The 144179-nt window shown below is 36.1% G+C and overlaps 1 pseudogene; it reads right to left on the bottom strand.

Annotated features, from left to right (window-relative positions):
- Nucleotides 1-32080: 32080 nt before the first annotated feature.
- On the bottom strand, nucleotides 32081-82111 carry LOC139704240 (growth factor receptor-bound protein 14-like; annotated as a pseudogene).
- Between the last annotated feature and the right edge of the window lie 62068 nt (nucleotides 82112-144179).

Here is a 144179-nt window from a genome sequence, read left to right as displayed (position 1 = left end):
GGATATTCTAGATCCATATGGTAACATATAATTAAAACGTTAGTATACAAATTCATGAAAATATTTACTTTATGAGAGGCACATCAAAAACATTTTCTAAATACTAGTTCAAGGAAACTAATATCAATAACCAGGAACATGATAAAAGAGATGTTTTAGGGACATTTGAAAAGCAATGTGAACATGATACAAAGAATGTAATAATCATTAGAAACCAACATGACTTTTCTAAAAAAAAGCACACAACTGACTTCATTTATCTTTTCAATATCATTCTTATATTTAGAAAATAGATTAAATATCACCATATTGTTTTGAGCAAGACACTCAAAAAAAATCAAGATGTGAATAAAATAGCAGACTTGGAAGAATAGCTTGTGTGATAGATAACCAGAATAATCTTTCCAGCTCACTTCCTCTAGACCACAGCCCAAATTTCTTCGATTACCCTGAGAATGAGGTCTACAATCCATTGATTCTACCACCCTTCACTGACTCCCAAGTGATGCCTTCACTACCCTATTTAGCCAGTTTAAATTTCACAGCTCAATCATTACAATCACTCTTACTAGGCCCTTAGCTCCCTTGGCTCTTGCTGGCTTTCTCCACTGAACTTCCACCCTCTACACCTACATCTATGATTGAATCTTAACAAGGCTACAACTGAGCTACTCTCAATCACATATCCAGTATCACTTTAAATTCATGAACACATATTCTTTAGTACCACAAAAGATCACAATATTTGTACAAATTCTTGTTTGTTCACATTTTCACCCTCTTTAATAAGAGTTTTAGACATTTTTGTCCTTTCCAGTCATCAATAGGTTTTCTTCCATCCCTGCTATGTTTTAATAAATTTGCCTCCAATTGAATTGAGATAACTGGAGTTATCACAACTATTCACGTCTATGATCATAAATCCTACTTACCCTTCTGTTAACATAGAAAATTGCCCAGATCCTAGATGTTACCTGTCAAGAATTATGAAGTTTATTTGTTTATTATAATTATTTTTATTTTATTTTATTATTTTTTATTAAATTTATTGTTTTAATTTTAATATATTTAAGTTTAATTATTTATTTTACTTTGAACCTGAAAAGTTAGCTTACCAAAAGCCATGAGAGTCTTGGTTTTTATACAAAGCACAGTTTAGTACTGTTAGAAATTTCAGTACCTCATTCATATATCGCTGGTAGGACTGCAAATTGGTGCAAACACTCTGGAAAGCAGTATGGCGATTCCTCAGAAAACTTGGAATGGAACCACTATATGACCCAGTTTTCCCACTCATCCACATTTATGCAAAAGACTTAAAATCTGCATACTATAGCAATGTGGTCACATCAATGTTGTTAGCAGCTCAACTCACAATAGCTAACTATGGAACCAATCTAGGTGCCTTTCAATAGATAAATGGATAAAGAAAAAATGTAGCACATATACAGAATGTAATATTTCTTAGCCATAAAGAAGAATGAAATGATAGCATTTGCTAGTAAATGAATCGAACCAGAGACTATCATGCTAAGTGAAATAAGCCAATCTCCAAAAAACCAAAGGCCTAATGTTCTCTCTGATATGCAGATACTAACTCACAATAGCATTAGGGGGCAGGGGCAGGAATGGAGGTTCACCAGATTGGATGGGGGGGACGGAGTGGTGGGAAGGGGAATGGGAATGAAAGAGAGAGTAGAATGAATTGGACATAACATTTCTATGTTAATAATGGTTACATGACCAGTATAACTCCACATCATATACAATTACAAAAATGGGAACTTATACCCCATGTATATATGTCAAACTTCATTCTACTATCATCTATAAATAAAAATAACAAATTTTATTTTTAAAAAAGAAAATGCAGAACCTACTATACATACATTTTCTTGTGATGTGTCATCCTAATCAGGCCATAGGGGCCCCACATATTTGTCTAAAATTATTTTGGGGTGTTTCTGGTTTTCTGGTAAATATGGTAATTTCAATTGCGTACTGATGTAAGCAGATTGCCCTCCCCAATGTAGGTGAGTCTTGCCCAATCCGTTGAATGCCTGAATAGAATAAAAATCTGAGTCAAAAAGAATTCTCTTTTTTTCCCCCAATTTACTATCTTCAATCTGGAACTACAACTACACCATCAACTTTCTTCGGTCTCTAACTTGTCAACTGCAGATCTTGCACTATTCAGCCTCCATCATTGTGTGAACCAATTTGTTACAATTAATTAATTAATTAATTAATCAATTCTGTTTTTTTATACCCTAATATAGTTCCCTTGGCCCTGATATCCACAGGGCTTTGTATTGAGAATAAGCAACATCTGTATATGCAGTGGGTTGCATTACAGGAAAGGAATTTTGAGTTTAGGGAACCTGAATATTTTATAATGGGATGTGAACAACTTCTCTTGACCTGTACCCATAGGGAGACATTATCTTTATTATACTGAACAGTAAGAAAACCTATCTAACTTGCTGTGCAAACATCCTTGAAAAAATAGTCCAGAAAAAAAGAGAAATATGATACTTTTCTCTCAAGACACATATGAATTTGAGAAAAGATGAAGAATTCATTTCTAACTTGGCCAACCCCTCAACATACATGTTTATTTTAGCCTGTCCCCTATTGCCTACTCAAGAATTTTGCACAAGTAATTTCCCCTTCTCCCTCCTGAGTGTTTTTTTCTTTCTTTCTTTTTAATTGAATCATTTCTATTTACATAAATTTCTCCTATCTTAAAAAATGGGCTCATTTTCCTCTCATTAACATCCTCATCTCTCTTCTTTCTTTCATACCAAATCTCACAAGGAAAAAGTAAAACCCTATTTAAATTCATTGCTCCCAGTTTTCTTCTTCCATTATCTCTGTAACTCATTGTAACTAGGTGTCTTCCTTCCAGTCACTCTACCAACCTCCTCTTACCAAGATCACTTTCTTAGTCCATATAGCTGCTGTGACAAAATATCATAGGCTGTGTATCTTATAAAGAATGGAAATTTAATACTTACAGTTCTACAGGCTGAGAAGTCCAAGATCAACATCACAGTGGATTCAATGTCTGCTAAGTGCTTTATGGAAAAGTGCCTTCCTGTTGTATTGTCACATAGTGGAGAGGGTTGAGCTAGCTCCCTAAGGTCTATAGTGTATCAATATGTGGGCTCTTCTGTGTTGACTAGTGACTTCTATAAGGCTCAACTTCCTAATACCACTGACTTGGGAGTTAGAATGCTATCCTAACAATTTCTAGGGGACACAAACATTCAAAACATAGGAACCAACAATGACTTTCCTGTTGTTAACTCTGATGACAATCATCACTTCTCATCTTGGTCTAGTGGCAGCACTTGCATCTTTTGGGCTCCCTGTCCATTTTGACCCCATTATTCTTGGGGCTTTCAGGAAATCATTTCACCACATTTCCACTGCTCTCTATGTCCAGCCTTTCCTAGACTTCTTGGCCAGTTTCACCTCTTCTCTAACTTTTAAATGCTGAAGTGCCCCAAAGATCAGTCCTTAGATTTCTTTTTATTTATATCTTCATTAATTCTCTTGATCATTCATCTAGTTTTTAATAGCATCAACTATATGCTGCTGACTCCCAAAGCTATTTATCTTTCTGGCTCATATTTCTTGCCAGAACTCTAGACTCATGTGTCAACATGTTTTTCCTGAATATTCACTTGTTCTCTCAAACTAAGAAGCTGCTGATAGCTCCTGCTTGCCTTGCTTCTATTGTAGTTTTCTCCATTTAGAAGACTTCTCCATTTATAAACTCTCTTAAGTCATCCATGACTTCTCTCACATTCTGCATTTTATCCTTCAGCTGATGCTTCCTATTTTTCCTTAAAAATATAGAAAAGATAGCTGATCTTTACTACTTGCACTGTTACATCCTAATCCAAGCCACGGAAATCTCAAACTCCTCTCCCTATCCCCAGAGAACCTGGTCCTTCTTTTGGATCTTGGCCAACTTTTGTTTATTTTCAAAAGAACATCCAAAATAATCCCGATTTAATGTAAATCACACTATATCAATCCTCTACTTAACTTCTCCCCATGGTAAGAACTCACATCTTTTGCAGTGATGTATAAAATAATTCTTTTTCCTCTAATCCCATCCTAATCTCCTTTTTTTATATCACTTCATCTACACTAACCCTGACTTGCTTCTTGAACAAACCAGGGAGGCTTTGCCCTCAAGACTTATCCAGGAATGATCAACCCCCAAAAAAGTCAATTAGCACTATACTGTTTCCTTTACATGGTAACCATACATGGCCATCATATCTAAAATTCTAACACCTTTCCTCTTCCTTCACAGTGCTATCTCTCATTACATTCCCTAACATTTATTTGTTTACATTCCATATCTCATTTATTTACTCTGCTTATTGCCCCCACTAGAATGTGAGCCTAATAAGAGAAGATTAGTTCATTGCTCTGTGCTCAGTACTTAGAATAGCAACTGGGACATGGAAATGGCACTCAACACTCATTTACAATAGTCACTCATTCAATGAGGAGTTCAACAAACAGGGATGGATTACATTTAGATGCAAAAATCATGGGTGAACTTGGATAAGAATATTCTAAATGAAATAATTTAGTCACAGGAAAACACCACAAGAATCCACAAATGTGACTTATAGAAGCAGAGAATAGAATGGTGGTTGCCAAGGTTGGGGGGTAGAGGGAATGGGGAGGTGCTATTCAATGGATATACAGTTTCAGTTACGTAAGAAAAATAAGGTCTACAGATCTGCTGTACAACATGGTACTGTAAGTTAATACTGGGTAATGCACTTAAATTTTTAAGGGGGTAGATCTTATATTAAATATTCTTGCACATATGAGCACAAGAAGGTAGAGCACATGGACAATTTGGGATGTGATGTTTATTGCCTTGATTGAGGTGCTCAGTTCAAACTCAGCACGATACACATTAAATATGTATATTTTCATATATAAAAATACCACAATAAAGCTGTTTTCAAAAACCTATCACAAAAATAAAGGAGAAAACTTTATTTGACTTCTCTTGCAGTTTTCCACATACAGCTTATTTAGACTCAGTGACTGTGTATATGCATTTTTTTCTGACCTACAGTCCCTTTCTTCTCATTACTCATCATAGGTTTCAATTGCTCGATGAAATCTCTCAGGTTATTAAGTGGACTAAATCCTCTTTTAGCATTGCTCTGTAATATGTTCAGACTCTAGTTGTTGCCCTTATTATGCTATATTGTAATTATTGGTCTTAAACTGTCTCTTAATAAGCTATATGGTCCTACATGCTAAGATCCATGTTCATAATATGCTGCCTTCCAAATCCCTGTATTCACAGTACATAACAATTATTCAAATGTAATTAAATTTATTATTGAAAAAGAGCTAGAGTGAAGAAACTTTCCAAGAGCTTTAGTATATGGCAAAATTGACAATACTAGATATTCATTATCCAACTATGCAAAATAGTTATGAAATACTGTGCCCCAAACACTGCCTTATGAGATACTGAGCCTCCCATGAATGTGGAGTGTAAGGGGAGCTTGCATGGCCAGTGCTCAGGGATCGGGGTAAAAGACTCTCAGATCACAAAGGGAATTATACTGGGAAGCCCTCCTGCAGGATCTATAGAATTCTAGTACCTCATTCTCCAATTTTTCTGTTTTTAAATTTATGGTACTCTGAGGTCATTAGCATTCTATACTATCCTGATTTAGTACAATTTGGATCCAACTTAAGGATTACACAAAGTTAAATGTAAATCTATACTGAATACATTTGCTCAAATAGCCCAAATGACTTTATAGTCAAAATATAGTTTGTTTGTTTTTTTGTTTATTTATTTAGGTACCAGGGATTGAACTCAGGTGCACTCAACCACTGAGCCACACCTGTATCCCTATTTTGTATTTTATTTAGAGACAGGGTCTCACTGAGTTGCTTAGCACCTCGTTATTGCTAAGGCTGGCTTTGAATTCCAGATTCTCCTGTCTCAGCTTCCTGAGCCACTGGGAATACAGCATGTGCTACCGTGCCAGGCAGACTATATTTTAAATTTAAAGGTCTCAATCTATTTTCATGTTGCATGTTACTTTTTACATTATTAAGTTTAGCTTTCAAACAATATTTTGCATTTCTAAAATGTTTATTACTATTGTCAACAAGTACATGAAAAAATGCTCACCATCTCTAGCAGTCAGAGAAATGCAAATCAAAACCACCCTAAGATACCATCTCACTTCAGTAAGATTGGCAGCCATTATGTAGTCAAACAACAACAACTGCTGGCGAGGATGTGGGGAAAAGGGTACACTTGTTCATTGCTTGTGGGACTGCAAATTGGTGCGGCCAATTTGGAAAGCAGTATGGAGTTTCCTCGGAAAGCAGGGAATGGAACCACCATTTGACCCAGCTATTCCCCTTCTTGGACTATTCCCTAAAGACCTTAAAAGAGTGTACTAAAGGGACACTGCTACAACAATGTTCATAGCAGCACAATTCACAATAGCTAGACTGTGGAACCAACCTAGATGCCCTTCAATAGATGAATGGATTAAAAAAAATGTGGCATTTATACACAACGGAGTATTACACAGCACTAAAAATGACAAAATCATGCAATTTGCAGGGAAATGGATGGCACTAGAGCAGATTATGCTAAGTGAAGCTAGCTAATCCCTAAAAAACAAATGCCAAATGTCATCTTTGATATAGGGAGAGCAATTAAGAACAAAATAGGGAGGAAGAGCATGAGAAGAAGATCACCACTAAACAGGGACGAGAGGGGGGAGGGAAAGAGAGAGAGAAGGGAAATTGCATGGTAAAGGAAGGAGACCCTCATTGTTATACAAAATTACATATAAGAGGAAGTGAGGGGAAAGGGGAAAAAACAAGAGAGATAAATGAATTACAGTAGATGGGGTAGAGAGAGAAGATGGGAGGAGAGGGGAGGGGGGATAGTAGAGGATAGGAAGGGCAGCAAAATACAACATACACTAGTATGGCAGTAGGTAAAAAAGTGGATGTGTAACCGATGTGAATCTGCAATATGTATATAGGGTAAAAATGGGAGTTCATAATCCACTTGAATCAAAAGTATGAAATATAATATGTCAGGAGCTTTGTAATGTTTTGAACAACTAATAATAAAAAACAAAGTGAAAAAAGGAAAAAAAGCAACAATAAAAAAGTTTATCTTTCAAACAATATTTTGCATTTCTAAAATGTTTATTACTATTGTCTTTTAGTTATTATTCCCCATTTTTTCTTCTTTTCTTCCCTCTTTTCAAAATTGAAATGCTCTTGATCTTTGTATATAATTTTAAAATGATTTAAAATGATTGGATTTAGAAGCATCATTTAAATACTGAGTGTAATACTTTAGAAAAAGTGCATTCAATCATAATAGTGTTAATGCTTTAAGAGTTTTAATTCTATTTTGAAATACCTTAGTGACTCTTAAAACATAAAAATAATGATTTTATTGATACTTTATCATACACCATATTTTATAAAGTGGTTATTTTTCTCAACTTTGTCCTTAAAAAAAGTATCAAATGTAGACACTGCTGTCTTCATTCTATGTGTGTATTCTAGCATGCAAAGGATTAAATGTCTTTTCCAAGATCATATAGAGTGTCAGGGAAGATTTCAAAGGAGAATTTTTTTTCCTCATTTTAACCCTTAATTGATGGATGGGTAAGGTTTTTTAATTTTTCCCCCAAGATTTTCCTCAACTTATTTAAGAAAGAAAAGTTCCATTTTATTTTTTCTTAAACTAAATAAAGAAAATTACTATATATTTTAACTAAAATTTTTTCAATTTACTAGTTACCCAGAAGCTCAGACTAGAATCATAGAATTAATATAATAATCTGTCCTTGAATCACAGTACTCCACTAATATATTTTTTCCATCAATCTCCCTCACTTTCTACTCATCTCCAATAGGATGCTTTCAAATATAAATTCCCATCTGTCAGAAGATCAGTCTATTCTTGATTTTAAAGAAATCTGACATAACTTAAAATCATTTAAAGCCAAAATAGTGCACTTAATTTATTGGCTAGTTATTTTCTGCTTTTTATTATGCAAAACTACAATGACTTATTTCTTCTAATGTAAAATAAGACAAGTCACTACCTATATTTCAGTAATTATTAGCAAAAATAAAAGAAAACCATAACTATAACTTGCTAACACAATAAGTTTTCTCTGAGGACTAATTTCTGAAGTTCAGGAAATTTTAGAAACTGTGAAAATATTCCAAAAAAGTATATGTCTTATGATTTCAAATTCCATTTGCTTTGCTTATTATAAATTCATACATTTTTCTACTAAGATATTTTTATCACAATAGCAACATATTTTTAACCTCATAATATGAATGGAATGGAAATAAAAATTTTGAACCTGATAACTATATACATTGTCATGCAGTAAATCCAAATCTCCCAAGAATATAGACAATTATTTGAGGAAATTAGTAGAGAAAATTTGAATTGGACACAATAACTTTGTAAGCACATGTGGAATTGGAGTAGAAAACATAATTTACTACAAGATATCCTCAGTGATTGCCTGAGACATATACACGATGTATCTCAGATTTTCGCCCTCTGTTTTGGGTCTACATAAAATCCAAGTAAAGGAAAATCAATCTGTAGAAGGTAGATATCAGTCTGTCCATAAACAAAACTGCTAACCATTTGTTAGGTATCTTAACTTCGCTATGTTAGCCTTTAGCCCCTAATAGTAATTAAAGAAATGGATGTAAGTTAAAAAGTTGCCTCATGATGGGCAACTTTTTACTATGATATTTAATAGCTATAATAAGCAATTAACTTTTTAAAATAATTTTTTAGTTGTTGATAGATATTTATTTCATCTATTCAATGGGCAATCAATCCAACTAAACCTATGCCAGTCGTTTTAGAGTCCCTTGTACATCCAGAAAGAAGGAAGAAGTAAGGAAATAATGACAACAGTCTTCCAATACTTCTGTATGTCAAGAAAGAGGACACTTATGACCAGAATCAACCTCTGATTCCTTAGCAGAAATGTAATCAACAAAATAGGTTTCATTTTCCTGAAACCAGGAAAATGATTTAAAGCAGTTCAATTTGTCTATTTACCTTAATCTTTAACTATTCCCATATGTCTGGCTACATGATGTATGACTCTTCATAAACCAATTTTTCAAAGATATACACGACAGAAAAAAGTCAGGCTCCTAACCTTTTATGTGCTGAACTTTTATGGAGCTCTGGAAAACAAAATGCTTTTAGGTTTCATAAAAGGGGAACAAAAACGACGAAAGGTTATTTTCTTTTCCATTCTTTTTAGTAAATATTTTCATCAGTGAAGATAGCGTATGCACTAATTTCTAGGCCTATGAAAAGTCCTTTCAGAGGTTCCTCCCAAACATCATGATAAAGATTTTTGCTTAGAAATATACAAAGTTATTTTTAAAAATTGAAGATTCATAAATTCACATCATTGAGTTCCCACAGATTCTACAGTTGAAGAAGGAATATTGTGCTAGGTATAATACCACTCAGCAAGGATATTTAGAGAATAAGAAATGCAGATTAGGGATTCCTTGACATGAGGAGTCTGAAGATTTAGAATACATAACTTCAATCACAGAAAAAAAAAAACAGTACTCAGAAAATTTATTCAAATATTTATATTTGAAATAGAAAGTTCTTTGTTTTTAATCACAAGATCATTAAATAAAGTTTCAAATAAATTAGAAGATGTAAATAAAAGAAAATTATATCTCTTTGTCCATTCATGTAGCCAATATTTACAGGGAAACTGTTATGTGCTTGGAGCTAGAAAAACAACTATGAGCAAGCCAAAGTCACAACTATGTCCTCTTGGAACCGATGTAGTTTCAAACTAAAAACCCAGCTTCAAGACCATTACTATCAGGGTATGATTGTGAGCCAGTCTAGAAGTGAAATTTGTCTAATACCCTTAGTCCTTAAATCCTCTTGAGCTCAGTTCTTATGCAAATTTTCTTTCTATAGCCTGTGTTATTTTCAAAGTACACTGTAATTCCCCAGCTGGTTTGCCTAAATTAGAAAATGTAGTCTTCTCTCATAGAAAGGCACAAAACCTTAGAATCTTTACAATGAATATAGAATGTGGAATAGAATGAAAGAGTTAGCATTTGTTCCCCATCTAATGATCCCACTTCCAGGCACTTTGCATATGTTCCACACAGACATGCTCACAATATGCAAGCATTAACATTTTTCACTGCAAACATTCACATCTTTCATAAGCAGATTAAATCAACTAAGTTGTTTTATAGAATAGTAAAGTCTTTATCTTAGCATTGGAGAAAGTCCAATAGAACAACCAATGAATCTTTAAAATCAATTCAGTGTGGATTAATTAACTGTGTAAAACCACTATGTCTACACTTATAGTTAGAGAGACAGCATTTTCTTATGCAGATTTTTGTGAAGGTCTTAATAAATTATTAAATAATAAATCATGAGATTTAATACAACTTCCCAAAAGTAGTAGTTTATATCTTTAAAAAGTAAGCATGTCAACCAATATGGAAAAAAAAATTAACATTCACATTATCATCAAGTATTGTTTAAATATAAAAAACAAATTGCATCAAAATATCAACCAGATGCTGTGCAAAGCTTATCAGAGCATTTTATTCTCAACATTGTAGTATATCATGTTTATTATATATATATATATATATATATATATATATATATATATATATATATATATATTCATCCATATAAATTAGCATAAATACCAGACTTAAATTTTAGAATCAGCTTCTAACATTCAATGAATTTGTCTCATATATACATCTATCTATGAAACATTGAAAGTATCTTTATACATATGCATGTATAATATTTATTATAGTATGTTTAAGTATACTTGTAGTCCTTAAAATACCAATGAAGCTACCCTTAAAATTTTGAAAATTAGAAACCTAAAACATGCAAATTAGGTGCTAGAATTTATCTAATAAGGTGCCATTTAAGTGCACATCTTTTAATGCATTAAAACTGTGAATAAAAAAAAAAAACTCTGTGAATGAGGATGACAAGAAATTTTTTTTTTAAAGATAGAGTGAGAGAGGGAGGGAGAGAGAGAGAGAGAATTTTTTTTTAATATTTATTTTTTATTTCTCGGCGGAAACAACATCTTCGTTTGTATGTGGTGCTGAGGATCGAACCCGGGCCGCACGCATGCCAGGCGAGCGCGCTACCGCTTGAGCCACATCCCCAGCCCCGACAAGAAATGTTTATATTGCCATTTTGTGTTATTTTTTTTCTGTTGGTAGGAAATCTAATTTCTAATCTCATTCCAATTTTAGGCTAGCAAAGTTGTCATTTTCAAGCAATCTGAAATAACTAAACAAATAAAACCACCTAATAATTAAAAAGTATAATGTTGATATATGTTTAGATGAAAATATACTGGCAATTCTCATAATGTAGTAAAAAGCAAACATACTTGTGTGACATTTGGTAAATGGCTTTAGGCTTTTTACTTAGAAATCTTGCCACTTAACTTGCTCTTAACCTAATAATACAATAAGGAAAAATAACAATGTAATAGAAATAAGACAGACATCACAAAGTGTGTGTTTATGGATAGTTATTTGTTGTTCATTAATCAGATTTTAGGTGAATGAAGTAGATGAGCATTTAACTATACATACACAAAAAGAAATATTATGCAACTTTAAATATTAGAAATTATTTTTTTAAATACAGTAATTTTAAATGCATTTAACCTCCAACAAACATGATTAGATTTTGCTGTTTAACTCATTTGAACTAATACATTAAAAATTATTTCACACAACAAAAAATCTTATTTAAAAATTGATTTAAAAAAAATCCTGGCTTTGTTTAATGGCTCTTTTTAAAACTTCAAGTATGCTTGAAAAACTGACTGTGGATCATGTATACAATGTAGGGTCAATGCTGTATTGAATTTCTAGATCATTTTCAGACTACCTTCTGGCAGTGGAAGCATTTTGACCACTGACACTCCCTATGGGTATATCTGACTATCCTGGTACAATGCACCATTCCCCATTATTGAATCTACAACAAACTGCTGTAGGTTATTCATTGATTGAGTGTTTAAGTATATTCTTTAGGAGCAAATAGAGAACTAATCTGTAAGCAATCACATAAAATAAAAAAAAAAAATCAGCAGAATCCCTACTTCAAAGATGCTTTGAGCTACAGCACTTAATTATATGCATTCTTTGATTATATTGTGTCATATCCAATAAAGATATGTAGGAATTCTATTTCTTTATATCACTGGATTCTTCTCAGCACTTCATTTTACCATGCAAGAAAATTACGACAGCACCTGCCAAACCAACCCTACCCAGTTAAAGCACCCACATTCGTTTTTTAAACTCATGTTTTGGGGCCTGGATCAATCACAAAACTCACCAGAATGTTTATTTAACCAACAAAGATGCCCACAGTGATTCTATGTTTTCTAATACACATAAAACTATCAGGAAATACCTGTATGTGCATGAATCTGCATTCATCTTAACTACATGGTATTTCAAGAATATGATTAAGGGCCTCTTGCACAACATTCTTAAACAATGCAGAACCTGAGAAAGCATGTGGTGGCATGTGTGAGAGAGCAGACAGGTCTGTATCCCTTCACAAGGTCCTTCTGTCAGTGTGTATTTAGGACAGTTTTCTAACATGAAATCCCCTCAGCTGCAGTGTCAATTTCAGGGGGTTCTGAGAAAGAGAGAGTGAGAGGCAGACTACTTTAGCTCCTTAAAATGCATTTTCCTCTTTTTTGAAAACTGAAATATGTTTCTGATTCTCAAATAGTGACTTTGTGAGCATATATCTGCTTTACCAAACAGATTTCTTTTTCTTTGAATCAGGTTAGTAGGCTTTGAATATTGTAACACATAAGCATTTAGAAATGTTTCAGAGGAGAATAAAATCTTTAAAAGATCTGTGCTTTCAAAAAATAATATAGAAACATGTATACCACAACACCTGCATTTTAAAGGAAGTAAGAAGAAAGTGCAGTGGAAATATTTTTGCAATCATATATTGTTCACATTTTTAAATTTTATTCTTTTGTAAAGCATACTTTCAGTTGGTTAGGTCCTATGTAGGTTCTCAATGAAGTCCCCTTTTGTGTAACAAGGAACAAAAGAGGACAGAATGAGACAGTGTTAATATCAATAAACATTAAAAGCCACAATTTTGTCTAAATTCTTTTTTTTTCCAAAATTCAACCAAATCACTTTTTGAATGTTGATGCTTTTTATTTACTTCATTATTTTCAATATAATAGTAGCATAGGAGGCATGTGAAGAAAGCTATTCATTTGTTGCCTTTCTAATACAAAGTTCAGAAAAATGTAGAGATCATTCTAACTAATGAAATGCTTTGTTATTTTTAGAGATTACTAAATATGGAGATAATTTATTGCTAATAAAAGTTTTCAGTAATACTGTTTTTCAAGTGAATAATAATCAGGTAATAGAAAACAATTTTAAAATACAAGCAAACAACAGAAAAAAAATAAATAAATAAATAACACCATGGTTGATGTCACATTGCAACTCACCTCTCTGTTAGTTTATAGAGTTCTTTAAGTGTAGCTATTAATGCTCCAGGTCAATTAATCTACATGATTTTCCTGTGGGAACCTATATGTGTAAGAGAGTGTGTCCCATTCACAAAGGACATTGCATTATGGCACAAGACAACAGAAATGAAAGAAAGTTGCTTATAAAATAGTAAAGAAAATATGCTAGTTTAAAAACGAAATAAACTGATGATATGGAATGTTAGTAAAAATGATGTATGCTCTTCTCTCAAGATACTTTTCCTACATTCTCATAATTTTAAAAGTAATTGAAATCAAGTTGGAGGAAATGACATGCAATTTTTTTTTTGCAATCCTTTTACAGTATCATGCAAATTTTTATTCCTTGGTAAATTATGCTTTGGTAGGTTAGGTTTTGTAAGGACACTGAGAGTACTTTCCATCTTGAGGTCAAGCTATTACATATATATATATATATGTATGGAATTTATTAACTCTATCTTTTTATTCTGTAAAATACATATATTTAGCTAAGGTATTCACTCAGAAGGACATTGGGGAACTCTCCAATAATTTTTAATAGAATCATTTTGATTCTTTCAAGTAGGGGGCTTTTCCTAAATTTAAGAAAGATTCTTGCTTAAAAGATAGCCTGCTAAAGGTTAACACACATGTAGATATGCCACATCAAACACAATTTTTATAGTTGCAGCCACCAATGACCCCCAGCTAACATTGTCCTACTGGCATTTTTTGGTTAACTATGTTTATTCCCTTATTAGACTGGATTATTATATGTTATATGTAATAGTCCTTATAAATGATAAAGGTTTGAAAGATTTGAACTGTATTTCATTCAAAGTTTAATTCAGAGAGGAACATGTAGCAAATGTGTAATCAGTATTTATGGAAGGACAGAATGAGACAGAAAGAGAATTGTAGGTGTTAATGAAGGAGGGACAGAATTGAATAAGAAACCTGAATAACAGGAAAATCCCAAAGATAAAGAATGGTATAAAATATGTAGCAGGACTAAGTTAAACAGCTTTTGCTATCACACATGGGATAGCATTAAGTCACAGATATAAATACAGTCAAAAGCTGACCATTTGTCTATTATTAAGAATTTCAAAAAACAGTAGAGCATGTGCTTTAGCATCAAGGCCCTGGATTCCAGCATCCACACAGACACTCACATGACAACAGATAAAAGACTTTCAATGTGGAGTTTTTTATGATATAAAGTAAGCTTACTTCATGATAATTTCTCAAGAATGCATTTTATGATAGTGGGATTTATGCTTTTATTTCAAATAAAGAGATTGCATCCCACCCATCACTATCTAGTTTCTCAACCATATTGTTATAACTGATTTTCTCTTCATATAGAATCATAAGAACATCTGTGAATTATAATGCCACCCTCCCCCCTTGGAAACCACTGTGCAACAGCAGCAGGCAGCAGTACACCTGGGCTCCAAGTCCTGTCACATGGAAAGACTATGCTACCAAGAACCTTGGACCTCAGGTCTAACAGGTTTGTAGTTGCAAACATCACCAGTTTCTGCTACCAGGGTCACCAGCACAGAAGAAGTTATCACACAGGTACTGTATGAAAATGTATTCATTTTTATTAATTACTAAATATAAGCAAGGCCTTTATAAAGTATTTTTGAAATTTTGACACTCAAATTTCATTCAATCATAAATTAAAGTTCTATATGCTACAGTTTTCTGCTGGTTATGGTGGTGCACGCCTGTAATCCCAGAGCTTTGGAGGCTGAGGCAGGAGGGTCATGAGTTCAAAGCCGGCCTCAGCAAAAGCAAGGCTCTAAGCACTACTCAGTGAAACCCTGTCTCTAAATAAAATCAAAATAGGGCTGTGGATGTGGCTTAGTGGTTGAGTGCCCCTGAGTTCAATTCCTGGTACCCTGCCCACTCCCCAAAAAGTTCTATATGCTACAGTTTTCTGACAAAGAGTAATATATTTTCATCTCAAAGCTAATATGGATTCCAACTCTACCACAAGATATGGTTTATGCTATGGTCTAGAACAGGCATCTGTCATTTGGCATAGGGTCTGAATGCATTGTTTAAATCTGCATGATATATTTCCCTTGAGTTTTAAAGCTAAGGAAAATTAATTCCAGTGTCCTAATATAAGGGCAATGCATTTTTATTGTAAATAGTAAAAATACTTCAAATTAGAAAATAAGTTAAAGGCCTGGGAAACAATTGTAAGATAACTCTATAAACCCAGAGAAGACACCTAAAATGCTTAATTCTATAGGAACAGAGTGGAGTCTAATTTTTTGGAAAGAGGAGAGAAGAATGCTTAATTTCTTTTGAGTCAGCCCAGTTTTACTAATTTTTAGATACTTTGGATAATTTTTAATAAAAATCATTCTTTAGCTCAATTGTATCTGACTTGAAAGAAGTGTGCATATACTTTGTACTTCCATAACGGAGCCTAATACTCTGTATGTACAATATATCTTGCTGAATTTTTTGCACTTATTTGAATTGAATGAGAGATTGGGTCACTTTCATCTGGCTTACAAATGATGAGAATGCATGCTGAAAATAGTGAAAAAGATTTTGATAATTTGTTTGTGAAAAGAGAGAGGTTAAAAGGAAATTATTAGTCAGATAAGCTTTAAGCTGAGCTGAGAGAACCTCACTAAAATATTTCATGAAGGTTTATTTGGTATTGACATATACATGTATTTCCCTCCCAGCTGGAATGACTAAAAGGGCTGTCATGGTTGGTTGAGTAAATAATACATGCTTTAAAAATAATTATAAATCTGTATTCACCTGATGGACTTTGTATTCATTCTAGTCAATTGGGCATATAATACTCCTTTAAAAAATAAGTACATATAATGCATTAAAAACTGCTTAAACACCCATTTAACCAGAGGGGCCAAAACAGCTCTAAAATGAAGCATGTGATTAACACTAATGGAAATTATGCATATGTAATGAAAGGAGAACCCCAAATCCTTTTAAAGAGGACTATGACAGGAGAATGACAGCTGGGAAATATGAAGATTTAAGATGACTATTGTTTCTAAAGTACTCTCTGCCCTTATAGCAACCAATAACTCCCAGAGTGGTTAGTCTTGGGGTCCAAGGCAATAAATGCACTGATATTTAAAATAAAACATTGCTAAAGGGAAGAGCATAACAGACTGATGATAAATAATGCAGCAATGTAATTGGATTGCATCTCTGTACTTAAACAGCTATTTACTTATGATGGTTCCTGTCATGCTTAGAGGTCTTACCCAAGACTCCTTCTTTATAATGTTAAACACAAGAGACACTCATACCATACTGCATTTCAAGTTGTTAATGAGCTTAATTTGGAAATAATCTCACAATATTTTTAGATTAACAACATTTTCTTTTTAAAGAGGTTGAAGGGCATATGCAACAGTTGGCCTAAAACACATAATAATTCTGGCTCATTTCTCTTTTGGTTGGAGTTTTAAGAGAGTATTTCCCAAATGGCCACATAGATGATGGAAATTCTGAAGCAAATACTAATCTACCTATTGACCAAAATTTTTCTCCATTAGCCTGAAAAACAAGTTTGGCATTATCAACATGGGTGCTTTTTAGGGGGTAAAAGTTGGTTAGGATGTCCACTGTTAAAATGAAAATATATTACCTAGACACGATATATATATGAACTCATAAATACTCTTCAGTCCATCAATTCACTTTTCAGATAAACCATCCATGACCTAAGAAAGCACAGTGGTCTTGTCTGAGTGTGGGACACAGGAGCAAGTGGTCTGATGCAGAAAAAGGCCTAAGAAATAAATATATAGTGTACTTGCAGGTTATGCAAAAAGGCTATGAACAATCAATGAGCAGAATGAATGCTGAGACAGTCTCAAGAAAACCTCAAAACAGACTTTCATATTCTCATCCATTACCTTGCTGATCACTTTCAAAATGATATCACAATATCAGATTATGTATAGGGAGAAACAAATTTGGATCTCAAATTGATATCACATTGGTAACCACTTAAATTCCACCCCAGTCCCAGGCTCTTTTATATTTCAAATACTAACAACAGCAATTTGAATGTTGCTAGAATGCATGCATCTGGAGGACAGAGACTTTTCTGTGTATGGTATCTAGGCAGTATTATTGATACAAAGAAAAGCACCTGAAATATAGGAGATTCATAATGAATATTTGTAAATGAATGAACTGAATGAACAAGTGTAAGTATGATAAGCCTTTCAGAAGCATAGGATCAGAAATAAATATCAAAGTCAAATGATAATGATGAGTTGGCTTCTTACTTAATTTTGTCTTCTCATGTATAATAAAGATAGCTTAGCTCTAATAGATGCTTTGAATGAGTAATAGCTTTGACATAGAAAAAAAGAAAACACAGAGTAGAAAATAAGAAAACTTGCTGCCTTCAAGAGGAGAATGGAGAAGACCAAAATAAATAAACAAACCCCAAAGAATATCTTAGAGTGCCATTAACAGGAGAACATGGAAATAAAGATCTAAAAACCAAAGTCCCATCAATATCCCTGAATCTAGTTCTGGTCTGTGTGAAGACTGGCTTGTTATGAATACTTCTTTTATATTCCCATGAGATAAATGCTGCCTTCCGAACTCCCAGGTCATATGAAGATTAGAAAGCAGAGAGAGAGACTCTATGCTCCAGATACAAAATATATATCCTATAACCACGCCCCCAATGACCCACTTCCTCCAACCACATCCTATCTGCCTCCAGTTATTAGTTAATCCCATTAGGGATTGATTTACTAATCAGGTGAAGGCTATGACCCAATCATTTCTCTGCCAAACCTTCTTACATTGTCTCACACATGAGCTTTTGGGGGACCCTTCACATCCAAACCATAACAAGGAGGAAGGCATAAAAATTTATATTTGAAACTAATAAACTTATAGAGGAAGTAAGAATGGAAAAGTTGGTGAATAGCAACTCTCAGTGGCCTTGAAGATCATATGATACAGATTTAGATGGAATAAAAACAACTTTGTTTTTATTTGGTTCTTCAAATTACTTTACATTTTGGAAAAAAATCTAATCTAATACATTATGCCCCAATGAACATGGAAATAAAGATCTAAAAACCAAAGTCCCATCAATATCCCTGAATCTAGTTCTGCCCCAATGATATTTTTAATACCATTTGCCCAAAGTGCTTGCCTAACATACCTGTCAGATAGATGTTTCATAAGTTGCTCTCCCAATTTCACTCTAAACATAAACATATTCAATGAGATATTCAAACCCAAATATTTCCAGTGCAAGTTGAAAGGTAGATCTTCTTAGCCAAAATCTTTAAAACACACACACACACACACACACACACACACACACACACACACAGAGAGAGAGAGAGAGAGAGAGAGAGAGAGAGAGATTTGTACACACACTTTTTTTTTACATTTTTAGAGCTTAAACTATACATTTTCCTCCATTCTATTTAATATTACCTTAATGACAGATGTGTCTTTTGTTTCAATTTAATCTCCCTTGTGCAACTTTTAATGCTTTCTTCAAAATTCAACAGTTAAATCCAGAACCATAGAAATAAAATCTTGATGACTCTTAAAGACTTTAAGATTAATGCAGGAAGAAATTACCTTGGTTAGTCATGCCTATTCTTATTAGTAGCCTGCAGTTTGCCTTTACCAAAGAACTGGTGGGAGTTTGATGTACATAATAAACAGAAATGAAAACCGTCCTTCTTATTTAAATTATGTCAACAAAACAAGTAAGTAATTCTATGGTGAAGAAGCAAGTTTAGAGGATTTTTTAATGGAAGCCCCATATAAATATCACGAATATCTTTCTAAATAAGAATATCGTGGACAGCTAAGCAACATCAAGACATCTATTACCTTGGGGAGCTTGTAATTGTTCTTTCAGAATATGCTATCAACACTGCAGTGTTTAATCAATTAATCATGCAGCTGCTATCACGAAAACCTCTACCAGGTGAACTGTCAGTGTATCTGCATACTGTGCATGAACTAAGAATGATAACACACACAAAAAAACAATGTCTTTTTTTAACCTGCTTCCCCCTTTTCAAAGAAAAAATAGCAGAGCCAGTTGAAACTCTGAACTAAGAATATTCACACATAACTGAGAGAGTGATTGCAATCTTCTCATATCTACCTTATTTAATATATAATAAAAATACCACTCAGATTTTTACCAATGGACAAAAGTAATATCTAATTATCTATTGATAATTGCATGTCAGATACAATTTTGAATTCTTTATGTAGACCTCAGTATTCCTACTAAAACATTTTTGTAGTGGTTTTGCTTCCAGGGACATTCACCAATGTCTGGAACCATTCTGGTTGTCAGAACTCTGGGGAATGGTGATGCTATTGGCATATAAGAGATGTAGGTCAGGGATGCTGCTAAACATCCTTCAATGTACTGGACAACTCCCACAACAAAGAAATCCAATCCAACATGTCAGAAGTGTAGAGAGTGACAAACTCTGCCCTGTTTTCCTCTTCATTTAACAGATGAAAGCACATGAATCTTAAAGAGTACATAGGCTGCAAAAGGTTCAGTGGCAACAAGCAGTAGAGCTGAAATTCCAGCAAAACACAGTTCAACTTCAAAACCTATATGCTTTTGGTGTGGGTAGGCGGTAATCTACCCACCTGATCTTCATGACCCATTCAAATTCTTACCAGCAAGCTGGGAATTTATAGCTAGAGCTTTCTTGTTTCTCATAACTTTCTATGGTTCTAACTATGAACCTTCTAGAAAGGTTATCTGATTGTCTCTCCATTCCTACCCTGGGTGAGGATGAGGCCTCCCTAAGGTTTTGCCCTACTGTTACCTGTTTCTTGATGTTGTAGGGTTCCTATTGCTCTCTTATTCTGCTACTTGGAATTAAATCATCATTTGAATCTTTACCAGGGAGAAGCTGGAATGCTTACACAAATGCAGATTTCTGAGCCCCTTTGTATAACTGTAGAAGAGTCTTCAAGAGACAATTTTGGTGCATTTGGTCCACAAATCACATTTTGAGGAGCACAGCACTGATAGTCCCTATTATCTTCAGTGTTCCAATATTGGAATCTCATGCCCAATGCAGATCGTATGCTGTTTTTAATTCCTTATTACTGACAACCTAGAGAATAGGTTCAAGTTTATCAGGGGGACAAACTCTTCAGAAATATTGTATTTCATACTATGCCACTTACTAATATTTCATCATCTAATCAATTAAAACTTACAATAATATTTCCACAGATTTTCCAGGCAGTGCATAGAAAACAGGAATAGTTTATGATTGCTTATAAGTAAAAATCAGGTGCACCCCAAAGATGAGATTAAATAGATGGGGGATAAGTAGTATGAAATGTTCAACGACAGTACAGAATATATTTTCACTGTATATTTTAATATGTTAGCAATATCACATCATCTGCTGGTGATGAAACTACAGTTGATGTTTTTCCCAATGTTGCCTAATTTTTCTGTAATGAAGATGTACTATGCATGTGATTTGTTTTAAGAAAACATATCCTACAATTTTGAGAAAAATTGTGGGTGTCAGTGAGGACTCAATGCTGCATTCAGCATTCTTGCAATATTTAAACAATCATCATCATCATCACCATCACCATCATTATCCCTCTAAATCTCACAACAAAGCTTTCAATTAACCAGAAGCTTCATGGATGATTTGAGTTATTTCACAATGAATTTGGTACTTACTCCAAAGCTGTGATTTAATAACCTTTCTGTTAATAATTGTGACATGGAGTAAAGACAATTCTGGAAAGCACTGAGGAGTTAAGAGACACAAGGGCAAGAAAGCACAAAGGCTAAGCTATTTTCAATGAGAAACTAAGGAAAAGGTATTAAAGGGATGGAGCTATAAGATGACAAGAACTGAAGAGACAGCATCTAGAACTTAGAGGGGAGGAAAACAATTGTTTTTTTTTTTTTTTTTTGTTGTTGTTGTTGTTTTGTTTTTTCTAAAGGGACTAAAAATTAACCAAGTAGATTGCAATTCCAGATAAGAAACTTCCTCCTCCTATAGAAAAGTGTTAAAAATTACAATGTGCAGCAAGAAGAAAGTAATATCCTTTCTTAAAACATGTTCAAATAACCCTCCGCCTCCCCAGTACCTGTGTAGGATGCATGTGCATCTAGGGTACTGGTGCTGGAAGATGACTGGGGAGTTTGATGCTAAAGCCAATTTGTAATTTTCACCAAGCCTCCCAGGTGAAAAGCTGGGAAAAGCCTGGCTTCAGAAGTTAAAAATAGGTCTCTTTGCACAAAAATTATTAGGCTCCTTTGAGTTACCAGGATCACAGACTAGGGAGAGAGTCTAAATTTAGATTATTTTCCTTAAGGAATAGGCAGGCACCTGCCAAGATGCATGTTCATCATCCATAGAGAATTAATGGAAACTAATGAATCTCCATATTTTGGCAGAAAAGTAACATGCTCAGGCTCAAACTCTGGATTGTTAGGATGAGACAGCAATAATACAAATGTGCATTTTACCCAAAAAGATTGTCAGGTCACATTAAGAGCCTACTAACAAATGTGGTCAAATTTAGAAAAGTAGGGAGAGAAAATATACAATTTAAATAATTTCATCCTGTATAGGCAAGTTTGTCTTTCTTCCTAAAATGAAAGGTTGTTTTTTTTTTTTTTTTCTAATTAAAAACAGCATGCCCATTCATTGGAAAGCTACATGGAAGGAAAAGATAAACCAATTTATAGTCACCTCCACAACCCACTAATTTTATGTGATAGGGAGAGCCAGACCAACTACTTCTATCATTTTGTTCAGATTTTTCTAGCATGGACACACACAAACATACAAGCTGGCCTTGAACTTAAAATCCTCCTGAATCAACCTCCCAAGGCAAAGAGCTTCTACATGCACACACCCACACATGTTTTTTTCTCATTGTAGTAGAAATTTTTCCTAATAAGTGTAAGCAGATGAATGATCAATTCATTATGATCCCTGTTAATAAGTATTTGGTTTGAAATTTTTCACTATTACAAATGGTATTATGGGAAACATCTACTCTTATTTAGTCCCAATCCATGACCCACAAAGCTTTAAGAAGGATCTTATAGGAATAGAAATCTTATTTTATCTTTTTTATTTGTTTGTTTAAAGGCCATTCATGGAATTCCATTACCATTAGAATTAGGCTCATACTTCTTTCCATGGCCTAAAAGATTAGAATGTTTCCTGTATCTTCACTACCATCTTTACCCACTATGCCCACTGATGATGATCTTTATTTGTTCCTCAAATGTGTCATGTTATTTTTTGCCTTGGGGCTTTTTACACATTTCTTTCCACTGCTTAGAAAGCTCTTTGCCTTGGGAGGTTGATTCAGAAGGATTTTAAGTTCAAGGCCAGCTTCAGCAATTTAGCTAGGCTCTGTCTCCCCAAAAAAGAACTGGGGATATAGCTCAATGATAAAGTATCCCTGGGGTCAGTCCCCAGTACCATAAAGAAAGCAAGCTCTTCAACCAGAGCTGTCTTTAATCTCTCAGTGTTCATCTTTCCATCTTTCTCCTCAGGTTTAACCTTCTACCTGTTATTGGGCTCTTTGTTTCTGTCTCCATTCTTCATCTTTATGCCCCAGTTATAGCTTCCTATGTAAATAAGGTATCAGGTCTTAACTATTCCCTTCAGCATCTGCCTTAAGGCTTCACCTTCTTATATAAAGAAGTTCTAAGTAAAAACAATTCTTGCTCTAAGAATTCTCATGATGTTAAAATCAATTTTTCACCTACATGAATATCCATTCTCCTAGTCTCCTAGACCCTAAAGGTACTAACTGTTTTCTATACCTCCCTTGCTGCCTCCCCATGCCTCTCATCCAGTGGCGTGTGATATCACTGACAAGTTCTCCTATACAAAATATCTCTCCATGCCCAGACTCTGGAGCAGAATCTTCTGGTTATTGCCAAGAATATTCAATATCTCTCTGCTGAGTTCTCCTCCTGTGCTTTCCTTCTCCACCTTACTCATCAGACCATGGTTGCCCTTCTCACTCCAGATCATAAGACTCCTTCTAAGATATAATAAATTTACACATTCATTCATAATTTTGAGAATTTCTGATGTGCAGGGCAGAGATAAAAATTTAAATAACACCCCTCCATGATTTCAAGCAGGTGAAGTGTGCAGGGCAAAATACTGAAGTGCCTGGCTATGGTTTTACTTAACTGGAGTATCAACTGCTTTGCCTATCATTGGAAATCCCCCTAATGCAGCAGGAGCTTGCCTGTGTTCTATTTGCCTTGACTTTCCTTTTTGTTATACTGTTCCACACGCTTCAGTTACAATGAAGTTATCATTTGCTGAAAAACTCTTAAATTCAATCTCTGTCCTTTCCATTCTGGCTGGCACTGCCCTTCCTTTTGATGACACTGCACAGTCCTTTCTCCAGTGCTTTGTAAATCTAACTCCTGCAGCCTTCTAGAAAGCCACTTCCCTCCTCCCATCTTTCAGCAAGTGTAACCAATATCCCTCTCACTTTGTGTTTATAGTAGAACACTTATCCAGCCCACCTTCTAGAATAGGCACTTGTACATCTGTACTGTTATTCAATTTTGCATCTCTAAAAGTGTCTTTCACATAACAGGCACTCAATACATGCTGGAGTGAACATAACAAGCACACAAGGCAAGAACATCATTTTCAGTTCATAATCAGATTGCTAACATTAAAGGAGCCTGCAAAGGGATCTGGATCTACTGTGAGTATAAAATCAGCTAGAGAGACTAAATAATACACTGTTGAATGATGAATGGATAGTAGAAGAAATCAGAGATGAAATACTTAGAGGTAAATAAGAACACTGATACAACATATCAAAATCTTTGGGACACTATTAATGGAGTATTAAGAGGAAAGTTCATTGTGTTGAGCTCATTCATTAAAAGAATAGAAAGTCAATGAATAAATGACCTGACATTACATTTCAAAGCCCTAGAAAAAGAGGAATCAATCAATACTGAAAGCAGAAGAAGACAGAAAGTAATTAAAATCAGAGCTGAAATCAAAGAAATTGAAACAGAAGAAACAATTCAAAAAACTGACAAATAAGAAAGTTGTTGTTTTGAAAAAAATAAATAAAACTGATAAACCCCTAGCAATGAAAACAAAGAGAAAGAAAAAGAAAACTTAAGTTACTAAAATTTGTGATGAAATAGGAAATATCATGACAGAGATTATTGAAATACAAAAGATAATTAGAAATTATTTTGAAAACTTATACTCCAATAAAATAGAAAATCTCAAAGATTTGACACATTTCTAGAGACATATGACCTACCCAAACTGAATCAGGAGGACATACACAATTTAAACTGGTCAATTTCAAATAATGAAATAGAAGACACCATCAAAAGTCTACCAATAAAGAAAAGTGCAGGACTAGACGGATTCTCAGCTGAGTTCTACAAGACCTTCAATGAAGAATTAACACCAATGCTTCTTAAATTATTCCAAGAAGAAAAGGAGGGAACTCTTCCAAACTCATTCTTTGATGTTAGTATCATCCTGATATAACAAAACCAGACAAAAACACATCAAGGAAAGAAAATTTCAGACCAATATCTCTGATGAACAGAGATGCCAAATTTTTCAATAAAATTCTGACAAATTGCATACAAAAACATATTTAAAAAACAGTGCCCCACAATCAAGTGGAGTTCATCCCAGGGATGCAATGTTGGTTCAACATTTGGAATCCATAAATGTAATTCATCACATCAATAGACTTAAAGATAAGAATCATATGATCATGTCCATAAATGCAGAAAAATCATTTGACAAAATACAGCACAACATTCTAGAACTAGTAAATGATTTCAGCAAAGTAGCAGGATATAAAATCAATAACCACAAATCAAATGCATAAATATACATAAATGATGAATCTACTGAAAGAGAAATTACGAAATTAGAAATTACCACCCCATTCACAATAGCCTCAAAAAATAAAATAATTGGGAATCAATCTAATAAAAGTGGTGAAAGACCTTTACAATGAAAACTACAGAACACTAAAGAAAAAAAAAATTAAAGACCTTAGAAGATGGGAAGATCTCCCATGCTCCTAGAAAAGCAGAATTAGTATCTTCAAAACGTCCATACTACAAAAAGCACTATACAAATTTAATGCAATTCCTGTTAAAATTCCAATGATGTTCTTCATAGTAATAGAAAAAACAATCATGAAATTCATTTGAGAAACTAAAACATCCAAATAGCCAAAGCAATCCTTAGCAAGAAGAGTGAAGCAAGAGGCATCACAATACCAGACCTTAAACTATACTACAGAACAATAGTAACAAGAACAGCATGGTGTTGGCACCAAAAGAGATGTGTAGACCAATCATACAGAATAGAAGACACAGAGACAAACCCACATAATACAGTTATCTCATACTAGACAAAGACGCAAAAAAACAAATGGTGCTGGGAAAACTGGAAATCCACATGTAACAAAATGAAATACAACCCCTATCTCGCACTCTGTACAAAACTTAATTCAAAGTGTATCAAAGACTTAGGCACTAGAACAGAGACCTCTGCCTAACAGAAGAAAAAATAGGCCCAGATCTTCACCATATCCTCTTAAGAACTGACTTCCTTCACAAGACTCCTAAAGCACAAGAAGTAGAATCAAGAATCAATAAACAGGATGGGTTCAAACTAAAAACTTCCTCACAGCAAAGGAAACTATCAATATGAATAGAGCCTACAGACTGGGAAAAAATCTTTACCAAGGAACTTCAGATAGAGCATTAATCTCTAGGAAAAAAATCTTAACACCAAAAATGAAAAATAAAAATAAAATATAACCCAATCAATAAATGGGCTAAGGGATTGAACAGACACTTCACAGAAGAAAAAAATACAACTGATTAACAAATATATGAAAAAATGTCCAACATCTCTAGCAATTAGAGAAATACAAATCAAAACTACACTGAGATTTCATCTCACTCCATTCAGAATGGCAATCATCAAGAATACAAGCAACAATAAATGTTGGTGAGGAAGTAGGGAAAAAATACACTCATACACTGCTGTTGGGACTGTAAATTGGTGCATCCAGTATGGAAATCAGTATGGAGATTCCTCAGAAAACTTGAAATGGAGCCACCATTTGACCCAGCTATCCCACTCCTTGGTTTATATCCAAAGGACTTAAAATCAGCATACTACAGTGATGCAGCCACATCAATGTTTATAGTAGCTCACATTAGCTAAGCTATAAAAACAACCTAGGTGCCCTTCAACAGATGAATGGATAAGGAAAGGTGGCGTATATATGCAATGGAGTATTACTCAGCCTTACAGAAGAATGGAATTACAGCATTTGCAGGTAAATGGATGGAGCTAGAGAATATCATGCTAAGTGAAATAAGTCAATCCCTAAAAAACAAGGTTGAATATTTTTTTTTCTGATATGAGAATGCTAATTCACAATGAGGGCAGGGAGAGTAGTGGTACGTTGCACTAGGCAGAGAGATGTGAAGGGACAGGAGGGGTAATGGGGGTTGGAAGCATAGTATAATAAATCAGACATTATTACCCTATATGCATACATGACTACACGACCAGTGTAGTCATGTATAACAAGAAGAATCAGAAGTTATAAATTTATGCATGATGTGTAAAAATGCATTATACTGTCATTTATAACTAATAAGAACAAATAAAAAATAAGACTTTAAAAAATCAGAGGAGGTCACATTCACATAAAAGTTTGCTAATTCCTCCAAGATGAACCAATCACTTAGAAAGTGTTCTTTCAGCTTCCCTACACTGTCCAGGCAATTACTCTAAAGAAAGTCTTCAACCTTCTCTACTTCCCATCATATCAACCACTATATTTAGACAGAGGAAGTAAGACAATATATAAGAATACCAAATCATACTTTTATCCTTTTAACCACAGGTAAAAAAACAAAAGCATGGCCATCTGTGGGATCTAGTATAGGTAGGCACACTTTGATTGTCTACTCAGTCCCACAAATGGATGGCAGGACCCTGTTGCAGTGCTCATGGGCACTTTCATCAAAGCAGACTCATCAAAATGACTGAAACAAGGACAGAGGCACAACATGGAAAGTACAGTGTATTGCTCCTGCAGGAAGGGTAGATGAGAGGTAGCATAAAAACTGCACTGCCTGGAAAGAATAATATTGCAAGGTGGAGGACCTAAACATACAATTATTAATGCAATAATAATATACATTAGAATTCTAGACAATGTGCTGAGTGTTTTATTTGAATGATTTCATTTAATTGCCAAGACAACTTCAAAAGTGGTGGTGATGATGGAAATAGTAATGCTTAGTGGTGGGGGTAGTCCCCTCTAGGGGAAAAAAAAACCCAAAACACTCCACGACTAGACTATGAAGCTACTCAGAATGGGCTAGAATTCAAATCTATAAAGTGTGATAGCAGAGCTATCATCTCAACCTGGTTCCTGGTACCTTGTGTATTGTGTGGCTCTGAATTAGAAGGTGGTAAATTATTTATACTTACAAAGGATATTGGCATGGCAAAAAAACTAAACACTTGATACTCCAACTGAGAAACAAATATTTATGACAGTGAGAAATTCATTTGGGGGATTTCTGCTATAAGCTTTTAGGTCATTATTGTGATGTGCTCTGCCAAAAGGTTGGACTTTCTTTAGGCCATCACTAAAATCATTTTTAATAATGTATAATAAAATCCCTCTAATTTGTGACCTGAGGAATATGCAGTTAGAGACATTCTAAGCAGTACCCCAATTATGAGCATTCCTAAAGGTCCCAGAAGGTCTAAGTGTGAGATCCAAGACTGGCACAAGGTGACACACTCTACAAGAGATAAACATGGAGGTTTGGCTGTGGGAATGTTCAGTGAATGTTACAATATCCCTACATTTAAAAAAACTACTCTGTGCCCCATTAGTATTATGAGTAACACTGTGAATCACCCACCTATTCCCAAATTAATATAGGACAGAAAATTGTAAGACGTATATGGACAAGAGTCAATACAACCAGAAGTAGACACAGCAAGGCACAGCACAGCAGGGTTTCCACCACATTGATAGTTATGTCTCTATATAGTTCATGTGCTTTGAAATTCTATCTACTTTACTTTACATATTTAAAAATATTCTAGCAAAGGGGTCCATAGGCTTTACTAGACCACCAAATGGAACAAAGGCACCACAAGCATGATAACTCCTGGCAATGGAATAGCTTTAAATCAGTAAAGCCAGCTTGGAATGCCAAGCTGTAACCTTTGCCAATGACAATCATTCCCCCTTAGGGTAATTAGGATCCAGGGAACAGTCTGATCTGCCGACCAGAATACAACCACCACAAGTAGAGTTATCCTTGTTGGTATTCAAAAGACAGAGACCACATGAATTAATTGATGCTGAACACCCTGAAACAGTAAAATAAAAGTCTACTCATATAAATCAGTACTTTCCTAATATAGGTGTAACAACTAATTATTCCAAATTAAAGCACCCTAATAATTTTAGTCTTGTTGGATTAGTTCTTCCAAATATTTCAAAATAATTGCCTATTCCTTCAATATATGGAAATAAAAAAGAACATCAAGGATTGGATGGCTGCAGCATTCCCTTCTTTCTGAGAGAGTGAGGCATGCCAACACCCACATATGAACAGAAATAGAAGAAAACCAAGCTAATCTGTCATCATTCCCATCCTGACTGGGGCAAAATAATATAATATGGCTAAATCACAATGTAAAGGATTCCAAAGGTAATTTACATGTTCTGGGGAATGCATTTCAACACTGGAGTGCCTGTGAATGTGTCTGGCATTCTCAGATTTAACGTCATAATAAATTTACACACACATACACACACACAGCCACACAGAGGCAAGTAGCCCTTTTTAAAATAAATTAAGAAAACAATACTTTCCCTCTGTGTTATGGTTTAGATATTAGGTGTCTCCCAAAGGCTCATGTGTGAAACAATGCAAGAAATTTAGAGTGAAATGATTGGGTTATGAGAGTCTTCAACTAATCTACTGCATCAATCCACTGACAGGGATTATCCATAGTCAGGTAAGTGTGGTTGGAGGAGGTGGGTACCTGGGGATGAGCCTTTAGGGTTTATATTTTATCCCTGGTGAGGAGAGCTTTCTCTCTCTCTGCTTCCTGGTGGCCATGGCTTTCCTCCACCACCCACTTCTGCCATGGTGTTGTGCCTCATCTCAGATACCAAAGAATGGAGTCAGTTGTCTATGGAATGAGACCTCTGAAACTGTGAGCCCCCAAATCAACTTTTCCTCCTCTAATTGCTCTTGTCAGGTCTGTTGGTTGCAGCAGTAAAAAAGCTGACTAAAACACTCCATGACCATTTCCTCAGTAATTTTGACTTTTGATTTAAAATTAAAGTAAGGAATTTCATATAAAATCTGAGCTCCCCAATAGTAACTTTAGATTAGCAATGAAGTTAGAAACACAAATAACAAATACAAGCACAAATTGATCAAATTATAAGAATTAAGTATTTAAAATATTACATTTTATGATATTTGTTTGAAATGGAGATATCATGAGAAAGTGCATTCAAATTCATAACACAGTGTGTTTCTATAAATTGGAAATAAATCAGAAATACCCAGGCCCATGATGAAAGTTTGAAAGGGGCAAGTGTGATTATCTCCCACTATTCCACCAGCAAGTCCTGTGTCTTTCAGGGTTTGTGGACACCTGACCAGTAATTTATTTATTTACTTTTAATTTTTTATTAGTTATTGGTGGACCTTTTTCATTTATTTTTTTATATGTGGTGATGAGAATCGAACCCAGTGCCTTACACATGCTAGGCAAGCAGTTTACCACTGAACCACAATCCCAGCCCCATGACCAATAATTTATAATAGTAGATTAATGTTCTAAGTTTTATTGCTTTAGGAGTTAGATTTGCACTGAGAAGTAAAGTGAATATTAAAAATCCAATAAGTAATTCTTTTTCAATAATATTGATTTTATTCACATTTCATGAATGCGTTCTATGCTTTGTTAACAAATATGTATAGTTTTTAATCTAAAAGTGAATTATGGAGTTTTGAAATATTGACTAAAAAAAGCTATCTTTCCAACAAGCTTGTTACAAGGCTCAGTTAGAGGGGATGGGCAATATTTTGTATAATATTGAGGTTTACTTGATGTTTTGTTTCTCCTCTTTTTTTAAAGAACAATGATTATTCTTCCCACCAAACTGGGAACAAGAATCATAGAACAACAACAACAAAAACAACAACATCAAAACCCAGCCAAACAAACAAAACTAAAAAGTAAAAACATCCCAGATTGTCTTGGAGTGGTAACAGGCAGATTACTGTCTCAAGTATTCAAAATCTTTGGCTTCCATATTGATGTTGCCATGCTAAAAAAACTAAAAGGGGCACAAAGAGAAGAACAGAGATTTACCTATTAGGATCCTCATAGGTCTTGAATCTTTCTTTCTACCTATTTTAATTGGTTTACTGACTTATTAATGAAAGGATCTAATGAATGTTCTAAAAAGCATGAGTTAAACATGAAATATTAAGGTGACAATGTTATGTTATCATAGTTTATATATCATAAAGTGTGTGCAAACTATCAAATTTTTTAAAAGAATTTGATCATTTTCTTAAAAATAGATAATCTCAGCCAATTATTAAGAAGTGTAAAAAGTGCAATTAACAATGTGCCACTAATATGTTCAATACTAGTATAGATTTTATGGTACAATTGATAATTCAATGACTTTAATGAAAGTTTTCTAGAAAAAAAAAAAAAACAATTTACTTCAAAAAATTTTAAGCTGCTACCACATAGTATGATTTGATCCTTTGGCTATAATAAAGCCAGAGAACATACAATTCAAAATTGTTTTTAGTTTTATTAACAAGTCATGCATACTTTCTTTTAATTAAAAACTAAAGATTTTTCATGCTTCTTAATATTAAAAAAGTAGTATAACTGGAATTCAGTTTGCAAAATGGTCATTCTGAAACCTGATTTCTTCTTCATATTTGGTGTTTGAGAATTCTAGGGCTGTCATATTTTAAAAAGGAGCAGATAAATGTTTGAAGTATTCATATTTGAAGAAAATACAGTAATATATGAAACCACAAAAGAACACTCCAAATCATTTTTTCTTAAGGTTTAATTTCAACTTACAAATTTTAAATGACGATTGTAATGCCAATCCAAGTTTTTGCTTGTTTGCAAAGCACGAAATATTTTTTATAACTTTCAGGTGAAATATTCCTTTCACCACAGTATTTTTACCCTTATTTATGCTCTCTTTTTAATATTTTTCCCCCTTGAGTCTTTTCTCTTGAACAGTTTAACATGTAATTTCTGGTTCAGCTATAGCGCAATCCTAGAACAATAATGTTTCAACTTGCAAGGAAGAACACCCTTCTTGAGTTGGTAGAACTCCACCAGCTGGATTAGATCCATAAATCTAGTGTGGCCATCATCTAGCATGCGGAACATTTCACCATCATCTTCCACCTGCAATAGGAAAAGCAACAAGCTGGTAAATAGGGTAAAGAATCCAGAAGGATGATGGTTGTTCCACTGCAAGCTATGTCTTCATGCCAAAATTGACAAGTTTATAAAACTAAGGATTGTGCAGAGAACAGCATGGCATGCCCACTTCTTTAATTTCACTTACATTTAAAAGAAGTATCATCTGATCCTTGGATAAGAAACATGCCTCCACTTTCTCTGCATCTAATTCTCCCAGAGTTCTGTTTAGTTAGGATAGTTTAACAATTTTGAGTCAATGAACAGAAAGAAATCTGTACTATTCAGTGTAAAAGTAGACAGGAGATTTTAATGCCTCTGTGTACAGAAATTAATTTCTGTTTCTAAACATTGTCTACTTAATGCCTCAGTATATTAAAAATGACTATTCATATAATTTTTATCAGCAAATTCATTCTGAAGCAATAATATATTATGCTAATGGAATGTCAGTTGACTTTTTTTGTTTGGTGGTGAAGTCTTCTAGCATTAAACGCTCATAATTGCTGGGGACACTGATCAAATAATCAAAAAAGCAGGGTTGGTACTCTCTATGGCCTTTGAATGATTTCAAAAAGAGGCAATTCAAAGGAAAGCATTAGTAAGTTAAATAAGACCTTCCTGAAAGTAGTTTGAATCTGTTTTACTCTGCCTGATTCCAATATGCATGTCACATATGTACATATGTGCACATGCTGACACACATCAGCAGAAGTGAAAAAAAAAACCCAAAGCAAGTTGTGCCAGACAAAAACAGAGTCACAGATATTTTAAAAATGTTCCCAGGATTATTTAAATGTCCACCAATCTCACATTTCCTGTGTTTCTATACAAATAATTTAAAACAAATGAACAAAAACTAGCAACAATAATAGCAAAAAATGTCTTTGAGAGAAAAGAAGAGAAAGGGTTTTAAAATAATGTTTTTTTTTTAAGGAATGGATAGAACTCAGAAAAAAGAATCTTTAGTGGCCTTTTAAAAATAGGTGGCATTGGGTCTATACAATATTGCTAAATCATATTTCATGGAAAAAAGATAAATTTAATTTTTACAATTCCTGTATTTCTTATATTAATTCAGGCTCATAAAACAATTTCTGCCAAACTTAACTCTGGTCAAAGCACAAGCTCCCACATTATATTTAATAAAAGGAACAACAGAAAAACAAAGTTTCCAAAAGCTTATGCATTAAGATCATATCTAATATACAAATGTGAAATCACAAATTACTTAGTGGTATAATTTGAAAGTGCTTTATTTTTTGTCCATGACTCATTGACAGGACAAAATTTTGGGGTTACTCTGACTACCCCTTACCAAGAAAACTCTAAAAAGAGAGAGGAAGAATTTCAATATGTTTCTACATTTACTCACAGATTTCATAGAAACATAGCATGTAACAAAAACAGGATATGTACTCATAAAAGCTGTAGCTGGGATCTCCTTAACTGTGTATTCAGTGGGTATGATTATTCAACTTGGTGAATGATATGTTACAACATAATCTCATACTACAAAACTGTCATCAGTGCTAATGAAGATAAAAGGTTTTTTTTGAAGATAAAAGGTTCTTTCTCCAGTTGTTTAAACTGACAACAGTTTCATTTCTCATCCAATACTCAATAAAATGTTCTCATTGTACTGCATTTGGGAAGGAACCTGGCAGTATTAAAGTATCTGAAACTGAGTAATGTGAGAAGAAAATCCTTCAGATTATAAATCTCTCATAAAATATTTTATGCTTTTCTTGTGTACTCCATGGTATCCCATTAAAAGATAACACAAAAAAAAATCAAAAAGTACTCTTTTAATAGATTCATATTTTTAAGCTGTTAATATTTAGAGAAAAAGCAATAGGGATGTAAACAGAAATAAAAGCAAACATTGAAAACATCAGAAAAAAATTTTCTACTTAATATACCCTGCATTATACCTAAAAAGAATTACAATGTATAGGATAATGTCATAATGTAAATCATATTTTAGAATCATATTAATTACTTGTTCAAATTGAAACATTGATACCCAAAAAGAAGGTTAGTTTTTTTTTTCCTCTCATGAATTAATATCTAAAATGCTAGAATTGGCACAGAATGGATAACATTAGTGCTCCTAGTCAAGAACAAAGAATACTATTCTTTTCTCTGTTAATTTATACATAAATACTAAGCACACTCTGTGTACTGGGTATTATACAGATATTGCTAGAATTCAATGATAGCCACTCTTACAGAACAAAGTAATTTCTGTGTTATGATAAGCCAAAATTAAAAACACTTGGTGTGCACTGAATAAATTATTATTATTTACTGTCAAAATCCAATCCAAATCCAAAATCCAAACCCAAATTCTACTCAACACTAAAAGTATCAAATTTACCCATCCACAAGTCCTTGTTGAATAATCAATCGCTGAGCTTCATCTCTGGAAATCTTGTGGTGAAACCATGGCTGGGACCAATGGATGGCTGAAGAAATAAAATGAATGAATACAAAGGTTTGCTTGCAGTGATGCAATTTCACTACATATATGTCCCCCATCACTTAGTAACCACATGTCACCAAAGTCATGTCAAGCTGCCCATCAGCTCAGTGACCATGGCTAGGAGCAGACATACCCATGTTTGTGGCAGAGGTTTGTGAGGAGGCAGTGGGTCTACCGTGACTTCCCAGGTGCAAACATCCTTTTTTCTGAGCAAGGAATGGGGGTGAAACAAACTCAAATTAAAAATTCTTTCAAGAAAGTGAAATCATGAGTATCCTCCAAGCGAGTCCTTCTTCAACTGCAACTGAAAGAGCTTTGGTGGGATTTTCTATAACTCTGCTTTTCTGACCTGAGAAGTCCATTGCTACCAGGGAGTTCTCAGATATACTTCTCTGGAAAAAAAAATTTTTTGAAAAACAAAACAAAACCAGAAAACACTTGCAAGTCATGAAAATCTTCAAAAGTAATCGTTTACTGTTTTGCTGGCAATATGCTTCAATTTGAGACTGGGATTCCCAAAGTGGCTATCAGGAAATTAAAAAGTTAAAAGTACATATTCACTATAAAATGATGCTATGGAGAACTTTGCTAAATAAGTTCAATGGCTATTTGTTAGGATAACTGAATTAAGTGCTGAGTAATGTGATGAAAATCTTTGAAAGCATGTCTTTCCCCTAAAACAAACCTCGTTTTCACATTGTCTCCTAATATGGCAAAACTCCAACTGAGGAAGAAATAACCCTTCCTACTGGCTATAAGGAACTACCACTTCTGAACTCATCTCTGTATTAAACTTTATGTCAAATACACAAACATTGAAGCCACAATTTTATGATTCAAAATATGTAAAATCTGTAACTTAGATTGATACATATCTTCTTAGAAATAGTACTCATATTTTATAAAGGAGCAAATTGGAGTATGTGTTTTGAAAGCTTATCATGTCAAGTTTCATTTTATTTGGAAAATGAAATTTAGCAGAATAATAATACATAATATTAGATTTCATATTAAAATTTTTATGATGGGGCTGGGCTATGGCTCAACAGTAGCGCACTTGCTTGGCTTGTGTGAGGCACTGGGTTTGATTCTCAGCACCACATACAAATAAATAAAGGTCTGTTAACAACTATTTTTTTTTTAAATTATGATGTAATATATAAACACTTTTTCTTTTTTGAAGAGATGGGTGGCCAAGTTAGAGCTGCAAAAACAATTCTGAATGACAGAAGCACAGACATGGAAAGAAGACATATTTTAAAAATGTAATCAAAACAATGATAAAGTCAGTGTTTTTGCTAATTACTTCTTATATTCATGGTCTCTAATGGGAAAGTAAAACATATAAATCCTGGATCTTATTTTTATTTTCCTTTTTCTGGCGTCCTATTTTGCAATCATCTTTCAAGAAACAGGCATGCTATCCCACAATGAGTCATGAGTACTAAAAAAAGAGAAAATTGCCAAATGCTCTAGTCAAGAGTCTCACATGTCTTATACACTAGGAACATAACTTAAAACTAAGCAAAATAAAAAAAAAAAAACTGAATGGAAGTGTGTGTGTGTGTATCACTTATTCTTCAATAATTACTAAAAGAACAAAACCCAAAGTGAAATTACACTGGTAAATTATGAGCCAACCTGCATCTGGAGACTTGTGGCTTTCACACACACACTCTCTTTCTACATTTGGAAAAGATACTATAGTCAAATGTGGGCTTCAAATAAAACCTTATCCTCAAGAAAAAAAAAATTAGGTTCCTTTATTACTGCCTTACCCATCCCATTTTTTAGCATCATTTTCTCTTCAAACCATGTGATAATGGCCGACAATCTTATTATGGTCCATCTATATTTCTAGAGATCTGGCATGCAATCTTCCATTTGTTACAGGAGCCTTTATAACTGACAGCTGCTCTTTCCAGACAGATACTGTCTCAGTAATCTCTATTTGCTGTCACACCTTAGTTTGCCCTTCTCACCCCATGATCTTCCATGCTGGGCCTTGAACCAGTTGGATATACTTTTGCTTTCCCAACATTAATGGAAAGTGTCTGCCTGTCCAAATCAGAGTAACAAACCTGGATCCTAATGATAGATTTATTCTTATAACATCTTTAACTTCACATGCCAAGATGGGTTCTATAATGAGAAGTTCCTGATAACATAAAAATACTGTGAGGAAAAAAAAATAAACAAGCTGTTGTTCTCTCCCTACCCAATACAGGGGACCAGATGTACAATAAGATCCCATGTTCCATAATTATTTGGCAAACAGAGAATACAAGACAATTAAAGAAATTTTCCATTTGCTACAATAACTACACTAAGAGGAAATAGGAGTGTAGTAAATGTTGTCTATTGAATGGCAGGTGGTGGATGAAAAAATAATAGTTTACCTTTGGTGGACAAAGAAATGGAAGTAAAGCAAAGTCTGAAAAACCCAAAAGGTCATTTTCAGCTCAATTTCTTTCACATAGGAAAGCAATGCTGGTAAAATTCAGAATTGGCTGTATTTCTCAAATATTTGTTCCTTTTTCTATCTCTTCTTAGGGGATGAACAGGGTAGGCCGTAGCAAAATGAGCCATGATTTTAATTGCATAGCCTTTCTCTCTAAGAAGGGAAGCCTGCGTGTATCCTGGATTACCCAGGCCAGACTCTGAGACTGCTTGTATCCACTTTTAGTGAGGTTTACATGTAAAATGGTTTTTACACAATATAACTGCATGGCAACTAGCCATGCTTTCTCTGTCACTCTATTTGAAGGATGTTGATAAACCTGCAGCTCAGAATGACTGAACAAGAGGGCAAAGAATTCCTCCAGACACCATTCTCTCATCTGCTTCATACAGTGGACACCCCAGATGAGTCAGGAGATTATGCAACTACCCCCTTCCTTTACACTGCAGGACACCAGAGATCCAACTAAGATAACACACCTTATGGTAAAAATAGCAACCAATATGTCCCATCTAGGGTTATTTCAAGTACCACATAGTGGGAGGTAAAGGAAAGAAACTTCAGCTTAGCAAGTCTAGCCCAGGGTCAAAAGTAAAGACTAAAAAGAACTGAGCAGATATTTTCTCCCGATCTCCTCACTCCAGCCAGGAACATATTAAGAGACACTCCTTTAAATGAATTCCTCCTTTACCCTAAAATGAACCAAATCTATCTGGTTTCCTAAAATATCTGCTGATGATTCTCATTTCAAAAGTTGATATGAGTGGCTGTCACATGGTATTATGGGTAGGTGCTCCCTTTGGTATGAGAACTGTTGTTTTGTTTCTCTTCTCAAAACATGGACAAGTTTAAAAGAGAATACTGTTACTTGAGAAAGGTAACTAAATTATTCTAACTTTTCTATGTAACTCACTGAAAACAGTTCCTGAGTAGAAAGCAGCAGAGACAGGTGAGGGGCACCAGCACTATTCAGGTCACTGATCCCTCTGTAATCATCTAGAAAAGTGGGTCTCTCCATACACACAAAAGTAAACACAAATACCTCCCCAAACATCTAGGTCTCCTTCACAGACATTAAAAATAGCATAGATACAGTTCTCAGGTGCTACCTTCTATGATCACAACTCCTGTGTAAAACAAGCCCTTACTACAAGGCATTGGGACCTCTTGCCCCTATCACACCTGATTCCAGTCAGATTCACTCAAGGAGCAGTTCTTTTTACAGATGGGGTTGAATAAGCAAAGACGGGCTAAACAAACTCAGATATGCCGTGATCAACAACAGAATGACTTTCAGTGGGAAAAAGTAAGAATAATATCACACTTGTATTCTAACAAAAGTAATGAAAATGGAAAGGACTTTATTTATAACAATTTTTTTCCTATGATTAAAAGGACACTAAATAATAATTGCTTCCAAAGGTTTGGCTGCTATTAATACATCCATGCTAATAACTCTAGATTCTAAAAGAAAATTTGGAGGGATTTAGGAAAGGATTAAGATAATAAAATTCATTATTTTTAATATACAGATGGACTGAAAGATAAGAGTAAGCTGACAAACTAGAAAATATTCACCTTAAAGTGATTTCTATTATAAAAATCATTACATTCCTTAGTTTCTTATTTTAGGGCTTAAAAGTAATATGATACAAAGATGAAAAGTTATTCTTCCATAATTTAAAGCAACATAACTACAAAATAGGGGCTCTTTTTCTATATCATCTATTGTGCTTCATAATCAACATAATTTCATGCCACATTCCTGGAACTGAGCATTTCACCTGGCTCATTACATGTGGGTAAATGTACCTTCCTTGGTCACAGTCAGGAAGAACACATTATTAGCCTAAGTGGAAACACAGTTTTCAGAAATCTGCATTAACTTATCTGTAACACAGGCACATACATCTGGATTTCTAGTATACTCAATATTAAGGAGTGCAGCAAGAATTGCAGAACATAAACTTTAAGTTCAGAAATAAATTTCTGTGATAAAGCACAGGAAATTAAAATTAAGTGCTAAAGAAGGTAAAAGATGTTCCTGTGTGTGTCTGCAAATAAATATCCAAGTTACATTTGGTAAAATTCTGAGAAGCACTGCATAGTTCATGTAATGCATAACCTATATTTTGACTTTTAGTTTTTGCATTTCCTGGAAAGCAGTCTGCTTTTTAAGGACCTGGAACTTAAAAAAATTACTGTTAGAAAGCCAGAAAGTAAAAACATACACATGCGTATATTACAGTTTTTAAAATTTGAAATCATTGGCATCTCTATAATAGGCTACAACAACCTCAGAATCAGTATTAAAATAAATAAGCAAACCCACAATCAAAGAAAATTAATTAAAAAACACACAATGCCAAGGAAAATGTTCTACAAATTATCTTATTAAGAATCTAATCCTCAAATGATGTAATGACATAGAATATACATTCCTTCAAATATTTAAAATATTTTACGAACATATAACGTTATGTATTATAATTGAATATTTCATATATGTCCTATGATTTTTATCACAGACCATACACATATGCTATCCAAGTATAAAAAGTTCAATATAACATCATACATACAAAGTATAACTTTACTTGACCAAAAGGAAATGGTAAATATATTGTAGTATATATTTGTAATGTAATACCAAATTAACATAATATAAATATAAAATAAAATATAGGTTCAAAAAATCGATCCTTACTATGGGTGATATACTCTGAGAACTGCAGCCACTTCTGCCTTGATATGGAGGCATGAAATTCTGGTACAGCTTCATGCCATACTGTAAAATAAACAAACAAAAACACAATGTTACAACTTTTACTTTACTACACTGGTAATTCAATTAAAATATTATTTCATTAATCATATGTTATCAGTATAAAAAAATAATTTTATGATTTTCCTTCAAACAGACAAGTAAAGCAACCAAAATTTGACAGAAAATCTTTTAATGCCCTTCAACAATACATTTAAAAAAGATATGTTTTTTAATTTGTTTGTTTTACTGAGGCTCCCAAATTAAGGTCTTGCTCACTAGTATTACTTTATACTGGTATTACTTTATACTGAGACTTACGTTTCTACTTACATACTTACATAATTTGCAGCAAAATCCTTTGGATTGGTACCTTGTCTCGTGAAAAGAAAGCTCACTTGGGAAAGGTGTCATGCTGTACATTCCAAAGATTTAAAAAACCTCACATATGTCCTAAGCAACACTGTAAAATTCACTCTCATTCTGATGATTGATGAATTAATTTGTCTCTTTGGTAAAACTATAAATTGGGGCCTATCTGGAAAATTCTTGGCTCTATATCATTCTTGGTTAAATATTCTTATAACCAAGAATAATTATTCTCATAATACTTTTGGGCTTAACATTCAGAAAACCAAAATACTGAGGAGTCCAGCTGATTTCAGAGTTTCAAAATACAATGTAGAAGATTAGAAATGTGGGGTCTTCACTTTTAGGAGGCAGCATCTGACAGACTGAGCCATCTGGCCATAATGGGAAAGTAGGAGGTCTGGATTCTAACGGGATTATTAGTTTGAGAAAAATTAAGACTGCTAACTGCCATGAGCAAACTTGTCCTGAAGGAATCCTCATCTGAATCTGGAAACTACTCCTTTAGATTTAAGCTATTTTGTTGAGGGGGGGGGGGAGCAATTATATTGGCAGCTTTGAATTTTTTATGATTTTAAATTATTTATATTTATACATATTTATTTACATTTTGGCTACACTCCACAATTCTTTCCATTTCATGAAGATATAATGAACTTCATGTTAGGTCTCAGCAGCCCTGTTCCATCTACTGCTTCCAGCTTTGTAATGTTGGCATTTGGCAGGGTGGTCATTGTGTTCTATCTCCTCAAGGCCCCAGAAGCACCTGAGCCAGCAGGTGCTGGGTCTCAAATGGGCCTGACAGTGGAAGTGTATATGGAAGGTGTGGAGGATGACTTTGAAGAAGAATGTGCTGCTGTTGATTCCATGTTGGCCCTGATGAACCATCCTTATCACCTGGAGGAGAATGACCATCTCCATGCCTGCCTCCAGGGGCTGCCAGAGTCCAAATGATAGGTAAGATGGCAATTCAGTGGCAGGTCTAAAAGGCCCCCCCTAAAGGTGCCAGCCCTTAGGTTCTTCAAAACCCCAATCAGGCCACAACACTGCTTCCGGGGTCAAGCTCTAGCCTAAGCACCACCACTTAGCTCAAGGTTTCCCGGTGGGTTTGCCTGCCCATGCCACTCTTCTGGCACCTCCCTTTGGCCCACCTGGGCCAGCCTCTATTGACCTGCATCCCCTCTGGCACCAGGTATGGGTCTGTGACCCACATATCTGTCTACACAACTTCTGAGCAACACCTACTCTGCCCAGTACTTGAGTGTCCACCTTAAATGGGATTCCTTCATGTACCCACACAGGTGCACAGACACACACACTCACAGACATGCATGAGCGCGCGCACACACACACAAAGAGTACTGTATAGAAAATATTGAATGACACCATGAAATCAAATCTTACCCATACGATAAATTTTATATAAATAGTTCAACAGTGCTATTTCTCTACTAGTTCCATAAAACCAATTCTAGCAAAGTGGATATATTTGGTAATTAGGCAAATAAACAAAAAAAATGAGGGGAGGGGATCAAGAGAATCATTATTTCAAGATTTTGCTTCTAACATGAATACAAACCCACACTCATTTAAAATTCTGTGTGCTGACTTCTTTATCCAATTATTTCCCAACTTTAAAAAATTATTTAATTCAAGGTTTGAAGGACATTAATGGGACCTAACGAAATTCACTTTAAATCAACTCTAACCCTACAATAACTTTAAAAAGAAGACAGAAGAGCTTAATTCCTAGTCAAGTTCATTATGAAGTATAGATAATAACCTCAAACCAACACTTTAACAAGGAACATGAGGATTGGCCACCTTCTTCATTGAAAAACCTGCTACCTACTAATAAGATGGTTATCTTCCTAGATGTATTGTTCCTGACACCTGCAGTGTTAGGTAGGTACCTAGGTGCCATTGAAGACCTTTAGTAGGCATTTAACTCTTGTCAAGGGTAGTCATGGGCCAACTTTAACATTTCTCAATGAAATACCACAACAGAGAAGCCGTCTGAGTTCTAACTGAAGGGAGAGAAAGAGAGAATATGTAACTGGGACATTCTATGTGAGCAATCCACTTTTCTAAGTCTTTGATGTTCTACAATTCTATATGTAACTAGAATTTCTCCAAAGAGAGGCCGGATCTGTTAATATTCAAATGTAAGACAGACTGGTTTCTCATTGGCTACAGGTTAAAGGTACTCCTGGATGTTCGCCTCCTTTTCTGGCATCATCTGGAAAAGTTTTGTCATTGAAATAAACAAGGAACGCTGATATGATAGGTAGAATAACCATCCCAGAAAGATGTCCACATCCTAATCCCTGGAACCTGTGAATATGTTAGGCTACATGGCAAAAGGAAACTGAGGTTGCTAGCCAGATGAATGTGGGATGAGGATTATCCTGGCTTCTCCACGTGCACCCAATGCAATCACCAGGAACTTATAAGTGGAATGGAAAGGCAGAAGGGACAGAGCTAGAGAGTTGGTAGCAAGAGAAGGACTTGGTGTGATACTACTGTCTTTGAAAGTGGAGGAATAGCCACCAGCCAAGGTATATGTGTGGCCTCACAAGGCTGGAAAAAACAAGGGAAGTGGTTTCTCCCCTGAAGACTCCAAAGGGCAAGCAGCCCTGCCAAGCCTTGACTGTGACCCATTCTGGACTTGAACTAAAAGAGTACAGGATAGCTGGGAGGAGTGTCACATGCCTACAATCCCAGTAACTAGGAAGGCTGAGACAGGAGGATCACAAGTTTGAGGCCAGCCTGAGCAACTTAGCAAAACACTTGACCAAAATAAAATATAAAAATGTGGGGGTATAGCTTAGTGGTAGATTGCCAAGTTCATTCCCCAATACTGTCAAAAAGAAAAAAAAAGAATATAGGATAATAAGTTTGTGTTATTTTAAGTCTCTAAATTGGGGGTAATTTACTATACCAGACTTGAAAGGGTCTTTGAGAATAATCAGATGAGGGGAAAAAGCAGGAAGTGAACAATCTTCCAGAAACTAAACATCGCCAAGATGGAAGAATTAAAGGAAATTTTTGGCATATTTCATTGATTCTTGCACTTGCATTTCAAAATACAATATTTGTCTCTTCAAAGATGGCACAAAGCCAGACGTTATGTGGAAAGTAAATGGTATCCATGACTCTGAGATGAAAATGATTCAGGAAAGCCAGACTTGGAACAGGAAGAAGTTTTACAGATATCTTGACTAATTTATTTCATTTATCATTTCATATATACATATACACATACACATATAGCAATGTCTACATATTTAGACATATGTACATGTATATATATAAGTAAGTCTGTGCATGCAAAAGTGAAATATGGCAAATTTCTAGCTAAGTCTAAATAAGTCTATAATAACTATTTAAATAAAAGTAAAACAAATGGCAAAAGTGATGTGAAAGTCACCTGTCATAATTATATTGTCATTATTTTTTTTTTATTTTTTTGTAATATCACAAAGTGTATCCTTGTAAAATCAATGGAACCTGAGATTCTCTGAGATACTGCTTAATGGGTACATTTTGTGGTGATGAAAATGTTTTGGAATTAGATAGAAGTGATGGTTGCACACTTTGAATGCACTAAATGTCAATGAAATGTTCACATTAAAAATAGTTTGATTAATTTTTAATATCAGAATTTTACCTCAACTTAAAATTTTTAAAAATAAAAAATAAAAATTCCCTCCAAAGCTAGTCTGATCACTTATCTGATTATGATTGTTCTATCCTTCTTTACCCTGATCTCTCTCTTACACAGGATGCTAGTAATGTTTTGAAGAGCTACCAAGTGGCGAATATGGAAATGGCAGCAGAAAAACTTCTAGGTCCAAAGTGGACCTAGTAAATACATAAGCTGAGAACTCGATTATGAAGTGAAGTGTACACTCTTCAGCCTAATGAAAGGGCAGAACCCAGGGATTCTACAAGACTCCATTTCTCTGATGTTAACTTCTAAATATATCAAAAAGCTAGTTTTAGGACACACTCACTGTTAATAATCTAAATCTTTATGTGATAATAAGTGAATCATATATGTTATGCATAGAATATGAAATCTATAAGTTAATAAATTATATTAGTGATCAGGCATAAATTATAAAAAATATCTGGGTAAATGCTGAAACTTCTAATTTAAACAAAGGATTAAGAAAAATAGTAATTTGTATATTTTGTCAACTTTGGCAGTAAATGATACTAAATAAAGTATACAGACATAATCTTTGTATTTTACTTTTTCAAAAACAAACAAAAAAAAATCATGATTTTTACCCAATTGTGATTATCAAAGTAGTGTCTTTATAAGGAAATGAGTGATTACTTTTATAACTGTAAAGTTGTGTAAATTTACTGGCATGTAAGTTTCAAAATAAATTAAATAAACATGTGCTTTCAATACATTCTGAAAGAAATCAGTTCTATATCTCTTTTCTACATGTATCTGCCTTTAGAAGGTTCTTACTCATTTCCAAATGCTCATCAACAAATTATGCTTATGGAAGTTGTAATTTCCATTTAACACCCAAGTGGATGATTTAAAAATATGCTCATAGGAAAATCATACAATTTTTTTGATGTTCTACTAGAAGTAAGTTGTAATTATTAAGCTAGAATGTAATTTATAAAACACCTAAATGGAACATAAAACAATCGCATGAAACATATCCAGGCAGACACATTTTAAACACACTTCACACTGAATTGTAAGCAATGTTGTATAAACGTAGACTAAGTTGTATAATGAGAGACATCCATTCAGTTATACTGGCTATGGATATAATACTCTTGGAAAAATAAAAAATAAAAATCAGAGAATTTCTAGAAATGGAATATTACTTCATAATCAAAAGATAAAATATTAGCCCATTCCACTTTACTCCACAAATGTTTATCTTTTAGATTAAAAAATACATGCATTTGGTGGTGGCTATTTTTCTTCTTTCTCGTGTAGCCACAAAGATTCATATTAGGATTCACTCTTCTTTGCATTTTCAACTACAGATATTTTCAAACTTTTATGATACTCACAGCATTTAATAGAAATTCATGCCTCCAGTGAGATTACCTTAAGCAATCTAATCGTGGTCACCCAGCACATCCTACTCTGCTCTTCTTCTGCACAGAGCATTTTCAGGTCTCGGGGCCCTCCTGCTTTGTTAGGCTAGAAGGGCCACAGCACATTGTTTATCGTTAATGCACATCTTGAAGGTAACACCTATTGAAATAAAAGCCACTAAAATTATCCTATATGTAAGAGAAAGCTGTCTCTTTATTAAAAGAAATTAAAAGAAACTCAAGCTTACCTAAAAGGCTGAAGCTTGCTTTATTGATCTATCAAAATATTAAGCCTGTACCTTAAAGCAGAATCCATAGTTAGTTTGTGCTCCTTGTTTTTTTTTTCTTTTTTTTGCCCACCAGTGACACATAAATATCACTAATTCCAAATTCACTGAAAAACTGCAAATGCCATGGTTCCTTAAAAAATACATACGAGTGTTGAAATGGGTACATGTTTTGCAATATTTCTTTTTGTATGTTTATAATGTTAAATAATGTATTCCTTGGGCAAACATTACCTAAATACAATTTCAATATAATATGACAAAAAGAAAATAAATTAAAAAAAAAAAAAAACCTATGTCACTACACCCTTAAATAATCAGGAACTTGATACAGTTTTATTAAAATTGACAAGCGACAATTTCTTTATAATGTAACACACGCATATGTGTGGGCATACACACACACATTCTATTTTAAACTCTCTATTCTCTTTATTCATCATTTCCAGAATTCAGAGAGAGAATATAGGAAACAATGACTTTTGAACACGTTTTCCTAATCCAGGTTTCAAATTATGGTATCTCCATAAAGGGAAGAAGTTTGGTTTGAGCTTCTGTAGCAGTTAGGAAAAAGGTAAAGGGGACAATGTGTCCTGCTTCATTAGACTACAGCCATGCCTCATAGTTGTGTACTATGTAATACACCACAGGAAACAACCAGAAGGGTTGTGTGACTATCTTGCTTTACAAGAAGGAAGCTCGTATGGCTGAGCTCAGGGAAATTATCTGGCAGTGGACTGTGTCTGATTTTCAAGGCAAAGTGGAAACATGAACAGCTATTTCTTCTCTGAGAAATCTCTGAGAGTTAAAGCTGGTCATGGGAAATTACTGGGTCATATTATTCTGTGATAGGTTAATAACTTGGAGAAGTACTTAATTCTGAGGTTCAATGTGCAATCAAAATTGGACAAAATGCATCTGTTCTCTAAAACTTTGCCATTAGCAGTATGGTCTCAGACCAGGAAAATCTTTATCCTCTAGGATTTTTTTGAAAATGTAAATTATCAGGCCCCACCCCAGACCTAGTGAATCAATATCTGCATTTTAACAAGATCTCACTGATACCATATGCACTAAATTTTAGTAGCAGTGTGTGTGTGGGCATGTGCACACACACACACACACAGAATAAGAGAGAAAATATTCAGCAATATTAGCAACTCCTATTAACACCCAATCTTTAGTACCAAAAAGAAAGAAAAAAAGGTGGAGGTGCAGGGAGAAAATTAAAGGTATAATCTATGTTGGACCTCAAAACCTTCAGCCTTGGATAAAGAGAAAGGAGTAAACTTGGGGTGGGTAAAAATGAACAACATATGTGGTACAGAAATAAGAGCATCCAGATATCCTCAAAGATATATAGAAACTACTTTGAAATAAAACTGAACAATTTTTAAACATATCATGATAAATCTTTAGAATACAAAAAATGTCACCACCTCCTGATATCAGGTAATAAAATCATAAATATAACAAAGTAAAAAGTCTGTTTTAATTTACAGCTAATAATCTTACATAACATATCACAGATACTTAATTTACCTTTGATGTTTGTTCCTTTAGTAGAAAAATATAAACCAGATCTTCTTAGAAGGATGTAAATTTTTTCCAGGACTTCTTTCCCTGTTTTTCCGCATGTAAGAAGCCATGGATTTCAGGATATGTGCTTGAACTTAGAAACATCTGAAAGAAAAATTAGACTCTCCCCTAATATTATGGAAACAATGATTTTGTAGCCTTTTACCAATCAAATGTAAGTATGAAAAACTAAACAATATCAATATCAAACATCAAAATTATAAACTAGTTGATTGTCTATTTGTAAAGCTGGACATCATTTATAGGGTGAAGTCCTATACTTCTCATCCTTTCCCATGTTTTTTTTTTTGTGTGTGTGTGAGAGTTGACAGGTTTACCTATTGATTTCCTTGTGTTATAACATAGAAGACCACAATCCTGACTTCAATTATTAAAGACAAGAAGTTGAGCCAACTTCACTTTGCTGATGAGAATATACAACCTCTTATCTTCCATAGTTCTGTCATGGGGCATTATGACAGGCTGGGTTTTCTCCAAAGAGGACTGCAACCATATTTCCCATCCCACATGTCCTTCTGCAATTGCATCTTGGCTTTAAACCATGAAAAGGCAGAGTTTGTTTCTCCATCCACCCTGAATCAGTGTAAGCCTATCACTGCTTGGACCAAAATAAAATTGTAGAAGTAATCCTTTGCCAGTTCTAGATATGTCCTAGCCTGATGGCTTTCAAACCAACTTGACTTCTGCAAGTCAGATGCCACACAGGAAATGTGATTATCTGGACACCCCCATGGGTGAGAAGCCCAGTGAAACTGGAAAAGCTCTGGAGGACGAAACGCCACACAGAAGGAGAAAGAGAGGACAGGAGTTGAGTGTCACAGCATGTGTGGTAAAAGGGACAACTTAGAAGGGGACCTTGAATTTTCTCTAACCACTGAGTCAAAGTGCTTCAGAGATGAAGCAAACTCTTCTTAAATCCCTGCTCCTCAAAATGGTTGCCAAAATGCAGGTGGGTCCTTTAAACCATTAAGGTTTGGAAGACTATGTTATACAGTTGTAATTAACTGAGATGGGGACACACATTGTCAGCGAAAGGAGAATGGAAGGGAGTCACTCTGTGTGCATGGCCATGCTCAGTGTCCTTAATAAGACACTGGAAGTGCATTAGTGTCTCATTAAAAGAAGAAAATAGAAATCCCTATGAATAAACAAATGGAAGAACTGAAAGTAAGAGAAATTATTAACTACAACAATGTACTTTATTTTTAAAGACTATTCATGGAAATGCCAATAGTACATACCTACATTTTTTAAAGTAATTTACTAAAGTTTTTTAAATTTAATGAGCGACAGATATTAATTAATTGACATGTAAAACAGGTAAGTAGGTTTTTTTATTTTGAGTGCTTTCCAAGTTATTAAACCAAACCAATTAAATTTTAAAAAGAGAGTCATGGAAGTCAAACTAGAAAAAGAAGAAACATTTTAAAAAGTGGAAACATTGCCTCAGTGGAGAGAAGAGGTCAGGGGCACATGCAGGACTATCTAATTCCAAAGTCTACAATTTTTCTTGTTTTTATAATTTAGCATTAAAGCAATATAATTATGTTAGAGGAGGGTTTGGGAAAGGAGATAGAAGAAAACCTCCACCAACCACTGAGTCACAATACAATGGTGAAGCCTACAGGGAGCTGAGAGTTGGGAGTCCTGAAGTTGTCATTTACCCTAACATTCAGATGGCGGGGGGGGGGGGGTGGTGGTGGCTGTGAAACCCAGCGGCATAGAAGCAGCCTTCAGAAAAACATCTGGGGATTAATCATATTTCTAAAATATTCTGAAGTATGAAAATAAAGCATGCCCATATTGAAAAGCCCACAGGAAACAAATCTATGGTAGATATGCCTGATTCATATATTAAAATCATATTGTATTGGAAATATTAAAAGTTATCTTTATGAAATACCAGAGAATACTGAGTGAGTTCAGGAATGCCTAGAGCTTAGCTTCAATCCTCATGAAGACATAGCTCAACATTAACCTGTGAAAAACAACTGCAGAGCTTCTGATACCAAATCTACTAATCTATCAAAATTAAAATAAACTGTTCATTTATTGTAATGACAATATCTTAGGAAAATGCCCCCCCAAAATAACTGCTAGTTTGGAAGAAATGAATCTAACAGACACAAAAGTAAGGAGATTTTTAATTAGATAACCAGCATTCATGATTCAGCTAAGAATATCTTACAATTCTATGCCAGTATTTCTGTCACAGCTATTAGAGATGTTGGTATATGAAACAAATATATCTGTATATCCCTCCATTAATTTAATTGCTAAGTATTTTATCACAAATAGAATTGAAGGTGTTTATTATGAATGCTAATACTATGTATCTATTGATAAAATGTCTTCAATTTACTGAGAATTTTGATTTTTTAAAAGAATAACATAACCTATACACACATCACAAAGCAAAACTCTAAAGTTTCCTTTCATAGTGCACATTTTTGAATGTTTAAAATCCTTTGACAACTGGCCAGAACTGGGAAGAAAAATATTTTTAGGGGGATGAATTGATTTAGGGCATTCTTTACCCAGCTTTATGTTTGGTTGGTTCTTTGTTTGTTTGTTTGGTTGGTTGGTTAACTTTTTGCCCCCCACCCAAAAAAAAAAAAAATTAAACATTCAAGTCAACATGTCAAAATATGAGCATGCCTAAAATTTTCCCATTGTTATGTGATTTCTTACGTATTTTAATGGAAATATAAATTTACCTGTAAAATTTGTGTTGGGGATATTTCACCAGTGGTTTCAGTTGCAAAAGACACCATATGCTCTGGAAAAAAATACTGACAAAAAATAAAGGATAAATTATCGCTAAACCTATGCTAGAAAAGTTTGAATTATGACCAGTATAGAAATCTAAAGCAGAAGATCCTTAAGCCAATGTATCTAAAATCCACATTAAGTGCTTCTGAAAATGCTGGTCCTTGGACTGTACCCTCAGGCATCTTCCGAGGTAGAGTTGGGCCCAGATGACAATGATGCAGAGAGATGCTCTGACCTGGAGTCATAGGACACTGCCCTCAAGTTGACAATGAGCTTGTTCCCACATCTCTTCCCCAAATCCTCCAACTACTCTACCAGGTACAAAAAGACTACTGACCCATTTTACAAAATCAAGGCTCACAGAAGTCAAGGGCAAAGGCTGTACCCAGGTTCACAGTCAAGAACATAGAGAAACCAGGACTCGGTGTGGAAACTAGAAGTCCAATTCTTTCCACCTACTGTTTTTCCAAACTTGTTTAATAATAAAATTCACCCATGGCAGTTGTTTAAAATAGAAATTCCCAGACCTTATTCCTGGAGTTTCTGATTCTGTAGGTCTGGCCAGGTCTTGGAGTCTGTGTTTTTAATAAGTACTGGGACTCCCTTAGGTAAATTTTATGATCATACAAGTTAGGAAAAATATATTCTACTATATTTCCTCTATGACAGGGTTTTTCAACAGCAGATCTACTAACATTTTGTCTAATAATCCTGTGTTGTGGGGCTGTCCTGAGCCTTAGAGGATGTTCAGCAGAATTCGAACTTTGCCCACTTTGGCACTGCTCCTGCTGATCCCCACCCCACTCCTAGTCCTACAACCAAAACTGTATCCAGATATTGTCAGATCACCCAGTTGAACCATTGGCTCCAACTATACAAAGTGAATGTCTCGTCTTATTTAAATTACAAAGAACAATAATGATAATAATAATAATAATAATAATAATAATAATAATAATAATAAAACAGAAATGAGCACCAAACCATATTTCTTTAAATACAACTTTTAAATTTTAGCTTTTAATAAAGATTTGCAACAAGAAAATGCTTTCCCTTCAAATCTATTTAATTTTTGTTAGAACTCTTATTTTCTTTGTCAAAGATCATCCCATTATGTTTCTATTAATAGGTTAAAATAAAAGAGAATGTAAGAGGTCTTTCAGGGTTTGAAAATATTTATTATGGTTTGTATCATATATTTTTCATAAAGGATCATTTCAATCCAATTATCCAAAACTTCGTGTAAAAATATGCTACTGCTGCAGAGACAAAAACAATTTAAACTAATGAGCCCAGAGGCTATTCTGACTTCTCTATATCCCTAGTCTTCATTAGAATGTGACATACATTTATTTTCTTTTAAAGAGAATTATAATGAAAGTAGTATTTGCTATATAATATACTACCCTTTATCTCATTTCTATTTAGCTCAAAAATTATGTCACTAAAAACAAAATAATTTGAAGCATCAAGATTCATGTCAATCTTAAATTTCTGGCTAAGCTACACATTCCCAATGATTACCAATCTATTTTTGTTTTAGAGAGTTTCTTACTTAAGTTTCCAAAATATTGTGAAAAAAAACTTAAACTACATTTTGGAATAGATTTGAGGATCTATAATAATTTAAATCAAAGTCAAATGTACAGTTGCTTTGTCTAGTTTTCCTCTAAGGCAAGAAAAAAAAAAAAAAAAAGCAATAATGCCTCCAAAGTAGGTTTACCTATATTTTTAAGTTAAATGACTAAATGCATCTCAATTGAGATTCTGCAAGTAAGGCTAAAGAAATGTTTTATATGTGTCTGAACTTCTTGTATCATGGTGACTAATCATTGTTAGAATAAGAAATGTGAGTATAATTTTAAAGGGCCAGAATCACTAAATGGAACTATATTTTATTGATAGTGACCATATTCTTCATGTAAAATTTAACTGACTCATTTAATTTTCATTGACTGTTAATGGAGATTTCACTTACCATTGGGTTTTTAGAGAATTCATATTTGGCATAATTTTTTTTCTAAAGTACAGCTTATTTTCTTCTTCCATTCCCCAATTAGACAGCACTTCAATCACCAGCTCATGGTCTTCTAATGTTCTTTCTGTGAAGAATGCTTCAGTGAATATGTTAACAGAAAAACAGACACACACACAAATAACTGTACAATCGTTTATAATAGATTTTGTATACATGTCTCATATGCATAGAAAATTTCAACTCAATTCCTAAATATCCAGATTGATAAAAATTTCTCATCAATTTTGAATTAGTAATTCAATTTTTATACCAAAGCAGTCATCTGAAAAGAAAAATTACATATCACAATGTACATTTTGCTAATTCTCAATTTCCTTTTATTGCTATGCAAATTATGATATAAATTTAATAACAAATCTGCATTAAGATACAAGAGCTATTCTTCCTCCAACTCATCATGGTGCCAAAATTAAAATATTTGTTTCAGGGTTGAACAATTCACCTCATTAAGGGATGAAGATTTTTTTAAAATTTTTATTGTTGGTTGTTCAAAACATTACATAGTTCTTGATATATCATATTTCACACTTTGATTCAAGTGGGTTATGAACTCCCATTATTACCCCGTATACAGATTGCAGACTCACATCAGTTACACATCCATTGATTTACATATTGCCATACTAGTGTCTGTTGTAGTCTACTGCCTTTCCTATCCTCTACTATCCCCCTTCCCCTCCCCTCCCCTTCCCTCCCCTCCCCTCTTCTCTCTCTACCCCCTCTACTGTCATTCATTTCTCCCCCTTGTATTATTTTTCCCTTTCCCCTCACTTCCTCTTGTATGTTATTTTGTATAACCCTGAGGGTCTCCTTCCATTTCCATGCATTTTCCCTTCTCTCTCCCTTTCCCTCCCACCTCTCATCCCTGTTTAATGTTAATCTTCTTCTCATGCTCTTCCTCCCTACTCTGTTCTTAGTTACTCTCCTTATATCAAAGAAGACATTTGGCATTTGATTTTTAGGGATTGGCTAGCTTCACTTAGCATAATCTGGTCTAATGCCACCCATTTCCCTGCAAATTCTATGATTTTGTCATTTTTTAATGCAGAGTAATACTCCATTGTGTATAAATGCCACATTTTTTTATCCATTCATCTATTGAAGGGCATCTAGGTTGGTTCCACAGTTTTGCTATTGTGAATTGTGCTGCTATGAACATCGATGTAGCAGTGTCCCTGTAGCATGCTCTTTTTAGGTCTTTAGGGAATAGACCGAGAAGGGGAATAGCTGGGTCAAATGGTGGTTCCATTCCCAGCTTTCCAAGAAATCTCCATACTGCTTTCCATATTGGCTGCACCAATTTGCAGTCCCAACAACAATGTACAAGTGTACCCTTTTCGTTTTTTTTTTAATATATGTGAACATGTAAATGTCTTTATTCATTATTATTTATGCATGTAAAAATATATGTTTATGAAGTACACATATATGGATGTCTTTACACTTGTATATATTTCTTAATTTGGTCCACCAAAATACCTAAACAAGATATCACAGCAGCAATAAAAAAAAAAAAAAAAAAAAATCTCAACTGAAGTGTACCCTTTTCCCCACATCCTCGCCAGCACTTGTTGTTGTTTGACTTCATAAAGGCTGCCAATCTTACTGGAGTGAGATGGTATCTTAGGGTGGTTTTGATTTGCATTTCTCTGACTGCTAGAGATGGTGAGCATTTTTTCATGTACTTGTTGATTGATTGTATGTCCTCCTCTGAGAAGTGTCTGTTCAGGTCCTTATCCCATTTGTTGATTGGGTTATTTGTTTTCTTATTGTTTAATTTTTTGAGTTCTTTGTATACTCTGGATATTAGGGCTCTATCTGAAGTGTGAGGAGTAAAGATTTGTTCCCAGGATGTGGGCTCCCTATTTACCTCTCTTATTGTATCTTTTGCTGAGAAAAAACTTTTTAGTTTGAGTAAGTCCCATTTGTTGATTCTAGTTATTAACTCTTGTGCTATGGGTGTCCTATAGAGGAATTTGGAACCCGACCCCACAATATGTAGATCGTAGCCAACTTTTTCTTTTATCAGACGGCGTGTCTCTGATTTGATATCAAGCTCCTTGATCCATTTTGATTTAACTTTTGTGCATGGCGAGAGAAAGGGATTCAGTTTCATTTTGTTGCATATGGATTTCCAGTTTTCCCAGCACCATTTGTTGAAGATGCTATCCTTCCTCCATTTCATGCTTTTAGCCTCTTTATCAAATATAAGATAGTTGTAGTTTTGTGGATTGGTTTCTGTGTCCTCTATTCTGTACCATTGGTCCACCTGCCTGTTTTGGTACCAGTAACATGCTGTTTTTGTTACTATTGCTCTGTAGTATAGTTTGAGGTGTGGTATCGCTATACCGCCTGATTCACACTTCCTGCTTAGAGTTGTTTTTGCTATTCTGGGTCTTTTATTTTTCCATATGAATTTCATGATTGCTTTCTCTATTTCTACAAGAAATGCCGTTGGGATTTTGATTGGCATTGCATTAAACCTATAGAGAACTTTTGGTAATATCGCCATTTTGATGATGTTAGTTCTGCCTATCCATGAGCAGGGTATATTTTTCCATCTTCTAAGATCTTCTTCTATTTCTCTCTTTAGGGTTCTGTAGTTTTCATTGTATAAGTCTTTCACCTCTTTTGTTAGGTTGATTCCCAAGTATTTTATTTTTTTTGAAGATATTGTGAATGGAGGGGTTGTCCTCATTTCCATTTCAGAGGATTTGTCGCTGATATACAGGAATGCCTTTGATTTATGCGTGTTGATTTTATATCCTGCCACTTTGCTGAATTCATTTATTAGCTCTAATAGTTTCTTTGTACACCCTTTTGGGTCTGCTAGGTATAGAATCATGTCATCTGCAAATAGTGATAATTTAAGTTCTTCTTTTCCTATTTTGATGCCTTTAATTTCTTTCGTCTGTCTAATTGCTCTGGCCAGTGTTTCGAGAACTACGTTGAACAGAAGTGGTGAGAGAGGGCATCCCTGTCTTGTTCCAGATTTTAGAGGGAATGCCTTCAATTTTTCTCCATTCAGAATGATGCTGGCCTGAGGCTTAGCATAGATTGCTTTTACAATATTGAGGTATGTTCCTGTTATCCCTAGTTTTTCTAGAGTTTTGAACATAAAGGGATGCTGTACTTTGTCGAATGCTTTTTCTTCATCTATCGAGATGATCATATGGTTCTTATTTTTAAGTCTATTGATGTGGTAAATAACATTTATTGATTTCCATATATTGAACAAGCCTTGCATCCCAGGGATGAATCCTACTTGATCATGGTGCACAATTTTTTTGATATGTTTTTGTATATTATTTGCCAGAATTTTATTGAAGATTTTTGCATCTAGGTTCATTAGAGAAATTGGTCTGTAGTTTTCTTTCTTTGAAGTGTCTTTGTCTGGTTTAGGAATCAGGGTGATGTTGGCCTCGTAGAATGAATTTGGAAGTTCTCCCTCTTTTTCTATTTCCTGAAATAGCTTGAAAAGTATTGGTATTAGTTCCTCTTTAAAGGTTTTGTAAAACTCTGCTGTATACCCATCCGGTCCTGGGCTTTTCTTAGTTCGTAGTCTTTTGATGGTTTCTTCTATTACCTCCATTGATATTGGTCTGTTTAGGTTGTCTATATCCTCCTGACTCAATCTGGGCAGATCATATGACTTAAGAAATTTATCGATGCCTTCACTATCTTCTATTTTATTGGAGTATAAGGATTCAAAATAATTTCTGATTATCTTCTGTATTTCTGAAGTGTCCGTTGTGATATTGCCTTTTTCATCCCATATGCTAGTAATTTGAGTTCTCTCTCTTCTTCTCTTCGTTAACATGGCTAAGGGTCTGTTGATCTTATTTATTTTTTCAAAGAACCAACTTTTAGTTTTATCAACTTTCTCAATTGTTTCTTTTGTTTCGATTTCATTAATTTCAACTCTGATTTTAATTATTTCTTGCTTTCTACTTCTTTTGCTGTTGTTTTGTTCTTCTTTTTCTAGGATTTTGAGATGAAGTATGAGATCATTTATTTGTTGTTTTTTTCTTTTTTTAAGGAATGAACTCCAAGCAATGAATTTTCTTCTTAGAACTGCTTTCAATGTGTCCCATAGATTCCGATATGTTGTGTCTGTGTTTTCATTTATCTCTAAGAATTTTTTAATTTCCTCCTTGATGTCTTCTATAACCCATTGATCATTCAGTAACCTATTGTTCATTCTCCAAGTGATGCATGATTTTTCCTTCCTTCTTTTATCATTGATTTTCAGTTTCATTCCATTATGATCAGATAAGATGCATGGTATTATCTCTACTCCTTTGTATTGTCTAAGAGTTGACCTGTGACATAATATATGATCTATTTTTGAGAAGGATCCATGTGCTGCTGAGAAAAACGTGAAACTGCTTGATGTTGGGTGGTATATTCTATATATGTCGATTAAGTCTAGGTTATTAATTGTGTTATTGAGTTCTATAGTTTCCTTATTCAACTTTTGTTTGGAAGATCTGTCCAGTGGTGAGAGAGGTGTGTTGAAGTCTCCCATGATTATTGTATGGTAGTCTATTAGACCCTTGAACTTGAGAAGAGTTTGTTTGCTGAACATAGCTGCACCATTGTTTGGGGCATATATATTTATGATTGTTATGTCTTGTTGGTCTATTGTTCCCTTGAGCAGTATGTAGTGTCCCTCTTTATCCCTTTTGATTAACTTTGGCTTGAAATCTATTTTATTTGATATGAGTATGGACACTCCTGCTTGTTTCCAAAGTCCATATGAGTGATATGATTTTCCCCAACCTTTCACCTTCAGTCCATGTGTGTCTTTTCCTATCAAATGCGTCTCCTGTAGGCAGCATATTGTTGGGTCATGTTTTGTGATCCATTCTACTAGCCTGTGTCTCTTAATTGGTGAGTTTAAGCCATTAACATTTAGGGTTATTATTGAGATATGGGTTGTTCTTCCAGCCATATTTGTTTATTTATGTTACTAAACATGGTTTGTTTTCCTCTTTGATTATTTCCCCCCCTTTACTGTCCTACCTCCCACTGTTGGTTTTCATTATTATTTTCCATTTCCTCTTCCTGTAATGTTTTGCCAAGGATTTTTTTGAGAGATGGTTTTCTAGCTGCAAATTCTTTTAACTTTTGTTTATCATGGAAGGTTTTAATTTCATCTTCCATCCTGAAGCTTAATTTTGCTGGATACACAATTCTTGGTTGGAACCCATTTTCTTTCAGTGTTTGAAATATGTTATTCCAGGATCTTCTAGCTTTCAGAGTCTGGGCTGAGAGATCAGCTGTTATCCTGATTGGTTTACCCCTAAATGTAATCTGCTTCCTTTCTCTTGTAGCTTTTAAAATTCTCTCCTTATTCTGTATGTTGGGCATCTTCATTATAATGTGTCTAGGTGTGGATCTCTTATGATTTTGCACATTCGGCGTCCTGTAGGCTTCTAGGATTTGGGATTCTGTCTCATTCTTCAAGTCTGGGAAGTTTTCTCGTATTATTTCATTGAATAGATTGCTCATTCCTTTGGTTTGGACCTCTATACCTTCCTGTATCCCAATGACTCTTAAGTTTGGTCTCTTTATGTTATCCCATATTTCTTGGATGTTCTGTTCATGGTTTCTTAACAGTCTTGCTGAGCTGTCTATGTTCTTTTCAAGTTGAAATACTTTGTCTTCATTGTCTGATGTTCTATCTTCTCAGTGTTCTACTCTGCTGGTTGTATTCTCAATTGAGTTTTTAAGTTGGTTTATTGCTTCCTGCATTTCTAGGATTTCTGTTTGTTTGTTTTTTTATAACCTCTATCTCCCTGTATAGTTGATCCTTTGCTTCCTGGATTTGTTTATTTAATTCATTGTCGAAGTGATCTTTCATTGTCTCATTTTGCTGTCTCATGTCTTCCTTGATACTCCAGATCATCTGAAGCATGTATATCCTGAATTCTTTATCTGACATTCCATCTGTTGCAGATATTACCTCTTCTAACGTTGAGTTGACCTGCATTGCTTTTGGTCCTTTCTTTCCTTGTCTCTTCATACTGTTCGTGTTTCTTTCTGCTTGGTGAAACTGTTGTGTTATTGAATTTTCCCCCTATATATTTATATTGCACTTGTATAGTTGCAATGTCTCCCTCTCAGGCGCAGGTGGCGGCTCTGCCCCTCCTCCAATTGGGGCAATGTGCCTACCACGCCGGCAGGCCGCTGGGCCAGTTCTGCTGGTTGGTAGCAGGTCCGCCTACCTTGCAGGCGCGGGCGGCGGCTCTGCCCCTCTGTGGGCTGCTGGGCCTGTTCTGTCGGCGGTCGCAGTTCTGCCTACTTTGCAGGTGCGGGCAGTGGCTCTGCCCCTCTGAAGGCTGCTGGGCCTGTTCTGTCGGTGGTCACAATTCCGCCTACCTTGTAGGTGTGAGGGTGAGGGGGCGGCTCTGCTCCTCAGCAGGCTGCTGGGCCTGTTCTGCTGGTGGTCACAGTTCCGCCTATCTTTCAGGAGCGGGGGGAGGGGGCGGCTCTGCCCCTCAGCAGGCCTCTGGGCCTGTTCTGCCTGTGGGTCACAGGTCCACCTACCTTGCAGGTGTGGTTGGCAGCTCTGCCCCTCCGTGGGCCACTGGGCCTGTTCTGGCGGTGGTCACAGTTCCGCCTAACTTGCAGGTCCGGGGCCAATGTCATTTTTTCAAAAAAAATGTCCTTTCCTTTTGAAATTAGTGGAAATGGGGGTTAAGAAAATTTCCTATGGTGTATAATCTCCTGTTATCAAGTATTCCTAAAAGTGTGGAGTATTCCAGGTATGGTGGCACACACCTGTGATCCCAGCAGCTCAGAAGGCTGAGACAGGAGAATCATGAGTTCAAAGCCAGGCTCAGGAAAAATGAGGCTCTAAGCAACTCAGTGAGACCCTGTCTCTAAACAAAATATAAAATCAGCCTGAGGATTTGGTCGAGTGCCCCTGAGTTCATTCCCCAGTACCCCCTCACCAAAAATATTAAATAAATTAAAAATGAAAACTATAAAGAAGTTTAATCATGAGGACAGTATGAAACAGTAATATAGAGTGAAAACTGTTATAAACAATTCTGTAAAATCATCCATTAACATGCATGAAAATATACCAGGAAATGCACCCAAATTTCAGTAGTGACGATTCTGAATGATGAGCTTATTAGTGACTTCTTTTTCTTTATGTTTTTCTCCAGTAAAAAGTCCCATTCTTTCCTACAATGAATAGTTGCTTCTATTTAATAATCAGAAAATGCAGAATTTTTATGAAAATACAAATTCTGACAAAGCTTCCCATCTCCTACCTGTTTAATTACAAAAGCGAGTTCATAGGTTGTAAGTAAACAGTGAAAAAAAGAAAGGTTATTCCCATCAAAGAACCCCTGGGGCAGAGCTGGGGCAGGCAGTGGCCATGCCTGTGATCCCAGCTGCATGAGGCTGAGGCAGGAGGGTGGCAAGTTCAAGGCCAGCCTGGGAGACTCAGGGAGATCCTGTCTCAAAGTAAAATAAAAAGGGCTGGGGGTGTAGCTCTGAGGTAGACCACTTGCCCAGCACATACAAAGCCCAGGGGCCAACCCCCAAGACCCCAAAAAAGAGTTGAGAGGGTCTGTATAAGTCTATAACCAGCAATCAATGAACAATGAATGGAACCTTTCTGTACCTAGAGTTTACCATCAGTTTCATGAATTTCCTGTAAAATCACAACATAAAAGTACCCCCCGAAATCTAAATTGGCCACAAATGTTCAATTCAGAGAATTAAGCCTTCTCAGATGGTTGGAGCATGTGCCAAGCAGCTCGCCCACCCCCCATACACTGCAAGCACTCAGGTATCAGTACATTCTCCATAATGATAAAGAAAGCCCAAATCCTTTCTTAAAGGCAATGTTATCTCAAGTATAAATTCCTTGATGTACAAATACTGGTCTGCCTCACATAGAGTGGACGAGAATGGACCACTCAGCCAGTCACCAACAACCAAGTTGCTCTTTCCTGGTAGGTTTAGGTTCAGCCCCAGTCCCTCAAAGTGAGGCTCTGGGATCAGCAGCATCAGGGTCACAAGGGAGCTCAGAGACAGGCAGGATCCACGCCCCAGCCTAGGCCTCCTGAATCCAGATCTTTTAACATGGCCTGGGAGCTATAGGACCTGATGGGCAAGGTCCCAGGCTGGTGCACTTGGGGGGCTGTCAGGTGGATGGACGGTGACGTGCCAATGCTGCACCTGGGCACCAGGAACACACTTCTTGGTCACTCCCTCAGGGATGCCAGATACAGCTCAATGCACCTCATTAATTCTTAGCCTGAACACTGCTTCTTTGGACAGGGAGAAGCATCCACTTTCTGTCATGCCTGGTCTCTCTCATACATGATCCAAACAAATCCTCGCCTAGTCCTGGCCTAGATGCCTCGGGCCATGCCTCAAACACCTCCTAGCTGGTCTTGACAGCCACCTGGCCACATCCAACTCTGGGGCTCCCTGCTCCCATGGGGACAAAGGTCAGCCCCATGTCACAGGCTGGGGTGCAGTGGACACAGGGAGAAGGTCAGGATGCAAGGTCCAGGGGCCTGTATTTTGTGTCATAGATTTAGGAATACACAGGTGTGGCCACACACACTCGGGGGGTGTGACTAAATAAACCACAGAAAGCATGCTCTCAGGGAGGAAGGCCCAGATCCTTCAGAACATGTGCCCAACAACCCATGGGCATCTGTCCCCACCCAACAAGCAGCAGTGCAGCCTGCTGGGGCCTGGCCGGGCTGAGAACATGAAGATGAATGCTGACAGGACAGGCCCCCCAGGGATGCTGCCTGGGAGGGAGAGGAGGAAGTAAACAATGACAAGGTGGTGCTGGCCCAGGGGACTGAGGGACACAGACTACAGAAACTGGTCCAGGCAGGGGAGGAGTTGGCATGGCACGGGTGCAGACTGAGCATCCTCAGCCAAGCCAAGAGTCGCCCTGTGGGAGCAGGGAGGAGGGGCTGTGTTGCAAGTGCAGAGAAGGCTGTGAATAGCCAGAGATTAGTGGACAGGTATCCCAGGTCAGCATGAGGCAGGAGGGCCAAGGGGCTGGAATGTGCTCAGAGCTGGAGGAGGAACATCACGGTGCTATCAGCATGTGTCAGGACCAGAATTTTCCCTCTAGAAAGCTAGTACTCAGTGGGGGGCAAAATGGGAGGAGAGAGCCTGGCCATTTTCTGCTATTTTCCAAATATTCTTTAAATACATGCCTCCCCTCACTTTTTATTTTTTAACTGAGTTGCCAACTCATTTGTGATTGAAGATGTATCTGAAACTGACATCTGTCAATCAGAATGGACGTCCTGAGCTCCCAGGGCTGTTCTGCAGGTGTTCATTAGGATCTTCTCGCTTAAATTTTTAATGTGAAAAATGTAAATCACAACCTTTTCCAAATGCGAAGGTGCTGATATCATTAGTCATCAGGGAGATGCAAATTTAACCCATAATGAGATACCACCACACACCCACCAGAGTGGCTAAAATTAAAGACTGACAATACCAAATGCTGACAACAGTGTGGGATGGGATGCGTGTTCCCAGGGGTTGGGGATATAAAATGGGACAACACACTGGAAAACTGACAGTTTCTATTAAAGTTCAGCATGTGCCTCACTTATGACCCAGCAGCTCCACTCAGGAGAAGAGACTATCTCCACATAAAGACATGTACAAAAATGTTTAGGGTGGCTTTATTCAGAAAAGCCAAAAACAGCAAAAAGCTCAAATATTCATCATCAAGAGACTGAATGAGTAAACTCGGCTGTACCCAAACTCAGGAAAACTGCTCAGCAACAAAGAAAACGTCCTGGTTGATACACAAGAACACTGACAGACCTCAAACACTACACTGAACACCACAGCCAAATACACACACACACACACACACACACACACACACTTACACACACACACTTGTTTTTTTATTCATCTAATGAAATCCAAGAATAAGCAAGATTAAAAATTAATACACAGTGATGGGAAGAAGGTGGGGATTAATGGAAAGTGGCATAGAAAACTTCTGTGTGACAGAATCATCCTGTCTCAATATGGGTGATATTTACATGTGCATATATAAATTTGTCAATGCATTAAGTTTTACTTTTATGAAGTATGTATTTCCCAATATGCAAATATGTCAATAAAGTAATGATAGCATGAAAAAGCAACACAGGCAAGGAGAAGACACAAGTGGCCAAAGGCACCTGAAAAGATGCTCGACAACATTAGTCATCAGGGAAGTGCCAACCAAACCAAATGAGATGCCACTCACACTTCCTAAGATGGCTGTAACTTGACACAGAGACAAACCAACAAGTGTTGTCCAGGATCTGGAGAAATCTGAAACTTTCTGCATTGCTGGTCATAATCTCAGATGTGCAGCCACTGTGGTCCTCAAACAGCTGGACACCAGAGTTAACATAGGATCCTTTTCCATTTCACTCCTATGTTAAAAGGAGGGTACAAACGGACATTTATACACCCATGTTCCCAGCAGAATTGCTCACAATAGCTAAAACATGAAGGCACCCAAGTGCCCGTCAATACATGAATGGATAAGCAAACTGGTATATCCATATAATAGAATATTATCCAGTCTTAAAAAGGAATGAAATTTACACTATGACATAAAGGAAGCTTGAAAACATGTTAAGTGATATAAGCCAGACACAAAAGGACAAATACACAATTCTGTTTATGTGAAATAAGTCGAATAGGGAAGAATGTAGATTAGAGGTTACAGGGGCTGGAGGAAAAGTTATTGCTTAATTGGTTACAGGGTTCTGTTTGGGGTGATGGAAAAAAAATGAAAATAGTGGTGATATTGCACAACATTGCAAACAGAATCAATGCCAGTAAATAACACACTTACTATAATGATTAAAATGACCAATTTTATATTATCTATATTTTAGCGCAATTTTAAAAATTCAACATGAATTATGCAAAAAAATACATTGAGTTGTAGACTTTAAATGGGCAAACTGTATGCTATGTAAATCATATCTCAATGAAGCTATTTAAAATGAGAAGTTTAAAGAAGCAACTCAGTGGTACACACAAGATAGGTACATCTCAAACCCAGTGTGTTGAGCGACAGAAACAAGGCACCACAGCCTGTCACATGCAAGTCCTCTGAATTTCAACCCAGCTTCACTGTGTGAATGGCGGTTGGCTTTCATGGGTACAGACTAACTAAAAGGAGCAGGAGGAAACTAACTGGGGACAACAGAGCTTGTATTTTAGGAGGGAGGACGATCACCAGGCACAAGTACAGCAATGTGCCACATAAGACATTTCAGTCAGTGACATCCCACGTACAGCCGTGGTCCTGTAAGATCCCAATATATCACTTGGGAGGCTGAGGCAGGAGGATCACAGGTGCAGATCAGCCTGGACAACGCAGCTCATGGTAAAGCACCTGCTTCTCATGGCCAAGGCTCAGGGTTCAATCCTTGGTACAATGTTTACATGAAGCTGAAAGACTTCTGTCACCAACGGCTTCAAGGCCATCATAAATTCATGTCTAGAGTGAGCTGACGTAAATTAATTTACTGCACAAAGTCATACAAAGTGTAGCGCATACTGTCATGTGTAGTACATGACATTTGAGGACAATAAGTGACCATATTAAAGGGTGATATGTTTACTGTTAACTGAAGTTTTTATCATTATTTCAGAGTGGACTCCTACTTACACTGTGCTTCCATTAGACTCGTGTCTCCAGTTTATTACTTTTCTGAGGGGGGGGCGGGGCATACCCAGGATTGAACCAGAGCAAGCACTTGACCATGAGCTACCTCCCCAGCCCTTTTTGTTTTACCTTGAGACAGGATCTGGCTAAGTTGCCAAGGCTGGCCTCAAACTCCCAATCCTCTGCTGGCCTCAGCCTCCGGAGGAGCTAGGATTATAAGTATGCGCCTCTACACAGGGCACTGTGTTGCTTGACAGTACAAGAGGCCACCCAGTGATGGGCCTGCACCACCTGGGCGGTGCGTCATCACACTGCGTGATGTCCCCACAATAAAGTCACCTGACAACTCGTTTCTCCAAACACTTTCCTGTTGCTAAGTGATACCTGGCCATATCTGTTGAAAACCACCTGCTGGCCATTCAGAAGGTGTGCATGTCACCAGTATAAATTACACCTCCATCAAGTGCCACGAACGTAAAGCAGGGCTTGAAGATGACAAGGCACTGCCAGCACTGGGACAGGTGGGGACAGAGTTAGGAGGCACACCAGAAGTCACCTGCATAAAATGACACAGTGAGTGAAGTGGCATCTCCCGGTGCCCCAGGACAGGCTCAGAAGTGACTGAGGTGGGGGATTAGACACCTGATGGGCATGGGGAAAGTAGGGGCCTGGCTTCTGACCTGGGCCCCATGAAAAATAAAAGAGCCAGAAAACCCAGGCCTCTGGGTAAATGTAGCAAGGTCCAGAAACTCAAAAAGAATTTTTTAAAAATCTCACACGCATCTGAGATATATCCAACTTGCATTAGAGGTTCATATTAGAAAGAATAATTAATTTCCAAGGGTGCTGGCAAATAATTAAGTCATTTTGTTGTTTTGGTTTGATTTTTTTCTAGCCTAGAACAATCTGTTCTACTCATGCCAAGAATAATAGACTCCCCCGCGCCCCCAGGCACAGGCAAGACGGGATCTTGTCAGTTAGTTGATCCCCCATACAGGGTCTGTGGCCAGGAGTCTCACCAGATCCCACCACCCACCACACCCTGTACCTATGTCCAATGCCCAGCCACAGAGAACACACGATCCACTTGGTGATGGTGAGGAGACTCCCCACAGCCCATCCAGTCTCCTTCCCAAGCAAGCTCAGGACCAGACACCTTCCATCAGCAGATGCTCCAGGCCAGGCTGCTTAGCTCAGGAGCTCTGGTTAATGCAGGCAGACCTTCTGCTGGCCTGGGAACCTCCATGCCATGCCCTCCCTCCCTGTCTGCAGCCTTACATCCAGAACAACTCCTTCACCACCACTGCACAGCCCTTCCCATCCTCCACCACCAAGAAAACCCCAGTTCTGCTCCTGGACCTTGCAGCCATCCACCTCCCTGTCCCCACCCATCTGTGGTCAGGTCCTGCCTGTTCCACATCCTCCCTGTGGGTAACTCAAGCCCAACCCCACCCAAGCCCCCAGGCCTGGCAGTTTGGGCTCCAGGCAACATAATGTCAGAGAATCCCTCTCCTGTTACCTCCTGCTCTCCCAGTAACCCTTCCTCCAGGTCTCTGTCTTAGCCACCTCAAACCCTCTGTGGCCCTGAAGGTCTTCCAGATCATACAGGGATGAGCACAGCTGCACAGAGGAAGAGGAAGGCAAAAAGGATCATGGGAATAACATGTGTTCTGAAGATCCCCATATGTCACAAGCCATCCCCTCTCAACCTCTTCTTAACCAGGAAATGAGAAACTACACTGAATAGGGAATATCCTCACCACAAGGAAGACAATGGCGGCCCCTGGTCAGCCAGAAGAAACCCTCGCCCGTTCCTCACTACCGCCACAGGTGGCCCCTCGACATTTGGTCTCTCCAGCTTTGCTCACTATAGAGACATTGACTGGATCTGATTCTGACTCCTCACCACCCCAGCACATGATATGACACCACAGGTAGGTCCAGAGACAGCCCAAAAACCAGCCTGATGGATACAGCAGTCTTGTGGCAGAGAGGAGCTGTTCTCAGTGGGAGGAGGCAGGGGAGAGTGTGTGAACAGGGGCACAGGCAAGGCCACCTGGAATAGGGTCCAGGGTCAGGGGTGTTGAACTCTGAGCTGGGCTGGGGGAATCTCAAAGGTGGGTGAGGGAGATGGGGTTTGAGTAAGGGTCAGGCCTGAGCCAGGTGCCTGGGGGAGGGAGCTGGGGATGGAATCAGGGGTCTGGAGGGGAGTAGGGTTGGGGGAGCTGAGCTAGAGCACAAGGTGAATGAGAGGCCGGGCCCAGGAGGAGCCACAGTGAGCCGGGGCTGGTATGGGCTGGATAAGCTACAGTTCACAGGAAGTTTAGGCCTAAAATGCAACCAAATATTAGCAAGGTTTTAGCTTGTCTCCAGCAGGCCAGTGGCTTGTCCCTCCAAATGCTCCTCTGTTATCTTCTCCAGTGCTTTTCCCGTGCAGCCCCATCTCCGTGGCCTTGCATGCACACAATCCTGGCCAATGCACTGATTTATCTCCAGGAACACTGATGTCCAGGCTGGGAAACCCACAAAGGAGGGCAGGTACTGGGTACCTGGGGTGAAAACACCAGATGCCACAAGCCAGGGCCCCACAACTCTGGGGCAGGATGATGCTGAGGGTCCTTGCAAGGAAAATGGCGCCTGCTGGGCTGAGGGCCGGGAAGAGCTGCACCAGCTCTCTCAGGAACCTGAGACACAAAGAAGGTGGGAACCCGGTTCTGGAGGAAGAGCTGTGGGATGGTCAGTGACCCCTGAACATGCCTGCAGCAGTAAGGGGGCCCCCTCAGCAAAAGACACAATGAAACAGGACTGCAGCAAGTGTCCTCACTGGGCCCTGGGATTGCAACCCCCACACACACACCCAGGTGACTGATGGGTGCTAGGTGGTCCATCTGCATGGTTATAGCTGGTCCTCTGGGAACCCAGGCAGATCAGAAGGAGGGACTAGAGGAAGGGAAGCCATCCTGCTGGCCAGCTGCACTCCTCAATGTTGGCCACAGCTTGTCCTTCCTGACTCTGCTCTGGGCCAGATGCCACTCTCCTTGTCTCCTGGGACATGGGGGGTCTTCTGGTCCTTGCAGTGACTCACCTCAAGCATAGGATGGCCCTCATGACCTCCCACTGCCCTTCCCACACTTCTGCAAAGAGATCCTCACTAAAGTCCCCTGCACCTGCCCACCAGAGCAGACCATCTCTTCCCTGCTAGGAGCAGAGAACTGCAGGTCTCCCTCTCACCATGTCAGGCCTCCTGCTCCCTGGTGCTCTCAGTGCTCAGCTAAGGCTGGCGACCCCTACTGCTGAGGCACCTGCCCCACCTTTAGACAGACAGGTGGGACCCTCAGAGAAGAAGCAAGAGGTCCTGTGCCATCCTCCATGAAAGATTCAGGCTGGTGGGAGGCCCTGGCCTCTTGTGGCCTGGTCTCGTTAGCAGGTCACAGATTGCTAGGGACAGGGCTGGCAGTGCTCTCCTCCTGACCCCAGACTGGAAACCTCAACACAGCTGTCAACATAGGAATCTGTGCTGGCAAGTACAGTGCACTGCTGGGCTACAGCCCCATCCAGGGTCCCGTGTCGTTCCCAAGAAAGTCCAAATGAGAACACAGCACAATGGACAGAGAGGTGAGCCCTTCATACAGCTCCACGTGTTCAACTTCCAGAACAGTCTTTTTCCCTCAGAAGCTGCTCTTCCTCCTTTTTTTGATGTTCAATTTCCCTTTTTATTCTTGGTCCCTATCAAGTACCATGGAGGGGCCAGTTATACGTGCCCCTCCATCATTCTGAACTCAGAAGCATGTCAGCTGATCCAATGTGGATCTAATGTCTTCAGTAGAAAGACCAGCATCCCTTTGTTAGTTCAAGAGTTAACTATTTCAGTGTACCTGGCACCATGCTCAGAAAGGCCCTTTCAGGACCAACTCTGTTCCTGGCCTCAGTGGCATCCTGTCAGTGGCAGCTGCTTTGAGAGCAGGTATTCGCTTTGCACATTTGCAAAAATAAAAACTGACTGTGCTGTACAATCAAGTATTCAAAATACCTAGAAATTTGCTTAGTTTACACTCATTCAGTCACCAGGAACCTCGACTTTTACTGTGAGGGAAATCATGGCTGGCAAGGGATATGAATGGAACACACATTTGCAAATCAAGCCCAGTAACATACATGCTGTTCCTTCAAATGACTAAATGCAAACATAAAAGAAACAAATCACTCAGCAACCAACATCATCAAAGAGATCCCACGTCAGTGCCAGGGAGAAGCCAGAGTTCACCTGCTCACAGTTTTCTGAAACACGCTCCAAGCAGGGCCCATTGACTTCTGGCCCACGTCTCACTCCCCAGTTCCCAAATCCCTCTTTAAGAGAGCTGTACATTCACTAGGATCATTCCCTCCCAAGCCGATGGCACCATGGGACTCATTATGCCTATGTTACTGACAGTTAGCTGTCACAAGCCATTGCTGCCACTGATTTACCCTGGCTTCAGCTCTATTATTTGAAGTTACACCTGCCCCTCCATCTTTTTGAAATCAGAAGCATGCCAGCTGATCAAATTCTCCCAATATCCACCTGCAAATTTTCTAATACCTGAACCAATGTCCTAAGTGAAATAAAGCCTATGCTGTATCCAAATTGCAAAAGTGAGGCTATGAAAGTCAGACCAATTCTGTTTTCTTTTCCTTAAAGAGGCACAATGAATTAACAGCTATAGCTTTATGAAAAAAAAAAAAAAAGAAAATTAAAAAAAAGAAAAGAAAAAAAAAACACCAAGTAAAATGTATGCTATAGCAATTTAAAATGCATTATTGGTCAGAAAAGGAGAGGCAATCCTAGACTGACTCACCAGCTGACTCTTCAACCAAGGATAGAGTCGTTTGTTTTTTGAACTTGAATGTTAATTCCAGCTTTATTCATAAAGGCCTCAAGCTGGACACAACAAAATGTCCGTTAAAAGATTGATAGAGCCAGGTGCACTAGTGAATGCCTGTAATCCCAGCAAATGGGGAGACTAAGGCAGGAGGATGACAAGTTCAAGGTCAGGTTTTGCAACTTAGCTAGGCCCTTAGCAACTTGGTCAAAAATAAAAAACAGAAAGGGCTGGGGATGCAGCTCAGTGGTAAAACCTGGGTTCAATCCCAGATCCCCAGTAGCAAACCAACCAACCAATAAATAAATAAATAAACAAGGTGAGATATCTCCACACAATGGATTTTGTTAAACGATAAAAAGCAATGAACTACTTGCTGAAATGACAGGGATGGGATTTCACAAATATTAGGCTCAGTGAAGAAACCAGACTTGATGTACAACCTACCAAACAATTCCATTTACATAAAAATAACAACAGAGAGCTCTAACCACATAAACGTTATTTGTTTTCAACCTGTAAGATCAAATTCTAAAACTGAGATAATAAACACCATGACAAAGTTAAGGAAATGTCGTTAAGCTCATCACTGGAAAAGGAGTAAAGACAAGGACAGTGGATGTGGAGAGGAGAAGGGAACAGGTTAGGAAGGTCCTTACCAGTCAAAAAATGCTGGCTACAATTGATGGATTGATGGAAAGGAGTTGATGTTGAAATAAAATATATTATACAAGGAACTAAAACATACACAGGCAGAATTATGGGTGGATGTGTCTGACTGGAGCCAGGGAAAAGTAAGGTAGTAGCAAAAAACTCCATCTGTCACAGCAAGGAACCCTAAGTATTGTCCTGAAGGGATAAACCAAGACAGGTCACTAGAGCAGGCTGCATACCGGCAGCCAGGGACCACAGACAGGGAAAGGAGAAGTGGTCACAAGCGATGGCCCTAAACAGCAGACAGGTGGGCTGAGGTCAGAAAGAGTAACGGCCGCTTTCACTCCCAGCCCCTATGGACTCTCTGTTCTATCACATGCACATACGATCTTAACAAAAATGAGGAAGAGAAAAAGTAGAATACTAAAAAGAATAAAAACACAAACAAATTGGGGGGGGGGGGAAGAGAGCAGGTGGTCCAGAATAAGACCCTTCCTTTAAAGGCACATATGTGTTCTAGGAATAATCTGGACAACAGATGAAATATTTCATCAACATTGCTGGAAAAGTGAATGATTGAGCAAGACACATACCATGAATCAAAATATAAAAAAAAGGACTAAAACGTTAAAGGCAAAAATTAATGTTAGCACACATCAATATCCTAAGGCATCTGCTGATCATGAGATGAGGAAGGATCTCAAAAGCATAAAAACAATGAATGAAATGCCAATAAATACACAAATGTATTTAACTGCATAAAGCACAATATTCACTTATATCAAAAAAATCATAAGCAGCTGGGTGCAGTGACACATGCCTGTAATTCCAGCAATTTGGGAGGCTGAGGCAGGAAGATTCCAAGTTCAAAGCCAGTCTCAGCAACTTAGCAAGGCCCTAAGTAACTTTGCGAGACTCTGTTTCAAAGTAAAAAATAAAAAGGGCTGGGGATGTGGCTCAGTGGTTAAGCACCTCTGGGTTCAATCCCTGGTAGAAAAAAAAAAATCATGAGCAAAACCAGGTATGGTAGGTACACCTGTAATCCCAGCTACTCGGGCAGCCAAGACAGGAGGATTCCAAGACTGAGGACACCCTGAAAAACTTAGCTAGACCCTGCCCCAAAATAAAAAGTCAAAAAGGCTGGACACTTGCTTAGCACACATGAGGTGCTTAGTTCAATCCCTAATACTGTGAAAAAATCATAAGCCAAACTAAAAGGCAATCAAAAATCAGCAATCAAAATTAATAACATAAAGTTTATTTAAATATCAACAAAATATATTGAATATTAACATGAAAACACCAAGAATACAGTTTTTCAAATGAGTAAAGAACAGAAAACCCCCAAATTAGCTAAGAGCTAATAAATATGTGAACTATGTAGAACCTCACTAATAAGCAAAGTCATGTAAATAACACTATTAACAGGAAACCAGATACTAAACAGTAAGAATCATACTTTAGAACTTCACAGAAAACTGATCACTCAATCAGCAGTGCTGGACTAACACCTGGCCATATGGGCAAGGGTGAGGTTGGATCTCCACCTCATCTCTTATGCCAAAATGAATCATTGAATACACAACAACACTGGAAGAAAATGTAGATGATGACTTGTATAAACTTGGCTTAGCAAAAGCAACTGAAGCATGATAACACAGCCAGAGACCACAAAGAATAAGACACATAAATCTGACTCTACAAAAATTCAAACCTTCTCAGCAAAACACTGGAAAACAGACCAGGGACTTTCTCTTTCAGCCATAAGACACTAGCTTCAATCAGACCCTCTGCCACTGAGATCAAGTAACAACACTGACTCCACTTGTTAAATATCCATTCAGAGGCATCGCATTTCCAACACAACCAGGTCTCACAGCTCCCTGCCCAGGAATAAGGTCACATCCTGAAGATGGGCTGCCATTCTGGTCACTATCCCCAGGTGGCATTTGTGAATTCACACGGCTGTGAGGCTCAGAAACCACACAGAGAGCAGCAGGGAAGCATCAGAGCTCGGCTGAGCCTCCAGAGAGACAGTCTGAAGATCAGGGAGTTCACGGCTGCATGTGCAATACATGGCATACATTATTTTGTGCTAGGTTTTTATCCTATTATTTTAAAACCCATTTCAATTTCAAATAATAATTATAGCAACTATTTTAAAACTGGACAATATGTTATAGAAGAAATGTGTTTATTATAGATGCAATGTTTTTAAATAACTCCATATAAGCATATAAACTATATAAATTAAAAATGAAAATTTATTTTCTCTTGTTCCCTAGTCTCACAGATTTACACATTCTTAACTTTATTTGTTTTGAATACTAAAATTTAAGAGATAATTTCATCTGTCTTTTGATTCATTACCATTAGAAATCATTGATGCTCCATTAAAAATGATAATTTACATAGTTCATTTGAGCTCCATTTTTCTTTCTCCTGCTCCTTCAATTTTCCCTGGCTACACAATTTTTAATAATATTGTTTTAAAATCTTTTAATAGACACCAATTTTTTAGGTGATCTAATTAATATCTGGTTCTTGACATGTCTTATTTAGGTGGTATCTAGTGATCCTTGATCATGAAAGCTTTATACACAAGTGCCAATTTTTATTTATGAACATTTACTTTATATGATGGGGCTACATTGCTATACAATTACAGTAAGTTTTGTATTTTCTTTCTATAAATTGATTACTTATAAAATGGATAAAATGTGATAATTTTGGTATGTATGTATTATTTAAGTAATAAAGCATGTAGTGCAGGGCTGGGGATGTGGCTCAAGTGGTAGTGCGCTCGCCTTGCATGCCTGCGGCCCGGGTTCGATCCTCAGCACCACATGCAAACAAAGATGTTGTGTCCGCCAATAACTAAAAAATAAATATTAAAAATAATTCTCTCTCTCTCTCTCTTAAAAAAAGCATGTAGTGCAATTGGTCTCAAGAAGGAAATGCAATTCAATTAATAAATAATTTCTGAATAAAAAGAAAATCTTAATATTCGAGGTTTAGTAGACATTCTTTTTAATTTCATTTTCCATTCCCTTGCATGTGAATTTTCAATGCAGTTTTCTGATATAACGTTATTTAAATCTTGAGGATATCAGGCGAACTTTTAAATCACATTGAAAATTTTCATACATATCTCCATTTCTTATTTTGAAATCCTCCTTAGGACAAATTGAGGGAGTAGAATGAATCAAACACTGTTTGCAAATACCTTTCATACTCAGTCTACATATTACTGAATCATATTAAAAACAGTTTAAGCAAAGATGCTTCTAGAAATAAATACATGTAACAGTTTATCACCTTGCTCCCAGCATTTGATTTCTGTTGAAAAATATTGGCTATATTAGAGAATATGTTATTTCAAGTTTATATTGTATTTACATACCAAGTATGAGTGACTATTGGAGATGACAAGGGGAGTGACTTTTGGTAAATGTATTTACTGTAACTTTCCCTTTGGTATTTCCCTTCACAATTGTAATATTCATTTTGAGAATATTATATAAATCCTAGTGATGTCAGAGGATTAAAAGCAGAAGCTAACTTCTGTTGAAATTGTAATAATTTAAAAGATAATTTCATCTATTTTTGATTCACTACCTTTAGACGCCATTGATGCCCCATTAAAAATTGTAATTAACATTCTTCATTTGAGCTCCATTTTAACATTCTCCATTGCAATTAACATACTTCATTTGAGCTCCAACTATAATAAAATAGAAAGCTAATACTCACCAAGGAAAAATCATGAGTGATAATATTATGCCTACTCTTTACATTTATTTCATTACTAAAACCTATGTCACTTCTTTTAATAATGTTTATATTATACGTCAAATTGCTGAGCAGCCATGCCTACTTCGATATCCATCATGCATCACAATCTCAGTATTCTAAACAAAACTTGTCATCTTCTAGTAGGTTTTTTCTTCTTTTAGATTCTCTGTCCCAATGACATAGTTATCAAAATAATTTTCTATAAAGCCCCTATGTGTCCTTGACACTTAACCTCAGACAATCATCTATCTCAAGTTCAAGAAATTCTACTACTAAATAATTTCCAAATCTATCTCTTCTATTTTAGTTGCTAGTGTTTTACTCCAGGACCTAATAAATGTTTTTTCAGAATCAGTGCAATAACCTTTTAAAAGTAGTCTCTCCTCTTATTTTGTTTCACTTAATAAATATTCCATATTGCAGCAAAACTAATCTTTCCAAACTAGAATGAGATTGTGCTTTACTGCTTCTTTACAAATTCAAGGTAATTTAAAATGCATTACCATCATTCATTTGGTTCTTCATGATCTGTAGACTGGCTATGTTTACTGTGTACCAATTTCCAGGACACTATAATCCACCCCACCCCAAAATATTACTTTCTGCCTAATGAATCTGATAAACTCTCACAGGTAAGTTTGTGTTTTATTATACTTCAACCAAGTTTAAACAAAAATCTACTCTACAATCTTCTTCATCTTGTTTAGGATCATTATTCTTGTGATTTAAAAGGAAAATGATTTTATACATTTCACTTTTTGCATCTGGTGCAAAAAAATTGGTTTGATGCCTGCAGTTACAATGTAAATTGGCTTTCCATATTTTCATTCTTTCTAAATGAGCTGAGAAAAGCAAACATGGTGAACTTCTTAGAGAAAAAAACACCTAGTTTTCATTTATCTAATGCAACCAATTTATTGTAAAATAATTTCAGGACAGAATTTCTTGATAAGGAATTTTACCCTCGAAAGTCAATCACAAAAATACATCAGTGAAGGAAGCACCTGCCTATCAAGAAGCTGTTCTATATTTTCTTTCTATTATAACACATTTCTCTGAAAGAAACTTTTTAGCAACCCTAAATATTATTATTGCATACAATACCATCTCCATTAAGTTTATTATGAAGTACCATATGTTTTAGTTTGGTCTTTTAAAGCAAAGAGAAGAGTACTTTTTTTTTAAAGTAATGTTTTTATAAAGTAAACTTATGAGCAATTAAATTTAATTTTGTATTTTATTTTCAAATATTGACAATTCTTGTTTCTCAAGAATTATATATTTTTTTTCATTTTTAAAATAACCCAGGGAAAAAGTGTATGTAGTGGGGCTAAATACTTTACTCGGAGTATGTAAACACAACTCTAGAGTTCTTTTTTTTTTTTTTTTTTTTTTAGAAGTAACATTTTTATTTGTATGTTTAGATTATTATACGTGGTCCCAGAAAATAATATTTAGAAGAAATCTTGAGTAACATCATAAGTAAGCTTGAACTAATATATGAACAACTCAATAAAGAGACAGTGGCTATTTTCTGGGGCTCATGGGACATTTTCAAATGTCAACCATGTGTTAAAGCACACATATGCCAAGCCAACTCAGAATCATTTCATACATGGCATCCTCTTAGTGTAATGTAATAATGTCATAAATCAATAGTAATATAGATTGTCAAATGATTTTGTCTATCTAAAAAAAACATTCCAAGTAACCCATAGGTTAAGGTGAAATCATGAGGAAGATTATGAGATATTTAGAGATGGACAGCAGAGGAGGCACCACAGGGCAGTAGTCATGCCACAGCCCCAGACAGTATGGATGGGATACTTAGAACCCCCAAGACAGCCATCAGGTAAGGAGGAAAAATCAAAAGAAAGAGGATTAACTTTTCAAGAGGAAAACCTAGAAATAGAGCAAGATAGTAAATGTGTGGTGGGGGCAGAAAGAATGACATTTAGAGGAAAATATCCATGAAAGAGAGCAACATTAACAATCAAAAACTCAGTGGGGTGTGGGAGGAAGCAATATTTTCAAAGTTTTTCTTTAAGAGAGGTCTTTATAGTATTGATCAAAGTATATATATATATATATATATATATATATATATATATATATATATATATATATACACACACACACACACACACACACACACACACACACATAAGTACATAAACACAGAGAGAAATAATTCATAAGTTTATGAAGTTGGAGCCCTACCTCACACCATATATAAAATAACTCAAAATAGGTTGCACCTAAAATGTAAGAGCTAAACACATAAAACTCTTAGAAAAACATAGGCATGAATTTTCCTGTGTTTGGAATAGAGAATGATTTCTTAGATCTGACATCAAAAACACAAGTGACAACAACAAAAAAGTAAATTGGACTTTATCCAAATGGAAAACTTGTGTACCATGAAGGACATCATCACAAAAGTGTACGGGGCTGGGACGTAGCTCAGTGGTACAGTGCTCACCTAGAAAGTGTGAGGCTCTGTGTTCAAAACCCAGTACTGAAAATAAGAGAAAGAAAGAAAGAGAAAAATAACTGATAGCCATTGAATGGGGGGATATTTGTAAATTTTATATGATGGATTTATATCTTTAATGTATTAATGTATTAATATATAAAGAATTCTTGCAATGCAAAAATAAACAGGCAACCCAATTAAATATTGGGCAAAAAATCTGACAGATAATTCTCAAAAGAATTTATACAAATGATTATTAAATATAAAGAGAAGATCAGCATCATGAGTCATCTGGGAATTGCAAATCAAAGCTGCAATGAGATACTACTTCACATCTATTAAGGTGGCTGTCACCAAAACCAGATAATAAGTACAAGTGAGGATGTAAAGAAAGTTGACCCCATGCACTGCAGATGGGATTGTACAATTTTGCAACCTCTTTGGAAAAGAGTTTGGCAATTCCTCAAAGGATTAAAAATAGAGTTAAAATAGATACCATAGGGATTTACCCCAGAGAAATGAAAGCCCACTAAATTAAAACTGTTGCACCAACTTTCACAGCAGCATTAACCATAGTAGCAAAAATGTGGCAACAACTTGAATGTCCATCAACCTATGAATGGATACATAAATGCGGTCTATCCATATAATGGAACATTCTTTTTTTTTTCCTTCAATTTTTATTGTTGGTTGTTCAAAACATTACATAGTTCTTGATATATCATATTTCACACTTTGATTCAAGTGGGTTATGAACTCCCATTTTTACCCCGTATACAGATTGCAGCATCACATCGGTTACACATCCACTGTTTTACATATTGCTATACTAGTGTCTGTTGTATTCTGCTGCCTTTCCTATCCTCTACTATCCCCCATCCCCTCCCCTCCCCTCCCATCTTCTCTTTCTACCCCATCTACTACAATTCATTTCTACCTCTTGTTTTTTTTTCCCCTTTCCCCTCACTTCCTCTTGTATGTAATTTTGTATAACCATGAGGGTCTCCTTCCATTTCCATGCAATTTCCCTTCTCTCTCCTTTTCCCTACCACCTCTCATCCCTGTTTAATGTTAATCTTCTTCTAATGCTCTTCCTCCTAACTCTGTTCTTAGTTACTCTCCTTATACCAAAGAAAACATTTGTCATTTGTTTTTTTAGGGATTGGCTAGCTTCACTTAGCATAATCTGCTCTAATGCCATCCATTTCCCTGCAAATTCTATGATTTTGTCATTTTTTAATGCAGAGTAATACTCCATTGTGAATAAATGCCACATTTTTTTTTTATCCATTCGTCTATTGAAGGGCATCTAGGTTGGTTCCACAGTCTTGCTATTGTGAATTGTGCTGCTATGAACATCGATGTAGCAGTGTCCCTGTAGCATGCTCTTTTTAGGTCTTTAGGGAATAGACCGAGAAGGGGAATAGCTGGGTCAAATGGTGGTTCCATTCCCAGCTTTCCAAGAAATCTCCATACTGCTTTCCAAATTAGCTGCACCAATTTGCAGTCCCACCAGCAATGTACAAGTGTACACTTTTCCCCACATCCTCACCAGCACTTGTTGTTTGACTTCATAATGGCTGCCAATCTTACTGGAGTGAGATGGTATCTTAGGGTGGTTTTGATTTGCATTTCTCTGACTGCTAGAGATGGTGAGCATTTTTTCATGTACTTATTGATTGATTGTATGTCCTCCTCTGAGAAATGTCTGTTCAGGTCCTTGGCCCATTTGTTGACTGGGTTATTTGTTTTCTTATTGTTTAATTTTTTGAGTTCTTTGTATACTCTAGATATTAGGGCTCTATCTGAAGTGTGAGGAGTTAAGATTTGTTCCCAGGATGTAGGCTCCCTATTTACCTCTCTTATTGTTTCTTTAGCTGAGAAAAAACTTTTCAGTTTGAGTAAGTCCCGTTTGTTGATTCTACTTATTAACTCTTGTGCTATGGGTGTCCTATTGAGGAATTTGGAGCCCGACCCCACAATATGTAGATCGTAGCCAACTTTTTCTTGTATCAGACGCCATGTCTCTGATTTGATATCAAGCTCCTTGATCCATTTTGAGTTAACTTTTGTGCATGGCGAGGGAAAGGGATTCAGTTTCATTTTTTGCATATGGATTTCCAGTTTTCCTAGCCCCATTTGTTGAAGATGCTATCCTTCCTCCATTTCATGCTTTTAGCCTCTTTATCAAATATAAGATAGTTGTAGTTTTGTGGATTGGTTTCTGTGTCCTCTATTCTGTACCATTGGTCCACCCACCTGTTTTGGTACCAGTACTATGCTGTTTTTGTTACTATTGCTCTGTAGTATAGTTTGATGTCTGGTATTGCTATACCGCCTGATTCACACTTCCTGCTTAGAGTTGTTTTTGCTATTCTGGGTCTTTTATTTTTCCATATGAATTTCATGATTGCTTTCTCTAATTCTACAAGAAATGCCATTGGGATTTTGATTGGCATTGCATTGAACCTATAGAGAACTTTTGGTAATATCACCATTTTGATGATGTTAGTTCTGCCTATCCATGAACAGGGTATATTTTTCCATCTTCTAAGATCTTCTATTTCTCTCTTTAGGGTTCTGTAGTTTTCATTGTATAAGTCTTTCACCTCTTTTGTTAGGTTGATTCCCAAGTATTTTATTTTCTTTGAGGATATTGTGAATGGAGTGGTTGTCCTCATTTCCATTTCAGAGGATTTGTCGCTGATATACAGGAATGCCTTTGATTTATGCATGTTGATTTTATATCCTGCTACTTTGCTGAATTCATTTAGTAGTTCTAATAGTTTCTTTGTAGACCCTTTTGGGTCTGCTAGGTATATAATGATGTTATCTGCAAACAGTGATAATTTAAGTTCTTCTTTTCCTATTTTTATGCCTTTAATTTCTTCGTCTGTCTAATTGCTCTGGCCAGTGTTTGGAGAACTATGTTGAACAGAAGTGGTGAGAGAGGGCATCCCTGTCTTGTTCCAGATTTTAGAGGGAATTCCTTCAATTTTTCGCCGTCAGAATGATGCTAGCCTCAGGCTTAGCGTAGATTACTTTTACAATATTGAGGTATGTTCCTGTTATCCCTAGTTTTTCTAGAGTTTTGAACATAAAGGGATGCTGTACTTTGTCAAATGCTTTTTCTGCATCTATCGAGATGATCATATGGTTCTTATCTTTAAGTCTATTGATGTGGTGAATAACATTTATTGATTTCCGTATATTGAACCAGCCTTGCATCCCAGGGATGAATCCTACTTGATCATGGCGCACAATTTTTTTGATATGTTTTTGTATCCGATTCGCCAGAATTTTATTGAAGATTTTTGCATCTAGGTTCATTAGAAATATTGGTCTGTAGTTTTCTTTCTTTGAAGTGTCTTTGTCTGGTTTAGGAATCAGGGTGATGTTGGCCTCGTAGAATGAATTTGGAAGTTCTCCCTCTTTTTCTATTTCCTGAAATGGCTTGAAAAGTATTGGTATTAGTTCCTCTTTAAAGGTTTTGTAAAACTCTGCTGTATACCCATCCGGTCCTGGGCTTTTCTTAGTTCGTAGTCTTTTGATGGTTTCTTATATTTCTTCCATTGATATTGGTCTGTTTAGGTTGTCTATATCCTCCTGACTCAATCTGGGCAGATCATATGACTTAAGAAATTTATTGATGTCTTCACTGTCTTCTATTTTATAGGAGTATGAGGATTCAAAATAATTTCTGATTATCTTCTGTATTTCTGAAGTGTCTGTTGTGATATTGCCTTTTTCATCCCGTATGCTAGTAATTTGAGTTCTCTCTCTTCTTCTCTTCATTAGTATGGCTAAGGGTCTGTCGATCTTATTTATTTTTTCAAAGAACCAACTTTTAGTTTTGTCAATTTTTTCAATTGTTTCTTTTGTTTCGATTTCATTAATTTCAGCTCTGATTTTAATTATTTCATGACTTCTACTTCTTTTGCTGTTGTTTTGCTCTTCTTTTTCTAGGATTTTGAGATGAAGTATGAGGTCATTTATTTGTTGTTTTTTTCTCTTTTTAAGGAATGAACTCCAAGCAATGAATTTTACTCTTAGAACTGCTTTCAATGTGTCCCATAGATTCTGATATGTTGTATCTGTGTTTTCATTTATCTCTAAGAATTTTTTAATTTCCTCCTTGATGTCTTCTATAACCCATTGATCATTCAGTAACCTATTGTTCATTCTCCAAGTGATGCATGATTTTTCCTTCCTTCTTTTATCGTTATTTTCAGATTCATTCCATTATGATCAGATAAGATGCATGGTATTATCTCTACTCCTTTATACTGTCTAAGAGTTGCCCTGTGACATAATATATGATCTTTTTTTGAGAAAGATCCATGTGCTGCTGAGAAAAATGTGTAACTGCTTGATGTTGGGTGGCATATTCTATATATGTCAATTAAGTCTAGGTTATTAATTGTGTTATTGAGTTCTATAGTTTCTTTATTCAACTTTTGTTTGGAATATCTGTCCAGTCATGAGAGAGGTGTGTTGAAGTCTCCCATAATTATTGTATGGTGGTCTATTAGACTCTTTAACTTGAGAAAGGTTTGTTTGCTGAACATAGCTGCACCATTGTTTGGGGCATATATATTTATGATTGTTATGTCTTGTTGGTGTATGGTTCCCTTGAGCAGTATGTTCCCTCTTTATCCCTTTTGATTAACTTTGGCTTGAAATCTATTTTATTTGATATGAGTATGGACACTCCTGCTTGTTTCCGAAGTTAATATGAGTGATATGATTTTTCCCAACCTTTCACCTTCAGCCTATGTATGTCTTTTCCTATCAAGTGCGTCTCCTGTAGGCAGCATATTGTTGGGTCTTTTTTTGTGATCCATTCTACTAGCCTGTGTCTCTTAATTGGTGAGTTTAAGCCTTTAACATTTAGGGTTATCATTGAGATATGGATTGTTCTTCCAGCCATATTTGTTTATTTATGTTACTTAACATAGTTTGTTTTTCCTCTTTGATTATTTTTCCCCCTTTACTGTACTACCTCCCACTGTTGGTTTTCATTGTTATTTTCCATTTCCTCTTCCTGTAGTGTTTTGCTGAGGATGTTTTGAAGAGATGGTTTTCTAGCTGCAAATTCTTTTAACTTTTGTTTATCGTGGAAGGTTTTAATTTCATCTTCCATCCTGAAGCTTAATTTCACTGGATACACAATTCTTGGTTGGAACCCATTTTCTTTCAGCGTTTGAAATATGTTATTCCAGGATCTTCTAGCTTTCAGAGTCTGTGTTGAAAGATAAGCTGTTATCCTGATTGGTTTACCCCTAAATGTAATCTGCTTCCTTTCTCTTGTAGCTTTTAAAATTCTCTCCTTATTCTGTATGTTGGGCATCTTCATTATAATGTGTCTAGGTGTGGATCTCTTATGATTTTGCTGATTCAGCGTCCTGTAGGCTTCTAGGATTTGGGATTCTGTCTCATTCTTCAAGTCTGGGAAGTTTTCTCATATTATTTCATTGAACAGATTGCTCATTCCTTTGGTTTGGACCTCTATACCTTCCTGTATCCCAATGACTCTTAAGTTTGGTCTCTTTATGTTATCCCATATTTCTTGGATGTTCTGCTCATGGTTTCTTAACAGTCTTGCTGAGCTGTCTATGTTCTTTTCAAGTTGAAATACTTTGTCTTCATTGTCTGATGTTCTATCTTCTCAGTGTTCTACTCTGCTGGTAATATTCTCAATTGAGTTTTTAAGTTGGTTTATTGCTTCCTGCATTTCTAGGATTTCTGTTTGTTTGTTTTTTATAACCTCTATCTCCCTGTATAGTTGATCTTTTGCTTCTTGGATTTGTTTATTTAATTCATTGTTGAAGTGATCTTTCATTGTCTTATTTTGCTGTCTAATGTCTTCCTTGAGACTCCAGATCATCTGAACCTTGTATATCCTGAATTCTTTACTGACATTCCATCTGCTGCAGATATTACCTCTTCTAACGTTGAGTTGACCTGCATTCCTTGTGGTCCTTTCTTTCCTTGTCTTTTCACACTGCTTGCATTTCTTTCTGCTTGGTGAACCTGTTGTGTTATTGAATTTTCCCCCTATATATTTATATTGCTCTTGTATAGTTGCAAAGTCTCCCTCGCAAGTGTGGGCGGCTGCTCTGCCCCTCCTCCAATTGGGGCAATGTGCCTACCATGCCGGCAGGCCACTGGGCCTGTTCTGCCAGTCGGTAGCAGGTCCGCCTACCTTGCAGGCGCAGGCGGTGGCTCTGCCCCTCCGCGGGCCACTGGGCCTGTTCTGCTGGTCGGTCGTAGGTCTGCCTACCTTGCAGGCATGGTCGGCAGCTCTGCCCCTCCCCCAACCAGGGAGATGTGTCTACCACGCTGGTGGGCTGCTGGGCCTGTGCTGCTGGTGGGTCACATGTCCGCCTAACTTGCAGGCGTGGGCAGCAGTTCAGCGGTTCTGCCCCTCCGCGGTCCACTGGGCCTGTTTTGTTGGTGGTCGCAGGTCCGCCTTCCTTGCAGGCACAGGTGGTGGCTCTGCCCCTCCTCGGTCCACTGGGCCTGTTCTGCCAGTCCATCGCAGGTCCGCCTACCTTATAGGCATGGGCAGCAGCTCTGTCCCTCCCCCAACCAGGGCAATGTGTCTACCACGCTGGCGGACCGCTGGGCCTGTCCTTCTTGTGTGTCGCAGGTCTGCCTATCTTGCAGGCACGGGCAGCGGCTCTGCCCCTCCACGGATTGCTGGGCCTGCTCTGCAGGTGAGTCACAGGTACGCCTATCTTGCATGTGCGGGCAGAGGCTCTGCCCCTCCTTGGGTTGCTGGGCCTGTTCTGCAGGTGGGTCGCATGTCTGCCTACTTTGCAGGCGCGGGCGGTGGCTCTGCCCCCTGTGGGCCGCTGGGCCTGTTTTGTTGGTGGTCGCAGGTCTGTCTCTCTACAGTTCTTTTAAAGTCTATCTTCTTTAATATAAATTCATTAGTCTTTTAATTCAATCAAATTTCAAAGATGTCAGAGCATAATTTTAATCAAACTGCATGCAAATTGAACTGAACTTCCGATTGAATCCCAAGAACTACCAACTAAAATTACTCATCTGGTTAAAAGCTGAGCTCAATGTCCAGCACGTGGAAAGCATTTACTGAATGATGAATACAACCATTATTAGTACGTGCAACTTGGCAACCACTACCACTGCTACTTGATGACCAAGGAAGAAGATAAGAAAAAGGAGAGAAAATATGAAGAAAAGGGAGGAAACAGTGATGGCAGAAAATAAAAGAAAGAAAAAAAAATGTAAGAAGCAGGGTGAGGAACAAGAAGGAAAAGGGAATCAGGGATAGTAAAAGGGGACAAGAAGAGAGGAGACAATAAGTAGTACAGTCAGTGTTTCTTGAGACAAGTTGTTTTGGGGATGAGGAGAATTTACAAAATTTAAAGTGGAATTTGAGTAAGTATTAATTTTTCTCCAGTATTTGCTTTTTTGGCAGTACCAACACAAGATAATGTGCTCACGTTAATGTACTTCATCAAACATATATTTTCCATTAATTGCTGTATTTGTTTTAGCCAAATCAATATGGGGTTTTGGGTGACTCAGTGGTAGAGCATGTGCCTAAGCATGCACAGGCTCTGGGTTCAAGCTCAAGCACCATAAAAATAAAAGATGCTTTGGTAAACTAAAATGATGTTTGGAGGTTACTTAGGCTATAAACTAAGTAACAATTACCAGTATTCAATTTTGTACATGAAAGAACAAAAATTTTGATGAGACTTCAAAACTCTTTCCAAATACTGCCTATTAACTGCATGTTTGAAATTTGTGACTTATTTAAAAATTGCATTTAAAAAATTTTGCTTGGTATTTTCACACTATATGAAGTGTCCTTTCAAAGCAATTTTATAAGGTCATCTTTCAGAACGTATATTTTCATTGTACATGGAAATTTTTTCATTGTAAAATAAGCAGATTTTAAACTGTACAATATTATCTAGGTATAAAAAAACTATATATACCATCACAGAATACAGAAAATGAAAAAAAAAACAAAAAAAAAAAAAACAAATGACTTAAATGAAGAACGTGAAGTATAGTAAAGGTATCAAACTTTATATATATATATATATATATATATATATATATATATATATATATATATATATATATATATATATATATATAATTCCTTATATAATTAATACATTCTGAATATAGATACAAGTTCAACATGCACACACATCTGTATATATTCCCCCAAGATAGCAGGTGTTCAACAAGATGTCCAACTTGTATAGGTTACTGCCTCAAAAAATGATGCCAAGAATCCACAGGATTAGAAAAATGGACTACAGGATCTAAAACAACAACAACACTAACAAGTATATTTTAAACTGCTCTGTTGAGGGAGTGAGTGGCCAGCTTAGGGCAGAGAAGAGCTAGAGGCAACACAGGAAGATCAGTTCCAATTCTTCTTTAGCTCTCCCCAACCCATTTCCCACCTCTTTGCCTTTGGACTGTTATTGCCTATCCTTTTGCCCTCACACCATTGCTGTGGGGATCTTCTTGGGCAAGAGTTCTTCTGTGTAAAGTTAAAGTAGGTGGAGGCTGACATGCTTTGTGCATTCAGTCGTTTACTTCTCTAATCTAACTCCCAGTGTTTGTAGATTGCAACCTGGCAAAACTGTCTTCTATCTACATTCCAACATAAAAAAAGAACTTGGGGTTCCATCTTGACCACAGTTATTTTCTGCTGGGCTATTTCAAAATCAAGTGATAGCTGTCTTATGATGCACTGCATGGGTCTTTCTGTCAAAAAGTCCATGTCCCATGCCCTGTCCCACACACAAGATTCTTCAGCTTTCTTACAGAGATAAACACTATGTTCTGGCCTTTGGTTCTTCTCCAAAACCAAAGAACCAATAAAGGTAGTGGAATAATTTTAAATAAATATAATAAACTATGATTCACGAATATATAAATGTAAGAAAAGAGAAAGATTACTCATGTCACCAGAAGTAAGTAATATTCTGGGCATCATAGAGATGGTAAAGACATGAGGTTTACTAATGCTCTTCTTTTCTAAGAGGGAAGATACAGCCACTGATATATTAGGGAAACAGAAGTATTGTTTGTGTCTCTAAAGAGAAACAGAAATAAAATTATTGTATAAAACTTTAAACACCAGAAGAAAATATTATAGAAGTTAATTAAAAGAGCACAGCAAGTACAAGAAATAGAAAGAACATTAAATAATATGGCAGAATAAAAATCTAGTTAGAAATTAAAACAAATGAAGATGGATTAAAGTAACCAAATAAAAGACAAGGATCCATAAATTCCACAAAGGAAAATAAAATCCAACAATGTGTTTTCTGCAATAAATTGAAGACTTGGAAATGCTGAAAAGGACTAAAAACATATGCCTGATAGATATAAATCAAGGGAAAGCTTGAACAAAAGTCTTATGTTCTCACAAGCAAGCAAAAGAATCTTGCTTTGGATGTTTCAGAGCTTTATGTGAGTTTACAGGTGATTTGTATAAATGGTCCTGATCCAATCTAAGTGAAAAAGCAATAATCCAAGAAGAGGGTGGCTAGTGGGGGTGGGGAGAGGAAAAAATAAAAGAGGAAAAAAAAAACATGTGAAATAAAGAATTTATAATCAACATTCTGCCATCAGTACAGATGTAATAGTAGGCCAATCCTGCTTTCTAAGAGTAATTCTAATTATAAAGAACCATCTGCCTTGTGGATCTCTCATCTTCAGATTTTATGACGTCAATAATGAAATATGTTTTAAATAATTGTATTTAAATCTATCCAGTGTATTTAAGATAAAATAGAAAGGGGAGTTTTTCCTTTCAGCTTGCTAAGTGATGTTCATTAATAAAACATGTTATATGGAATGTAATGAAAGAGATCGGATAGAGAGAGTGCCATTGGGGAAGAAAGAAGTTGATGTGACATTGTGGACTACTCTCCTTACAGATCCTGTTGATATTACCTTTCCAGGCAGGAATTATACTGTTCAATGATTTATCATAATGATATAAGTTGAAAAGGGAGATTTTAGAACAAAAATCAAAATTGTTGATCAGTAAAAGAAAAATGCCTTGAAAAATGAGAGTGGACATACGGTTAATCTTTATACTTGTTTTTTTAACTACAGAGAAATGAAATACTTCCTCTTAGCATGAATTCAAAAGAAATCACTGATGAAAATAAATGTCATGTTTAGCCATTGTGCTTATTTTTTCTTCTGATTAATCATGCCACTTGAGAGTAAAAATAGTATTTTGAATATACTAGCATGCATTAAGGAGGTCCTTTCCCTGAGAAATATTTTAGTGTTAGGGGGAATTTGTAGCATGCAGCTGATGTGTTTAAATCCATGACCTGTCTTTATCAAAGTGACTTTATTTTAAGAATGTATTTCTATTCACTAATATTTTAAAACTTTGTAAAAAACCTTCAAAGATTATATATGTGTATAATACATAACACCAGAATTATATAATGGTAGTATTTTGTTCTGAAAATAAAATTTTAAATAAACAATGAAGCAAGAATCAGAGAGGAACATAGGCAAGGGTTAGATCAAGAGAATGGTGGGATTGAAATGTTAATGCCTTCAGAGCCCTTTCTCCACCCATATCAAGAATAACCCTGCACCTGTTCCAACCTGTTGCTAAGATAACCTGTCCCAGAGATTGTCCCTTCCTATAGGGAGTTGTTAATTGCCTTCCGGCCCTGATGGCTCCAACTTGGCCAATCCATCCCATCTACTGCTCACATTTTGGCCATCACACTGAGCAGCTCCTGGGCCTAGTCACATAAGCAGGAAGGAGAGAGATAAGGGGAAGAGAGCAGGAGAACAAAGGAAGCCTAAGTCCAATTTAAAAAAGGCAGAATGGCCCCACTTCTAGAAACACCATCTATGCCCCCCTTCTCCCTCCTCAGAGAAGTCTATGCTATCCCTTGTTAAGTAAAACCTGCTTTATATGCTTGCCTTAGTGTGAATTTTCTAATGTTCTACTTCAACATATGAGGGAGCAGAACTTGTCACTGGGAACCAGCAGTATCAACAACATAAAATAGAATTATTTTTTAGAAGACTTGAAACTGTAATTAACTGTTTGATTAATCATTTACAAATATACTTTATCTAAAAATAAACTTTAATCTGAGTATGTTACATCTATATTTTTAAATATATTTTAAGTTTCCTCAACTTAGCATATTTCCTCACTTTAACATATTTATATCCTCCCCCTTTTTTCTTTTTCTGTTTCAATTTCAAAATAGATTATATGATGTGGTAAAATGGTTTGTACATGGTAAGGGTTTCCCCCAGATATCCATCAGGATATTATTATTAATTTATTATATAAAGCAATTATGTTAATTTAAGTGCCTTATTTATGATGATGATATATGTATACCAAGAAGATATAAATAACCACATTTTTTCAGTGTTTTAACAACTTTCTTATAATCTCTGTCAACATTACCCTAGCTAGTACACCTCAACATTGATTTACATTACTTTTCTAAGGTTCAGTTTTCCTCATAAAATTGGGTTTGTGGCATATTATTTCCCCAATAAGAAGCTTTCAAGTACATGTAAGGAGAAAAATCCTACTAGATTGTACACAGGCTGTCTAAAGAGGCCCTCAGCATTGTCCTGCCCATCTCCAGAGTCTGTCAATATATCAAGATATCACTCTGAAGCTTATCTTATGTTTTATGGTACAGATCACCCTTAAGTAGGAAAGTGATCTAGAAGACCTAACCAGTCACATAAGCCCTTCAAAGCAGAGTCCCTTCTCTGGCTGGGACATAAATAAGAGATACTTGAAGCATAGGAACTGATCACTGAGGGCACTCTGAGAACTGAAGAAGCCAAACAAGAAGGAAAGGAGGAGGACTTCAATCCATGAAACAGGTCTCCAGTTGACAACCATCAAGAGCATTGGAACCACAAATATGCAACCCCAAAGAAGTGAATTTTACAGTAGTGAGAAAAGTTACAAGGGGTTCTTGGGTGTTAACTTCAGACTTGTGAGAATGATTGTTTTAAAAGATTTTTTTTCTTTATTAAGTCATCAAGTTCATAGTGATTTGGGTCACAGGGATAGAGAACAAATACATACACAAAGGCAGCAGAGTCAGAGAAAGACTTCTTGAGAAAGAAATAACTAACCATAATCCCAAAGTTCAGAAGAAATGTATACATGGTAAAAGAAAGGGAAGTGAGAAGGGCAGAATGAAGATTCCCAGAGGCATGAGTTTGGGGTTTAAGTAGTATTTTGATACAGGAGTGTAGAGATGCGTGCAAAGAGAAAAAAAAAAATAACGGAGTCACAAAAGTCAGTTATTCTGTAGTAATAAATTCATTGTTATTCAGAAAGCTATGGTACATTAATTGTGAACTCTAATCCATTAGAAAGTATGCTGGGATTTAAATACATGCACCTTAGTCCTGATATAGTACTAAGAACAGCCCAATGGAATAGAGAGTAGAGACAGGTCAAAGGCTATTTTAACAATCCACATAAGAAAGAATTAGAATTTCAACTAATGAATTTGAATTTGAAAGCTACCCAGAAGATAAATAGAGTATGGAGAGGAAAACTAGGGAGGAAAGAGTGAAGGATTATTCCACTTCTGGCGGGTTTACTAAGGAACTGGAAGTACTCCTCACTGCTGTTCAGAGTTACAAATTTCAGGTAGAACTTTAGGATGAGAAATCTATGCATTACATTTTAATGACATTTATGGAATTCAGCTGAGCTATGTATCAGTTAATTATTTTTAAATGAGAAAAAAATCCAGCTAAAGAAATTTAATAGGCATTGACTACATGGGTATAACATTGGAAGAAAAGGAGGTTTGGTCATCAAATGGATATTTGAGAATTACCAGCATGTTGATATAGTAGAAAACCAAAAAGATTTAAGAACCCTGAGCATATGGGTATAGTAAAAAGTAAAAATTAAGTAACTATGAAGTAAAATAAAATGAACAGATGAAGAATAAGGAAAAGACACTGTCACAATGGCTTAGAGAGGAAGTAACTTAAATGATTTTAGATGTAATAGAAGTAAAATAAAAATAATATTTTTCATTGGATTTACCAAAAAAAGTAAGTCTTTGTGGATTATAACAAAACAGTCTCAGATGGTATGTGGGGGTCAAAATCTCAATTAGAGAGAGCTAACAAATTAACTGTAAAGTGAAGTAGTAAATTCCCAGCTACACAATTATCAGAATGCAAACTTCTTTCAAGAAACTTGTGAATAGTACAATGAAGATGAGTAACTGACTTAGTCTATTTTTGTGTTGCTATAACAACATACCCGATAGTAGATACTTCATAGAAAAAGAGGATTATATATCTCAGCTCTGGAGGTGGAGGATCATATTGTCAGCATCTATTCTCTTCTGGTAATGGGCTCATTGTGGATGTCATCACAATGGTGTGGAACAGAGAAATCACATGGCAAGATAGCCAGTGGAAGATGGTAGGACCTAGGCTTTCTTTCTATATAACTATCAGCTCTCATGGGAACTAATTCACTTCTATGAGATTTGTCCCACTTCCAGAGATAGCATTATTCCATTCATGAGGACTCAGTCCCTATGATTTAGTTACCTTCCATGGTCCCACTTCTCAAAGATTCTTAATATTGCCATACCAGGAGCCAAAATTTTAGCCCATTAATCTTTACGGGAACATAATATTCATACAAATACAACAGATGATAGAATTGAGATGGTGATAATGATGAAGATGAACATGTGTGTGTAATTTGTTATATATATATATATATACACACATATATATATATATATATATATATATATATATATAATTACATGAAAATTATATAATTATATATAAATCACATATGTATGTGTATATATATATATATATATATATATATATATATATATATATATATATATATATATTTAGACATGTGATTTTTTAAGTAATTGGTAAATGGGCTAAGAGAGATAAAGGGTGGGAAGAAGAGAGTAGATAAAAGATGACCATAAGTTTGTCATTTTTAAAGCTCTCCCAAGAATTTATTGTTATTTTTTAACATGGGGTGGCACTAGTAATGAAGAGATTTACTAGCAAGTACAATTAAACAGTTTTTAAAAGTCCTTTACATTATAAAATACCCCTCTCTACATATTTTGTTGTTACTTGTGACTTGATTCCTGAACAGCTGACTACTTAATTCCATATCTGCTGTGATATTTTCATCTTCACATCACACATACCTAATCATTCAAATGAACTATAGAAGTTACAGTTTAAACCTTGATTAATGCAGTTATGAGAGCAGCCACCACACAGGAAGTATCACTTCATTCAACCATCTTGAGTGCTCATCAAAATTTAGAGATAAGTCAATCTCATCAATGTCAAGGTCACTTTTTTTCTCTAATCAGTACATGATGTAGTTCATGGAGACATGCAATTCTCTAAATTCATTTTCACACATGATTAGCTTGCAGTGAGAGAAATATCACCCCCAGACCCTGCTACCCATACTTATTCTCCATTCTATCTGAGCTCTGCAAGTAAAACAACCTTAAAGACTGAAAATTAAGGGACTATATATACCACAGATACCCAGCATTTTATTGTCTAAATATTGAAAGCAAGCTTTAAGTATATAATAATTAAATTATTATTGTTTAGTGATAATAAATCTATTTAATGAAATACTATGTATTTTTTAAATGAATGTAAAGTTAACATGTAAGTGGAGAATACACTCTTGTTAATGGAATTTTTTAAAAAATGTGCTATTACAAAAAAAAATTCTGCAGAATTATAATTTTGTTAGAAGTGTAGTTTTATATGTGAATTACTTTTCTTTTAAATTTTAAAGTTCACTTACATGCATATAAAATTAAAGGCTCTATGTTCTAGAAAAAAAAATCTATAGGAAATAAAATATTTATCCAAAGGCATTTAGTAATCATGTAACAAATTGAATCTATGGTAGGCATGACTGAGTTTCAGAGTAATATCATATTTGAAAGAAAATATTCCAGGTCCTCCCCCCATAATTTCACAACAATCAGAGATTTTCATAATTATATCTTGAACATCATCAATAGAACATATTCAAAAACGTAATTTTTACTAAAATCTACCCCTTTTTCTTTATAATTTTCCCAGATTCATTCAGAAGTTCTTTCAAGTGCCCTGCAGACTTAAGAACCACTGGTCTTTCTATATGCCCAGCTTGCCTTCTGAATCTGCATCAGATAAGCTCTCAGAATATATCTGACAGAGAAGAACCCTCCAATTAAAGAGCAGGGATGAAAAGGACAAACATCGATCTTTGTTTATGTTTTTTTTTAAATGAATAGGGAAGAGGTATAGTTTAAAAACAATTTCACATAAACATTCCTACCTCCATAAAACTATGACTTTTTATTACATAACAAACACGGATTGAAAGGGCTAAATTGGAAGCACCTGCAGTTGATGCTTTGACATTTGGGGTCTTCCTGAAACCCTAGGGACTTTCTTCCACTTCCAAACTTTGCTAATCCCTAGAGATGGCAATGTGGGCCTGAGTAGACTTTTGAAACATGAGCCAGCTCATGCCCCAACAGCCTGCTTTACAGAGATCTCACTCCCTGTGTCATCATCCACCTGTGCTAATGCCCTCAGGAGCAGATATCAGATAATAAGGAACAGCCCTTTGCCTCAAGTCCCACTGAATTAATTAAGCCAGACAATCCTAAACCTCACTACCCCACCCCACTTCTTCCTAATCATAGAAACCACACCAAGAGCTCTTGCCCACATTTCCTCTCCCTTCTGTGTTTTTTTTCTTCTGTGCTTTTGACTGATGCCAGTGCTCCCAGCCCCTATGTGGCACTCATGTCATGGTGTGGAAACAGAACTGGAAACAGAACATAAGAAGCTACCTCTTCAATGGCAGCTTCCACTGAGCTGTTGGCCCTGCCATACCTAAATAATAATGAAGACTATATTTTAAAACACACACACATTTTATTTCTTGGAGATTTGAAATTGGACTTTGCAGATGCTCTAGTGTTTGAGATCACCTGATTGATAGGCTGCCTCTTCCTCTCCCCTTCAAACCGAGTGGTGTGCATATTATCTCATTTCTATAGTAGAATTTTGGTACCAGAGATCGAAAATATTGGGCCCAGCAGCCCACCACTGGAGGGCATGTCAAAATAGCATCCAAGGCAGTGTCCTCCACAGAGGGCATAATGGCGTGGAAGCCGCAGGAACTGGCTCAAAATTGCAGGAGGGCAGCACGGTGAGTTTGAAAATTGATTAACAGAGGGGGCAGTCTGAGCGCAGATTTCCCCTCTCTCAGCCATTTGGCAGTGAGTGGCGAGCTGCAGAGGCCCATGCCTAAGCTGGCAAGTGGTTTGATGCTCATTCTTTTCAGCATAGGGTATGGGTGGCTGTGAGTGGTTAGGGCAGCAGCTGAGCATTTGTCCTTATCAATTTTTCAGCCCCCTGAACTGGCAGTCTGGAGAGGCAGCGGGGAAAACTGTCCAGACCCCATCTCCATGGTCCCCGTGTGGCACCTGAAACCCTGTGGCACCTGAGACATCAGTCAAAAGCATAGCAAGAGGCAGTGGGCTGCAAAGTTCAGTCCCAGTTGCCAGGGATGCTGGGCGCTCCAGCTGCACCTGTTCCCAGCACCAGAACAAGGTAGGTGGGTCTGGAGAAGCGCACTGCCACAGGCTCCTGAGCCTTTCCATGGGCCCAGGCCAGGCAGGCTGGGGTGGGCGCAGGCCTGAGGTGTCTCCTTGGTGGGCTCGGGTGGGCACAGGCCTAGAGTGGCTTCTCAGTGGGCTAGGGTGGGGACAAGCCTTTTGCACCTCCTCGGTGGGCTTTGGCGGGCACAGGCTGGGGTTATCTTTTAGGTGGGTGCAGGTCTGGGGCACTTCCTCCATGGCTTCAGGAGGGCACAGGCCTGGGGTGCCTCCTTGGTGGCATCAGGAGGACACAGGCCTGGGGCGCTTCCTCAGTGGGCTCAGGCCTGGGGCATCTCCTTGGCGGCTTTAGCAGGGCACAGACCTGGGGCACCTCCTTGGTGGCTTTATCAGGACACAGACCTGGGGCACCTCATCGGTGGTTTCAGGAGGGCACAGTCCTGGGGCACTTCCTCAGTGGGCTTAGGCCTGGGGCACCTCCTTGGCAGCTTCAGCAGGACACAGGCCTGGGGCACCTCCTTGGTGGCTTCAGCAGGACACAGGCCTGAGCCGCCTCCTCAGTGGCTTCAGCAGAGGGCAGACCTGGGGTGCCTCCTAGGTGGCTTCACAAGGGCACAGACCTGGGGCGCCTCCTTGGTGGGCTTGGGAGGAAGCAGGCCTGGAGCACCTCCTTGGTGGCTTCAGGAGGGTGCAGGCCTGGGGCAACTCCTTGATGACTTCAGGAGGGTGCAGTCCTGGAGTGTCTCCTTGGTGTCTTCAGGAGGGCGCAGGCCTGGGGCACCTCCACAGTGGGCTCAGGCAGAAGCAGGCTTTGGGCGCCTCCTTGGTGGGCTTGGGCAGAGGCAGGACTGGGGAACCTCCTTGGTGGCTTCAGGATGTCACAGACCTGGGGCGCCTCCTTGGTGGCTTTAGGAGGGTGCAGGCCTGGGGTGCCTCCTTGGTGGGCTTGGTTGGAGGCAGGCCTGGGGAAGCCTCCTCAGTGGGCTCAGCTGGGCACAGGCCTGGGGCGCCTCCTTGGTGGTTTCAGGAGGGTGCAGGGCTGGGGCACATAATCAGGTGGAGGCAGGCCTGGGGTGCCTCCGCCATGGAATCTGGTGGGTGCAGGCTGGGGTCTCCTCCTCAGGGGCTCTGGCAAGTGCAGTCTGGGTTCACTTCCTCGGTGGGCTCTGCAACTGAGATATCTAGAAACTGCACTGTGTTTGCAGCTTCCCGAGAGGAAAAAAAAAAAAAAAAAAAAAAAAAAACATGCAATGTTTAAGGAGCAAAATGGAGTGCAATGTGGCCAGAAGGATAAGGGCAAGTTTGAGGAAGAGAATAGTAAGACAAGAATTCCAACAGTCAGTAACCAAATCATATACGGCAGTTGCCATGGAAAATATTCTTTTTGAATTTTTTAAATTGCAATTTTTTGACACTTAAAAAACTTTTATTTTCACTAAATTAAATCCACATTAAAACATTCTGAAAAGGTACAATTTTTTTTTCATTTTTAGCAAAGTATTATAAAACATAAAGACCCCAAAGACAGAATACTTGACCTTTCTAATTGAAAATCAAATTAACAGTATATTAAATATTTACAAAACTCTCTTTTAAAAATACTTATACAGTTACATGCAATTTTGTAGAAATTACAAAAGAATGGCTAAAAAATGGAAGAATATTCCTTCATTCCTAAAAAGAAAGCATGTCCAATAGAAGCTGCAAAGGTTTCATTCTTAGCACCAATGCCTTATCTCTGCACATGGGAGAAGTGATACACGTGGCCACCATTCCTTCCTCTATGTGAGAAGGGATTTGTCCTGGCCCTTTGGCCTCCAACAGCACAGTAAATGGTTTTATAGAGTACTGCAAGAGTGGACCACATGCCTCATATAAATTCAGCCCTGGGACTGTTCAGCAATAGCCTCATTAGACTCCATTGCTTTCAGTTTCACCTGACTTGTTACTTGCAAATCATCTGTGCTTTGGAAAGGATGGCCATTGCTTCTCAGCCTTTTGGCTAAGATCAAGTGTGGAAAGGATGGCCAGCCCTGCTCAGGATCCACAGGACCATCCTTAGAGAGGAGGCTGAACAGGGAGATCATTTCCTTCACAACCTTTAGGAAAGGCCAGCAGTTACCAGGATAGGAGACTAGCATCAGACAACACCATGGAGGTTGGCTGCAAACACACTACCCTGAATGAAGAAAGGCCGCAGTGGTGTGAACAAGCTAACTCCCTTAGAGTTAGCAGATGGTGCTGGCTTTTTAATACCCTGTCACATATGTATGTTCAAAAAAAATCTTTTGTCTTTATTTTTATTTTAACTGATAGCTCCCATTTCCTCAGTGCTCATTAGCAATTAGAAGTTTTAATGTTAAACACTTTCCAATTTTTGATATTACCATGGAATAAAAGTTAGAAAATAAGCTGAAAATTGAGTATTTTGCTTAAAAAATCAGAAAGATACACTTATTTAACATAAGTCCATCCCAACGCTGTTCTACCTGGGATTGTACATTCCTCTGTCCCCTTCAACTCATGGCAGGCTATGAAGGCAGGTTCTGAAGAACACAGCACCATGCAAACCCATCTGGTTCTGGGTAGCAGGACAGGATGGCTCCCGCAGGCCAGGATGCTGTATCTTCAACTGATTATGAAGTATTCTAGTGAAGTGAAAGATGCTTTGGGTGCTTACTGACTGGCTACATTTGGAGAAAGACTCATTAGCAGTAACTCTGCTAGTCAAGGTCTGCTCATCCAATCCGAGACTGAACATGGGTATAGGCTTGTGGGTGGGCAAGATTCCCTTTGCATCTACTTCTCATGTTGAGTCACTCAGTTCCTGACTGCACAGCCTCGCACCACACATTTACATTCAGAGAGGACCAGAGATTTTCTGTGGCTGAGACATAGCCACTGCTAGGTCAGGACTGATACACTGCACTCTGAATATCACACTTTAGATGGAAGTTTTATTTTAATTTTTGTTACATTAGGGTTAACCCCTAATATTTATCAAAACAGTATTAAGTGTAACAACATTTTCATTTCACTATAATGACACTAATACTTAATAAGATTTTATTCTTTTGCTATGAGACAATTTGAATTAGGCTTTATTTAAAATATTTCTTTGTTTAAAAAAAACAACAAATTGAAACTTTAGCTTTAAGCACATATCCAGCCATTGTGATAGCCTTCAGTAGTATCAAAACCATAAACATTTATGAGCATTCTACTATTCTTGAACACAACAGGACAAACTCCAATCTGGTGCTCTCTAAGGCAAAGTTGTGTCAGCTCTTGATATTTGATTTTTTTGTAGTGTTGGATTAAGCGATCCACATCACTGTTACTTCCAGAACTATATGTAATACTGTGTACCATGAATAAAGATGAATACAGAGGTCAATTCCGAATAGCAAAGAAGTAAAATTCTACTAAAACAATACTACAAAAATTTACATAAAAGTCTTTCATAAAAAAATGTAAAAAAAAAATCTGCTTTATGTTCCTTGAAGTCAGGAAAAGGATCTAAAATTTGAAGCCTCATAGGAGTATTGCAAGTTCAAACCCAGCCTCATCAATTTAGTGAGGCCCTAAATAACTTAGAAAGATCCTGTCTCTAATAAATAAATATGTATACTTAACACTGAGCCACTCAGTGTTTAAGTGTTCCTGAGTTCAGTCCCTGGTACCATAAATAAATAAATATTTTTTTTCTAGGTAATGGTTATAACTTTCAAGTTTGTGCTTAGATATAGATGGAACACCAAGTAGGGAGAAGAAAAACAAATACATTTTTTAAGGAAGTATTATGTGTGCGTTTAGAAGAATGCTATTTCTGTATAATACCCTTAGTGTACGGAGCATGTGTTTATCTACCCAAAGGAACACTTTTATTTCTCTATGGTCCTTTCCCAGTATTGATTTCTAGATGTTTTAGTCAGCTTTTTCTCTGGTGTGACTAAGAGACCTGACAAAAACAGTTCTAGAAGAGGAAAATTGTATTTGGGCCTCACAGAGATCTCAGTCCATAGACAACTGGCTCCAATCCTCAGGGCTTGAGGGGAGGAAAAACATCACACCAGGAGACTGAGGTGGAGCCAAGTGGCTCAAGACACAACACTAGGAATCTATGATGTGGAGGGGAGGAGAGGAGAGGGGAGGGGAGAGGGGAGGGAGAGTGTGCATGCCAGAGAGCGAGCACACACTTAACACAATAAAGACAAAATATGTGCCTCAAATTCATGTCTCCTGGGAACACTCTTTCTCCAGCCACACCCTAACTGCTTTCAGTTACCACTCAGAGATTAATTTACTACGTGGCTTAAGACTTTTATAACCCAATTGTCTCACATTTAAACCTTCTTCTATTGTCTCACACATGAGGTTTGGGGGGACACATTGGTAAATCATACCACCGGATTTGAAGAAAAAGAGTCTGCTTGTATCAATGTCAAGGATAATTCTATTATAAGATTTTTATATTCTCCCTTTAAAAACTGAACTCACACAAGAAAGATTATGAAACTAATATTGATTCAATTATTCTCCACATTTCTAATTAATAATTATTTCTACTAGTTCAGAGCAGCCCTTAGAGTTCACTAAATCAAGGAATTTTATATAATATTGGATAAGGAAAGCTATTTATAACCATTATACTAGGGCTGATAAGTCTTAATCCAGGAAATATGCAAAGGTTAAAATGCAGAATTAGTATGTTTTGACAATAGCCAAATTCTGTGACAACAAAATAAATGAAGCTCCACTGGAAAGACAGAAATGAGGCTTGGGCCCTGTGCAGGGTGGAAAGAACCCAGGTGTCCTATACTCTCCCATCAGCTAAGTTTTCTTACCCACAAAGGGAGAAATGTTCTGTCAACCAACTGTCCTCTCTACATGAAGAACCACTTGTGAGGCTATCTCTTATTCATATATGTATTCCTTGTGCTGGTTAATATTGGGGCTTCAATGAATGTTCACTGGATCTGCTTGAGAGGAGGTGCTCTCTTCTATGAGCAGGGATGTTTCCTTAGGACTCACTGTAACTTGGAGGACATCACCTTCTATTTACCTATGGTCTGATTCTGAGATTAACAACTCAACTTCTGGCTACCAATTTGACATTTCACCTTCTATGTATTAAGAATGGAATGCATTGGATAAATGATGTGAGTGTTCTGGTTGTGATGTATTGTTTTCATATATCAGCCACCTGTGAAATGAGTAATTGAATATTTTAAAATGCTGAGGTTGGGCAAAGGCTCAGCACCTGCAGTGCCCCTCTGGACAGCGTGGACTCTGAAGCCAGATGGCCCAACTTGGGATCCTGACCTTGCAGCTTCCTAATTGTGACCTTGAGCAATATATTTTTTTTTACTTCTCTGCACCTCATCAGGAAAATGACTGGTCCTAGTACTTACCTTATAGGGTTGTAATGAGGATGAAATGAGCTGACCTATAAAAGCACCTACAGTAGTATCTGATGACCGAGCAGAAGGCATGAAAGATGCCCAAGAAGGCATGAAAGATGCCAGTGTTGATTATAATGATGATGGGGGTGAAAGACAGTGGGGTGTGTGGCTGCTGCAGCCTGATCTGTCTCCTCTTGAACAAATCCACTGAGATCCACTACAGACAGGGGCAGAGAGGGTGTTCAGCAGCTATTTTCTGGATGAGAAAGGGCATATAGGAGTGGCTGAGAAGAACCTAACAGCACACAGCAGCAGGGGCCTGGGGTCCAGCTGGGACTTCCTCCCTCATGGCTTCCCCTCCACATATTTCATCTTGTCCCAGAGCAACACTCTGTGCCAGCACCTTCAAAGGGAATATGTGGAGCAAACTTTGGTGGGGGTTGGGGGGCGTGTTCCATGTAATTCACGCTTTGTTTGTCTTTTCTCCCTCTTCTCCTTACAGGAAAGAACAGCTGGAGTCAGCCGCCAGGTGAATTTCTGATTATAAATTCCCTTCTCCCCACCACTGGGTCAGGGTACAGGGTCCAGTTCTCCCAGTATGCTTTGGTATGGTGGGTGGCCCCCGTGTGGCCATGCTTGTCACAACATAGAGTCTCTGGGGTCACTTTTGCTGATGATGGCATTTCTCCTCCATTTTCATGCAGACATAATCAGAGAAACTTAATGGGAATCATAGCAGCAGCCACTTACTATCCTCTGGGCCAGATTTTGTGCCAGGAATTCTCTCTGTGTTGCCTCCTTTGGTCCATAAAACCCCAGTATAAAATAAGCTTTGATATCCTCCCTGGTGGATGAGGGGAGTGGGGTTCAGAGAGGTTGAATCATTCCCCCTGGTTTACACAGTGAATGTGTGGCAAGACTAAAATCCAAAGTCTGGCAGTTCTGAATATTAAGAAGTTATTTCCATTACATGGAGTTTCATTTGCTTCTTGGCCTCACACATGGAACTTCAGAAAATGAATCAAGACCATAATGCATGGTTCCCACACCTGCAGATGCTTCCCAGCAAACAGTCCTCACTGCAGGCTGCTGCAGAGACTGCAGGAGCCTCTGGGTTCTAAGCATTTCTCTAACCCTCCTCCTTCTCCCTCTCAGAAGAGGCCCCAATGACAGGGAAACCGTGGACCCTGCTACAGATGGTAAAGAAAGGCCATCTTGTAAATACCACTGCAAACTGCTTATGTATTTATAAATATAAATAATTACACACACATTATTATTTGTTGGAAAACCACTTACAAGGTCTCACAGTAGACTTTTAAAAAAATTGTATTTTACTGTTCCTTTTAGCTATGTATGACAGTAGAATCCATTTTGACATAGTTATACAAGCATGAAATATATTCTTGTATCTTAAGCCAATGCTGTGCTCCTAGAGCTGACAGAATTTGGGCAGAGGAGGTGACAGGAACTTGGACTGCTTGCAGGGAACCATTTGGGAACACTGGCCTTTGAGAACCTGTGATTGGACAACCTTGACCCTTGAGTGATCTGCATGGTGCTCTCCCCATACATCATGCTGCTTAGAAGAAACCATTGCAGTCAGAACCATCAATTTCCCTGCAGAAATATATGTCAGGATTTCCAGGAATGTGTATGTATAGTGAATGGAGAGTTTCTTGCCTGCACCTAGCTTGGACTGTAGAGGTCATTGGGGGTGGACTGTAGAAGAGGGCTAGATGAATTTTGATGACAAGGTCAGAGGACATTTTCTAGAGAAATTGCAGCAGCTCATGACTCACAGAGGCAGAGTGGGAAGAAAACCAGACTACTCATCTAGATAGATTTATACAAACTGAGAACCCTCGAGGAGACAGGCTCACCTTATATCACACAGCGCATGAGCAGCAGAGGTTATATGATCCAGGTCTCAAGACTCCCTCCAGCATATTCTTGATTTTCATTCCCTCCAGACCAATGAGGTCTTCAATCATGCATAAGTTCACACTGCCTTTGGAGTCTTTTCTATATTGACATAAAGAGCACATTCCCAAAACTGATTATCCATATATAGAAGAATAAGACCAGACCCTCATCTCTTACACTGTACAAAATCCACTTAAAATGGATCAAGGAATTGGACCAGAAACAATGCAACTCCTAGAAGAAAACATAGGGTCAACACTCCATCATGTAGGCACAAGCAACTACTTCCTCAATAGGACCCCTAAAGCTCAGGAAATAATGCTTTGAGTAATAAATGGGATAGCCTCAAATTAAAAAGCTTCTGCACAGCAAAATAAACAATTGGGAATCTGAAGAGAGAACCTATAGAATGGAATGAAATCTTTGTTAGCTACTCTTCTGACAGAGGAGTAATATTCAGAATGTATAAAGAACCCAAAAACTTAATGCCAAAAATCAAATAACTCAATTAATAAACAGGCAAATGAACTAAATAGATACTTTTTCATAAAAAGTGGAAATTGCTAAAATATTTTAAAAATGTTCAACATCATTGGCAATCAGGGAAATGCAAATCAAAACTACTCTGAGAATTCATCTCACTCTAGTCAGAATGGCAGCCATCAATAGTACAAAAAATAATAAATTCTGGAGAGGATGTGAAGAAAAAGGAACACTTTTACACTGTTGATGGGACTGTAAATTAGTACAGCCATTATGGAAATCAGAATCCAGGATCCTCAAAAGGGTAGGCAGGGAACCACCATATGACCAGCTATATCACTCCTCACTATTCATCTTAAAGACTTAAAGTCATCTCACCACAGTGATACATGCACGCCCATGTTTATAGCAAGACAATACACAATACTCAAACTATGGAACTAGCCTAGGTGTTCATCAGTAATGAACAGATAAAGAAATGTGGTGTATAGACACAATGAAATCTTATTCAGCCATAAAGAAGAATGAAATTATGACATTTATAGGAAAATAAATAGCACTGGGGAACATAAGTTAAGCAAAATAAGCCAAACATAGAAGGTCAAGGGCCATATGTTTTCTTTCATATATGGAAGTTCAAGAGGAAAAAGAAAAGAGCAGTAGGAGGAAATCAAAGGGAGACGAGTAGAACAGAGAAAAGTTACCAGGGGGAAGGAGGAAAGAAGGGAAGGATAAATACTGTGGAATAATATTGGCCAAATTATGTTATTATATTGTGTGCATAATAAATCCCACCAATATGTACAACCATAACACACCAGCAAAAAATATGGAAAAAAGAACACATTCCAAGATCTAGTGTGGTCTTGGAATGTGTTCTTTTTGAATGTTGAATGTTTTGAGATTAGCATTAATAAGCACTGGAAAATAATATATAAATCCCCAAAGCTCATCTCAGTTCATGTAAAAGAATAAAATAAAATTTAAAACACCACACAAACCTTTTTTTTTTTTTTTTTTTTTTGTGGCCCAGGAAATTGTATCCACTATTTTCACAAATGTGGTAAGCTTTCCACTGCTTCTGTGAGAAGAGGATTATTTACCAAGATAATGATGATAGCCAGCATTTATTAAATGCTTCCTGCATCCCAGACAGTGGGCAAAGTACTTTACAAGCATTACTGCATTTAACTCTTCGTCAGCTGTGTGAAGTACAGGCTCACTGTCTTTATTCTGCTTTTGAGGAAGCTGGAGACCAAAGAGCACAAGTTATGTGTCCTGGGTCACATGGTTCACCAGGATGTCTCTTCCCAAAGCCCATGACCTGAGGTACCATGCTGAGCATCCAGATGTACTGGGCAGGGGAGTGTGCTAGGCCCAAAATAACTAGGCAGAGGCTCTGCCTAGCAGATGTGGAAATGGTTTATCCACACAGTGTGTTAATATATGACAGAGAGAAATATAACATGACTTTGGAGCAGATGAGGAGTATCTAATTTCCAAGGGGGGACACTTGTACATAGGTTTGCAGATAGGAATGAGGTTGTCTGAGGAGGTGAAAAAGGGCACTGCAGACAGGTGGACCTGTTTGTGTGGGAGGACCCTTTGGGAAGGACAAAGGGCTTGGTGAAGATAGAATGATGGAGCCACTTGGAGGTGTAGCAGGTCAGGTAGGCAGGGGCCAAGAGGGAAGATGGCCTGAAAATTAAATGCCAAAGCCTCTTCTTCCTTGGTGGGCAGGTTTGCCTTCTCTATGTGCTCAGTTCACTTCCTGCCTTATCCACCATTGACATCTTCTCTGCCTATTTGCTATTCACCAAATATTGGTCAGGAAGGCAGCTCCAAAAATTTTGACTTCAGCTTAGGGAAGATGGAGCTGGTTGAATATTGGAGTTTATCTAAATGTACTCTGGGCTGGTTATTCATGGGGTCCTTCAACCAAACTGCTGTGAACAGTGCAGGATGAGATAGAATAGCCCCAGAGGGAGCAAGAAATAAGGGGTGCCCATTGCTTATTCTCATAGTCATCTGTTTATTTACTTATTTATACAATATTTCTTAGTGACTTCTATTTACCAGGCTGCAGGCAGGATGTGTCACAGATAACATCATGTGTAACAGTCCCAAAGCCTCTATGAAGCAGTTGTCAGGCCCCTGTACCAGATGAGGACCTGGTGCTCAGGGAGTGCAGGAGTTCTTAGCAGGGTTGGCATTCCCACCTGAGCCCTGCAGCCCCACCCTAGGACCTCCCTCCACACAACCCTAGGCTGCAAAGGCAGAAGCCCACAGCTGTGGCAGTGACACTGGCTTCTCAGAACACAGAGTGGTCCCAGGCCCACAGGGAACTGATGGAACCCCCATACACATTCACCCTCTCATGAGACCCTATTTTGTGCTAAGCCCCATGTAGAGTACTGGAGAGGAAGCCAATGACTGGAGCCTATTTATGTGGGAAAATATGCAATATGACTCTCCAGATATCTTCACACAGAAATCACTATTTCTTATCCAACTAGTGCAACAGCACAGAGGGTGGGAAATAGAGGGAAGAAATTCATATCTATTTATTTTTGGGGAGGGATATATTGGGGATTGAACTCAGGGGCACTCAACCACTGAGCCATATCCCCAGCATTATTTTGTATTTTATTTATAGACAGGGTCTCACTGAGTTGCTTAGTACCTTGCTTTTGCTGAGGCTGGCTTTGAACACATGGCCCTCCTACCTCAGCCTCCCAAGCTGCTGTGATTACAGTTGTGCACCACAAGAAATTCATATTTAAAGAGCACCTACCATGTATCAAGTTCTTTGTCAAATCTTTGACCAACATCGTCTCATTGCAACCCAATGGAACAGGGAATGCTTACCTTTATTTTACAGATGAGGCTTCTGAGGGTCAGGAACAGCATGGCTTGGCCAATGTCAGCCAGATGGGAAGGATAGACCTGGCCTCAAGTGGAGGTGTTATATTGTACCAGGAGCTGATATTTTGTACCAGGACAACTGTATGTTTGTTATCAACTACTTTTTGTGCCAAGAACTTTTGTGGCAGTCTGGCAAAACCCACGGATTCTTTCTGAGAATACTTATTTGAATCCATAAATAAAATATAATATGCAGTTATAAAAGAAACTGGTTGTTAAGTATTAAATAGAGTTAAATACTTAAAAATTTGAACTGTCAAATACATGCTTCATTGTGTTGTACTAAAGGACAAGACCTAGTGGCAGGTTGAATACTATGATAACCTTGAAGCTGCCATGAGCATAAACAATACCTTGAACTAATAGGACATAAAATTATCTATAATTTCTTTTGTGGGCAGTTATAGGCATTGGGGATATTGGTGGAGTTTGTTACCTGTATTTGTTAATTGAAAGAGATGATAAATTTTAGTTAAAGGCTAGAATCTTAAAGGTATCATTTTCCACCCAAGTTCCTGGACCCCCTAGATTCTGTCTGTGGATAGCAGGTTAAAGGTGCCACTTTATGGCTTTATGTTATTTAGTTCTATTCAAGGGGCATTTGATAAGGATCTGCCTGTGTAAGTCATATTTTGCACCACAATGTGGTAAAAAAGGAAAGACAGAAAGTCATTGATAGAGAGGGGAGAGACATGAAGAAGCAACAAATCTTTTCAGCATGAACTATGAGACAGGAACCTCCCAGTAGCCCCTCTCATCCACAGGGGATGCATCCAAGATCCCTATGGGTCCTGAAACAAGGTGATGCAGAGCCTGACATACACTGGGTGTTTTTTGTTTTTTACATATACACCCACACCTAGGATAAAATTGAATTTACAAATTAGACACAGTAAGAGATGAACAGCAATAACAGATAATAAATATTTATAATAATAGGATAAAATAAAAGTTATGCAATGTGCATGCATTCTCTCAAAATATCTTAATCCTTCGTTGCACTCTAGTAACATTTTCAGATAGTGGTAGACAGCAGATAGCTGAAACTACAGAAAGGGAAACCCTAGAGGGGTGGACGCTCTTACTGTATCTTATGTGCACCCCACTTTAGCATAGGAGGAAGCTGGGTCCAGAGAGTTGAGGAGATCTCCCAAGATGTGAGGCTGTGCACTGGTGCCCAGCATGTGAGCCCCAACCTGTCCTACACTGGGCACTACTCCCCATCAGCCTTGGAGGAGGACATTGAGTCTTTATGGAGGGATGGGAAGTTACAAGAGCCTGAACTTAAGGAGGAAAATTGTTCACTTTTGCTTATTTTGTAGCCAAAAGCTAGGTCTCTTGGATCGGGTTCGCCTTTCTAATCCTCGTGGTAGCAATACTAAAGGAAAGCTATTTACCCCTCTGAATGTAGATGCCATAGAAGAAAGTCCTTCTAAAGAGCCAAAGCCTGCTGGCTTAAACAATAAAGAGTGCTTCCGCACCGTCTTCCGCATGAAAGCCTACGCTTTCTGGCAGAGCTCCCAAGGTAAGGGCCTCCTGTCCTCCTGTCCTCTGCCTGTCTCCCCGACTTCTGCTCTCCTGAGCACACCTCCTCCCCACCTCCCCTCCTCTCCTTTGAAGAACTCTTGAGTCCCCAAAGTGCCTCTCCCTTCCCTCCTTCTCCCTCATCTCATTCATGCATCAGGGCTCATAGGACAGGAGGCTCCTGAGTAAGCTGCTTTCCTGGCTGTCTCCAGGGAGCTGGGGGCAGGTTGCCATGGTTTCTGAGGTGGCCCTGAAGGGCAAACAGCTTTGCAGGTCAATTTGAAGGCAGAGACCAGTTGCACAGCCATCTGCAGATGGACGCCTCAGTACCCAGGTCTGGGGGGAGGAAGAGGGGTCAGAAAAGCCCCCCCCCCCGTGTTGAGGAGCCATAGGAACAATGGCCTTGTATGCATCTTCTACTCATGAAGAGGGAGGGCCAGCAGGAAAGCAGTGACTCCAGTGTCTGAGGCCACTGGGTCCTTCACTCTCACCATATTGCTGGGTACTCTGTGAGACCTGTGAAGTGTGAATGGCACAGATAGTGACTTCCCAAGGTCACCAGGACAGTCCAACAGAGAAAGAATCCCACTTCAGATCTATCAGACTTTGAGGCCCTCAAAGGTGTCCATTGCTGTCTCATGGAACCTCTTGGATCCTGTGGGACATACTTTGCCCACTTCACATGCCCTCCCCAGCCCTCGGGCCTCTAACTCAAACTTCTGGACAAGAAAGGGGGTGCAAGGAAGGGTGGGTGCTGTGGCAGCTGGAGGCCACAGTGCGGCCCCACAAAGTGGAGACAAAGCCTGAGGCCTGGAAGCTCCTACTCCAGGGAGAGTCTCAGAGCTTCCCCACATGTTGAGGCCTGCCATTGACACCTGTGTCTCCCTCCCAGATGCTGGGACAGGCTATCCCATGGCAGAAGACAGGGGCTACGGAAATGACTTCCTCATCGAGACATGATCCCCACTCTCAAGGCCACCCTCCGAGCCATCAGGTAATGACCACCCCCATCCCCTTTGTGCCTCCCTGGCCCAGTTCAGCTCCCCAGGACATGGCTTGTAAAGTGCCCATGGGCTTTGGGCAGGGACAAGAAGCTTCCAGTCACTTCTGGCCAACAACCAAGGGTTTTAAAACTCTGAGGGGGACACTGCCTCAGGAACAATGGCTCTCCTTGGCCAGTTGTCTTGTGACTCCTGCAGAAAGGCTTCCAGTGTGCTCATATAAAAATGGGGTTCAGTGAGAACTATAAAGGGGTTTTGGCCACTGAAATCACCTGGAAAATCCCACATCCTGGTTTTATTGAACTTTGCTATCAGATTCCTTGACCTCCCCAGTGTCATTTTCTTTTAAAATTAAATCACCTAGTTCAGTTTCTGCAGCTTGAAGCCCAAGTCCCCAACCGCTGCCCTGTCTCTACAGCATTGGGTCAGGCTGTCAGAATAAACCATACTTATACAGAAGTCATTATACAGAGGCTTTCTCTTCTGAGACTGAACCCTGAGAAAGATGGCCATGACCAGATACCTATGCTTCCTCATTCTGAGATGCCCCAGGCTGGCTGGAAAAGAGATCACAGATGACTCTTGTTTGCCATGTAATTGTGCCCATCCTGTGCTGAAAGGGTAAGAGAAGGTGCTGAAGGCCACAGAGCTTAAAAAAAAGCAGAAGGCCATGTCCATTGAAAACATGCTTTTTAAATCTGGCTGGGCTCTTTCACAAATAGGGCAGGGACCGCTGCTAGTTGCTTGACAGTGCCTCTTCTGCATCCATAATACAAAGATAGTGCTGAAAACATGCTCATATTTATGCAAATAAAGTATTGTCATCATCTGGAATTTTGTAAATGGAGATACTCTGTGGTTAGCAGAGTGGTTCAAGGTGAACCATTGAAGATGTGGGGTTCAAACGTGACCAGAGCCCAAAGGTAATTGTCCCTTAGACTCAGTGGTGTCACAACCATGGGCATCTCTGCAAGATCTCTTTCATTCATTTCAGGTGGAGTTTTCAAGGAGCAATGGAGAGGCTAGGTGACAGGGAGGCTGGTGTAGGAGTGATCTTGATGGAAAACCATGCCTAATGAAGAAGAGCAGAGCCATTTGGTATGCTAGTGGATGCTGGTGGAATTGGGCCAACCCAGACTGCAAACGTTCCAGAGCTAGAGGGAAAAACCTGCAATCCCAGACTGTTAAATATGTCATCGGAGGATGAGTCACGTGGACAGAATGCAGAGGATCAAATGGGTGGAGTGGGCGTGGCTCTGCAGAACAGTGCAGGTAAGAGACCAGATGCTTGGTGGAGCCTATGAAAAAAAGTGGAGAGGACCTAGTGGGCAGAGCTGGTGAGGCAGAGTCAGGCTGAGTGAGTGGAGCCCAACTCGTAAGAACAGTGGGCGGGGAGAAGACAGGGGAAGCACGTGGGATGCAGCACCCCACCCAGGACCCCTTAGTTGAACACATCCTAGGAACCAGGAGGCACAGTGATGCAGGAACAGAGGGCATGGTGGGTGCATCCACAGGAGGTAAAGGGAGTCAGGAGAGGCATCCGGTAATTCTGTCAGGAGTCACTGTGGACCCAGAGGGGAAGCAGGGTCTTTGGGCTCTCAGATAGCAATTTGACCTCAGGGTCTTCTCCATTGGGGGCCTCAGTTTCCCCTCTTACCCACTGAGGCAATAGAGGGAGGCTGAAGATGGCATGGCACAGCCTTTCTATCTTCCTCCTTCTCATTGGATGCTGTGCACTTTCTATATTTTCAGGTTGGTTGGTTCCCATTGGGTTTCTGGAAGTTGTCCTTGGGATATCGCCTGAGACACTTTGTTTTGGGGGAACAATAATTTTTTCCAATGTGTTCACAGAGACTTCTCTTGGTGCCTGCTGTTTACATATTGAGACCCTGAAGTCCAGAGAGGGTAAGCCTGTGATGCAGCCGTCACTTGCTGGAGCCTGATCTGGATCACACATTCCCCTTCACTCACTCACTCACAGGCAGGGGTTTCATTGCGTCTGGTCAATAAAAAAAGCATTGATGAGGGAAGAGGCCTTGACTCTTTCCAGGTGCTACTTTGGGACACTCCCTATGTCTGTAAAGTAGGACACAAAGTGACGTCTGCCTCTCAGGCTGGTGTAAGGCCAAGTTCCAGCTTCATGATTCTCTAAAAGGCAGTTTGCAATGGATGGGGTAGGGGATCTATTTTGACAGTATTATCATTTAGTATTTTTTAACATTTATTTTTTAGTTGTAGGTAGACACAATACATTTATTTTATTTTTATTTTATGGTGAAGCTTGAACCCAATGCCTCATGCATAATAGATGACCACAGCCTTCATTTAATTTTATATATTGAAACATAACTCCTTGAAATAAAAAAAATTTTAAAAAAAAAACTATAGTACCAGGCTCTGTCCTAGGCAGAGAGGACACAGACATGAACAAAACAGCAAGGAATCTCTGCTCTCATTTGCGTGGGGGCTACAATTCCCCTGGACTTACCCAAGAATTCAGGCACTAAAGAGACATGAAGTACTGACCCCCTTTAGGCATCTGATCTAATGTTCCCATCCATGGCAATGTTTTAACTTCTCAATTATTCTAAAACATACCCTTCTCCATGTGATTTAGCTGCCCCAATCCTTTCCTACCTTGCCTTATCACACATAGGCTTGTTCAACTATTTATGCCCTTCTCCTATTTTATATTTCTTTTGCACATGGCTTTGAAGGCCTCATGATTTGGCATTTCTTATAATTTTTTTTTTTTTGCAGCTTTCAAACTACTCCAAATTCAACCATGTGGAAAATTAACAGTAGGTATTATAGTTTTTATTTTATTTTATTACCATTTATTTCAAGTCTCCAAATCTCTCTCAAAATATCTTTTTTTTTTCATTTTTATGATACTTTTATTAACTCTTCACACATTGACAATGGTTGTGATAAAGCAGTATCTTCTGACTCCAACACTGGAATTTCAGTGACCTGCTTGAAATGATTGAACTTTCTTTTGATTCTACATTACAAGTCTCCATTTTATTTTTTATGCTTTATATAACTTTATATATAGTACAGACAAGACTAAGCTAATATTACATGGTTTGTCTCAGAGAAAGTGCAGGCCTCCCCTCTACCTTCATTAGTGAATATGAGGGCTCATCACAAGTTCCTTAGGGTTGCCTTTAAGCATGGGCTCTGACTCAGCTCCATGTTCAATCATCCTGTGATCTCCTCAGCCTGTGGCCTTCAGTTCTTCTCCTTCTTCCTCCTCCTCCTCCTCCTCCTCCTCCTCCTCCTCCTCCTCCTCCTCCTCCTCCTCCTCCTCTTCTTCTTCTTCTTCTTCTTCTTCTTCTTCTTCTTCTTCTTCTTCTTCTTCTTCTTTTCTCCTTCTTTTGAAATTTCAGATTAATTTTAATACTTTACACAGAGCCTGAATCACAAAAAAGCCAGTTTAGAAATGGTGGCAAGCAGAAACAACACTACCCAGAAACCAGGTGCTTCATATGAGAAAAAGCTAGGGAAGAGGAGCCTATCACACATGATAGAGAGAGGACCCTCAGAGCCATGGTGTAACCATGGGAGGTGCCAGAAATCCCTCACCCCAAAGTGGAGGTATTGTAAATTGTTTAATTGGACTGGACTAATTTGATCTTATGATCAGAGTAATAGCAATTTTGTTTGCACATGATTCCCATTGAGATGCTTTTCCAAATATGTCCAGAAAAAAATTTGGAGACCAGCTATCCCAGGATTGCTGTTATCCACCAAAGAATAAATAAAATTAAGAGACAGCTTATGTATTACACTTGGAAAGCCTCAGTTCTGTGTTTTCCAGGGAGATTTTTGTCATATTTCTCTATAAAATAATATTATAGGCCTGAAGAGACAGAACTTAAAGATGTCTTTCCTTAAAACATGCAACTCTTTAGGCTATTACCTGCACCACATCATCCTTTGCCTCATCCATCTGGATAAGTGCCTCTTCATTCTTACATTCAGAAGTAGTGTGCAGTTGGGTCATGGAAAGGCTGTGGAAGGAGGAAATTTTAGCATAATTGAGGTTTCTTGTAGATGCAGAAGAGAGACTTCAGCTCCAACAGTTTTACTCAATCCAGACGACTGTGTTCTGTATGGTACATTGAGGATATTTTCTTCTAACAATGTTTGCTTCTTTAATTTATATCCTCCTAAAATGAGTCATTTTTAATAGGTAATAATGATTAATTTTAGTTTTCTGTTTGTTCTAAGTTTAATGAGTTCTAGTGATACAACTTACATATGGAATGTCATCTAGAGATTTTAAAAATTACTTATTTGTATACATATTATAAAAGAAGACATGAGTTTAACTTGATATTTTATAAACTTTTATTTTATTTTATTTTCATGCGGTGCTGAGGATAAAACCCAGGACCTCACACATGCTAGGCATGTGCTCCACCACTGAGCCATATCTCCATCTGTAATTTAGCATTTTTTATTTATAAACTTGCTTCTGTAATAATAAAAAATAAAATAGAGCTACTATTGATGTGAATTCTATAATTTGAGTAATTATAATTTTTTTTAAATTTTTAGAATGAAATGATATTCTATGTTCAAAACTTCATTTCATAGAGGGCAATATCACAATGCCATAAACTACTTATATTTCTCATAAAGTCTTTGGATCCAATTTAACTCAAAAGATTAAAAATTTCCTGATCCTGTACTCTTTCAGTTAGGAAATGACAAATGGTGTAAAGCAGTGGATGTGTAACCGATGTGATTCTGCAATCTGTATATGGGGTAAAAATGGGAGTTCATAACCCACTTGAATCAAAGTGTGAAATATGATATGTCAAGAACTATGTAATGTTTTGAACAACCAACAATAAAAATTTTAAAAAAAGGAAATGACAAATGAGAGGATCATGATAAAAGGGTTTGGAAGCACACTGAATATTTTTGAAAATCAAATGGACGTACTAGTAATTTTCCATTCCTGTATTAAAAATACACAGGAATATAATTTTCAAGTTTAGAGGAGGAATATTTGTGTTCATCCGTTCTTTATGTATTAGTTTCATGTGTGTATATATATATGAGACTATATACATACATATATGCCCTTTCCCATTTTTGTCACAATGGAAATGTCTGAATCTAATTTTTCTTAAAGGAACACTTAGGTCAGTGGAATCTCATCCTACCCTGATCACTGTACAAAAATTTCTGATGTTTCCACAAACTCAGTTGTTTTTTAGTTCTTTTTTTGCTTGCTTGTTTGTTTGTTTGTATGTTTTTTGTCTTTAGCATGAACAAATATTTGTGAACATATCTCATTCTCTGGTCACTGAAACACAAAGAAAACGATGACACAGGAAAGCCAAAGTTGTGGGGAAGAAAAGCAGGATTTGAATTTTACATAACTACATCAATCAGAGAGACAGACTGCCCTCTAGGACAGCTTGGCATCTGTGAAGAAGCACCTCTCTGGCTTTCTATTTCTTTACTTTAATATTAAACAGATCTTAACTTTATGATCCATATAAATTTATTGATCATCAACTATGTGAAAACTCTAAGGCTAGACTCTGGAATGAGGAGTTCTTTAAGCCACTGTGCATTTTCTAGCTTGCATGGTAATTGCTCTCTAATTTAAAAACTGTATGATTACCAAGAGTTTCTAAAAATATTCTATAATTAGAAAGAGGCATATAACTCATATAAGCATATATTACATTATTACATCTGAATAAATGAAGTACGTGAGATCACAAAAAAAAAAAAATCATAGAACTAAAACTCCTCAAACAGCTATAAAAAGTGTTGCAATTACAAAGCAAAATAACTGTCTTTTAGGTGCAAAGCATGTGTTTTCAAAGTCCTGTAGCTAATAAATGTCTATACCTTCTTTATTCCAAATTTATTGCTGTGCGTGAATTATCATGATTTGTTTGAGGGATCATGTGTTGATATAGGATTTCATTTCAAAAAACTCTCTTAAAAGAACTAAGAATTTTTCTTGTAACATCCATCACTATTTGTATTAGTACCATAGTTATATGGTGAATTTTGAGCCTATAGGAGAAGTTTACTTAAAATTTAAAAATTCTGTGTCACTGAAAAGGTAGGAGATATATTATATTAAAGCTGACCTTATTGTCTAGGAAGTAGAAATCTGTCAACGGAAATATATCCAGGTATTTGGTCATTTTTGAGGTATTGATCTGTGTATAATAAGTAAAATTTAATTGTATTTGCAGATTTATGGAACTGTGCTTCAAAATAAATGTGCCTTGAGAAATAATATTAGTGTATTTAACCTCTACATCTATGTCTAGAAAATTTACATAATATCATAAAAATTATATGATTTGCGTAGAAGTGCTATTCACTGTATAGTATTTTGAGGAGATTCATGGATTTGGTATTTTTGCTTCAAATATCTTTTGTCAAAAATAAACAGAACTTGGTTATAGAGCTTTTTGTTTTATATTATATCATCAATTTATGGTGACATTATTATTCTCTTTCAAGCACAAATATATATTAAAAATAGTGATTTTTTTTCTTGGTGTCATGTTATCTTCCAAAATTCTTATCCTTTGTGAAAAAAAAAATAATTTTGTAGTGCAGAATTACATCCTAATAAATCCTAATTTATTTCCACCAATTTTAATCATGGATCTAAATTCATATTAAAATGTATTGAACATTTTTGATTGTGTATTATAAGCTCATAAACTAACTATTTTACTTAGAGATCTGGATCTTCAAATATGCAATCTATTTTACCGACAATGAATTAAGGTAACAGTAAAAGAGAAGCGTAAAATGTGATAAACATCCACAATGAAAAGAGGAGGTAATCTCCAGTGAAAAAAAGATTTCAAAGAACTTCTGGAAAACAGAAAGTCTGGAAGTAGATGAAGGATGCATCTGAGTTCTAATTAGGGATTCACAGGAGGTGGATTAAGACCATGACTAGTCATCTTGGAAGTCCATAAGTTAGTGTGCTTCAGATCAGCACAATGGAAATAAAGGGAAGGAAGCACATTTGGGCACACAGAATCTTGGGTTGCATTCTAATCTCAAAGGAGGCTTCTGCTTACTCAAAGTGAAATTATGGATCTGTCTTGCACTCTCATATTTTTCCTACTTGAGACATGGAGTGTGATTTACATGAGTCTCAAACAGTCTTGAGTTTAGGAAGCCTTAAATGGTAATAGCCAGAAAAACTATCTTCTACTAATGAAAATACTTTGAAAAGACCACCTTCAGAAATTGTCTGGGAAATGAATCCTTCAGTCCTAATTGTGCCATAAAGCATAGTTCCCTATTGTGACACCACAAAATCTCACTTTTCAGTCTAAGTTCTATACTTTGTTTATGGTACTGGTGAGACTCTATTCCTGAAGAAAACTTATAAGAATGGAAAACAGTGCAATTAACTACAGTTTCGACAGCTGTGTAGACTGAATGTCAAATTAATAGTCATCTTGTGTCTCTTCTGTTGTTCAATTTAGATCCACTAAACATACTTCTTTTGGTCTCTATACTCATCCCCAAATCATTTGAGGCTCCTCACTATAATTTTCTCAAGACACAACTACTGCACTGATCCTTTTACAATTCCTGTATGGAAAGTGAATACTAAAAAGTAGAGAATTGGATCATCTGTTTTCAAATTGAATCATCTGATTTTTATCTATAAATATACAATAGACTTTTATATTTGGATACAGTGGATACCATGGTCATTGACCATTAGTAATGTTTTTATTTTTGTTAAGTGTGGTCTGATTCAATTTTACATATGATGTATTGGCACTTTATTAGTGGTACTTGCTTAGCATTGCAACATGGAATCAATGTCCTTCTGGTGAGGAGAGTGAATTGACCTAGCTAGGATTGTAATTTCTCCTCTTGCTTTTTGTAGTACATAGAATTTAGAGTCCTCAGGTGCAGTTTAAATTTTAGTTGGAATTTTGTTAGACATCCTGTTGGAAAAGTGTCCTCTTAAATGATTAAGATTTCTAAAAGTGGAGGATGCAGAGGCATGGCATAAGAAAATATAATTGCCAAGTGCATTAATAAGAGTGATGGTGAGTTAAGACTCTTAAACTGTGACACTCTGGTTCCTGGATCTATATAGTGTGTCTCTTGGTAGCACAAACTGATATAATGATGTGAAATTTTAGAAGTGTTAGCAACACCATCATCTGTTCCAGAGTTCTACCAGGCCAGCAGCTTTTTGTTTCTTTTTTTAGATGATAATACAGTGGATACCATGGTCAGTCATAGACCAATAGTAATATCTTTATTTTTGTTAAATGTGGTCTGATTCAATTTTAGGCATGATGTATTGACACTTAATTAGTGGTACTTGCTTAGCATTTATTGTCTGTAAAAGCAAAAATTTTAAAAAAAAGTGTTTGGGTTTTTCTGGTTAAAATTATTTCTGTGTTAAAAGACGTCCACTTGTTAATTTATTATGAGAAAATGATGAAAAGAATGATGCTGTAACAAGAACCTAGAGATAGATCTCTCCTCCTAGCTGGCTAGATATTTGGAAAAAGCATTTGATAGATAAAATACGGTGACTGGAAACCACTATGGTACTCAGTCTTCATTCCTCCTGTGCAGCATCAGAGGCTGGATAAAAACAACTAGCCAATTACAGTTGTCGACTTGGTTGTCTTGTACAATGTCCATGATGTATGTGCTTTGGTATGTGATAGCATGAAATCCCATGATATTTACACTGCTTTGTCTCTCTCAGAGATCCATCCTTATTACTGTAGCCCCCAAATTTTATAGTCTTCATAAGTTCCTTCTAAACCTTTGACCAAGACTTGATTTCTTCCTATTATTTTATGTACCTTCTTATGTATCTTCTTACCTGAGGTAACTTCTTTTTCCACTTGAAATTAAGGATGAAGTGTGCTGCCAAGTATAATGCTCTTTAGAAAGAGTTTTTTCTTTTTTTTTTTTTATTTTTCAAGGGTAATCCTGAAAGATACTGTACAATGGTGTTATTTTATTTCACTTTACTTCTAAATGAAGATAACTATATTTAATTCTAGTAATATTTTGATAGAGGTTGGCCAATTTCCTCTTCTATCTGATTTGCAAAGGGGACCTTTTCCCAAAGAAGGAAATGAATAGGTGTTGTATCACACCTTTGCTCTGAAATTGATTGGGGTTTTCTGAGAAAGAGTGTAACTTCAGTGACTATCTTCTTGGTTAGTTATTTGCTTAGTTATTGGTCACACTCTACAAGTGTGACCTCAGGTGAAATGCCAAAGAAGATAGAGAATAAAATAAGTAGAAGTTATCAATTGATTATACTTTTGTAACTGAAGTAAGGTTTGTGAAGTACTATATGACTTGCATATCTCTCTGCCTTCCATTTAAAATCAAAATATAAAATTCATCTTTATTTTTTTAATGTATCACCAATAAGCTTCTAAAAAATAAAATTTACATCTATTATTTTTCTAATCCTGTTCATGATTTCTCTATTTTCTTGATTATATGAATTTTTTATAACTGATACTAACTTGATAATCTGTGTCATTTTCTGGTTTACAAACACTTATTGATTTTTGTCTCATTTTAGTTATAATTGCCCTCCAGTGACTAAGGGAAGTCTTCTCCTTAGTCAGACTTCTGGTCTGCTCCTCCCAGCCCTGCTTCAGTCTCTCAGCTTCCCAGACCCTCATGCAGTTGGTTGTAAATTCTTCCAGAAGCTGTTTTACTGTCTACTTTTCAGGACTAAAAATAAAAATCAAAAGTTAAAAAAAAGATACTTTAGGGCTGGGGATATGGCTCAAGTAGTAGCGTGCTTGCCTAGCATGCATGAAACACTGGGTTCGCTTCTCAGCACCATGTAAAAATAAAAAAAAAAATAAAGATATTGTGTCAACCTAAAACTAAAAAAACGAATATTTTTTTAAAAGATACTTTAAAAATCAAAATGTGGAGGGAGAAAGTAGCAACATATTTTTTTTTTTTTGTAATTAGGCTTTTTAAATTTTTTTAACATTTGTCTGTTTTTAATGAGGGTCACCCACTAACACTTCATCAAAATAACAGTTTCTTTGCTGAGTTCAGGTGACCAAGGAATAGCCACACCCTTGGAACAAAACAAAACACACAGAGAGAGAGAGAGAGAAAAAAAAAAAGAAACAGAATTATCTTTAACCTAACTTTTTATATGATGTCTCAGATCCCCTTAACTTTGCACATTAGCTTCTTTGTTAAGTTGAATTGTAACTGCTTTTTGTAGTTGGAAAGAGTGTGACTATTGAACTTGAAACCTTTTATTCTGGGCAGCTTGGTGGTTTCTGGTGAAGTTAAGTGGGTGAGAGGGTGAAGGGAAAGTGGGGGATTCTTTCCTATCATAACATGAAGTTTCCCCCATAGTCTGCTCTCAGGTGGCAGAACTCAAGTATTTCTTACAGTGGTATACTTTGATTATTTTTACTTCCCCTTTACCCATAAGTTTTAACAGCATTTTGTCAAACTGCACTTATTAAGAACCATTTTTAAAATAAAGTTATAGTTCGCCTAACCAGTCTGCACTTATTGATTATGGTTTCCCTCACCTGCTATGCCTGTTTTTGGTGTCTGAAAAAACAGATATATTATTTTCCATATTTTATCCATTTTTCTAGATATATATACTGAAAAGAAAATTAGTTCTGCAAATATTCCATTTTGATTGAATGCTATAATCAAGAAAATAATATTTAAATATGCTAAATATATCTCCAGATTTTCTCAAGTAGCTATGCTTAAAACAAGAAAATATCCTGAAATGAAAAACCATGGTCAGCTTCAAGAAGGCAAGAATAAAACCCAAGTATTTATCCTTAATGATGGATTATAGATGATAAATACAGAATAAACTCAAGATTTAAAGGAAAAAATAGTATTCAACCTGGTATTCTAAAATGAAGCAGATTGTCCATCAATGATAAATAAAAATAGATTTTCATAAATGATAAAAATCTAAACAGCTATTTTCCATGCCTCATTTCAAAAAGAGTTACTCAATATAGAAGAAAAAAATTTTAAAAAAGGGAGCAGACTTTGTGGACAGAAACAGTGGCTCTAACTGCAAAGCTCAAGAAAGTTATGCTGATTCTGCAGTAGACCTTGAAAATAGTTTTGTTAGCATACCTCAGTCCTACCTTTAAAATGATGGTTTAATAGAAATATTAGCTAGTGAGTAGTCAAGTGATTGAATGTAGCAAAAGATAGAAGATTCTAGTGATCTATTTTTCTCATCACAAAAAAAAAATGAATATTAGAAAATACAGGAAAAACAAAGTGATGAAAAAAGAAAGTAAAAATGCACTAAACACAAATAATGGAAAGCCAAGTTCTGTATATGAAACACAGTAAAATGTGCACTTTTTGTAAAATTTAATGGGATAGAAAAAAGTAGTATTGATTGTTCTTGATGGTAAGAACATCCCTCCATGAGCAGCATTCATGTCCTGATATTGGATGTCAGAAAGGCTAATAAATTAGAGAAAGAAATCATTCTTACTTCTGGTGTGTGTTTTGTGATGAAAAGTATCTTAAAGTCAAATTTGTGAAAATGCTTACGGGTTTTTAACCTTCATAAATTTTCTGTAGACAAAGAATGCAACACATAATTATTTTTTAAAGAGAATAACTAACTGAGGAAGCATGAAAACAGGGACTTGTAACTATTAAAAAATAGAGTGGGGTGTGGTGGTCTGTTCAGATGCTGATACTCAGAAATAATAAAGTGTCCAATGTAGATTAATCAAGAAATCACAGAACACATACCGTAAATGATAATCAATTAAACGCTAAATCCTTTTAATATTTGATTGATTCGGCCTGAAGAAAAAGAAGTGGCCCCATAAGTTAAATTGTTTTCCTCCCTCTCTCATTGCAATTAGAAAAAATAATGGGAATACCTAAAACATTGTATAGGGTCTTCTATTTAAATTTCAAGATTATGATCAATATAATCAGACAACTAGTAGTAGGTATGGCTAAATTTAGTTTCCTTTTAAAACTTTACATAGTTGCAGATAGAGTGTAGGCTGCTGATTTGGGTGTAAATTTTGGAAACTACTGTTTTATATGGCACTGGGGATTGAACTCGGGGGCTTTATCACTCATATATATACAAAATTCTTTGATATTTTATTTTGAGACCTGGTCTCACTTAGTTACCAAGGCTGGCCTTGAAGTTGTGATCCTTCTGCCTCAGCCTCTATGATATTTGGGATTACAGGTATGACATCAGACCTGTACACTACTTTATTTTTACATGCATCTAATAATCAAAAAATATTTTAAATATTTTTGCATTTTCTTTGATGTAAAATATTCAATACTATCTTACCAAATTGGTTTTGACCCTAATATTCTTTTCTTGAAAAGGCCAATATTCATGTTGAGTAGTTATACTTTTTTTTTGTCTTACCATAACAAGATTTACTCATTAGATTCTATCCTGAGTTAGCAAGTCAATCTTATCCATGTTTTAGAAAAACAAATTGCTATAAATTTTTCTGGTCATGGTTTTAATAGAAGTACCTTCCTCTTAATCATAATAAAAAAGATAGGAGAAAATTCAGTAAAGTCAAAAGCTAAGATCCAACAGTTGGCCAGTTCTTCTTTCAACCAGATGTTTATGATTTGATTGTTTCTATTTTAAATTTCTTCTTCTGATTACTCTGATGGCCTTTTCTATGATATTTAATAGTCAACTTCATTTAAAAGCACTACTTTATGTGAAAAGTGGATACTAAGGAAAATAAATATATGGAACAAATTCATAGTACTCAATATGCTTCTCATGATTATATACAGTTTCCTCCCACAATTCTGGGATTGCAATTTATAGAGCTTTAAATGACTTCCATTCCTCACTATATTTCACTCTCAGCACATGCAGAAATAATTTATCACCAAATTTATATTAAATAAGTAGAAATTTAGAGAAAACCAGATATAATTTACACCTGTAAAATTAAAACAATATATGTGGAAGTTTGCCAAAGAATACTTGGCATATTCAAAAAATAAAATGAAGAAAATTACCAGAATTGTTGCTTTCCTTTATGTGACAGGGCACAGTTTATTGACATGTTGTTTCAAAAAGACATTAATATTTTCCTTATGAAAAAATAGTTGTTATTCTTTAACATAAATTTTACTTCATTTTTAAAAATTTTTACCCATTTATCTTGCACACTGAGAAGGTATTTGCTGGGGTAAAACACAGTGAGATACTGATCAATATATTGTATTTTTACTAATGTTGTAAAATGCATCTCTGACACATTTGTTTGTTTTCATTTTATATAATAGCATCATGCACAATCAGCATGAGAAGAGTTTGCTCATTAATTTTGGTATCAATAGTGGGTTAGGTTCATTGAAAAGATGTTGAGAAAATTACATCTATAATGGTGGAATCTCGCAATTCTTTGTTTTCATCTTTCCTGTGGTGCTTCTGCTCTTGATATTAGTATGTTAACTTTAATTTGCATTGTCCATATAGTTTCTTAAAACATAAGACACTTAGAATTTAGGAAATCACATATAGTAAGTTTATTTCATAAACTGATATAAGACTCAATGAAAGACTTCAGCATTATTAATGTACATTTTATCAAAATTCCACTATATCACAATGGTACATACAGTATTGAAATTTTATATAGCTAAAGGTTTTTTAACAATGAATGATAGGCACCCTAAGCAAGTATGCAGTTCCAATTTTTCATTTACTGAGCTTCATTCATTCATAATATAATAGTTGACAAAAACCAAATATCAGAGTGTCTGTTTTTGAAAACATTGTTTGGTGAATTAGGAACAATGCAGCATACAATTTTTATTTATTATTGGTTCATCAAACCCACATCTTACTCGCATAGTAAGATTGTTATAATATTCAATAAGTTGTAGCTAAAATCATGAAATACCACATACCATATTGTACAGATTATATAAATGCTCTTATTATTTCTTCATTCTTTTTCACAAATATTTATCAGCAACTTACTATATGCTAATTAGAAATAAGTTCATTATAATTATTTCAGATATTTTTAAAAAACTGTAAGACCTCATTTGAAAAGAGCAATATAGATTTCAGAAGTAACTACTGCTTCTCTAGTGAATAATGTGTATACAAATCTGCTAAGGTCTTGGGGTATGCAAATATATTTGAGATGCATCAGAGAGTATATATGAAAACACAGTACTATTTATTATGTTATTTAAATAAAGAGAAATATCATAACAAAGGTTAAAAAATTAACTTTTGGGAAAAAAAACAAAAGGGTGGACTAGTATTTGAAATAATGTAATAATAATTTTTACTATAATAAGTTGTTTCTGAGTCCCATTTCACTATTTACTTTAATTATCTATCCATTGTGTTAAGAACTCCTATAGGTGTTAAACTATATAAGGTACATATATTGTGGTGTGAGGTGTTATTGGAAAATATTAGCATTCGGTGAATAATGCCATCAATTTTCTGTTTTGCAATATTAAAGAACTATTTCAGATTTATTGCAATGGATAGTTTTGTTTAAAGGTAACAGTAGTTTTTCAATGTAGAAATTACTAAGAAAAATTTAGGTGTTCTCCAAAAGTCTATAACAACCATATTTGATGAACTTTGTGTCATAATGTATAAGAAAAGTTGCTTCCTTACCTCAAACCAGACATCATTGGAATAACCTTTTGTAGTATCAGCACATACAAGTTTAGATGAGGACTTTTGCTTCTTTTCTCCTTTTACCTCCCACTTACAATATGGCTTATTTTTAATAAGCAATTTTCTATGCTTGTTAAACCTCTCACACATCTCAGAATTCTCTAGGAGAGATCCCTGACAATAGAAACAAACATATCTGAGATAGTGTATAGATTAATATATGAAAAAGTTCAAGAAAATATTGATCTGGCCATGAGATGGTGTGGTAAGTATATAGAAAGCTAAAAATTGAAATTGAAAGAAATATAATACTCCTGAGAATTACTATGAATCATGTAGTCTTTGGAAGCAGATATTTTAAGTAGGAAGCTCTTGAGAATGATGTCCACTGCATCTTTTATATGAATATTTGCTCTGGTTTTGAGGGCCACCAGATTTTAGCCAGTAAACTTTTGGCTTGATATAGCATAATCAGAAAGCCCAACATTCTCTTTTTATACCTAGGCATGGTTTACTAAACATTCATTGAGTTTTTGCACAAACTTTTCCCTTATTTTAATATACCTAGCCCATTAGTCTTGTCACATTCAAATTCATTCATTCTTCAAAACGTAATTTAATTCCCTATTGTCTTTAAAATAAAATATCAACCTAAAATAATTTCTAAACTCTAAAGCATTTTATTGTAGTATCTAGAATCTTTATAATTACTAAGAAATGACATTCTATGCCTCATTTTTACCATTGTCTCTCTCGTATTACTTTCATTATGATTTGAGTATGTCCCCCAAATGTTCATGTGTTTGGAACTTAGTTTCAAAGGGAGAGAGTTGGAAAATAGTGGAATGTTTAAGAAGTGAGATCTAGTAAATTGTGGTTAGATCATTGGGGGAGATGTTCTTGGAAAGGGTTAATATAAATTTCATGGGGCACAACATACTTTTTATTAAAGCTGGGTGTTTCAAAAGAGCAAGTCTTTTTTTCTGAATTTCCTGACTTCCTGTCTCATTATGTTCTCTCTACCTCTCAAATGAGCCCTCACCATAATGATACCTCATGTGTAATGCAGGTGAAGGAGCTGTCACAGGAGCTGAGAAGATTCTGGTAGAGTGCACTTAAATCTTCAGAACTATGTACTCAAAAATATTTTTATTTATTTACAAGTTGTAGTTGGACACAATACCTTTATTTTATTTATTTATTCATTTTATGTGGTGCTGAGAATTGAACCCAGCTTCTTGCATGTGACAGGTGAGCACTTTACCACTGAGCCACAAACCCAGCCTCTCAGAAAATAACTTTTATGCATTTATATCTCTTTTTATACATTGGCCTGTTTCTGGTATTTTTCTATAACATTATAAAACAGACTAAAACAACCTCTGTGTCTTATTTCTAAAGAAGACAGGAGAGACTTTGCAATGTATTATCAAAAAATTCTGTAAAAGCTTTAGAATAAGAACTGTTATGCATTCACTGAGTGACCTTTAGTGAGTGATTAAATATCTTTGAGTCTAAGGCATCTTACTATGAGAGTGAGTAGAACATCTAAGATTACATTTTAAAAGCTCTGGTATAGCTTAAATGGTAATGGCTTAGCATTTCTGATTCTTATTTTTATTTTTCAAAGGTGATATCTTGTATTTCTTATATTCCTCATGGTGCTTAGTTTAATGTATTGCCATTTACTTTGGGACTCAAATATGTGGAATTGATTTTGTTTAGTAAAGCAAAAGCAAGAATGGTTCCTTAGAATATAGCAAAGACTATATAAGAATGTTTTTTTTTATTTTTAATGGGAAGAATTGTCTCATTGCTAATGATTATAGAGGGAATTTATATTTTGATGACACCCATTAATCAGAAATGGTCTGAAGTGACTAGATCAAAACCACTAGAAAACCATGAATAAAGAGGCAGATTAAAAAAATAGGTTTGGGGCTGGGGATGTGGCTCAAGCAGTAGCGCACTCGCCTGGCATGCGTGCAGCCGGGATCAATCCTCAGCACCACACACAAATGAGGATGTTGTGCCCACCGAAAACTAAAAAATAAAATATTAAATAATTCTCTCACTCTCTCTCTCTCTTAAAAAAAATAGGTTTGTCTAGCACCATTTTGAGTCTCCTATTAGAGTACAAATTATAGTATTTTACCAGTGAAAGGACTCAAACACATGTAGCTGCACTTAAAGCCTCCTGTAATCACACAAGTCACCATCAATCATAATACCATTGTAGGAAGATAAATGTAGATCTTCACAGGCAGAAAAATCAAATACAAAAATTGCAATTTGCCTTATGCAAAAAAGAGACCTCATTATTTATGTCATAATTTTTTAGCTCCCAGGTTCCATCTATTTGAGCTCAAGATATTCAACCAGAAGAAAGTGGATTTGTTTTATGCTAGATGAGTTAAGAACTGATATAATTAGAATGTAGAGTAAACGTATTTTGATTTGGGGTTGTTATTTTAAGTATGATGGCTTGCCCAGGAAAGCAATGCAGGAGATTTTGTCCTCCACTTCACCCAAATTGTATGGAAAAATTATTATTTGTTTAAATTAAAAGTGGAAGCCACAGGCAATCTACAGCATGTATTGAAATGTCATGATGAGACATCAAACTGCAGTTTTTTTCCTCATGTTTTTGTATCATTGATTGCTGTGGAATTTGAATATTTGAAATATAAAAACTATATTTAAAAATAAACATTAATATTCTTTTGTATTTTAAGGTAATTTTCAAGCTCATAGCCTAAGGTCATAATATACAGTATAATTACCTCATATTTTTTCTAATGTAATCCCAAGACAAAGGAGTTGGAATCTATTTTTCATGAAAAAAATATTTTTACTAAGTAAAATTACTTTGTTCCATGTATCATACTTTTCTATTAATAGAAGTGAATGCCTTGATGGGACTGCCAAAAGGTTTATATTATCTTTCCCTGTTGAATATTGTGGCAGAATATATGGATGATGAAACAGAAGATTTCTGAAATTGTGTATTTTTGTGGCTGGAAACTGTTGAAAGGTACACCATTGTTATTAATGAAAAAGACTGACTAAAAACAGCAATGTTGTTTAAGCGTACATACGTGAACAAATTCTTTGCTAAGCAAAAATGCCCTGTGCAGCCAGGGATGGCTGAAATACATTATAATTAGACTCTGGTAATCTCAGTTCTTTATTTTTTCACTCTAACTAGTAAATTTTTCTAGCTCAATAAATCTCTCTCTATTCCTTTTCTTGCTTTTAAAACCAGAGGGGCAATACTTGTCTTTTTTAACTTTCTGGATTGTTTCTCAATTTGACTGCAATAAAATATGCAGAAAATTTTTGGAAAATATTACAAAGCATACAAATGGAGGTGAATAATCTTTGCTTACTTTGTGACTCTTCTTCTTTCAAATGCTGTTGTAGTTCAAAGTGGGTAACTTATCTTTCTTCAATTACCTTTAACTGATTATATGTCCATTTTTCCCCTAGCATTTGGAAACCACACTTCATCCATTATTGGTCAGTTGCTTAAGTATTTACAAGTTTTTATTTATATATTGTTGTGTGTTGATCCAATTGATTTTTCTTCTCATTTAGTGTAGTTTCATGTATAATTAAATTTGTATAAATATGTCTATATTGGAGAGTGTAAAATGTCCCTAGACCTTGTTCTTAGGCATATGTTGCTGTAAACTCAGGTCTTCATGAATTATATGTAATCATGGTTAATAAAATTGTGAATGATGTTCAATATGATTTTTGTATGGATTCTGTGTATAATAAGCTTTTACCCTATTGTACCTGAAAAGCCAACATTTTATGATAAGAAACTTAATCTTTACATACAACCTTCTCAGTTTACCTCTTACTACTTGGTCCTCAGAGAATGAGACTATAAAACATAGCTCATTGATTATTTTATCATAAGTATAAGGCCTCACTCAACTTTGACTCCACATCCATTTCTCCAATTCCTGCCCTGAAATAACACTACCTATAAGATATCAGAATTTATTAATATACATGAAAACACTGATCATTGACCTCATTCACAGAAAAATGAAATGTCTCCAATGAGGATGAAGTCTAGAAGGCCATTATGCACACAAGAAAGATAAAGCTCTTCTCTCCTGTAAGAGCTACCCTTAAGTTTGTGGAAATTCAGTCTATTAAAATCACTAGGAAATGTTAAAAAGTTAAAATTTTAAAATTTATAAATCAAGATATGAAAACCTGGGGCTTATTTTCCTACATCTATATCCTTCTTATAACTCTTAATTTCACCATAAATACAAACAGAAAAAAAAATGATCTGACTTATGCAAATTGTATTCCACATTAAGTTTGATTAAAATGTGTAAAAGTATTAACAGATGCTAGAGTATTATTCACTCACCAGTATGTTTTACAGTTACATAGAGCATTTAGTCAAGTGGAACACTATGATGTCTGTCATTTAACAACAGGATGCAATACATGAGTGTTAACATATAAACAAATATTCAGTTATAAAGACATATTGCATACATAAGGTAAATATAGGTTAAAAAATGCACTGTAAACCTGACATCATGGTCTATGCTTGTTATCCAAGCAAACTGGGAAGCTGAGTAATTTCATAAGTTTAAATTCAGCCTCAGCAACTTAGTGTGGTTTCAAGCAACTTAGCAATACAGTCTCAAAATTTGAAAAAGTGGAGAGAGGGCTTAGGAATGTGGCTCAGTGTATAAAAATACCTAAACTTAAACTGAAATACAAAACAAATATTAGTTTAAAATATTACACTTCAGTGTTAAACATCAAAAATAGATTTCATATAATTCTTTTATCACTATTCAAAAGTGAAAATAGTAATTTTAATTTATAAAAACAATTATATTCTTTCAAAGATGAGGTTTCTTCACTATGCATTTGATATTTATGACTGATATTTCTACAAAATAACTTGATAATGCTTAATAAATTTAAGCAAAAGTTAAAGACAACTACTTGTTTTCTAAACTTAAATGAGTTCTGTATTTTACTGATCCTCATATACATCAAGGTGTAATATATAGATAATAACTTTACTAGACTCTCACATTTATTATAAATGTTTCATTGTTATATAAGGCATACATTTTGGACAAAATCTGTTCAATATTCACTACTAGTATGAGTTTTCAGATGTTCAATGAATTTAAAATTTAAATACATTTTGGAAATGTTATTTAACTTTTTAGAGTTTCTGGGCACAATGAATTCTCCAAAAATAAGCAGTGTTTAAGAACATGTAGCTACATTTTTGTTTTCCATTTGTATTTTCTCTAACCAGTATGTATCCACAAGTGCTGAGTATTGGTGAATAAATTTTGGAGGCATTGTCACATTATCAATTTTCACATTTCAAAACTTTCTCTACACTATGGTTATTGTGGTGAGGATTAAATGTTGTCCCTTTCTTAGAGTAATGGTACAATGGTCTCATTTGTATAGCTTTTCTCCAGTGTGTTTTCTCTGATGTCTAGTAATATATGATATATAATTTAAAATTTTTTACATTCTCTACATTTAGATGTCTTCTTTCCAGAATAAGTAGCCTAGTGGTGAAAAGAATTGATTTCTTATTAAAAGCTTTGCTGCATTGTTTCAATTTGTAGGGGTTCTTTTCTGTATAAATTCTGTTGTTAATAATGTTTAGTCTTTCTTTTTTTAATGTTTATTTTTTAGTTGTAGTTGGACACAATACCTTTATTTCACTTATTTATTTTTATGTGGTGCTGAGGATAAAACCCAGGATCTCACACAGGCAAGGCTAGCACTCTACCACAGAACCACAACCCCAGCCCCAAGGTTTAGTCTTTCTTTAAAAGTATTATCACTTTATTCACATTTCACATTCACCAGCATGTCTTCTGCTGTGGTGACTAAAGTTTTATTTTTTATTAAAAGCTTTTCCACATTATTCACATTTGTAGGGCTATTATCCAGCATGAGTTCTGTTGTGGTGAATAAGGCCTGTTTTATTGCTAAAAGCTTTGCAACATTCCTTATAATTGTAAGGCTTCTCTCCAGTGTAAATTCTTCTGTGGCAAAAAAAGGGGTAAAATTTGAGTAAAAATTTTGTCATATACTTGCATTTGTGAGGCTTCTCTCCAGTGTGAGTTCTGTTGTGGCAAATAAGGTGTGATTTTTGACTGAACGCTTTGCCACATTCTTTACATTTGTAAGGCTTCTCTCTAGTGTGAGTTCTGATGTGGCAAATAAAGCCTATTTTTTGAGTAAAAGCTTTGCCACATTCTTTACATTTGTAGGGCTTATCTCCAGTGAGTTCTGCTGTGGTGAATAAGGTCTATTCTTTGACCAAAACCTTTGCCACATTCTTTATATTTGTAGGGCTTCTCTCCAGTGTGAGTTCTGCTGTGGTAAATAAGGTGTGATTTTTGACCAAAAGCTTTGGCACAATCTTTACATTTGTAGGGCTTCTCTCCAGTGTGAGTTCTGATGTGGCGAATAAGGTATGATTTTTGACCAAAAGCTTTGGCACAATCTTTACATTTGTAGGGCTTCTCTCCAGTGAGTTCTGCTGTGGTGAATAAGGTGTGATTTTTGACCAAAAGCTTTGGCACAATCATTACATTTGTAGGGCTTCTCTCCAGTGTGAGTTCTGCTGTGGTAAATAAGGTGTGATTTTTGACCGAAAGCTTTGCCACAATCTTTACATTTGTAGGGCTTCTCTCCAGTGTGAGTTCTGATGTGGCAAATAAGGTATGATTTTTGACCAAAAGCTTTGCCACATTCTTTACATTTGTAGGGCTTCTCTCCAGTGTGAGTTCTGCTGTGGTAAGTAAGGTCTGATTTTTGACCAAAAGCTTTGCCACAATCTTTACATTTGTAGGGCTTCTCTCCAGTGTGAGTTCTGATGTGGCAAGTAAGGTATGATTTTTGACTGAATGCTTTGCCACATTCTGTACATTTGTAGGGCTTCTCTCCAGTGTGATTTCTGATGTGGCGAATAAGGTCTGATTTTTGACCAAAAGTTTTTTCACATTCTGTACATTTGTAGGGCTTCTCGCCAGTGTGAGTTCTGCTGTGGTAAATAAGTTGTGATTTTTGACCAAAAGATTTGCCACAATCTTTACATTTGTAGGGCTTCTCTCCAGTGTGAGTTCTACTGTGGCGAATAAGGTGTGATTTGTGACCAAAAGCTTTGCCACAATCTTTACATTTGTAGGGCTTCTCTCCAGTGTGAGTTCTGCTGTGGCAAATAAGGTGTGATTTTTGACCAAAAGCTTTGGCACAATCTTTACATTTGTAGGGCTTCTCTCCAGTGTGAGTTCTGCTGTGGCAAATAAGGTGTGATTTTTGTCCAAAAGCTTTGCCACATTCTTTACATTTGTAGAGCTTCTCTCCAGTGTGAGTTCTTCTATGGTAAATAAGGTCTGATTTTTGACCAAAAACTTTGCCACAATTTTTACATTTGTAGGGCTTCTCTCCAGTATGAGTTCTGCTGTGGTAAATAAGGTTTGATTTTAGACCAAAAGCTTTGCCACAATCTTTACATTTGTAGGGCTTCTCTCCAGTGTGAGTTCTTCTGTGGCAAATTAGGAGTGATTTTAAACTGAATGCTTTGTCACATTCTTTACATTTGTAAGGCTTATCTCCAGTGTGAGTTCTGATGTGGCAAGTAAGGTATGATTTTTGACTGAATGCTTTGCCACATTCTGTACATTTGTAGGGCTTCTCTCCAGTGTGGTTTCTGCTGTGGCAAATAATGTCTGATTTTTGACCAAAAGTTTTGTCACATTCTGTACATTTGTAGGGCTTCTCTCCAGTGTGAGTTCTTCTGTGGCAAATAAGGTGTGATTTGTGACCAAAAGCTTTGCCACATTCTTTACATTTGTAGGGCTTCTCTCCAGTGTGAGTTCTGCTGTGGTAAATAAGGTCTGATTTTTGACTGAAAGCTTTGCCACAATCTTTACATTTGTAGGGCTTCTCTCCATTGTGAGTTCCTCTGTGGTAAATAAGACTTTTTTTTTTACTAAAAGCTTTGCAACATTCTTTATATTTGTAGGGCTTCTCTCCAGTATAAATTATCTGGTGATGGACAACGCCTGAGTTTTTATATGATTTCTGGTCATCACTCTCACTTGTAGTTTTCCATATTTTCTTTTGTGGGAAATAGTCAAGATCACAATTTCTATATTTTGCACTTATCACTTCATGAAATATATGTTTTAGGCCCTTTTCTGATGAATATTCTTGGATATGATTAGGAGTCATGGCTGAAATAAACAAAAATAAAAAAAAAAACAATACCTATTAGTCAGGGATAAATATATTTTTCATACATAACATGAAATTAAGTAAAAATAAGTACATCAGGAGTGTAGCAGATTAGTAAGTCCAAAGTCACCATAAATCCAAAAAAAATATATTATTTCAAAAAAAAAAGGAGAGAAAAATTACCTTGTGAATATTATCCAAATTCTTGTAGAGACCACATTATCCAAGAGGACTACATCACAAAAAGTGTAGAAAAGTATCATTAACAGCCTTTTGTCCCTCATAAGATAGGATTGTGTATTTGGGAAATATCTAACAGCTACCTTCACTGTCAGTAGAATAAGAGAAATGTAAAACATATATAAACATTTATGGTTTTTTCAGAGTGTCCAAAAATGCTTTTTGTCTACCATGACATGGAGACATGAAAATAGCTAGTATATTTTGAGTGATAATACCATAAATATTCAACAAGGATAAAGAGGCAATGGACTCTTAAAAAGAAATATGAACAAAAAATTTACTAAGAAATATACACATATGTCTATAAAATTTTTCATAAAAACATTTTAAAAGACAATAAAAACCTTGCATACCCTATGGCCATAATATTTGGATGAATTCAACACATGACAGTCAAGTATAATAAATTGATTTTTATATTTTTACATTCTTGTGATGAGAATTTCCTTTATTGACAAATACAACTTTGTTTATTTATAAATATATCATGGTATTTTATACTATATATTCAAGGTAAAATGAATAAATAGAATGAATTAACAAAATCATTATTTCATATAATTATCAATTTTGTTCTTACAAGGTATTGTATTCCTTCTACTAGTGTTTATGAAGAACATAATACACTCACTATGTGGTAAAATAAAACTCTTGACCCTATTATGCTCAATAAAATAAAAATATGGAGACTTTTACTATAATATCAACCCTACACAAAACACAGTACCTGGTGAGCAAAATTTTGCTCACTAAATTTCTGACTTCCACATGTGAATCAAATGCTCCTACAACTTAATATCTGCCTGCCACCTTTGACTTAATTCAAAGTACTGCATATATTTCTTATAACACTTTAAGAGACAAAATACTTTATAACTAAGTAATAATAGTATATAAGTACATATTTTTAAACATTTGACACTAATGGGCACACACATTGAGTCCCTAGCTTTAATACTGTGAAAAATTTTGGCACTAAACACAAAAGCAGAGGTATCTCTTCAATTTTCTGATTTAATTGTTCATGGATACATATTTAGTACTGGCAATTCTGGATCTTTAGGTCATCCAACTTTTAATGTTTCATATGTAATGCTTGAGATTACCCCAAAAATTCTATATCATGAACTACAACACAAGCATTCTTAAAATTGTTTGAGCCATGCTGTTTCTAAATTTCTGTGACTTCTCTCAAATATGAAGTACTTTTGCATGGCCTCCCAATTAGCAAATATTACAAGGATGCAGCACTGTTCTTGCCTATTTTTATTTATTTAAGTCTATATTATTTTTCCCGAAAATGGACTATATAATCTACTGTTGGCTCTTTTAATGAACAAATAAAAAATAGTACAGCAAATATAAACAAAGAGAAGCATGGCTAAATCCAAGTTACAAAAAAAGAAAAATAAAACATTAATAATTTAACATTAGGATAATGACAGTTATGAATTACTCAAAGAACACTAAATAACAATTTTAAAAAAGCTTAGAGACTGAAACTGAAAAATATTAACATCAATGAGCACAATGTTTATGTGAATAATTCTTTACGAGAAAATGAGAGGGCCATTCCTAGTGTACAAATCTGAAATTCTACAAATATGGGAGAGGCTTATCAAGCAGTACCAAGTGTAAGACAAGTCTAAGCAACTTGTAAAATACTGTAAAAAATAAAAATCTATAGGATATATAAAGAGAAGTGGGATATATATATATATATATATATATATATATATATATAGACATATATATATACACATATATATACACATATATATATATATATATATAGACATACATATATATACACATATATATACACATATATATATGTATATATATACATATATATATACATATATATATATATATATATATATATGTATATATATACATATATATATATATATATATATATATATATATATATACATACACACTGTGTTTTGTGTAGGGTTGATATTATAGTCAAAGACTCTCTCTCTCTCTCTCTCTCTCTCTCTCTCTCTCTCCATATATATATATATATATATATATATATATATATATATATGAAGTGCGAAAAGTATCCAAGCATGCCACATTAAAAAAAACAATGATCCAGAAATTAAATCACTAATCAAAATTTAAAAAATAAAAAAAATATTAAAAAAGTACAAAGTAGAAGTATAATGATTTATTCACTTCAAAATATTTATGATTACTAATGCATTATTGCAAAACACAAAACAAAAGAAAAAAAAATTACTAACAGAAATGAATCTAAAAAAGAAAATATCAAGTCAGTTCCAGCAGAGAGCATGGAAAGTAACCAAGCATGATCTGCTCCTAGAGGCCCTATTTGTTTAAAGATGGATAATGCTCCTGCCTTTACATCTCATCCTTTTGCACAATTTTTAATCAATGAGATATAGTTTTAAATCATGTAATTTCTCATAATTCTTTTGGACAAGCTTTTGTTGAGTGAGCAAATTGTATCCTAATACTTGCCTTTTAAAACAGAAACAAACAAAGATCTAGCCTCTCTTTTATTAATATGCATTAAATATTGTTTTATTTACACTTAATGTGCTCAATATACAACATAAAGTTAATAGTCAAAATTGGTCATCTGCATTGAATAGACATTTTATTCTCAAACAGCCATTACCAATAAAATTATGTAATATATGAGGTTCCACCTGACCAGCATGACAAGATCCTATGCCTTTGATCACGTGGGGAAAAGCATAGACTGCTACACTTATGCCAACATGTCCTGTTTGGACTCTAGCTTCATGCTTGAAAAATAGCAATTATAAATGTACATCAGGGACTTCACAAGCTGATTTCTAATTTTCTTTTAACCCTGGAAGATAAGAGGTCATCCAAACAAGAGAATAATCATTCTCCTCAAAAGAGGAGAAACATTAAAAGAAGACCCCAAAATACTTGAATTCTAGTTACTTGGGGAGATATAAAACCATTAACAGCCTCAGCTCAACAGGTGTTGGCTAAAATGGGGTTAGAATGTACTCTAGATAACTTTGTTACTGCTTTGATTGCTAAACTCACACAAAACTCTGTAAATGCTTTGGTCTTAATAACAATTTTGCTCTGTTTTTGTACACCAGCTCTGGGAAATTCAGTCCTGTCAGATCCTGGACTTCTAGAACCCATTACAATATCTTGACTCACTTGCATAAAATTGTTATATACCTGCAAAAATGTCTCATGGTATTCATTGTTGTCTTAGCAGAATAATGTGTCCTTACCATCCACATAGTATTTAATAGGTCACCATCCTGTGCAATTTATTCATAAAAGATCTATTCCTCTTGATAAAAACTGTGATTATTCAGTGAAGCTTCTCTCTAAGGCATAATTTAACACTTTGACATTCTCCTTGGTTGGTTTACCTGGACTAGCTCTACCAGCTTATGAAATTACTATGAAACTCGCCTATGCTATCATAAACAGTATTACTCATGCCTCAATGGATGTAAATATGCTTAATGAAGAACAAAAACAACATTGTAAAGCCATACTTGACAATCATGCTGCAATTGATTGTCTGTTATTGTTACATCATAAAGGATATCAGAAGTTTAGTACCATGTGTTCCTTCAATTTAAGTTATAATAGTGATTTTATTTCAAAAGACTTATATTACCTTAAAGATATAATTAATAAGGTTCAACAAGATGATGGATTTTGGACTTGTTGGATTGGTTAGCTTCATGTATACTCAATTTCATCTGGGCCAAAAATATTCATAGGTGGATGTTTACTGATGTTGGCACTTGCTGTTGTCTATGCCTGCCCTATTTTTTGCCCCCACCAGCATTAAGGAGATAAGTAATATTATTTATTCAAAAGGCCTTTAAAAAGAGAGGAGGTATTAGGTATTCTGACCTTCGAATAGAGAGGAAAGTGTGGGGGTAATTGTAACTGGCACCCTGAGTCCCACAATTGTAATGCCCAGAAGTTTCTCCCTGAAGCTATTAAGACAACTCTACAGGTGCACTATCTAGTTTCTGTGGTAATGCCCTTAGGGAGAAGGGGCTCTATATTTGTATTAACTGTACCTAATCTTGGTTAGCTAGCACTTGGGGTTAAAGAAACACTGGGTTAGAATGTAGTCATGGTATCAGAAGCTATGTAATTTGGGGGTAATATATGAGCAGCTGTTAAGAGGAGTGGCCAGTTTTTTTCTTTTTTTTCCCTTTTCACTGTATGTGTGTGTCTCTCTCTTCTGTTTGCCCCTTTAAAGGTTTCCACACAAGAAGATTTGAAACACATCATGCTGGTCCTCACAACAAAAGGTAGGTTTTTATGGTTAATCTGAATAAACTGGGACACCACTGAAGAAGAAAACAGAGAACAACAAGGAATTTGAAAAAGTGATAAATATAGGGCAGTATGTGTTAAATGATTACAATCAAAATAAATAAACCTAAGCTTCTAAAAATTTCTTCTGAAGGATAACTACTCTTTCAAAATTTTTTAGTTTGGTTTTCTCCTTGACATTTGAATGACTCAACTGTGTCCCCTGCTATGTGTAGTCTACAATACTTTACATCACTAAATTATACTAGGTACTACTTATCTAAAGTTAAGGATGTGTAACACACAAAGAAAGAGACAGATTAAAGAGTAAAATTATATATCTATAAATCTATCTTTATATATATATATTTAGAGAGAGAGAGAGAGAGAGAGAGAGAGAGAGAGAAATATCTGTACTAAAAATGCCCTTTTTCTTTGAAACATAAATCTGAAACTCATTTTTATAGAGAAGTTCCCAGAAGATACTCTGCAACAGAAGTAAATTAAATAATAATTAGTAATTAATAATTTTAAAGGGAAATTAAACTTACCCAGGAAGGCCAAGTTTCTATAGTTCTCTAGCATCACATCTCTATATAAATTTTTCTGAGCAGGCTGAAGGCATTCCCACTCCTCTTCAGTAAAATCAATGGATATATCCATAAATGTTAACAGTTCCTAAAATAAGAATAGGTAAATAAATAACACATTGACTACAGGAATGTTTGCACAGTCTGTAATGTAATTACAGTTGAAATTAGAGTTAGTAGACTATCATGTACGTAGTGTTTTGTAACACAATGATACTATTATCTACTTCTGCAGAAAAAGTGATTTAATTTCAAAAAAGTATATATACTCCACATTTATGAAACACAATATAAAACTCACACATTATCACAAAAATGTATATTTTGTATTTTTTATATCTTTATCTAAATTATACATATTTTTCAGATGAGAAAATCATGGTAATTAAGAAAGGGAATCCTCAAATTTTAATTGTACAACCACTAATCAGAGATTTACTAATGTGTAGAATCTTATTTGTTATTTCTCTGATAGAACTGGCTATTCTGAATGTGTAGTGAGATCTCTAGTAATTCCAATATCAATGGTATAAGAGAAGTTTTGAAATGTAACAAGGTAGACAGACCACTAAATGGAAATATTTAATAGTTTATATAATTCAAACATTTTATGGTTTTTATGTATGTTATTAATATAAAAAAGCAACAACAATCCTGTTTAAATTTTCCTTTTTATAATTTTAACATTTTTCAACATACAAAATTATATATATACACACACACACACACACACACAAACTTTGATCAATGTTTATATTGTATGATATTTATAATGGAATATACATATAGCTCTTCAAACAAACATAATTTGTTTTTTTGTTTGTTTGTTTGTTTTGTTTTTGTTTTTTTGTTTTATTTTATTGGTTCTTTCCAATTCTACCTGACAGTAAAATCGATTTTATGGTATTATGCAAGCATGGGATATATCTTATCCTAATTAAAATCCTGTTCTTGTTGGTGGCTACGATGGTAGCATTCACTCACAGATATATATCTTTTATATTTCTATCCTTGTCTTTTTTTATTTATTTATTTACTTATTTTTGTTTACCATTGTGCAATCTACTGATCTTCTTTCTTACCCTTCCCCACTTTATGAGCTTTAGATTTCACGTATAAGCAATAACTTTCAACTTTTGGTTTTATAGAAATTCTTTGTTTTACTTAGCATAAAATCTCCAGATTTATCCATTTCCTGGCAAATATCCTAAAGTCATTCTTATTTATGGCCGATTCATACTTTATTGTGTATATAAGCAACAGTTTTTTATCCTGTCATCATTGAATGGACCCATGCGTCATTGAATGGTTGGTTTTATAGCTTAGCTATTGTGAATTGTGCTGCTGTAAACATTAATGTGGCTGTGTCAATGTAGTATGCTGATTTTATGTCCTTTGGCCATATACAGTACAGTCAAAAAACTGGGTAAAATTGTGGTTCCATTTCTTTAACAATATCCATAGAGGTTATTATGTTTCACTTAGACCTCCATACAGCTGGAAAAATTGGAATTCATCTATACCTGAGGTGAAAATAAAACATACAAAAAAATTAGTAAGCCAAAAAATGACTAGAATTTATTATCAAATTATCCATCCCAATAAAAAGTATAATTTAAAAACTAAAAATAAAGAAAGTCTTAAGCAAAGAGCAAAATTAGAAGCTATTAAAGATAAACATAACAAAGAGTTACCAGTATCAATGTTGGTGCTTTTAAAATGCAAATGAGCCCAGTCTAGTAATGGACAACTGTAGTTCCAGTGACTGAGGAGGATAAGAAAAAAGGATCATAAATTCTAATACAATATTATATATAATATTGTCATATATATATATATATATATATATATATATATATATATATATATTTTATTGAGCAACTTAGTGAGGCACTTAGCAACTCAGCAATACTCTGTCTCTACATAAAATATAAAAAAAGGACTGAGGATGTGGCTTTATTGTTAAGCACCCCTGGGTTTAATCTTCAGTACAAATTTTTTAAAAGCAGATACAACTTAAAAAGCACTAGCAAAATTGAAAATTCAACAAATAAAAATTATATCAATTATACAGTATATAATTACAAATATAGGCATATATAATGATTTCTCACTTGATGGAAATACACTCTGGAAAATTTATCCTCAGAATCTTCTGCAATTTTCCAATTCTCTGAGTGCAATGACAGAATCTAGATGGTATAAACTCATACATGGATAAGATATTTGCTAGATACATGGTTGTACATAAAGTCTACTGCTGACCAAAATACCATGATGCCAAATGATTGATGTTATGAAGTAAAATCAATCAGAGTAATCCTCATAATAAAATAAATGGTGGAACTACAGAAAACACCAACAACAAAATTCTTAAAACATGCTAGGATATTCGGAAAAGACTGTGATAATAAAATGCTATTTTATCCCTTCACTCATAAAACATAACAACATATTTTCACACATTAAATGCTGAATATAAGTTATTAATAAATAATACTTAAATATATAAGAAAGTACAAAGCTCAAAAGTTTACATACAAAAGATAGGGTTCATATGGTGGTGCACACCTGAAATATCTACTATTCTGGAGTCTAAGGCATGAAGTTCAAAATTTAAGGCCAAATGAAGATATTGAGCCAACCCCATCTGGAAATAAAGTTTAAAACACAGCTGAGAATATGATCAGCATTAAGACACTTTGGTTGAATCCCTAATATCACAATAGAAAAAATTATTTTTTTTTGTTTTCAAAATTACACAATATAATAGACTTAAACTTATGAATTACAAAATATTAATACAAAAAAATCTATTAATCAAATGATTACATTAAAAGCTGCAAAACTGTCAAGTTAAAAAACCCTAATTTCCTCACATACAATCAAAGACATATAAGAAGAAAAAATACAACAGAATGCAAAAGAAAACCAGAAAATTCTTGAAGAGTCACTTTAAAAAGGATATATCTAAGTGTTCAATAATCACAAAAACTCAAAATCTTTAGAAGTTAAGTAACATTGAATAAAATCACATCATATAGATGAATTAAATAGTACTGATGAACATGTGGAATAAATGCATTCACAAAAAAGGAAAATAATAATTTAAGCTTTTATTATCCATTTGTAGAAACTGTTTTGTAATCATATGTATATGATACACCCATACAGGAAACAGAGAGTAAAATTACAGCAAATGTACATGAGAATACAGCCACATTCTTCCAGAGTTGAAACCAAGGGGCATGGATAAAGAGGAAGAAGTAATTATTAAATTTTGTAAAATGTAAATTCTAGGAGCTAGAATTTTTGTTGATGTATTATATCCAGTTTGACAAATACTATAAAATACCATGTATGTTTTATGCTGATGTCACATGAATGTTGCATTTCATAGGCAAGTATGTTTACAAAAGGAATATGCAGTATTTGAGAAAATAAAAATACAGAAAAGAACATAAAAGACTCAAATATTCAACATATTTAAAAAGGATAAAACTATTATAAAAATGATCATTTTTCCCAAGGTACCCTTTAATAATAACTGGTCATAATTTTACCATTCTTTACTTTTTGTTAAAGAAGAAATCAAAGCAAAAACTTCTAAAATTTTCCTGGAAAGATGCATGTATATAAAATTAGACAAGTACTCTCTCATACATAAGAGCAAATGTACTAGTGATCATTACCTGACACTAATGCATGTTATAATACTACAACAATGTAGTAATTTTAAGATAAAGAAATCACAATAGAGAAATTCCATAGGACAGTTCATATGTATGCAAATATCTTTTTATTGTTAACAATTATAAGTATATAAATCAAAACATATCAATAAAATATTTAATGTGAATGAATGCTACAATCCAACCTCAAGGTAGATGTTAGAATAAAAGGCATAGATTACAAAAGCGACTTGTGTGCAGAATGTGTGTGACACTGGAATTATACACAAGCATCAACCAAAGAGCAGATATAAAGAAAGATAATTTTAAAAAATAAAATAAAAATAAATAAAAGCAGAATATAAGCCTCCCTCTATTTATGGATACACCAAATAAATATATACTCCTGTTTTGAGTCCTTCTAAAAACTGTAAATGAAATAGAGGCACACAAATTGGAAAACTGAAAAAAAAAAATATCGTCCAAGAGATAAGTAGAATGCACTTGAAGATTTTGCTGATTTGAGCAATATGCAAAATTACTGGAACAAAATGTCCAAATCCAGTGTTAATATAAATAAAGGAAGATTGATTTGGGTTTGAAATATATTATTTAACTCTAAATTGCCTGTAGATTAAATGCTAATTTATCTGTACACACAGAGGAAGGAATAAGATATAAATCAGTATTTACTCCAGGGGGGAAAAATAAGTGGTTTTCTATGGCCATGCAAGATCCATGGGCTTTATCCCATTAGACCAGAGTGAAAGAGGTGTTAAATCTTAAGGTAACCCCTTAATCCCTTAGAGGGATTTGCCAACACTCTCTAAAAATGCAAATAGCTGTTGTTGACAGTCGAACTTTTATCTAGACAGTACCAAAAAATTAACAGGGAAATATAGGCCACCACTGAAAGCCAAAGTGGCAGTTTAGCACTTCCTGAGCTCTCTCACCCAGCTCACTTTACTAATAACACCAGACCTAACCCATTCTTTCTGTAAGTAATTTGTCCCGATATTAATTTTTCCATTCAATGGACTACATCTGAAACCTCAAAGCATTGAAAGCACTGGTAACTGTGCAGATGCAAATCTCCCTAGAACAAAAAGGAGTGTTTTCACATTGGTGTGCAAACACTATAATGGGCTAAAATCTTGAATATTAGTGAAGAAAAATTGTTACAATCACAGATCCCTCTTTATTTCTAAAATAGATGCACATCAATATTTTTCCAGTGAGCATAAGGCACACTGGAATCTAAAAAGCTTGCATCCGAATTTTGGTGGACCATCCAACTATAAGATTTTCTGCATGAACACAGCTGTTAGAATGGCTACTCTCAAAAAGTGGAATGGTAAGTAGTACTCCAATTATATGAATATGGAAGAAAGAAACACTGTGCTAGACTATAAAATTAGTGAACACATTTAAAAAAATGGAAGTTGAGAGTTCTCTTAGTTATTTCTTTGAGAAACTAAGCTCTCTACATTTATACTGCTCTTGAACAAGAAAAGAACCAAGTACTGATCTGGACTTATGAGAGTCATTAGATGTGCCAGCTGTTGAATCCTCATATTACATAGTTCTGAAACACAGTTCCAGGAAAATACCAGAGTAGGGAATGAGAATGCTCTCATATACATTCCACAAAAGAAAATCTGAGCATAAAGACACTCTGACAGGTTGTCTGCCTTTGGAGACACAAAGGAAGAATAGAAACACATGATTTTTCCAAGCTAAAGTGATTCTTCTTTAATTTTCAATCATATAAAATGCTCATAAACAACAACAACAACAAATTTTGCTTTTGATCTTTTTCTATGGTAGTGGGGATTTGAAACAGCAGCATGTTAATTCTGGGGTACATACCCAGCCATGTTTTAAAATTTTGAGACAGGTTTTTCTAATTGTCTAATTAGTCTACATAAATTCCTGATTTACCCTGAAATTGCACTCTTACTGACTTAGCCACTTGAGTCTCTGGAATTAATATGCATGTATCATTGCACCCAGAGAGAAAAAAAAAATACTTTAAAGTCTCATCCGGTTTTTGGTATAACAATTGAAAATACCATGTTCATTTGAAATACAATATGGGTAAAGTAACTGATAATACTGAAAAAAATGTAACTAATAATACTGGAAAAGGGGGAAGTTGTCATTGAACAGGAAGCTAAAATTTTATATATAAATACAACTCACAATACTGGAACATAAATTTAAAATCACACTCAGCAACTGTTTGAAGATAAAAAAATTAAAAAGTACCAGGTATGTAGCTAAGCGGTACAGTGCCTCTGGCTCAATCCAGAATACCACAGTCTCCAAAAAGAAGGAGAATGAATTCAGGAGAAAAGAAAAACTGAGATATGTATAGAGTATCTCACCCCCCTCCTGGAGGAAAAAATACATGGAGTTGTGATTGTGATGATCTTCTCACTCCAGAATCTACAACACAATCTGAGAAGATTCACAAATATTGCCACAAATGTTCTCACATAGAATTTAAGGTAGGGGCTGAAGATATTCTATAGGATACTATAGGACTTCCAGTGTCTACTGTTAATATATGGTCCAGTTGACTGGCTCATCAAAATTAAGGGCTGACCTTTCTCAGAAAAAGATACAGGACTGCAGAAACCAAAAATTACACCAGGGATTCTAGCCAACAATTGCCAGTTCCCACCATAGTCAGTGCAGCCAGTTTCAACCAGACTCACCATCCAGTCTCAGGATTTCACTGCACACTCATCATTTACTGTATTTTTGGAACCATGTGTCCTCTCTATAAATCACAAAGTACCTATACAGGAGAAAAAAATCAGGTTCACTGAACATAAGTGAGGAAGCCTAGAAATGGATACCCACTCTGGCAGACTTCACACTAGATGGTCAAAACTTCTCTTTACTGAATATGAGTAGATTGGACAATGCTTATATAAGGGGTCCTGATTAGACACAACTTATGTCTTCATATGCTCAATCTGAGCCTAGTGATTTTTTTGAGAGTCAGGAGATAACTTCAAATCTAGAAACAAACGATGTCACAATTGTAGGGTCTTTTCTGTACATTTATTTATTTATTTATTCATTTATTTATTTTTCTTTTGAGGCTCTGGGAATTGAAATACAGATCCTCAGGCTGCAGCAAATTTAAGGCAATGTATCCTTGGAGAAGTAAAATAAAGCCAACCCAGAAAAGCATTTGCATTTAAACTTGCATATGAGGCCTTTTGAATTTGTAGATTATATATGTAAATATATTATTTATTGATGGAAATAATACAGTGACAATCCTGTAAAATTTCAGTTAACTTCTCTGGTATGGAAATAGATTAAACATTAAAATTGTATGAGGTGGAAAGATAATTATTTTTTTAGAATTCATATAAAAATAGTAAAAATTGAATTTTATAGTATAACCCATAATTTCCACTATGTGAAAATTACCATTATGTATTTAAAATATTACTAATAAAGTATATGTATTTTTGGAACAGCACCCTCAAAACCATGTCAAGACTCAAGAAAATCTCAGTTCACAGAACCATATTTGAGAGTTGTGCTTGTCTTGAGTTCAGGAAGATGAAGGATTTATCACTTCTTTTTATGCTACAGGTGAAAGATACATTTATTTTTTAACCAATATTTCTCCTGAGATATTAAAAAAAACTAGAGAGAAACTGCCTGAGTGAGGGCAAGAAGATTTAACCAGAAAGTGTATGTTGTGTGTGTGTGTGTGTGTGTGTGTGTGTGTGTGTATGTTTTTCCCCAGATCCAAAGATTTGAGTCTATTATTTAAATTGATTAATGGTATATTCCTTATTTGATGCCATGGCCTTTGACCCAATGGCCTGTCTATAACATTTTCTTTTTCTTCCTAGGATGAAACCCTCTTATGAAAGTGGGCTTGAAATGAAGATGAATTGTGTGGCTATCATGATGTCATACACCTGTAATCCCAGGTAGGGGATTTGAAATTTTGCTTCTTTAAGAATATTACTAAAGCAAAAGAAATAGAAACAAGAGTCACTAGATGGGATGAATTCAAACTGAAAATATTCTTCTCAGCAAAAGAAACAATCAGTGAGGTGAAAAGTGATAACAGAGAATAGGAGCAAATTTTTACCACATGCACATCAAATAGAAACCTAATTTCCAGGATATATAAAGAACTTAAAAAAACTTAATACCAAAAAACAAATTTCCCAATCATTAAATGAAATGGGCTAAGGAACTGAAGGGACACACTTCTTAGAATATAAACAATCAATCAATAAAAAAAATGTTCAACATCTCTAGCAATTAAAGAATTGCAAATCAAAACTACTCCAATAAGAATGGCAATTATTAAAAATACAAGCAAAAATATATGTTGGTGAGGATGTGAGGAAAAAGGCCCACTGTTACACTGTTGGTAGGACTCTAAATTGGTGACACCAATCTGGAGAATAAGGAGATTCCTTAGAAAACTTGGAAAGAAACCAAAATTTACCCAGCAATCCCACTCCTCAGTTTAGACCAACAAGAGCTAAAAACAGCATAATACAGAGGCATATCCACATCAATGCTCATAGCAAAACAATTAACAATAGGTAAACTATAGAACCAATCTATATGCTCTTCAATAGATGAATGGATAAAGAAAATATGGTCTATTTACACAGTGGAATATTACTGAGCATTAAAAGAGAATAAAATTATGGAATTGGGAAGTAAATGGATGGAGTTGGAGAATATCATGTTAAGGCAAGTTATCCAATCCTCCTAATCCAAAGACCTAAGGTTTTCTCTGCTAAGTGGATGGTGACCCACAACGAGGGAAGTGGGAGGTAGCATGGAAGAAATGAAGAAACATTGAATAAGACAAAGGGGAGGGAGGTGATGGGAGATGATATAGAGGTAGGTTAGATGGTGGAATGAGATGAAAATCTTGTTGTACAGAAAATAGTGTTACATGGGTTTTGTAACTATACTTTCTGTACAACAAGAGAAATAAAATTTTGTGCTCCATTTGTGTGCTCTGAAGTGAAATGCATTCTGCTCTATTATCAAGTTAGAACAATTTAACAAATTAATTAATTTTTAAAAATTCAGGAAAGAGACTTGCCTTTCCCTAGATCTATATATAAACATATATATTTTCTGTATATAACATGCACATATTTAATGTATATAATTTATGAACAAATTTTTTCATATTTCTATCGAGTTTTTTAAAGAAATGACAACAGAAGAATTACAAATCTTATTTCATGTATAGAACACAATTTTTCATATCTCTGGTTGTATATAAAGTATGGTGATACAAATTTGTGTCTTTGTACATGTACTTTTGATGATGGTCTCTATCACATTCTACTATTCGTGCTAATCCCCTGCCCCTTTCTATTCCTCCTACCCCTCTTCTTTATTGAGAATCCATCTATTTCTCTCATGATCACCCTCCCTACCCAATTATGAGTCAGGCTCCTTATATTTGGTATTTTTTTTTTTTGAATTGGCTAGCATCACTTAGCATTATCTTCTCCAATGCTATCCATTTACCTGCAGATGCCAGATATGATTATATACCTAGAAGACTCAAAAAGCTCCACCAGAAAACTTCTAGAACTAGTAAATAAATTTAGCAAAGTAGCAGGATATAAAATCAACACCCATAAATCAAAGGCATTTTGTATATCAGTGAAAAATCTTCTGGTAAAGAAATGAAGATACCTACCCCATTTACAATAACTTCAAGAAAATAAGATACTTGGGAAGTAACTTAATGAAAAAGGTGAAAGATATACACAAGAAAAACTACAGAACCCTAAGGAAAAAAAATCAAAAAAGAACTTATAAAATGGAAAGATCTACCTTGATCATGAATAGGCAGAATTAATATTATCAAAATGACAATGCTACCAAGGCACTATACAGATTTACTGCAATTCTGATCAAAATCCTAATGGCATTCCTCATAGAAATAGAAATAGCAACCATAAAATGTATCTGGAAAAATAAGAGACCAAGAATAGCAAAAGTAATCCTTAGCAGAAAGAGTGAAGCAGGTGCCATCACTATACCAGACCTTAAACCATACTACAGAGCAATGGTACCAAAAACAGCATTGCATTTGCAAAAAAACAGACTGCAGATGAATGGTACAGAATAGAGGTCACAGAGACTAACCCACAAAATTATAATTATTATATATTAAACAAAGGTGTCAAAACATGCACTGGAGAAAAGATAGCCTCTTCAACAAAACACTATCTCTCACCAAGCACAAAACTCAACTCTAAGTGTATCAAGAACCTAGGAATTAAACCAGATACTCTGTGTCCAATGGAATAAAATACAGGCTCTCATCTTCATCAGGTGGGATTAGGCCCCAATTTCTTTAATAAGACACTGATAGCACCAGAATTAAAACAAATAATCGATAAATGGGGTTGAATCAAACTAAAAAGTTTATTCTCAGCAAAAGAAACAATCTGTGAGGTGAAGACAGAGCCTACATTTTAGGAGGAATATTTTACCCCTCACATATCAGATAGAGCACTAATCTCTAGGGTATATAAAGAACTCAAAAAACTAAGCAAATAATGATAATAGTGATGATGATGATGATGATGATGATGATGATGATGATGATGATAATAACCCAATCAAGAAATGGGCCAAGGATCTGAACATAGAGTTCATAGAAGAGAATATACAATCAATCAACATATTTTTTTATATACCTGATTGGTTATGGTCCTCCCTTTTCAGGACCAAGAACAGTTCTGGGTCAGTTTCTAATGAAGGGAAACACGAGCAAGAATTATTCTCAACTCTCCTTTATAAATTATCAAATACAATTATTTATGTCATTTTCTAGGTT

This window comes from Marmota flaviventris, unplaced genomic scaffold, assembly GCF_047511675.1.
Source record: "Marmota flaviventris isolate mMarFla1 unplaced genomic scaffold, mMarFla1.hap1 Scaffold_48, whole genome shotgun sequence".
NCBI lineage: Eukaryota > Metazoa > Chordata > Mammalia > Rodentia > Sciuridae > Marmota > Marmota flaviventris.
This window is presented reverse-complemented; position numbering and strand designations above follow the sequence as displayed.